At 34.4% G+C, this 144179-nt stretch overlaps 9 protein-coding genes and 1 long non-coding RNA gene across 20 annotated transcripts; 7 read left to right on the top strand and 3 right to left on the bottom strand.

Moving 5' to 3' along the window:
* Window positions 1–5360: 5360 nt before the first annotated feature.
* Window positions 5361–31581, top strand: LOC109158152. 3 transcript variants are annotated; one of them, XM_019305991.1, is made up of 27 exons: window positions 5361–5552; window positions 7918–8160; window positions 8477–8854; window positions 9297–9353; window positions 9835–10437; window positions 10657–11220; window positions 11492–11548; window positions 12769–12825; window positions 13300–13602; window positions 13825–13926; window positions 14590–14907; window positions 15185–15238; window positions 17508–18131; window positions 18780–19097; window positions 19371–19427; window positions 21165–21221; window positions 21696–22319; window positions 22968–23285; window positions 23560–23649; window positions 24151–25383; window positions 25620–25676; window positions 26215–27681; window positions 27814–28212; window positions 28385–28492; window positions 28579–29418; window positions 29521–29664; window positions 29749–31581. In XM_019305991.1, exons 1-27 carry the CDS (start codon window positions 5502–5504, stop codon window positions 31240–31242), a joined length of 10617 nt encoding a protein of 3538 aa, XP_019161536.1. In that variant the 5' UTR covers window positions 5361–5501; the 3' UTR covers window positions 31243–31581. The 3 variants fall into 3 exon arrangements, with proteins under 3 accessions (XP_019161536.1, XP_019161539.1, XP_019161538.1); XM_019305994.1 differs by lacking the exons at window positions 9297–9353; window positions 9835–10437; window positions 10657–11220; ... (3 more) ...; window positions 14590–14907; window positions 15185–15238 and having other exon boundaries at window positions 12772–12825; XM_019305993.1 differs by lacking the exons at window positions 9297–9353; window positions 9835–10437; window positions 10657–11220; ... (3 more) ...; window positions 14590–14907; window positions 15185–15238.
* Window positions 31582–38992: 7411 nt separating this feature from the next.
* Window positions 38993–40103, bottom strand: LOC109158099. The gene is made up of 2 exons (XM_019305919.1): window positions 39955–40103; window positions 38993–39819 (listed from the first exon to the last, which is right to left on the bottom strand). The coding sequence occupies exon 2, from the start codon at window positions 39747–39749 to the stop codon at window positions 39288–39290; it is 462 nt and encodes a 153-aa protein (XP_019161464.1). The 5' UTR covers window positions 39750–39819; window positions 39955–40103; the 3' UTR covers window positions 38993–39287.
* A 21219-nt stretch (window positions 40104–61322) lies between these two features.
* LOC109157963 (cyclic nucleotide-gated ion channel 18) lies at window positions 61323–64761 on the top strand. Its single transcript, XM_019305765.1, has 6 exons — window positions 61323–62078; window positions 62175–62393; window positions 62626–62939; window positions 63028–63139; window positions 63369–63605; window positions 63689–64761. The coding sequence occupies exons 1-6, from the start codon at window positions 61599–61601 to the stop codon at window positions 64448–64450; spliced, it is 2124 nt and encodes a 707-aa protein (XP_019161310.1). The 5' UTR covers window positions 61323–61598; the 3' UTR covers window positions 64451–64761.
* Window positions 64762–65199: 438 nt separating this feature from the next.
* Window positions 65200–67502, bottom strand: LOC109157964 (homeobox-leucine zipper protein HAT5-like). Of its 4 annotated transcripts, none has more exons than XM_019305768.1 (4): window positions 67024–67502; window positions 66760–66899; window positions 65908–66304; window positions 65200–65847 (listed from the first exon to the last, which is right to left on the bottom strand). In XM_019305768.1, exons 1-4 carry the CDS (start codon window positions 67118–67120, stop codon window positions 65636–65638), a joined length of 846 nt encoding a protein of 281 aa, XP_019161313.1. In that variant the 5' UTR covers window positions 67121–67502; the 3' UTR covers window positions 65200–65635. The 4 variants fall into 4 exon arrangements, with proteins under 4 accessions (XP_019161313.1, XP_019161314.1, XP_019161311.1 ...); XM_019305769.1 differs by having other exon boundaries at window positions 65200–65998; window positions 66065–66304; XM_019305766.1 differs by having other exon boundaries at window positions 65200–66304.
* A 15414-nt stretch (window positions 67503–82916) lies between these two features.
* LOC109157954 (serine/threonine-protein kinase STY8-like) lies at window positions 82917–85628 on the bottom strand. Its single transcript, XM_019305753.1, has 6 exons — window positions 85120–85628; window positions 84807–84928; window positions 84271–84467; window positions 83995–84169; window positions 83744–83878; window positions 82917–83577 (listed from the first exon to the last, which is right to left on the bottom strand). The coding sequence occupies exons 1-6, from the start codon at window positions 85430–85432 to the stop codon at window positions 83371–83373; spliced, it is 1149 nt and encodes a 382-aa protein (XP_019161298.1). The 5' UTR covers window positions 85433–85628; the 3' UTR covers window positions 82917–83370.
* A 5487-nt stretch (window positions 85629–91115) lies between these two features.
* Window positions 91116–107298, top strand: LOC109158171. The gene is made up of 3 exons (XR_002050321.1): window positions 91116–91185; window positions 104262–104270; window positions 107286–107298. It is a non-coding gene; the product is annotated as an uncharacterized LOC109158171 (long non-coding RNA).
* A 6852-nt stretch (window positions 107299–114150) lies between these two features.
* Window positions 114151–117455, top strand: LOC109158166 (protein KINESIN LIGHT CHAIN-RELATED 2-like). Of its 2 annotated transcripts, none has more exons than XM_019306018.1 (4): window positions 114151–114585; window positions 114958–116923; window positions 117013–117223; window positions 117299–117455. In XM_019306018.1, the coding sequence occupies exons 2-4, from the start codon at window positions 114963–114965 to the stop codon at window positions 117308–117310; spliced, it is 2184 nt and encodes a 727-aa protein (XP_019161563.1). In that variant the 5' UTR covers window positions 114151–114585; window positions 114958–114962; the 3' UTR covers window positions 117311–117455. The 2 variants fall into 2 exon arrangements, with proteins under 2 accessions (XP_019161563.1, XP_019161564.1); XM_019306019.1 differs by having other exon boundaries at window positions 117013–117227; window positions 117303–117455.
* Window positions 117456–120652: 3197 nt separating this feature from the next.
* Window positions 120653–121809, top strand: LOC109158169. Its single transcript, XM_019306025.1, has 2 exons — window positions 120653–121149; window positions 121319–121809. Exons 1-2 carry the CDS (start codon window positions 120882–120884, stop codon window positions 121354–121356), a joined length of 306 nt encoding a protein of 101 aa, XP_019161570.1. The 5' UTR covers window positions 120653–120881; the 3' UTR covers window positions 121357–121809.
* Window positions 121810–124147: 2338 nt separating this feature from the next.
* LOC109158167 (glucose-6-phosphate 1-dehydrogenase, cytoplasmic isoform) lies at window positions 124148–128860 on the top strand. 5 transcript variants are annotated; one of them, XR_002050320.1, is made up of 17 exons: window positions 124256–124346; window positions 124499–124725; window positions 124844–124929; window positions 125244–125298; window positions 125383–125569; window positions 125789–125946; window positions 126032–126100; window positions 126367–126425; window positions 126718–126754; window positions 126864–126935; window positions 127041–127188; window positions 127389–127484; window positions 127903–127973; window positions 128128–128243; window positions 128360–128405; window positions 128503–128743; window positions 128774–128842. XR_002050320.1 is itself a non-coding variant. In XM_019306021.1 (16 exons), the coding sequence occupies exons 2-16, from the start codon at window positions 124555–124557 to the stop codon at window positions 128668–128670; spliced, it is 1539 nt and encodes a 512-aa protein (XP_019161566.1). In that variant the 5' UTR covers window positions 124148–124262; window positions 124499–124554; the 3' UTR covers window positions 128671–128860. The 5 variants fall into 5 exon arrangements, 4 of the variants coding, with proteins under 4 accessions (XP_019161566.1, XP_019161568.1, XP_019161565.1 ...); XM_019306021.1 differs by having other exon boundaries at window positions 124148–124262; window positions 128503–128860; XM_019306023.1 differs by having other exon boundaries at window positions 124175–124262; window positions 124504–124725; window positions 128503–128860.
* A 9928-nt stretch (window positions 128861–138788) lies between these two features.
* On the top strand, window positions 138789–141647 carry LOC109158168 (F-box protein SKIP14-like). The gene is made up of 2 exons (XM_019306024.1): window positions 138789–140141; window positions 141051–141647. Exons 1-2 carry the CDS (start codon window positions 139272–139274, stop codon window positions 141573–141575), a joined length of 1395 nt encoding a protein of 464 aa, XP_019161569.1. The 5' UTR covers window positions 138789–139271; the 3' UTR covers window positions 141576–141647.
* Window positions 141648–144179: the final 2532 nt, after the last annotated feature.

Below are 144179 nucleotides of genomic sequence, written 5' to 3'. Positions count from 1 at the left end.
AATCATTTTACGTGTAACTAGCTAATTGTAAACAACTAATTTACTAAACACATCTCTATAAATTAAACCATTAATATATATATATATATATATATATATATATATATATATATATATATATATTATACATACATACTGTGAGCATATAGCCATAACTATCAGCTTAGGCTTTTAGTTGAGATGGAGCACATGCTTCAATTCATACTACGAGCGGATCAAAGAATCTAACACAATTGACTATCAACTATTAAATGTGCACAAATTGATATCTAAAGTGCAAAACATGATATTTAAAAGTAGAAGTCAAAAACACTTCAAATGTACTTCAAAAACTTATGTGCAGAACAGAAACTCTAAATGTATACAAACCTAAACATTATGCATACTTTTTTTTTTTTTTTTGGGTTTTGAAATACTCATGATTTGTTTTTGAAACTCTAAATGTATATTAACATGAACATTATGTGCATACTTAAAATTAAAACTACAAATTAAAAACTTTAAAAGTCCATAATAGAAACTCTAAAAATGCATCAACTTAAACATTATGTACACTTAGAACTAAGATTTCATAAACTTTGAATGTGCACAACAGAAATTTTAAAAGTGAATTAACCTAAGTATTATGCACCTAGAATTAATAATGTTAACTTCTCTTTTTGTTATCTATTAAAATTTTTACATAATTACAATTATTTCACTATATTTTCAAATCGATTTTAATTTACCGCTATTGATTTTGACTTTTGGATTTTTTGATTGGTTCACATGTTTGCATGGCAAGCCAAGTAGACATCTAATCTCACCACTATATATATGCATCACATCATGTGAGAACATGAGCTCAAGTGAGAAAACTGTTAGGAATTATTATTGAATAAATTTTGATTATGTTACTAATTGTATATTAGGAACTTAGACTCTCCATTCGCTTTGTATGTATAAACCGTAAGAGTTTTTCTCTTAATAAGCAAAGGTTTATGCCTTACTTGCTAGACTTCTCTCAATATAGGAACGTCAAACGGTAGACCTAAATTATTTGTTGTTAAGGTCTTCTGGTAGATGTGTTATCATTGACCATAGTCATGTAAGAAGTTCTAAGTCCGAGTTCGACATACCTTGTCAAGGTCAACTGGTAGAGATGTACGCAACATACGAGCAATGCCTTTTGTTCTTTCTCGCTGTTGGACACGCACTCCAAAGACATCTAACAACAAGATATATTCTGACAAGGAGTAAACATGCTTTTTGTCCTCTGTCAAAGCAGTTAATGACGTGTTCAAATAGGAAAAATGTTTTTACTGAAAGGTGAATAGTGTAGGTGTAGCGAAAAAGGATAAATTGATTCTCAAAGTAAACCCATTTGAAATTGAAAAATGGAAAAGTCAAATGTACCTTGCGGTGTGGTCAAACAAAATTTCAGCAAGCACAATTTATGAAGCGCTCTCTTGTTGTTCTAGTTTGCCAATAACATTATTTTTGAGTGCTAAAAAATATTGTTGTAATCCATATTCATTTTATCTTGGGAAAATGACGCTACAACGTCCTAGTATTGTATTCTCAGAAGGTAGCGAATCAAGGAAAATGTATGTTACACAAAACTTATATTTTCTTTGTTTTTGTATCATTGACATTTTAGAATTATTTTCTAAAATTCAAATCATATTATTATTAATATTTTATAGAAATTGATTTATCGACTTATTTTTTCCTACATTGAAATCGCCTGGAACGAGGGATGCAATGCAAAAGGGTTATTCTTGAAATCGACTCCGAGGAATGCTACAACCTCCTACAAGATGGGGAGATGACTGCAAGTCCATCATACAACCTTGCGATGAAGTGCAAGGAGCTTCTCAAACAGGATTGAGAAGTGCCTATGAAAAAGATCTTTCGGGCTCTCAAAGCTCGATGGAAGTCTTAATCGTGGTTGCATGATCTTCTAGTCTGCCTCGCATCCCCTTGACCGTTTATTTTTGACAGACATGACAAGTGCGATTAAGTACCGCACGGTCTTAGCTTAATGGTCTTCCCGTTGGGCCGGTATCCCCTCTACCGTACTAAAAAAAAAAAAAAAAAAAACTAATAATATAATTGGTGTAAACAAAGAATAGGGATCGGAAGAGGTTATCCACATAAGAGGGCGGCGAAGGAGACAATGAAATTTTGTTTTGGTCGGTCGGACTAACGTTCTTCTTTCTTTGTATTCAATTGCTTTTCCACCTCCCCCTACACATGCACTGCTTTCCTTCTGCTCTGTCACATTCCATCATCCCATTTGCGATTTCAATAATGATGTCTCATCTATCCCATATATATTCCATCTTTAATTTTATCTTCCAACGTTAAATTATTTGTATTAGGACAATTATTTAAACTCCTTTCCACGTCGGATTCCTGACGTGGAACGTTGACACTTCTAATAGTACACGTCATGCATCCGAATATTCCAATATCATAAGGAAATAGCTCGCAGGGACGGTTATAGATTATTTTATTTACTCCTAAATTGTTAATCTTATTATTATTTAAAATATTTAGAAATTTGGTGTGGATTGTCATAATTAAGGCTCGTTTGACTCGCGAAAAATATTTTAAGGGAAATGTAATTGAAATTTCATAGAAAAATAATTACTAGGAAGATGAATTTCATTGTTTGGTTGGAGAAACTAATTCTATTGTTTGGTTAGATTTGGAATTATAAGGAATAACGAGTATAAAGACTTATATGCCCCTACAAATTAATAAGAGTAATATAACTAAGAAAGAAAACAAGGGTAAAATAGGTAAATCATATTATTTTTTCTTCTCATCTTTCATGGAAAACAAAATCCTTGGTCCAAACAAGAATTTTGTTTTACTCAAATTTGAGAAATTCATTTTTCAATGGAAAATGAATTCCATGAACCAAACACCAAAAAATAACATTTTTCTCTACTTTAAGAAAAATATTTTCTTAAGTGTACGTGCATCATTTGACCATATAATTGGTGTGTATTAATTTGTTGTCTAGTTGGCCAACCTAGTGGTGAACAAAAAGATTTGTACTGTCAGCAAACAATTTTATTTTTGTAATATTTTTTTTTTTTTAAAATAAGAGTCAAATAGGTCACTCAATTACAGAACAAATTACAATTAGACCATCGAACTAAAAAAATGCAATTGAGTCCCAAAACAGCGCAAACTAATGCAATTCAATCCAAAATAACTTTTTACCCGAAAATATGCTAACATAACGGTTACTGAATTTAAAAATAATTTTTAAAATAATTTTAAATAAAATAATTATTTAAAATTTAAAAACATAAAATAAAATTAATAAAAAAAACTAAGAAGGCCCTTCGTCTCCTGCCGTCTCCCAGACCAGAGACGTAGCCGACCCCTTCGTCTCCATGGCCATGAGACGAAGGTGGCTTCGTCTCCATTGCCATGAGACGAAGGTGGCTTCATCCAGGCCGTCTCCATGGCCACGAAGACGGCCTGAGACAAATCACCCATTCGTCTCCGCTAGAGTTGAATGGCTTTTTTTTTTTTTTTTTTTTTTTTTTTTTAATATAAAAAGTAAATAATTATTTTATTTAATATTATTTAAAACATTATTTTTTAACCAACACGTCAACATGTTTTCAAGTAAACAAGTCATTTTGGATTGAATTGCATGAGTTTGCGTTATCCAAAGACCTAATTTGAATTTTTTGAGTTTGATAATCTAATTGCAATATGGTGTGCAGTAACTTTTTTTTTTTTTTTTAAACAATGTAATAATGTATTAAAATAATGTTTGTTTCATACAACTGGAAATTTTAAAGTTAATTCTCTTTAAAAAAAACTTTCCACATGTATTAAGATAAGTTTAGGTATTTATCAACTTATTTGAGTCAAGTTATGTAATAAGATTTTTTTTTTAAAAGGTTAAATAGTATGCGATGTGGTAAATTTCATCGGGTATAATTATTTGGATGTATTGTCTTATGATATTTGAGGATAGCGGCTTGGGATTGAAGTTTAAGGATCAGAGGTTCCCAAGCTTGCAAAGGCTCTTGAGAGAAAGAGCCAAAAATCTCCTCTACAAGCGTCTAAAGGAGGATTTATAGAGGATTTGAGGGGACACATGCGGGAGATCGGCATGTGCGCCACATGTCTCTCATGCACCCGGTAGCCTTGAGGGCCTATAGAAGAGCATATATGTGTAGTGAGATATCTGATTGACCAGGGAATATCGAGCTTGGCTTGTGCGCGTGGGCGGCGTTAGCTTTTAAAGGTAAAGTATAGGTGCTCGGGGTCCCAACAGATCATTCAGGTCGGGACCGATCACAAAAGAATAGAGACAGAGGCTTCTTAAGCCATTGGAACATTTAATCACCATGCCGGGCCGGTTCGAGGTAGTGTTTTAGGTCTGGTCAGATCGGGAAATGACCCTTGCCTTGAGATGACTCATATCCGACCAGGTCTTCAGCATAAAAGGTCACATAGTCCGGACTATATTCCCTATCAGTATCGTTCAATGTAATTAACAGACTTTATGAAAGATTTTGTATGATCACAAATTACAAAAGCTCCATTTAATACCTTTGTATTGATTAAGCAAATGCACTAAACGCGACGCAAAACAGGGATGTAAAAGTAAAGATAGATGATGAAGCTCTGGCTGTGGCTTCTGGGTAGTAAAATTCAAACAATCAATTGTTGAGCATATAATATAATATATAAATATAAATGTGTAATCTAACTATCAACTTAGACTTTTAATTGAGATGAAACACATGTTTTAATTTGGTATCTGAGCCGATCTAATGTCAAAGATCATGGGACACGTGGAGCTAGCCCGTCAAATCTACCAGTTTGAACTTTTAGTTGAGATGGAACCATGTTTCAATGAATAAAATAGTGAATGGAACCAATTTGCTTGCACGGGCTTAACTCACTATTTCAGTAGGCAGTATTTAGGAGAAGAAATCAAGATTCAGACGACAATGTGGGGATTATGTCCAAAGTGGGCAGATCTCTTGTGCGCACCGGCATTTAGCCCTATTTGTTGAGCCATTGAGTCACCCTGATTTACATCCTCTCAAATGCTTTGTCGGGTCGGGGTGTGAGAGCCCTTGGTATTGAGAATTCAACCTTTTGAAAGAAGAAATAGTGAATGGAATGGTAATTAAAATGGTATCACTCATTTAATTATATTTAAGGGAAAAAAGACATAATTAGGTGAATATATGAATCATCATCTTCCACCAATGACGAATTACACATCTGGCAGATTAGATTAGCAAAAAGTAATGTCATAAACAAGTGGCATTTTGTCAGCTTCTGCAAACGTTAACTTCATGGCCAGGCATCATCAGTTACAGATATGATGCCTAAAATTTCAATAATTCACATCTCCCAGCCCTACTTATATATAAACTCAGTTCCATGAATCCCAAGCTTTATGTAGAATATAAAGTTAAGGGATCTGATCGGATCGGATCGAGAAAATTCTCAACTTTTTTGCATGAGAAATGGCAACCGCCGTGGCTGCTGACACTTTTGCAGAAACAGCAGCTCAGACTGTAAGTCACTTCAATTTTCCTCTTAAATATAAATAGTTTTTTCGTTTCAATTCCAGTAGTACATGCCATCATATCCTAGCTAGCTAGCTTCTGATCTTTATTTTTAATTTTGATGATATATAAAGATTAAACTTGAAACTTTGTATTTAATTTAGTTTATACTCCGTAATTATATTGTTGAATTGGAGTACAAAAATGCTGACAAATCTTTAGTCTTGATGAGTTCCATATGGGAGTATAAGTTAAGCATATATTATATATAAATGTGTTAGTATGGTAATTAAAAATAATAAGTGAAATTGCCGATAGCCACCTAGGATATGAGTATGATGATTATGCACTGACAACTTGATATTGGTAGTTGATTAGTGATTAGTGAAATATGTTAGTTAGTAGTAGAAAGTTGTTGACTTTAATCAATCAAACAATTAACAGTATTGTAACAGTAGTACATATAAAAATCAATAATCAGATGGAAAAGAGACAATATCGAAAAGTTTAACTTTTAGTGTTGGTGTTTTCATAGTACGTACTTTTTTTTTTTTTTTTTCTCAAAAAAAAAAAAAAAAGAAGAAGTTAATTTTGATTATTTGGTCAAACAATCAATGAATAATTGGTCAATCAATTTTTTATAACAATTTATTGCTTCAAAACATTAAAATTTTAAAACTACTTAAAGTAATTTTTTCGACCAGCTTTTTTAAAAAATATATTATTTTCTCGAAAACACCCTCAATAATAATTTAAAAAAAATAAATGCGACTATGTAGACGGACTCAGCAATCCCGTTACTCTCATTGTCGATACTAGGCAAGTGGGGGGGGGGGGGGGGGGGGGGGGGGGGGGGGGGAAATTATAGTGTGGACCATGATCCACACAATGTTATGTAAACCATAACAAAAAATATATTTTTAATATACTAAATGTACATTATTTTTATACTGAATGTACATTATTTTACTGTATACAAAATATGGTCCATACAACTTGTGTGGACCATGGTCCACACAATAATGATTGGCAATGGGGTGCTTGAGCCCATTGACGAGACTCATAAGCCCATTACCTAGTACCATGAAGATAATTAACAACAGGACAAGTGATTACTGATTAGTGTTCACGGACTTCCACATATGTTAATTTTTTTTAATATAAATTCTATAATAATAATAATTATTATTTATTATTATTATTATTATTATTATTATTATTATTATTATTGTTATTATTATTATTATTATTATTATTATTATTACCCAAATGTCATTTTACATGTAACTAACAACTAATTTATCAAACATCTTTTTACAACTACTTAATGCTATCGGCTAGTCAAACTCACTAACCCAATTCGCTAACAGTTATTAGCTAAGTCAATCTGTTATCAGCTATTTGCCAAACACCCCTTTATGAATTTAAGAATCACAAATTGTTGAAAAACTTGGTTTGTCATATTTGGAGGTAAGAATTGCCATCTATGAGAGAACTAGAAACTACTAGAAACTAATATGAGTCGTCTATATGAAAAGATCTAATGGATCATAAATAATTTTAAAAGAATTGCATTGACATTTTTGTAAATCATTTAAACTTTAAAATGCAAGTAATATGTGCAAGTGTGCAAGTAACGAGTGTAAGCAACATTAGTATAAAGTACAATTTTTTTTTTTTGGGTACAAGTAATTAACTTTTACATTCATTACAATTAATTATATTGTTACTTGAGTGTACTAAAGTCAAAAACTGACTAACGATTTCCTGGGAAGCCATTATATTGTGCTTCTACATACTAAAATATGATACTTGCGGCGAGGGCAATTGAAGCATGTGCTCCATATCAACTAAAAGGTTAAACTGATAGTTGGCCGAGAGATTCAAAACCATAACCTTTGGTCTGGTTCTGATACCAAATTAAAGCATGTGGGATTGCACATTAATGGTTATATGCTCAGGAAGCTAGACTTCAAATAATTTTAGAAACTCAAATGAAATAATCGTATAGTATATATGTATAATTGTATATCATACCATACAGCATGAAACCTCTTGACAATTTAGATGGTCCATCAGCAAGTTTAATTTGTGAAAGAAAATAAATATTGTCTCCAGACAATAATGATATACTCCGTATAAATGATTATCACATTATATATTTTCTCAGGGTAAAAGAAGGAACCAAACATCTTACATGTTGAGTTTTGATTTTTGAAGCATAAAGCTAATATGCTATCTGTCTAACCTACAAAAGTTATACACGCAGAAAATAGTTTGAACAATACAGTATAGTATATTTAACACATGAATGCTGTTCTATTGATACAAGGCATGGATTTAAATGCAAATAATACCTATGACTTGTATGCAGAAAAGAGAGAATAATGATGAAAAGAGCATTCCAGAAGAAGTTGAGATAGTGTTGGAAAAACTACTCACAGAGGAAAACAAGAAAGTTGAAATAATAAACAATCCTCATGAAGAAGCTGATGAGGAACCATCAAAAGTGTTGGACAAAGATGATGATGATGGAGGCATACTCAAAGGAGAAAGTGAGGGGAAAACATCCACTCATTCAGAAGACACCAATGATGGGACAACTCTACAAGATAAGGTTAGAATTTCCATCATTTCTAGCCATTTAAAGCAGAGAATTAGATGGAAAGATCTTAAAAACTCAATGAAATAGTCTTAATTCTTAAATCATAATCCAAGAAAGCTCTTGATGATTTAGATGGAAAGTAGAAGAAAATAAATATTATCTCCAGATGATAATGACAGTGTATATGTATCAAAACATCCTTCTCAGTTTTGAAGCATAAAACTAAGACGCTACCTGACACAAAAAAGTTATAATATAAACAGAAAGTATATTTAACACTTGAATGGTGGATTATATTTAAGTGCAAATACCTTTGACTTGTATGCAGAAAAGCGATACTAATGAAAAGACTTTGTCAGAAGAAGTTGAGAGAGGGTTGGACAAACTACTGGCCACAGAGGAAAACAATCCTCAGGAAGGTTGTGATGGAACAGTTGAGGGTGAAAAGATGGCTGAATTATCGTCAACTCACAAGGCTATTACTGAAGAGAATTACAGTTCAGCAGAATACATTGGGAAACCATGCAGCAAAACGGAAAAAGAAATTCAAGAAAATTTGTTCTCAGAAGGAAAGGACAGCGACGGTAAAGACTTTGGGATTGTATTGAATAATAAGGGCATTCCACCATATGTGTCACAAGGAGAAAGTGAGGAGAAAACATCTCATTCAGAAGACACCAATGAGGGGACAACTCTAAAAGAAAGGGTGAGAATTTCATATTTTCTACACATTTAAATCTATTTAAAGCAGAATGAAACTATTCATATTTTTCATCAAGTGGAATTTTGTTGTTTTCTACCAGCTTTAGATGCATAGCCATCCACTGCCATTACAAATACTTACATATACCTAATCTTTCACATTAAGAAAGTAAGTAAGTCCCACCTAGTTATAGCTATGTGAACTTCAAGTGTACCATAATTTATAGTAAAAGACGTACACAAGATTAAAGAACATATGGGTTTATAAGGTCATTCGTTAGACTAGCTAATTGATTGGATTCAGTCTTGTAGTGTGGTTTGGCCCATGTGCATTATTATAATCCAATTGAGTGACCTTGACCCAATCTTAGATTATCACAATACATTGCTAATTATTTCTCTCTTCATGCACTCACAATACATTGCTAATTATTTCTCTCATTCAGCAGGTGCATGAAGAAACGGGAACCTTGACAGACATAGTAGGAGGCACAAGTGAAAATGTAAGCAACTTCTCTAATCTAAACTAATTTTAATTGTAAGTTCAATTCTTTTGATCCGTATAAGCATATTGATTGATCATTCTAGCTAGTAATACCTCATAGTTCATAGTGCATTCAAACAAGAAACAACCTGCATAATAACAAAAAGGATGATTGTTTGAAGTTCGTATGAGGATGCATGATGAGGATTAAAGAATAAACTGATAAATCAGCATAAATGATTTTTTATTCATTATCTATGTGGGGAAGCATTATATTCACTCTCTCTCTCTCTCCCTCAAGAAAAAAAAAAAAAAAACTTGAAAATCTTTTTATCAAATTTAAACATAAACAAATGCTTTTTTAGCATAGGAAAAGTAATGTAAACATATATTAGTATTAAAATAATATTTAGCACTTGAATGTTGTTAACACTATCAGGCATGCTCTTGGACCTTAATGTTGACATTACAGTTAACAAGATATTCCTTTCTTTTTGCAGAGAAGAGAGAATGATGAAATGCAGCCAGTTGAACCTGAGGCAGTGTTGGATAAACAAGCCCCACAAGAAACCAACACGGATGATACTGACAATCCTCGTGAATTCTTGAAAAACAATGAGGATGGTAATGATGGAACAGTTGAGGTTGAAAAGGCAGTTGAATTACTCTCAGTTGCAAAGGCTATTGAAGAACCTAACAGTTCACCAGAACCCATTGAAAATCCAATCAACACAGAAGATGAAATGCTGCCGATTGAACCTGGGGTAGTGTTGGATAAACAAGCCCCAGAAGAAACAAACACCGTTGAGATTGACAATCCTCATGAATCATTGAAAAACAATGAGGATGGTAATGATAGAACAATTGAGGTTGAAAAGGCGGTTGAATTACCCTCAGTTGCAAAGGCTATTGAAGAACCTAACAGTTCAGCAGAACCCATTGAAAAACCAATCAACACAGAAGATGAAATACTGTCGGTTCAACCTGAGGTAGTATTGGATAAACAAGCCCTAGAGGAAACCAACAAGGTTGAGATTGACAATCCTTGTGAATCCTTGAAAAACAATGAGGATGGTAATGGTGGAACAGTTGAGGTTGAAAAGGTGGTTGACTCAGTTGCAAAGGCTATTGAAGAACCTAACAGTTCAGTAGAACCCATTGAAAAAGCAATCAACACAGAAGATGAAATGCTGCCAGTGGAACCTGAGGTAGTGTTGGATAAACAAGCCCCAGAGGAAACCAACACGGTTGAGATTGACAATCCTCGAGAATCCTTGAAAAACAATGAAGATGGTAAAGATGGAGCAGTTGAGGTTGAAAAGGTGGTTGACTTAGAGGAAACCAACTTAGATGAGGCAGTACTAGTAATTCCAAAGCCGCTTGCAGATTCTGCTCAAGTCTCTGAAACAGTTTTAAAGGTGGACATAAACACAAATGACAATGATGACAACCACCCGTCCAAAATTTTAGAAAAGGATATGGTTGATGGTAGTCTTCCTCAAGAAAACCCCAAGGAGAAACTCAGTGACATGATCACAGAACATGAGAAGCCGGCTTCTATGGAAGCACCAAGAGGGCTACCTACAGATGACAATGTAACTGCCACAGTATGTGAAGGCACCAGTGAAGTGAAACAGCAGTGTACAGCTGAAATGTCCAAAGACGATGCAGACTCAAAAAATACCACTTGTGAAAATAATGCAGAAATTAGTCTGTATGTTGTTCATGAGGAGATTGAAAGGTCAGGTTTACAACAAAATACTGAACTAACCTTCAGGAAAGAGCTTATTTTAGACAAAATTGATGATGTGATACTCAAAGGAGAAAGTGGCGATGAATTCTCTCATTCAGAAAACATCAATGATGGAATAGCTCTATATGAGAAGGTGAGAATTTCATCTTTTCTACCAATTTAAATTTATTAACATAGACACCAACCACTTTTGTTCTTTATCAAGTAGCTTTTTGTCATTTTCGACAACCCCCTACATAGCCATCTACTCTCATTACTAATATTTGCATATACCTAATTTTCATATTCAGAAAGTAATTAATTCCTCCCTATTATAGCGATATGAAATTTAAGTGTGCTATGATCTAGAGCAAAAGACACTTAGAAGATCATCACAATACATGCCAATTTTTTCTCTGTTTCAGCAGCTGCATGAAGAAATGGATAACATAGCTGATATAGAAGAAGGCACGAGTGAAACTGTAAGCAATTTCTCCTCTAAACTTATTTTCATTGTAAGTTAGTTCTTCTTGGTGCAAAGCCATCTTGCATATAAGCATATAGATTATTTGAGTAATACCTCATAGTTCATGTGCATCCACACAAACAGAGCCTGCATGATCATAGAAAGGGGGCGAGTGCTTGAAGTTTATATGAGGATACTAATAAATGATAGCGACATGTTAGCTTATTACTTAGTTAATTCCATGAATGGTCCCTTGAGGATACTAAATGTACAGATCTTTAGTTAATTCCATGAATCGTTTGCCTTCTGTTCTCATACCTCATCTCATTCCTTAATTACTTCTGTTCTCAAACCTTAGATCTTTGACAACCTTGGCTCCTTCCTGAAATTGAGTTGTTGACAACCTTAGCTCCTTCTTTAAATTAAGCTTAGCTCCTTGACAACTTTAGCTGCTTTTTTGAGCTGTTGGGAACACGGCTACAACTTCTTCTGCTTCTTTGATTTTCTGTGCAACCTTAGCTGCATAATTAATTTAGCAATCTCTCCTGCCTTAATTAATTTGTGCAACCTCAGCTGCTCTTAATCCTGGCTGTTCCAATCTCACCTCTTTTTCCTTTTAATTTATTCCTTGGTTGCATCAACCTCGGGTGCTACAACTTCTACTGCTTCCTTATTTAATTTGTTACTACCTTAGCTGCGAGCTGCTTCTGTTGTTCAATTGCATCCTCGGCTGCTTCAATTAAACATTCAACCTTGGATGTTTGCAATTTAATCTTAGCTGCTTCTACAATATTATCTCCATCCTTAGCTACATCAATCTTGCCTGCTTGTAATTAAATCTCTTTGCAACCTTAGCTGCTCCAATTAATTTCACAACCTTATCTACTCACAACTTCAACTCATGTACACAAACCATACTCCAATTTATTTTTCATGATATTTTCTTCAAATTTTCTTCTCCAAAATTTGTTCTTGGCTTCTCGATTGTATAGATTTTTTTTGGATAAAAAAAGAACGAGACTAATGTACGAAGAAATAAGGGGTTTAATTTTTAGTCCAAAATACAATTTGGCTCATCAAAATCTAAGTACATATATTCCTAACACTTTCACATTAAGAAAGTAAATAATTCCTACCTAGTTATAACCATGTGAACTTCAAGTGCCATAATTTAGAGTAAAAGACGTACGTTCACAAGATTATAACAATACATTGCTAATTTTTTCTCTCTTTCAGCACCTGCATGAAGAAATGGGAACCTTGACAGACATAGTAGGAGGCATAAGTGAAAATGTAAGAAACTTCTCTAATCTAAACTAAATTTCATTGTACGTTCAATTCTTTTGGTGCGTATAAGCATATTGATTGATAATTCTAGCTAGTAATATCTCATAGTTCATAGTGCATTCACACAAGAAACAACCTGCATATAACAAAAAGGATGATTGTATGAAGTTTGTATGAGGATGCATGATGAGGATTAAAGAATAAACTGATAAAACAGCATAAATGGTTTTTTATTCATTATCTTTGTGGGAAGCATTATGTTCACTATCTCTCTCTGCACCCTCAAGAAAGAGAAAAGCTTGAAAATCGTTTTATCAAATTTAAACATAAACAAATGCTTTTTAGCATAGGAAAAGTAATGCAAACAGATATTAATATTAAAATAATATTTAGCACTTGAATGTTGTTAACACTATTAGGCATGCTCTTGGACCTTAATTTTGAGATTACAGTTAACAAGATATTCCTTTCTTTTTGCAGCAAAGAGAGAATGATGAAATGCAACCACTTGAACCTGAGGTAGTGTTGGATAAACAAGCCCAAGAGGAAACCAACATTGTTGAGATTGACAATCCTTGTGAATCATTGAAAACCAATGAGGATGGTAACGGTGGAACAGTTGAGGTTGAAAAGGCGGTTGAATTACCCTCAGTTGCAAAGGTTATTGAAGAACCTAACAGTTCAGCAGAACCAATTGAAAATCCAATCAACACAGAAGATGAAGTATTACCAGTTGAACATAAGGTAGTGTTGGATATACAAGACCCAAAGGAAAATGACAGGGTTGAGATTGACAATCCTCGTGAATCCTTGAAAAACGAGGATGGTAATGATGGAACAGCTGAGGTTGAAAAGGCGGTTGAATTACCCTCAGTTGCAAAGGCTATTGAAAAACCAAACAGTTCAGCAGAACCCATTGAAAAACCAATCAACACAGAAGATGAAATACTGCCAGGTCAACCCGAGGTAGTATTGGATAAACAAGCCCCAAAGGAAACCAACAAGGTTGAGATTGACAATCCTCGTGAATCCTTGAAAAACAATGAGGATGGAAATGATGGAACAGTTGAGGTTGAAAAGGCGGTTGAATTACCCTCAGTTGCAAATGCTATTGAAGACCCAAACAATACAGCAGAACCCATTGAAAACCCATTCAACACAGAAGATGAAATATTGTCAATTCAACCTGAGGTAGTGTTGGATAAACAAGCACCAGAGGAAACCAACATGGTTGAGATTGACAATTCTTTTGAATCCTTGAAAAACAATGAGGATGGTAATGATGGAACAGTTGAGGTTGAAACGGTAGTTGACTCAGTTGCAAAGGCAATTGAAGAACCTAACAGTTCAGTAGAACCCATTGAAAAACCAATCAACGCAGAAGATGAAATGCTGCCAGTTGAACCTGAGGTAGTGTTGGATAAACAAGCCTCAGAGGAAACCGACACGGTTGAGATTGTCAATCCTCATGAATCCTTGAAAAACAATGATGGTAATGATGGAACAGTTGGGGTTGAAATGGCAGTTGAATTACCGTCAGCTGCAAAGGCTATTGAAGAACCTAACAGTTCAGTAGAAACCATTGAAAAATCAATCAACACAGAAGATGAAATGCAGCCAGTTGAACCTGAGGTAGTGTTGGATAAACCAGCCCCAGAGGAAACCAACATGGTTGAGATTGACAATCCTCGTGAATCCTTGAAAAACAATGATGGTAATGATGGAACAGTTGAGGTTGAAAAGGCAGTTGAATTACCGTCAGCTGCAAAGGCTATTGAAGAACCTAACAGTTCACTAGAACCCATTGAAAAACCAATCAACACAGAAGATGAAATGCTGCCGGTTGAACCTGAGCTAGTATTGGATAAACAAGCCCCAGAAGAAACAAACACCGTTGAGATTGACAATCTTCATGAGTCCTTGAAAAACAACGAGGATGGTAATGATGGAATAGTTGAGGTTGAAAAGGCAGTTGAATCACACTTAGTTAAAAAGGTTATTGAAGAACCTAACAGTTCACCAGGAGAAAGTGAGGATAAATTCTGTCATTCAGAAAACATCAATGATGGGATAGCTCTACATGAAAAGGTGAGAATTTCATCTTTTCTACCAATTTAAATTTATTAACATAGATACCAACCACTTTTGTTCTTTATCAAGTAGCTTTTTGTCATTTTCGACCAACCTTAGCTACATATTCATCTACTCTCATTACTAATATTTGCATATACCTAATTTTCATATTCAGAAAGTAATTAATTCCTCCCTATTATAGCTATATGAAATTTAAGTGTTCTATGATTTTGAGTAAAAGGCACTTCCAAGATCATCACAATACATGCCAATCTTTTCTCTGTTTCAACAGCTGCATGAAGAAATGGCTACAATAACGGATCTAGAAGAAGGCACAAGTGAAACTGTAAGCAACTTCTCCTCTAAACTTATTTTCATTGTAAGTTAGTTCTTCTTGGTGCAAAGCCATCTTGCATATAAGAATATAGATTATTTGAGTAATACCTCATAGTTGTTCATCCACACACACAGAGCTTGCATGATCACAGATAGGGGGCGAGTGCTTGAAGTTTATATGGGATACTAATAAATGCTAGGGACATGATAGCTTATTTTAATGTATGGTCCTTGAGGATACAAAACCTACGAATCTTTAGTATGAAGGGGCTTAGTATTTTCAATTTCTCTTGCATCACTACATTTGATCAATATGTCATCAACATATACTATTAACAAAACAAACCCAAGATTCGTACATTTGAAAAACACGGTATGACCAAATTCAATAACGACACTACTAAACATCCAAAACCACACTCTCGGAGATTGTTTCAAACCATATAAAGACTTTTTCAATTTACACACCCTCCCGTACCCCCCCCCCCTCCCCCCCCCCCCCCCCCCCTTTCCTTCTAAGTAACAAACCCAGGAGGTTGCTCCATATAAGCTTCATCAGACAATTCACCATGCAAAAAGGCATTCTTAACATCTAACTGATACCATGTTCGTTGGTTAACTGTAGCTAAAGAAATAAACAACGGGGACAGAAATTAACTTAGCTACAAGAAAAAAGGTCTCCGTGTAGTCTACTCCATGTGTTTGAGCATATCCCTTGGCCACCAATCCTGCCTTCAATCTAGCCACTAAACCATCGGGGTTTGTTTTCACAACATAAAACTCAATTGCACCCAATAGCATAATTACCAGCTGGGAAATAAACCAAATCCCAAGTCTGATTGTTCTCAAGAGCAGCCATTTCCTCTTCCATAACAGTCCTCCTTCCATCATGAGATAAAGCCTAATGCAAAGTCTCAGGAACAGAAATAGAATCTAATCTAACTGGGTCATAAAAGCACGAGAAGACACCAACAAATGTTTATAGGAAACAAACAAAGAAATAGGATGACAACAACTATGTTTACCTTTCCTTAGGGCAATCAAAAAATCTAGATAATTTGACGAAGATTCTGGTAAGGGAGGTATATCCACCTATGTAAGTATGTAACTAACAGTGCAACCGTTTCCCTTGGATGCCTAGAATAGACTTGTCTAACTGGAGGTGTAACTCTAAGAATAGACCGAATAATGTCGTATGTTAGGAAATCATCTTCTAACACTGGAGTAGAGACATAGTCAGAAGAATTTATTGAGAACAAGGCATAAGAAAGTAACACCATATACCAATTACCGACCTAAATCCGGAGAATAACACCTATAGTCTTTTTAAGTGTGAGAATACCCTAAGAATTCACATTTAAGAGATTTAGGAATTAGGATAAAGTTTTCCCCATTGGTTATGGATATCCTATATGAAACAAGTACACCCAGAGACCTTCGGAGGAAGGGAAAACAAAGATTTTGACAGATATACAACCGAATAAGGAACCTAACCATTACGAACAGAAAAAGGCATTCTGGTAAAAAGGAATGCATTTTGTTCTTTTCTACCAGCTTTAGATACATAGCCATCTACTGCCATTACAAAAACTTATATATACCTAATCTTTCACATTAACAAAGTAAATAATTCCTACCTAGTTATAGCTATGTGAACTTCAAGTGTACCATAATTTATAGTAAAAGACGTTCACAAGATTATCACAATACGTAGCTAATTTTTTCTATTTCAGCAACTGCATGAAAAAATGAGAACCTTAACAGACATAGTAGGAGGCATAACGCATAAGTGAAAATGCAAGCAAATTCTCTAATATAAACTAATTTTCATTGTAAGTTCAATTCTTCTGATGCATACAAGCATATTGATTGATCATTCCAGCTAGTAATACCTAATAGTTCATAGTACATTCACACAAGGAACAACTTGCATGATATCTAAAAGGATGATTATATGAAGTTTGTATGAGGATGCATGATGAGGAATAAAGAATAAACTGATAAAACAGCATAAAATGATTTTTTTATTCATTATTTTTGTGGGAAGCATTATGTTCACTATCTATCTCTCTCCCTCAAAAAAAAGAAAAGATTGAAAATCTTTTTATCAAATTTAAACATAAAAAAAAAAAAATGCTTTTTAGCATAGGAAAAGTAATATAAACAGATATTAGTATTAAAATAATATTTAGCACTTGAATGCTGTTAACATTATCAGGCAAGCTCTTGGACCTTAATTTTGACATTATAATTAATAAGATATTCCTTTCTTTTTGCAGAAAAGAGAGAATGATGAAATGCAGCCAGTTGAACCTGAGGTATTGTTGGATAAACAAGCCCAAGAGGAAACCAACATTGTTGAGATTGACAATCCTTGTGAATCATTGAAAAACAATGAGGATGGTAATGACGGAACAGCTGAGGTTGAAATGGCAGTTGAATTACCCTCAGTTGCAAAGGCTATTGAAGAAATTAACAGTTCACCAAAACCCATTGAAAATCCAACCAACACAGAAGATGAAATACTGCCAGTTCAACCAGGGGTAGTATTGGATAAACAAGCCCCAGAGGAAACCAACAAGGTTGAGATTGACAATCCTTGTGAATCCTTGAAAAACAATGAGGATGGTAATGATGGAACAGTTGAGGTTGAAAAGGTTGTTGACTCAGTTGCAAAGGCAATTGAAGAACCTAACAGTTCAGAAGAACCCATTGAAAAAGCAATCAACACAGAAGATGAAAAGCAACCAGTAGAAACTGAGATAATGTTGGATAAACAAGCCCAAGAAGAAACAAACACCGTTGAGATTGACAATCCTCGTGAATCCTTGAAACACAATGAGGATTGTAATGATGGAGCAGTTGAGGTTGAAAAGGCAGTTGAATTACCCTCAGTTGCAAAGGCTATTGAAGAACATAATAGTTCAGTAGAACCTATTGAAAAACCAATCAACACAAAAGATGAAATGCAGCCAGTTGAACCTGAGGTAGTGTTGGATAAACAAGCCTCAGAGGAAACCAACACGGTTGAGATTGACATTCCTTGTGAATACTTGAAAAACAATGAGGATGGTAACAATGGAACAGTTGAGGTTGAAGAGGCAGTTGAATTACCCTCAGCTACAAAGGCTATTGAAGAACCTAAAAGTTCACCAGAACCCATTGAAAATCCAATCATCACAGAAGATGAAATGCTGCCGGTTGGACCTGAGGTAGTGTTGGATCAACAAACCCCAGAAGAAACAAATACCGTTGAGATTGACAATCCTTGTGAATCCTTGAAAAACAATGAGGATGGTAATGATGGAACTGTTGAGGTTGAAAAGGCGGTTGAATTACCCTCAGCTGCAAAAGCTATTGAAGAACCTAACAGTTCAGCGGAACCCATTGAAAATACAATCAACACAGATGATGAAATACTGCCAGTTCAACCTGAGGTAGGATTAGATAAACAAGCCCCAGAGGAAACCAACATGGTTGAGATTGATAATCCTTGTGAATCTTTGAAAAACAATGACAATGTTAACGATGGAACAGTTGAGGTTGAAAAGGCTATTGAAGAACCCAACAGTTCAGTAGAACCCATTGAAAAACCAATCAACACAGAAGATGAAATGCTGCCAATTGAACCAAAGGTAGTGTTGGATAAACAAGCCCTAGAGGAAAAGAACACGGTTGAGATAGACAATCCTCGTGAATTCTTGGAAAAAAATGAGGACAATAATGATGGAACAGTTAAGGTTGAAAAGGACGTTGATTCACCCTCAGCTGCAAAGGCTATTGAAGAACCTAACAATTCACCAGGAGAAAGTGAAGATAAATTCTCTCATTCAGAAAACATCAATGATGGGATAGCTCTACATGAAAATGTGAGAATTTCATCTTTTCTACCTATTTATTTGTTAACATAGATACCAACCACTTTTGTTCTTTATCAAGTAGCTTTTTGTCGTTTTCGACCAACTTTAGCTACGTAGCCATCTACGCTCATTACTAATATTTGCATATACCTAATTTTCATATTCAAAAAGTAATTAATTCCTCCCTATTATAGCTATATGAAATTTAAGTGTGCTATGAATTAGAGTAAAAGGCGCTTACAAGATCATCACAATACATGCCATTTTTTTTTTCTGTTTCAGCAGCTGCATGAAGAAATGGCTACCATAGCAAATATAGCAGAAGGCACAAGTGAAACTGTAAGCAACTTCTCCTCTAAACTTATTTTCATTGTAAGTTAGTTCTTCTTGGTGCAAAGCCATCTTGCATATAAGCATATAGATTATTTGAGTAATACCTCATAGTTCATGTGCATCCACACAAACAGAGCCTGCATGATCACCAAAAGGGGGTTAGTGCTTCGTGCTTGAAGTTTATATGAGGATACTAATAAATGCTAGGGACATGATAGCTTATTACTTAGTTAATTTCATGAATGGTCCTTGAGGATACTAAACTTACGAATATTTAGTATGAAGGGGCCTAGTATCCTCAATTTTTCTCCTGCATCACTTCATGTGATCAATATGTCATCAACATATACTATTAACAAAACAAACCAAAGATTCGTACATTTGAAAAACACGGTATGACCAAATTCAATAATGACACTACTAAACCTCCAAAACCACACTCTCGGAGATTGTTTCAAACCATATAAAGACTTTTTCAGTTTACATACCCTCCCACACCCCCCCCCCCCCCCCCCCTCCCCTCCGAGTAACAAACCCAGGTGGTTGCTCCATATAAGCTTCCACAGACAATTCACCATGCAAAAAGGCATTATTAACATCTAACTGATACCATGTTTGTTGGTTAACCGTAGCTAAAGAAATAAACATAGGGACAGAAATTAACTTAGCTACAAGAAAAAAGGTCTGCATGTAGTCTACTCCACATATGTTTAAGCATATCCCTTGGCTACCAATACCGCCTTCAATCTAGCCACTAAACCATCAGGGTTTGTTTTCACAACATAAAACCCATTTGCACCCAATAGCATACTTACGAGCTGGGAAATAAACCAAATCCCAAGTCTGATTGTTCTAGAGAGCAGCCATTTCCTCTTCCATAGCAGTCCTCCTTCCATCATGAGATAAAGCCAAGTGCAAAGTCTCAGGAACAGAAATAGAATCTAACTGGGTCATAAAAGCACGAGAAGACACCAGCAAATGTTTATAGGAAACGAACAAAGAAATAGGATGAAAACAACTAAGTTTACCTTTCCTTAGGGCAATCAAAAAATCCAGATCATTTGACGAAGATTCTGGTAAGGGATGAGTACCCACATATGTAACTAACGGTGCAACCGTTTCCCTTGGATGCCTAGAATAGACTTGTCTAACTGGAGGTGTAACTCTAAGAATAGACCCAATAGTAAACGTAGGAACAGTAATGTTGTACGTTAGGAAATCATCTTCTAACACTGGAGTAGAGACATAGTCAGAAGAATTTATTGAGAACAAGGCATAAGAAAGTAACACCATATACCAATTACCGACCTAAATCCGGAGAATAACACCTATAGTCTTTTTAAGTGTGAGAATACCCTAAGAATTCACATTTAAGAGATTTAGGAATTAGGATAAAGTTTTCCCCATTGGTTATGGATATCCTATATGAAACAAGTACACCCAGAGACCTTCGGAGGAAGGGAAAACAAAGATTTTGACAGATATACAACCGAATAAGGAACCTAACCATTACGAACAGAAAAAGGCATTCTGGTAAAAAGGAATGCATTTTGTTCTTTTCTACCAGCTTTAGACACATAGTCATCTGCCATTACAAAAACTTATATATACCTAATCTTTCACATTAACAAAGTAAATAATTCCTACCTAGTTATAGCTATGTGAACTTCAAGTGTACCATAACTTAGAGTAAAAGATGTTCACAAGATTATCGCAATACGTAGCTAATTTTTTCCATTTCAGCAGCTGCATGAAAAAATGGGAACCTTAACAGACATAGTAGGAGGTATAAGTGAAAATGTAAGCAACTTCTATAATATAAACTAATTTTCATTGTAAGTTCAATTCTTCTGATGCATATAAGCATATTGATTGATCATTCCAGCTAGTAATACCTAATAGTTCATAGTGCATTCACACAAGGAACAACCTGCATGATAACTAAAAGGATGATTGTATGAAGTTTGTATGAGGATGCATGATGAGGATTAAAGAATAAATTGATAAAACATAAATGATTTTTTTATTCATTATCTTTGTGGGAAGCATTATGTTCACTATCTCTCTCTCCCTCTAGAAAAAGAAAAGATTGAAAATCTTTTTATCAAATTTAAACATAAAAAAAAAAATGCTTTTTAGCATAGGAAAAGTAATATAAACAGATATTAGTATTAAAATAATATTTAGCACTTGAATGCTGTTAACATTATCAGGCAAGCTCTTGGACCTTAATTTTGACATTATAATTAATAAGATATTCCTTTCTTTTTGCAGAAAAGAGAGAATGATGAAATGCAGCCAGTTGAACCTGAGGTATTGTTGGATAAACAAGCCCAAGAGGAAACCAACATTGTTGAGATTGACAATCCTTGTGAATCATTGAAAAACAATGAGGATGGTAATGACGGAACAGCTGAGGTTGAAATGGCAGTTGAATTACCCTCAATTGCAAAGGCTATTGAAGAAATTAACAGTTCACCAAAACCCATTGAAAATCCAACCAACACAGAAGATGAAATACTGCCAGTTCAACCAGGGGTAGTATTGGATAAACAAGCCCCAGAGGAAACCAACAAGGTTGAGATTGACAATCCTTGTGAATCCTTGAAAAACAATGAGGATGGTAATGATGGAACAGTTGAGGTTGAAAAGGTTGTTGACTCAGTTGCAAAGGCAATTGAAGAACCTAACAGTTCAGAAGAACCCATTGAAAAAGCAATCAACACAGAAGATGAAAAGCAACCAGTAGAAACTGAGATAATGTTGGATAAACAAGCCCAAGAAGAAACAAACACCGTTGAGATTGACAATCCTCGTGAATCCTTGAAACACAATGAGGATTGTAATGATGGAGCAGTTGAGGTTGAAAAGGCAGTTGAATTACCCTCAGTTGCAAAGGCTATTGAAGAACATAATAGTTCAGTAGAACCTATTGAAAAACCAATCAACACAAAAGATGAAATGCAGCCAGTTGAACCTGAGGTAGTGTTGGATAAACAAGCCTCAGAGGAAACCAACACGGTTGAGATTGACATTCCTTGTGAATACTTGAAAAACAATGAGGATGGTAACAATGGAACAGTTGAGGTTGAAGAGGCAGTTGAATTACCCTCAGCTACAAAGGCTATTGAAGAACCTAAAAGTTCACCAGAACCCATTGAAAATCCAATCATCACAGAAGATGAAATGCTGCCGGTTGGACCTGAGGTAGTGTTGGATCAACAAACCCCAGAAGAAACAAATACCGTTGAGATTGACAATCCTTGTGAATCCTTGAAAAACAATGAGGATGGTAATGATGGAACTGTTGAGGTTGAAAAGGCGGTTGAATTACCCTCAGCTGCAAAAGCTATTGAAGAACCTAACAGTTCAGCGGAACCCATTGAAAATACAATCAACACAGATGATGAAATACTGCCAGTTCAACCTGAGGTAGGATTAGATAAACAAGCCCCAGAGGAAACCAACATGGTTGAGATTGATAATCCTTGTGAATCTTTGAAAAACAATGACAATGTTAACGATGGAACAGTTGAGGTTGAAAAGGCTATTGAAGAACCCAACAGTTCAGTAGAACCCATTGAAAAACCAATCAACACAGAAGATGAAATGCTGCCAATTGAACCAAAGGTAGTGTTGGATAAACAAGCCCTAGAGGAAAAGAACACGGTTGAGATAGACAATCCTCGTGAATTCTTGGAAAAAAATGAGGACAATAATGATGGAACAGTTAAGGTTGAAAAGGACGTTGATTCACCCTCAGCTGCAAAGGCTATTGAAGAACCTAACAATTCACCAGGAGAAAGTGAAGATAAATTCTCTCATTCAGAAAACATCAATGATGGGATAGCTCTACATGAAAATGTGAGAATTTCATCTTTTCTACCTATTTATTTGTTAACATAGATACCAACCACTTTTGTTCTTTATCAAGTAGCTTTTTGTCGTTTTCGACCAACTTTAGCTACGTAGCCATCTACGCTCATTACTAATATTTGCATATACCTAATTTTCATATTCAAAAAGTAATTAATTCCTCCCTATTATAGCTATATGAAATTTAAGTGTGCTATGAATTAGAGTAAAAGGCGCTTACAAGATCATCACAATACATGCCATTTTTTTTTTTCTGTTTCAGCAGCTGCATGAAGAAATGGCTACCATAGCAAATATAGCAGAAGGCACAAGTGAAACTGTAAGCAACTTCTCCTCTAAACTTATTTTCATTGTAAGTTAGTTCTTCTTGGTGCAAAGCCATCTTGCATATAAGCATATAGATTATTTGAGTAATACCTCATAGTTCATGTGCATCCACACAAACAGAGCCTGCATGATCACCGAAAGGGGGTTAGTGCTTGAAGTTTATATGAGGATACTAATAAATGCTAGGGACATGGTTATTATAATCAAGGAAATCTTATTTGTTAGATATTAAAAAACTACTAAATAGTTATATATATATATATATATATATATATATATATATATATATATATATATATATATATATATATATATATATGTGTGTGTGTGTGTGTGTTACTCTATGCCAGATTCCTGTGCAAACATAAATGCTCTCTAGCAAGGGAAAAGTAATAGAAATCAGTATGAAAGTAACATTTTACACTTCAATGCTCTTTCTTACCATTAAGCATGCTCTTTGAAGCTTACTTCAGTTTTTACATTACATATAAGTGTTTAACTGCAAATGCCTCTTTCTTTTGTGCAGAAAAGAGAGAGTGATGATAAAACTTTGCCAGTTGAAGCCGAGGTGGTGTTTAATAAACTTGTCCCAGAAGAAAAGACAGTTGAGTTTGACAACCCTCATGAATTCTTGAAACGCGATGAAGGCAGTAATGAAACAGTTGGGTGTGAAAATGTGATTGAATTACCCTCGATTTCCAAGGCTATTGTTGAAGAACATAACGGGTCTCAAGAACCCATTGGAAAACCAAGCAAGACAGGAGATGAAATGCCTGAAAAGTTGCTCTCCAAAGGAGAGAACAGTGATGGTCAAGACATGGGAATTATATTGAATAGGGGGATTCCACTAAATGAAACCCAACAAGAAGCCGAAGAAGTGTCAAATGAGTTAGATAAAGATGATGACAAAGGCAAGGCACCAGAGGAAATTTCAGTTCAGGCTGATTTGACAGAAAATTTGAAAGATAGTGAGGAATCAGGAGAAGCCTGTAAAGAGCAAGGCAAGCCTTTCATTCCAGAGGGTAAGAACATGGATTCTATGGTAGTGGAATCAAGTGACGATAAGGAGGATGAGAGGGTAGAGAAAGAGGAATGTTTCCCTCAAATAACATGCAGTGACATGGAAACAGAAAGTGCTCATGGGGTTGATGATTTGTTAAGCAGCCAATTGGTTGCTTCTGAAATCAAAAAGACCACCTTAGATGAAGCTTCACCACCAAGCGAAGTCTTTACAGCAGATCTACAAGGGGAGATAAACACGAGTGACAATGATTATAGTAACCAGTCTAAAATTTTAGAACAGGATACTACAGTTGATGGTAACCTGAGTACAGCTTGTAAAGCTCAAGAAAACCCTGAGAAAACACTCAGTGACTTGATCACAAAACATGAGGGAAATTTGCCAAAAGAAAGTGAGGGGCCTGTTTCTACAGAAGCATCAAGAGGGCTACATACAGATGAGAATGAAACCACTGCAGTATGTGAAGTCACAAGTCAAATGAAACAGCATGGCACAGCTGAAACGGTCAAAGATGATGCAGACTCAAAAAATTCCATTTGTCAAAATGGAGCAGAAAAGAATCTTAATGCAGCACAAGAGGAGATTGAAGGGTCATGTCTACAACAAAATACTGAACCAACAACCTTCAGCAAGGAGCTTATTTCAGAACAAAACAATGAAGGCATACTCGAAGGAGAAGGTGAGGATAAAGCATCTCATTCACAAATCACAGATGAAGGGATAACTCTACAGGAAAAGGTGAGAATATCTTCTTTTCTACCCATTTTAAATTTATTAATGTAAATAACAACCATAAATGCTCTTTAGCAACATAGCCATCTTTTGCCATTATAGATACCTAATCTTTCACATTCACAAAGCAAATAAGTCCTTAATTATAACTATGAAAACTTTATGTGCAATACTCTATGTAAATTAGAGTAAAAGATGTTCGCTAGATTATCATTATACATTGTCAACTTTCTCTCTTTCAGCAGCTGCATGAAGAAGTGGCAACCATAGCAGATATAGCAGAAGGCACAAGTGAAACTGTAAGCAACTTCTCCTCTAAACTAATTTTCAATTAAGTTCAATTCTTCTTGATGCTCACTGTATTGTATATAAGCATATTGATTAATTGAATAAGTATATTACCTATAGTTCATAGTGCATGCACACAAAGAAACAACCCACATGATCACAAAAAGGAGTTAAATGCAATAAGTTTATATGAGGATACATGGTGGGGAAAAAAAGTCAAAAACAGTGTACTTGGCTATAGCCAGGTGCAAAACTATTGAAACTGATAAGGGGAAAAATGTTGCATTTCATATGCACTTACAGGGCCTGACAACCTCTTGAGAATCATTATGTTCACTCTCTCTCTCTCTGGGGAAACGAAAAACTGAATATCTATTATCAGATTTGAGTATGAACTAAAATGTGCTAACTGCCATTGGAAAGGTGATAAAAATAGAAATTATTGTAATACTTCACACTTGAATGCGTTTCTAACATTTTCAAGCATGAGCTAGGGACCTTTAGTTTTTATATTACATTTAACATAAAATGCCTCTTTCTTCTATGCAGAAAAAAGAGAATGATGAAAAAACATTGCCAGATGAACATGAGGTTATGTTGGATAAGCTTGCCCCAGATGAAAGCAAAAAGGTTGAGATTGGCAATCCTCCTGAAATCTCGAAAAGCAGTGAGGAAGGTAGTGATGGAACAGTTGAGTGTGAAAAGATGATTGAATTACCCTCAGTTGCCAAGGATACTATTGAAGAAAATAACAGGTCTACAGAACCCACTGACAACCCAAGCAATACAGAAGATGAACTGTCGGGAAAATTATTCTCAGAAGGAGAGAACAGAGAATCTCAACCAGAAGCTGAAGAACCATCAAAAGCATTAGAAACAGATGATGATGAAGGCATGCCACCAGAAAAAACCTTTGTTCAGGCTGATGCAGTAATAAATTGTCCAGCTGATTTTACAGAGTATTTGAAAGAAGATAGTGAGAAATCAGGAGAAGTTTGTAATGAAAATGACAACACACAGTGTATCCTGGCTACTAAGACAAGTTTTCCCAATGATGATTCCAACGAAACAAACGCCCAGGGAATAGCAGATAAAGAACAAGACAAGGATTTCATTCCAGAGGGTGAGAATATGGATTCTTTGGTAGTGGAGTCACATGATGACAAGGAAGATGGTAAGGTGAAAAAGGAAGAAAGCTTGGCTGAAACTTGCAAAATTCCTCTTATGGAAATACAGAGTCAAAGTAGTGATAGCCAGGATGCTCACAATGTGATAGGCAGCCCCTTAAGCACTTCACCAATAGAAGAGACTAGCTCAGAAAAAGTTGGATCCAGTGAGGTGGAGCCTGAATCAACCAAAGCGAGTTCTGATACAATGGAAGATGAATTTGTTAAACATGATGAGGTGGAAACAGAAACCATTCAGGGAGTTAATGATTTGCTTGGAAGCCAATTGGTTTCTCCTGAAATCGAAGAGACTGGCTCCGGTGAGGGTACATCAGTAAGTGAAACGATTGCTGACCCTGCACCATTAATAGAAGTCCATGGAACAGTTTTAAAGGATGGTGTACACATGGATGAAAATAAAGAAGATCACCAATGCAAGATTATAGAAAAGGATAACATAGTTGATGACTCTGTTACAGTGCAAGAGGAAAATATAACAAGAGCAGGTGAGGAGCAGGCTTCTGAAGAAGAATTGAGAGGGTTACATAGAGATGAAAATGAAACTGTTGTTGTGCATGATGTCATCAGTGAAGTGGAACAGCAAGACACAATTGAACTGTCAAAAGATGATGTGGATTCAGAAGATTCCTTGTTCAAATATGAATCAGAAAAAGAGAACTTGCATGCACCTTGTGAGGAGACTGAAAAGGCAGCTTTACCTCAAAATGCTGATCAAACAGCTTCAAATGAGGAACTTATTTCAGTAAAAGATGATGAAGTACTCAGAGGAGAAAGTGAGGATAAAGCAGCCCATTCAGATAATAACGGAGAGACAAACCCACAGGAAACGGTGAGAATTGTATTAACATTGTGAATTTCATCTTTTTTTCCCCAACTTTCAATTACTTACATAGATAATATACATTTGTTTCTAATTCACTAAATCAAAAGTCCAATAAAGCCTTCAAATTATTTTTGGCAGAATATGTTAACCGTTGATTTGGATGAAGCAAAGAGTATTCAGGGCAATGAAAACAGTGAATGGGCCAACGATTCAACGGTTGATGAAAAACCCGAGCAACAAATCTATACAGCAACTGATATGCCTACACAAGAGCTAAAGTATGCATATGAGACAAACAAAATTCCTGAAATCGAAGTTTTAGGTGATACATCTGCGCAAGGGCAGTCAGACTTGGACCTGATATCAGCATGTCCAGCTGATATTCATGTAGCTGAAGACACAGGTGAGAACAGTAATGAGATGTGCCTTGAAGAAGTAGCTGACATGAAAAATCAAGAGGATCAGATCAAACAGGATGGTTCTCAGAGAGCAGCATCTGAAGTAAGAGGAAACTTGAGCAAAGGAATAGAAAATGAGGCAAGTCATACTCTAGATTAAAATACATGCCAAGATATTTGATAGGCAACATGCTCTAATTTACTGTAAAAAATTTCTATAGTTTCTTTAGGAAAAATATAATAACACAAAGCTCCATATTATGATTTGTCATATGTGCATATTCACTAACAAGGGCTGGTATGTAATGCAGATTAGCAAAGACTGTGTTTGCTCTAACACCATAATAGACAAAGAGGAAAGTTTAAACAGCAGAATCCCAAGAGGCAATGAAGAAGAAGCTAAGGAATCAAAAGAAGAGGTAAGCATCTATACAAATGTTTATTATTTAGATACCTCTCAGGTTCCATCACCTACTTTGTACGGTAACACACATTGATTTGACAGATTAAGGAACCAGTCAAAGAGGCCAACTACCACAACTTTCAGACTACACATGCTGACACAGAAGAGCAAGTAATATGTGTTTTGACCAATGCTCAAAATACTATGCAGTCAGAAGAGAAAATGCTTCCAAAAGAAAAGGATTGTCATGTTCAAAACTTCTCATTGCTCAAGACATCTGAGGAAAATGAAGATCAAATCTCAGAAACAGCAGAACCACTTATGGCAGCAACTCGGGAAATGGAAACAGAACTTGTTGAAGTGCAAGGAAAAATAGCTCCAGTCAGTAGTGGTCTGACTTCTGAGAAAGATGTAGTTACTGGAAATGAAATTGAGGTGGACACAGATGAAACAGATACAGTACCTAATCAGGAAAATGACTCCAGCTTGAATAGGAAAGTGAATATAGAAACTGTGGCTGCAGGGGAAGATACGGATACCAGAGAAATGAGCTTGCATGAAGAGCAGATTGAAGCATGTTTGTCTATAACTGATGATAAAGTTGCAAGCTCACTGGAGGAAGAAAACCCCATAACAAAAATAGTTAATGAGACTACCATTGCTGAAACTTCTTCACCACTTGGGACAAGGGAAGGTATGGTGACCAAGGACATTTTACTTGAAGAAGAACAGCATTCTGTGATAAATTCTGAAGGATGGTCAGAGAAGTCTGACCATATTATTGAATCTGCATCAGAAGTTCACAAGCTGGAAATGCCACTAGAAGCAGAAAAGATTGGCTTTGTGGAAGAAAACCTGGCAGAAACAGAGACTGGGGAAATCGTGATCAAGGAAACAAATGAAGAAAATGATATCATAAAAGCAGATATTTCAAGTGAGCAGGTGAGTGTACACCACGAATAAAATTTTCTAGTATAACCAATATAATTCATTTGTTCCTTTTCTTCTACAGCATGTTAAAATTTGTTTACTATGACTGTTCAGACCCAGATTGCTGATCAATCAGTGATTGTAAAGTCTTCTCTGGATTACCCTGAAGAAGTCCTAAGCCTAGATGCCTACCGAGAAGTTGAACTGAAGCCAGAAGAAAATGAGTTGGAGAGATTAGGGGAAAATGAAAGCATAAAGGTTAGGGGACAGAAGTGATTTTTTTTTACCTTTTCTATATAGTCACTACAATCTGAAACCTTCTGATATATGTTTCCTGAACAGGAGGAAGCCAGCAGTGACAACAAAGCAGAAGCTGAAGAAAATGCTATCAAGAGCCTTACACAGGAGCATGGAGAAACGGCCATGGAAATGGGTAAAGATGGAGAAACCGAAGTTCAACAAAAGAACCTTGATTTCTCATTCAACATCAAAGATTCAGCAGTGGAGAACTCATCAACAGAGACAGAACAAAAAGATGTCAAAGATAACATTGACATCATTGAGAGTGCACAAGAGCATGTGCCAGGTCATCCATATGAACTACAAAATGATGAAGCAGATCCAGCAAAGATCCAGAATGACAACAGTACTGACTCTGAAGAGAAAGGATCCAAGAATGAAGCAACGGAAGCTGCTTCCAATGAAGCAGCAGGTTTAGAATGTGGAGTAGATGCGAAAACAGAAGTGGAAGTCAATAAAGAAACAGACAGATCCCAGACAATGGAATCATCAACCCTTTCAGATTCCAATCTCGTGCTAGGATCAATAGATGAGTCCTCACAAGTGACAGAACATGAAGATACTAAAAGCCAAACTGAGAAGCTTTGTGATTTTACCCACAAGGATTCAGAAATGACACAACCAAGGGATTTTCCTTCTGATTTTACAGAGATAAAAAATTACATTGATGACAAACTAGCACAACATGAAAGTAAGGTTGCTGTATTGGATACAGAGTTTCCAGCAGAAGCATATCCACATGAAAACACAGAGGTCAGGACTTCAAGTGAGGGCAATGATTCACAAGAAATGCAACAGAACTCAAAAGCAGCAACTACCCATAATGATTTAGAGGAGATGAAGCCTGAGAATGCTGGAGAGACAAAGGACAATTTTGAAGGGCTAGTTTTCCAAGAAGAGAAAAGAACGGTTGACCATTCCAGAGAAAAATTGGGTGATACTTCTCTTACACAATCAACCATCCTGCAGGAATCCATAGAACAGATACTGAAACCAAAACAATCTGAAGATAATGAAGCTGAAAATGAGGAGCAGATCAAAAGCATGCAAGAAGAAGATGAGACTAAAAATATGGAAACTGCTTATCCTAATGATATTGTTCAAAGCATGCAAGAGAAAGAAACAAATAACAACATAAATGCATCACAGCTGCCTAAGGAAGAAACAAAAGAAAGGCGCACGGCCACAGAGGCAGGTGATGAAGCTTCTTCCATGGCGGGCCTTCCAGGTGCTTCTTTGAATGAAAGGGAGGTCATTTTGTACAAGGAGGAAGATGAGGCAAGTAAAGTGGAAACAGAAGAACATGAGGAAGAGGAAGAGGAAGGAGGAGAACACAAGGGAGAAGATTCGGGACCTGAAGCTCCGGTGATTGTAGAGAACGCCGCCGCCGCCGGAGATGCTGACGTAAAAGCCGGTAAGAAGAAACATCATAACATTCTGTCCGGAGTTGGATCGAAAGTGAAGCATTCAATTGCAAAAGTGAAGAAAGTCATCACTGGTAAGTCTTCTCCAACAAAGCAACAATCGCCTAAATAGAACTACTTGAAGAAGAAGAAGAAGAAGAAGAAATTGGGTTGGATAAAACTGAGTTTGTGTGAAGTAGAAGTATTATAGTTTAATTGTTTATAAAGAATTTGTTACTACAGTTTGTTAATTTGTGTATTATACGGTTTTTGTTTCACAGCCCTTGAAACCATTCCAAGGATTTCAAAATGGATTAAAGGGCTGATGGTTTTTTCAGAAACAAAAATTAGGGTGATTTTTTTGGACTGATGGGAGTGAGTTGGGAGATGAAGTTTTTTTGTTGATTGTTTATCTTGTAAATTAATTTTTTTGGGGACTCATTCAATGATAATAAAAATATAAAAGGTTGTGTATTTTTATAAAAGGTTGTGTAGCTGTGCACGTGTCGCGCCCAATTAGTGTGCACACATTAGCTAGGCGCGTAAATATTTCTTTATTTTCTTTTGTCGATTTTTTTTTTCTTTTCTCTTCCCCTCTTTCTTACTTGTCAGTTGTCATTGCAAAAATTACAAAAAAAAAATAAAAAAATTTATTGTTGAGGTTGCTTCAAGCATCCAGTGTACAAACTAGACATTCACATCTTGTTTTCTTTTGTTTTTTTTGGTATACTTAGATATTCATCGGACACAATAACTAATTCTTTGTTAAATTGTAAGTACATTTTTTCTGTGGGACGGTGACCTGAAGATTTAAAGTTGTTACATCCCAAAGCGAAGAATCAAACACTTAACCTTTCGTTAAGAATGGTCCAGACATACACATCTTAATAGGGGTGAAAGAGGCTGAGAGTATGAGACCCCGCAAGTAGGTCCTCACCTAGTTAATAATTATATCGCGGATCAAGGTGTATGTAGTAATATGCACACATACACATTCATACTTTTTTTTTCTTATGCATTGTTAATAACTTACATTATTTTTATCTTTCCTTTTTTAAAATAAATCATTTATAAGCTCTAATTGATATCTTTTAAGGGTCCGATTGGAAATTCGAAAAATGATTTCTGTAAATCATTTTTCGGGTTTTCAGTGTTTGGAAGAGTCTGAAAAATTGAAATCAACGGAAATCATTTTTTGGGTCAAAGGAAAACAATGCTATTTAGGGAGAAAATAACTTCCGCCAAAATTTGGCAGAAGTCATTTTCCGGACTGCAACCTCCGCGAAAACTGTCTGTTTCACCAGTTCCAGAAAATAATTTAAACACTAAATATTAAGGTTTAAGTGTATGGACATATAGAATAAATATTATAAACATAGTACATGATGAATATTATTGAATATGATATGTCTGTAATATAATGATTATGGACATTAAACTTTATGTTGGCATTGTGTCATCTAGTCCTGCTTAATTTGGTGATAACACCAGAAGGATGGAAAAGCAAATCGAAGACTGCATTGAACAATTTCATAAAAGTATGGGACTAAATTATGTCACAACAGTTGAATAAGACGAAATTGAGATAAACCAATGTCTGATCAATAAAAGGTCGAAAGTGCATCTCCAGCTGACACAATGTAACAATAATGTCATCCATTTTGCAATTCATCTAGTTTGTCTGGATCAATCACTTTTCCACATATAGCATTGAAAAAGAAACAAAACCTTATAATACTATATCTCAACTTTTTGGCAATATACATCTAACAACCACTGACAATAGTTGCTGCATCAAGGCATGACAATCATGAGATTTCAACCCCACCAATTTTAAATCCTTCATATTCACAAGTGTTCTGATATTTGATGAGTATCATTGTGGTACCTTGACTCCACGTAAACACTCACAAAAACTTATTTTATCCTTTCTTGATAAAGTATGAGCTATTGGAGGCAAATGTGTCTTCTTATCCCCTTGGCATGGAGCTAATATAGCTCGTATGTTCATTTCAATCAAGTCTAATCTAGCATTGAGTCCATCTTTAGTCTTATCTTTTATATCTAAAAGAGTTCCAACAAGACTATCACACACATTTTTCTCCACATGCATCACATCAATATTATGTCTCACATCTAATGTCTTCCAATATGGAAGATCAAAAAATATATACCAATAAACCTTAAATACAAATATATCAACATTATTTTACTAAAATTCGAAATAAATTAATAGTAATTCAAAATAAATTAATAAATAATTTCAAATATAATTATTGTAATTCTAATATTTAGAAATTAAAATAATAAATAAATAAAAAACTTACCTTGCGGAAGGTTGTGCGGTGGAAGGCGGAAGGCAGTGCGGCACTTCGTCGGCGGCTCGTCTGTGTGTGGCGAAGCGGCGGCGGAGGAGGCTGTCGTTGCTGCGGTGGGAAGCTATGCGATTGTGGCTATGGCTGGACAGCGGAGAAAATGTAAAGAAGGGGCAGTGTGACGGTGGTTATGCGGTGTGGCGGTGGGCGACGACGATAGCCGGTGGCTGTGCAGTGGGCGATGGCTGGAGAGAAGGGTCGTCGGGACTGCTCTGCGCGGTGCGAATGAAAATGACCTAAAAATGGTCCCAGATTTGTTTTTAAAACACTATAACGTCGGTTATTAATTAATAGCCGACGTTTTAGGTTTTATAAATTAAAAAAAAAAATTAAAAAGGGTTTAACGTCGGCTATGTATATAGCCGACGTTAAAAATCCGATGTTATATCGGAATTCTGTAATAGCGTTAATTTACCACCCACTTTTTTCACATCGGTGATAAAAGTAGTGGAGCCTTGAGGAGCTGTCAAGCCCATCTTATTTTCTCACGTCGGATGGGCAAAGCATAAGGAGTCTAAGGGTTTTCAATGAAAGCAGTGATTGAAAAAAAATATTGAGAGACGTTTTAGAGAAATAATTTTCTTTTTCAAAAGCGTCAATTCCAAACGTTACAAAATGCAACGTTTGGGGTTTTATTAGCGGTTTGGAGCAAAATGCTGCTCCAAACCGATATAACCAAACAAAGATTTAGGTGTTTTGACTTAGTCAAAATATCAAAATGACGAATGTCAATCTTTGTTCCCCATTGCTCAGAGGATTTGAACCGAATACATTAGCTATTAAATTACCTCATCTATGGTTCCTCCTTCCGCAAAATCACTACTAATGAAAAGGAAGTGTATTATGTCAATACTCATAGTTGTGAAGGAAGGGTGGTTTCTAAAGGTGGAATCGGAAGATCAGAGTTCTATTACATGTACTTTTAATAATCTGTTTTTTTTTTTTTTTTACTTACTGACAAACAATAATAAGTCATATTCAAACTTGCTCCCCTTTCTTTATGTCAATCTTTACTACTTATTGTTTAACCAAATGCATTAGTTATTAAATTTCCTCCTTTATGGTTTCTCCGTCCACAAAATCTTACTCTATATAATAGCAAAATGTTTTTTGCCAATCAATTTCCCGCCTAAATGAAATTGCATCATTTTAAGGTATTAAATAACAATTAAATAAAATTGCATCATTTTAAGGTATATAATGCAGCATACTTATCTATTTTCAATACATGTTAATCTACAATTATTGTTTTTTAATGATGAAGTAGGTAATACATTCCAGTATTTTTAAGTTAACATTTTATTATATAAATTAATTTATTGTTTACTGAAAAAAAAAATTAGAGTATCCGATTTTTAAAAAATAAGATTAACCTGTTTTTTATTCTTACAATTTTGTTGATCGACAACAATTTAATTGTTCATTCTAATATAGTTTTGAGAGGGAAATTTTTTTTTTTTTTTTTTAAAAAAGTTACTAAATCAGTTACTAAATTGAAAAAAAGTTTTTAAAAATTTAAATCAGTTGCATGAACAATAATATTGAAGAGACGAATAAGTTTAAACAAATAATTATTGAACTGATATTAAGTAATTAGAAAATATGATGTATTTCTTAATTTCGTTTTAAACAATAAGTTTTACCTGAAGATGATACTGTATTTATTAGTTTGTTTTAGATCTACTCCGGTCACCCGATTTTTCAGATCGGCATTTGGGGAAGAAAGCAATTCCACAACGGTCAAAAGTTACGGTCAGATTATCTGAAAAGTTTTTTAGCAGTGGATTACTTGGACGTGCGATGATTTAAAATCAAGTGTGTCAAGACGCCGGAAACAGAGAAGGTTCACGTAAGTTAGTGAACATTTTAGAGAGAATGACGAACGCAACGGAGTAGACGGAAGCGCAATCGTCAAAAAATATGGATTACGGTTTGGTAATCAGGTTTTATAATTGGGTTAATGGGCTCGGGTATTGGGCTGAAATGCAACGTAACTGGGTTATATGGATGGATAATTAAATGTTTATTGGGCTTAGCATTGCAAGCTTTATTTTTTCTTTCATGTCATGAAATATTTCATATTTAGTTTAGATTTATATATGTTGTACGTATATAATTATTATTATTAAGCAATGTTTAAGAAAAGATTTTCGTAGTTAGTTTCAATGTATGATGATGATACTGTATTTTTTATTTATATATTTATATATTGTCAAGTATATGTACTATAGGCTTTAATTGCAAATCATATTAATAAATGTTTTTATATATAAGAAAATTTAATTTCATAATTTTTTATTGTATATTGTTTGATTTCCTAATTAAAATTTTTTTTTTTATAAAAATGTGTGTGTGTGTGTGTGTAATTATTTTAATGTACACTTTTTAAATCTCATGTGGTATGTTATAACACAATTCTTTATCGAGTTAATACCCAAAATCGTCCTCGACTATAGTGATTTTTCTCAATTTCATCATAAACGACTTTGGTGACCTAATATCGTCCCAAACCTTTGTGTTTCGCTCAATTTAGTCCCAGACTTTTGTGTTTTTGCTCAATTTAGTCCCTCATTTGTTATTCTGTCCATTTGGTGTTAAATAAATAGACAATTCAGTAATTTTAATATTGACATCTCTTTACTCATAGACATGTGAACTGCGAAATCCCCTTTTTTTTACGAATTACCCCCAGAATTACTCCTAAAACTGCGAATATAAAATTTGATTTGCAGGTTCGGGAGTAATTCTGGGTGTAATTCGTACAAGAAAGAGGAATTTCGCACTTCACAAGATGAAAGTAAAGAGAGATCAATATTGACATTATTGAATTGTCCCTTTATTTAACACCAATTTGACGGAATAACAAATGGAGGACTAAATTGAGCGAAACACAAAAGTCTGGGACGATATTAGGTCACCAAAGTCGCTTAGGACGAAATTGAGAAAACCCACTATAGTCGAGGACGATTTTGGGTATTAACTCATTCTTTATCATATACGCTAACAGTATGTGATGTTCAATATAACAACCAATTTAGTATTGTTAAAGAAAAATACATTTTAGAATAAGTTTTAATTTCATGATTAATATTTTATTTTATTGTTTTTAAAATATTATCAATAATAAAGTTACTTAAATTTTATGCCGTGCATCGCACGGGGCAAAAACTAGTCACTACTAATGGCCCGTTTGGTTCACGGAATAGGCTGGGAATGGCATAGCATTCCCAGTAATATGACTATTCCTTTGTTTGGTAACCATTTCTATTACCAGGAATAATATTCCTGGTAATAGCCTATTACCTCAAATAAGGTAATAGCTATTACTAGGGGCCCCCCTGGTATTAGCATATTACTGAACACTCAGGAATAGATTTTAGAATTTATTTTCTTTTTTACCCCTTTCTTTAACCTAATTTTTATTATCCTATATATAAATTTATCCTATTTAACCACCGTCGTCGCCACCACCACCACCGCCGCCCCCACACTGCCACCGCCACCAGCACCACCACCGCCACCACCATCGCCGCCGCCGCCGCCACCACCACCGCCACCCAACAGCACCGCCACCACCACCACCACCACCGTCGCCGCCCCCACCACCAGTGCCACAATCGTCACCGTCAACTGTCACCGTCACCACCACCACCGTCGCCGCCACCACCACCATCGCTACCACCGCCACCACCACCATCGTCATCATCACATATTTTTATAAGGGTATTTATGTCTTTTAAAACATATTTCATTTCTATTCCTTAAATCAACCAAACACTGTAATATAATTCCTAAAGTCTATTCCTTCCGCGAACCAAACAATAGAATACAATTCCTATTCTATTCCTTGCCTATTCCATTCCTATGGAATAGCATTCCTATTACCTCAAAATTCATTCCGTGAACCAAACGTGCTGTAAAGGAAATGGTGGATACTATGTCAATACTCATAACTGTGAAGGAATTGTGGTTTCCGAATGTGCAATCAGAAGAGTCTTATTACATGTACCTCTAATTTCTCTTCTTTCTTTTACTTATATGGCAAACAACAATAAGGTATCTTCATCAAGAATTACAGAGTGTTTGGTTGGAGGGATTTTAAATTCCCTTCCCACTTAATTCCCACCTAATTCCAAAGGCCATTAAATTCCGTAGTTTGGTTGGAGGGAATTGCAATTCCCCCATTTTCATGGAATTAAAATCTCATGTCCCGTATTTTAATTCCTAGGAAAAAAAAGATAGTGATGAGTCAAAATTACCCATTTCTTTTTTAACCTAAAATTAATGTCTAACAACAATAATGGACATTTTTGACTTTATACTACTAATTCCCTTTCAATTCCCATGTATACCAAACATTGGAATTGAAATTCCTAGTAATTCTATTCCTGTCAACCAAACATTGGAATTTAAATTCCCACTTTATTCCCAATAATTCAACTCCCATGAAATTACAATTCCTTTCCCACATAATTTCCCCCTCCAACCAAACGCCTTGTTAGAGTTGAATAAAAATTGATAATATAAATTAAGAGTTCAAATGATTTATTTCGGACTTGAGATATTCCCTCCTTTTAGCATACGTTGGGAAAAATGAAAACTAACAAGGGAAAATGGGCTATAAATTATTTGAAGAACCCAACCGAATCGTTATGTATGCGGTTTTATGTTTATAATTATTGAACTATATGTTCATAATTATAAAGTTATATATTCATAATTTTTGAATTTCATATTCATAATTATTGAACGCTATATTCACAATTACAGAACTCTATGTTCATAATTACTGAACTATATGTTTATAATTACTGAATTATATGTTCATAATTATAAAGTTATATATATTCATAATTTTTGAACTTCATATTCACAATTATTGAATTTCTATATTCATAATTACATTACATAATTATATGTTCATAATTATGTTCACAACTCTATGTTCATAATTATAAAACTATATGTTCATAATTTTTAAACTATATATTTATAATTATGAACAATTTTGAAACCGTGTCCACTTTAAAAGGTGGACTATGTTTCATGGCATAATTTGCCAGATAAAGTGTTGAAATCAATTTAAATGGGCTATAAACTAACTGTATAAAGTATTGAGACTTGGATTAAAAAGTTCAATGTTATCACCCAACCGAATTCTAAGAAATAATGAAATCAATTTGAGGAATAATTGTTATTTAAACCATTGCAGTGAACTTAGAGTTGTTATAGCATGGACCAGGGTCCAATTGCAACTTTGCAAGGAGCACCATCTTAAACAACGTATAAATTGTGTATTTTTAATATTCAAATTGTGAATTTTTAGAATATAAAATGTGTTTTTAAATCAAAACATATGACATCTGTACAAAACAAGGTAATCAATTACATATATATTAATATTATGTATTCGTAGTATACAAATTGTGAATTGTGAAATTTAAAAGGTAAATTATAAACATTTAATATGTAAATTGTGAATATTCGACCTAGATGTAAACTTTAATGTCTATAAAAACAAATTTTCGTATCACGCCTCCAATTTTCATCAATGAGAAAAACTAAAATAACGAATGAATAAAGAAAAAAGACCCCCCCAATAAAAATAAATAAAAAATAATTAAAAAAAAAAAAAAAGACCTCTGTCAACTACTTGTAAGTTGTACCACCCCATCACTATGAAATTTATTGTATACAAAAATAACTATACGACCAGAATCTACTGACTGCTCAGTGTCAGATTATACCGGCCCACCGAATTCTCCGCCGCGTTTCTCGTCCAATTGAACCCCACGTTGGTGGTTCACGTGAATGTCGCAGTAGCGTTCTTGCCCAAGTCCATCGACGACGCATATCTCGACGAGAAATCAGGGTACGCAACACTATCCTCCCAATCGCCGTTATGATCCGGCCCGTTATCGAAGTTCAAGGCGTAACTCAACGGGTCGTACTGGAACTTCCCGGTTTTCGACCGGTTCTTGTTGAACCGCCGGATGAAAGTCTTCCATTTCGGCCCGGCGACCACCTCCGACCACTCTCGGACCTTCTTAACCGCTTCAACGCTCTTGGACAACCAACTGCTCGTCGTCTCGTCCTTTGGATTTTCCGACGTCGAGATAAGCTCCCAAGTCCGAACCGACGACCCGCCGGCGAACCCGAAACAAGGAATCCAAAAACAGCACCCCCGTTTCCCGTACTCCTGCGATTCTTCATTTACGTCGACATCTTTCGCCGGCAATTCTGGGACGCCATTCTTGTCCTCCATACCCGACCGATTTTATAAAATCAGCGAATTTACGATCTCTGCTGCAAACTGTGAGCCCTAATTTAGGGTTCTATCGTTTGCAGAGAGAAAGAGTTGCAGAACCCGACCCGAAAAAGTTAATAGGATAATTGAGAATGAATAGAGATTTTCAGTCCATATAAGGAAGGGGGAGAGTAACGGAAAAATGAGTAGGAGAGACGTTTACCGGCGAATACCGGTGGAGAGAGGGTTGACAACAGAGCTTCATCACAGGCCTACAGCTGGATCCAACCGGGTGCGCTCCTTGTTGTACGAAAAGGCAACATGCAAAGGTGGGCCACCCTTAATGGCTTGTTTGGTAGAAAGGAATTTCTTTCTCACTTAATTTTAGGGTGTGTTTGGAAACCTGGAAAATGAGTTCTGGAAATCATTTTTCAAGTTTCCATTGTTTGGATGTGTCTGGAAAATCAAGTCAACGGATGATTTCCGTTGACTTTGGAAAATAGGCTTGTTTTGGAGGAAAATGACTTCCCTTTTTTTGGGGAAGTCATTTTCCACCTTTTACACCAACATCACTACCACCACCAACATCATCAACACCATACCACCACCACCTCACTATCACCATCACCACCACTACTGCCGCCGCCACCACCACTATACCACCGCCACCACCACTATACCACCGTCACTACCACCACCACCACCGCCACCACCATACCGCCGCAACCATCGTCGTCGCCACCGTTGCCACCACACCACCACCATCACACCGCCGCCGCCGCCACTACCACCACCGCCGCCGCCACCACCACCACCACCACCACCACCATACCACCGCAACCATCGTCGCCGCCGCCGCCACCACCACCATACCACCGCAACCACCGTCGTCGCCACCACCACCACCACCACCACCATCACACCACCGCCGCCACCACCACCACGACCATACCACCGCAACTACCGCCACCACCACCACCACCATACCACCGCAACCACCATCGCTGCTACCACCACCACCATAATATTTTTGATATATTATTAGTTATTTTTTTTATTATATTTAAAATTATTATTATATTATTATTATATTATTATTATATATTATTATACATGTTGTAATATTCTAAATAAAATAATTAAAATGTTTAATTGTACAATTCTACTCATTTTCCAGAAAATGAACCAAACACACATAAACAGTTTTCCAGAATGCAACCAAACACCGGAAACGAAAATATTTTCCGAAAAATGACTCATTTTCCAGAAAACATTTTCCAGAAGTTATTTCCCTGCTTTCCAAACGGACCCTTAAAGAAGTGAAAAAGAAATTATTATAATTATTATTATTTTTTGAATGCTTATTATAATTTCATACAATTCTTTAAATGTGAATAATTGCGAGGCCCACTTCTCGTAAGAATTACAATTTTATAATACATCATAAGAAAATTTATAATCTAAAGATGAAATTGTCATTTCTAATAATTTTACATATTTTTTTAGAAATTATAAATTACACGGACATTTTAATAATTAAATTATTTATTATCTTTTAATTCTTTTATATATATCAAACACTATAATTAAAATTTTTAGTTTATGTTTACTTTATTCACACACTATTCTATTCACACAAAATTATACTTTATTTCTCTCTTAATTCTCTCATTGCAATCAAATGGCCTATAATTGAAAGGGAATATAATTTGGTACGGGATACAAGTTGGCATTTAGGCATAGCAATTAACGGTTGGATTAGATAACATCGCCGTTAAAATAAATGAAGCTTTTTTAAGTTTTAACGGTCGAAATCGAAGTTTATTGTTGCAAGCTGCCTTAGTCAAAACTAACACTAATTATTATGCGGAAAATATTAACAAAGCTCAAGATCTATTGGTATAACTAGTTACCAGGACTATGTGGTCTAATGGTACCCGGGTTAGACTTCCATTTGAAAGGTTGTGAGTTCAAGCCTTGGGCGTTATTTGTTCTTTGTGTTTCAGTAGGTTGAGAAAGTATACGAACAAAGCCAGTAGCATTCAAAAAATTGGTATAACTAGTTAGTAGTTATCACATGCGCATTGCACAAATATATAATTTGATGCTTAATGTGTATTTTTAAATTAGTGTTTCATAATGTGTATTTTTAAATTAGTGTTTCATAATTTATCAAAATATCATTCGATATACTGATGTATATTAATGCAAAATATCAAATTTTTATAAAAGTAAATATTTCAAGAATTCGTAACTATGACATATGTCAGAAATGTTGGATTAACTGGTACAATAGTAATTTTAGAGAAAATAACTCTCACTGGATAATACCATGAGTATAGTTTTTGCAATACAAAACCCTATTAATTGGCGTGATCCATGATTTCTCTTGTTGCCATTTCCGCTAGAAATGAATTCTTGATTTGATCTAGTCCTCTAGTCTGCTTCACTGCAATTTTAGTGTCTTGGCGCAGTGCACTTAAAAAACATAACCAAATCCTCATAACCCAAAAAGACAATGATAATATGTATAGTTTCTCAGCTTATTTGTGTTGAATATATACTGTAAATTAGGTGTACCGTTTCATCAATGCTCAATGCATGATTATAATTAATTGACCAACGTTCATGTTAAATTTTATATTATATTTTTTAAACACACTTTAACATATTCATAGTATATGTTTAACAATTATGTCAATTTTGATTGGGATGAGGTTCAAACCTAAGATCTTCCTTATGAAAATCAATGAGTAAGTTAAAAATAATAAATAGTTAACGGAATATTCCGTTACTAAAGTTTACACTAATAGAATACAGGGATATTAAGAAAAAGTAAATGATATAAGGGAAAATGACACTTTTTCCCCCTTTGTTATATACTTATAGCACTTTTCCCCCCTAAATTATTTAAGTGGCAGTTTTTCCCCCTAATATATTAAATGGACATATTTACCCTTAAAATAAATATTTCATTTATTTTTCTTCTCCAACAAATTATAACCACGATTTGAAAAAATAAAATACATTAAGTGTTAAATTTAGAATATTTTAAAAATAAAAAAATAAAATTTTAAATGAAAGTTTGAACCAACAATTCAAATTGGATCCAAAATCGTGAACCGACGGTTCAAAATAAAACTCAAATCGCGATTATATATACTTATATGTGAGAGTCAATATAAATGCGGAAAAAAATACACTATTTGCAAATATTATAATTCTAATTTAAGCTATTGCTAGTAGTTGTTCCGATTTGAACCTCCGATTCACGGTTCAGGATCCATTTTTTCCAGTTCACGATTTTAATAAACGGAAACCCAAATATTGGGTTATGTTATGAATCATAACCGAAATTTTTTAATTTGATTGCTATAGTGTTTTGTTCAGTTCGAACCGAACCGTGGTCATCCCTACGTATAAGCAATAATTTGGTGAAGAAGAGAAATAAATAAAATATTTGTTTTAAGGGTAGAAATGTCCATTTAATATTATCAGGGGGAAAAACCGCCACTTCTTTAATAATTGAGGGGGCAAATGTGAATGCATGAATAACTCAGGGGGAAAAAGTGCTATAAGCATATAACACAGGGGGAAAAAATGCCATTTTCCCATGATATAATAGAGGGTAAAAATATAAAATAGAAAAAATAATAAAAAAAATACTAAAATCAAAATAATATGAAGTTATGAACCTTTCATTTCAACAAACAATTACACTATCATTTTTTAGTTCTTATTATTAGGTTTGTAGATGTAGATTAAAATTAGAAAAACAATATCATTTTAACACATGAATTATTTAAAAAAATTTAATTACATTATCGAACCAAAAAAAAAATAAAAATTGCATCGAACCCTTGAACCCCATGAAAGGGAGCACCATTTTAGCCCATGAATTATTTAAAAAAATTTTTTTTCCATCAGATAGGAGGGGGTTACCCGAAAACAGATCAAAACACACCCTAAAGCTCAGGCTACACGAGAGGTTCTTCGAAACGAGACCTCTCCCAATCTATCCATCGAACACACAAAAAAAAAAATAAAAAATAAAATAAAAAATTGCATCGCACCCTTGAACTCCATAAAAAGGTAGCACTTAATATTCTTTTTGAGTTCACGTTAACTACTTTCTCAATTTACTAAAAGAATTAATTTCACTTTTGGTCCCACGACTTTTGATGTTCTATCACTTTTGGTGCACAACTTTAAAAATTTTTAATTTTGGTGCCTAACTTTGTTATTTTTATCAGTTTTGGTCCTTTCGGCCAAATTGACAGCGAAATGTTACTGGATTTTATATTGTTAGGGGTAAATTGTCATCCCAAGGAAACATTTTCAATATCTAAACAAAATCACTGTAAAATTATATCTATAGGTGTTTGACGATGAAAATAATGGGGAAGACGGGCAGAAACCAGACAGATCTATGGGATTTATAGTTTCGACCATTGACAAACTCTTCTTTTCCTCTTAATATGATTTTTCTTTTGTTTAAATATTGAAGATCTTTCCATGGGATGACGATTTTGCCCCTAAAATATAAAATCCAGAAATATTTTACCGTCAATTTGGCTGGAAGGACCAAAACTGATAAAAATAACAAAGTTAGGCACCAAAATTGAAAAAATTTAAAGTTGTGCACCAAAAGTGATATGAACTCAAAAGTCGTGGGACCAAAAGTGAAATTAATTCTTTACTAAAACGCACATAATAAATATCTCCTCCACTGACTGACTCTGTTATATTGTAGTATCTATTCAAACTACTTTTTCAATCTAAATGACTATGTTATATTGTAGTATCTATTCAAACTACTTTCTCATTCTAGAGGCTCGAACCAACAACCTCTCACATAAGAGAACAACTTGGTGCCAGTGAACCACAAGGTCCTTGGCACTTGTATATTTTGTTAATATCTAATGTTCATAAATATTATAGAAGTTCAATTCACATAATATTATAGAGTGTAATATTCTTTTATACACTCATAAAAAAGTATATTATATTCAAAAAGATACTCCTTTCATTCCAAAAATAATATCCAATTTTATAATTTAAATACTATTAACTTTTTACTATACTCAATGTACATTTTATACTATTAACATTTTATAATGATTAAGATTAAGATAAGATATGTATCATCATTTGATTTAGACTTGCAAAAATAAAAATTAAAGGACAAATGATAAGAGTTTAATTGATGGATAATTATGTCTTGGGAAAAAAAACAAAGAAAAAAAAAAGAAAGTACACAAAAGAATATTTTTTTTGAATGCTACTGGCTCTATTCCTTCACTAAGACTTAAACCAATCGTTATACCCTACACCACGACGCACATAGCACTGTGCGCCGCGCGCCTCCCAAAACGACGTCGTTTTGGGGTCGTTTTGGGAGGCGCGGTAGGAAGTTGCTGGGATTATGTGTATTTGTTCACACAGTTATATGTATTTGTTCATACAGTTATGTGTATTGGTTCATACAGTTATGTACATTTTTATACAATTATGTTCATTCTTTTTATACAATTATGTACATCCGAATAAGAAAATTTGTGTGTATTATGTTAATAGTTGATGTGTATTATGTTAAAAGTTTATGTTTATTATGTATTATGTTAGATTATGTGTATTATCTTTTAAAAAGAGTATGTATATTTTGTTATATAATTATGTACATTCATGTATACAATTATGTGTATTCTAGTATAACATTATGTACATTCTTGAACAGCGGGTTTTTTTTTTAAAGAAAAAACTACTGCCATTCACTGGGGCGGGAAATTTCAAAAAAAATAAAATAAAATAAAAAATAAAACGACGTCGTTTTGCATCTGGGCGCATAGTGCAACGCGGGCCGTGGTGTAGGATATAAATTGCCGACTTAAACTCAACCTTCCAAATGTAAATCCAAACTAATTACCATTAGACCATATAGTCTTAGTGTTTACAAAAGAATATGATTACCTTATCGTAATTAAAGGGAATCGCAAGGAATAGATTATGCGATAGTGATTAGTAAAATCAAGAGAAGATATATAATTTAGGGTTGGGGTTCAGCCTTTTGGAAGAAGAGAAGATATATAATACTGCATGAATTACTTTCGAAGGAATGTTATTGGCCTAATCTATACTATTAATCTATATCTATATACTATTAAAAAAGTAAAATCTTCTTCTTCGACTTTCCCGCTCAAACTTTTTTTTAAATATTAATATTAATTAATTAATTTATTGGTAAAACAATTAATAAACTTTAATTGGTAACAAAATTTTATATGAAAATTAACTAATATCTATTAATTGGTAATATTTTTTGAAAAATTCTGTGTAATAACGTAAATTTATAAGGAAAAAATAATGATTTATTAATTATATTTACACCAATAATAATAATTCGAATACTGATTTTACACTAATCTATACTATTAATAAAGTAAAATCATCTTTTTAAAATACACATGATTGGTGTGGTGGTTCAGCACCTCGTCCCTTAAGCATGGGTTGGAGGTTCAATCTTTACCCAAATAAATGGAGCAAACTGTTTGGCCAGTCTTTTAGCTACTATTGGCTGGAGGGGGGATGGGGGGGGGGATACCCATCCTCCTCTTCAACTTTCCAGAGTCTTTTAGCTACTATTGGCTGGAGGGGGGATACCCATCCTCCTCTTCAACTTTCCAGAGTCTTTCAGCTACTATTGGCTGCAGGGACGGAGCCAGAGGGGGGGGGGGGGGGAGGGGGGAGGCGGGGGGCGGGGGCAAAGGGGGCAGCTGCTCCCCCTCACCCCATCCCCACCCGATATATAATATTTGTATGTATATATAGTATAGGTTTTAGTATTAGTATAAAAAAACTAGTAAATATTAACAAGTAAGGAGTTAGATTAGTTAGTAGAGTATGTGTTTGGTAATAGAAAAAGTTTTGGGTTCAAATCCTTGCATTAACATAGCTTTACATATTTTGAGTCCTTCCCCTAAGGCCTCAATACAGTTACTTTTTTAATATTTAATACACACACACGCGCGCGCATATATATCTAAAAACATAATAAGTGTGTATGAAAGTTATACCCTTCATTTATGTCCGTTTTTTCCATTAAGTTTTATGATACATTATGCTATAAATGTTGTACTATACCATATTTTGGACAAACATACCCCTACCGTTATAACTTCCGTTATCTTTTCCACTATTGCTACCATGTACATGCATCCACCATATATTTTCTTATTTCCAATAATAATAATAATAATAATAATAATAATAATAATAATAATAATAATAATAATAATAATATACACATTATATATTGTGGTTATATGTTAGTTATTTCTTAAAATATAAATATTAAATTTATAGAAATGTTTTACATTATTATTATTATTATTATTATTATTATTATTATTATTATTATTATTATTTACAATAATTTAAATATCTAAAATCTAAATAAATTTAAAATTTTAATATAAAATATTAATTTGAATATATAAAATATTAATATTGGGCACCTATTTTTTGCGCATCGCGCATAAGAAATACTAGTATATATATATATATATATATATATATATATATATATATATATATATATATATATATATATATATATATATATATATATATATATATATATATATATATATATATATATATATATATATATATATATATATATATATATATATATATATATATATATATATAACATTCTTTTATATTAATACTGAGATGTGTAATTTATAATGTGTTTTCTATTCGAATTATTTTATCAAATTAATTATGTTTCATATTTTGTTATGAATATTTTTATAAAGTTTCGATACGTTTTATTTTTTCGCACATATCTAACAATATTTACAATTATATTTCTTAGGTAATGGTTATAAATAAAAAAAAAACTTAAGTAATTTTTTTTAAAATTATATATTTTGTTTTAATGTTTCGCTTTTACTGAAAAAAATTTCTGAATCCGTCCTACTTCTTCGCCCCTCCCCGCCCCCCTCCCCCCCCCCCCTTCCCTCAATCGAATTTCTGACTCCGTCTCTGTCTCCCTGATTGGCTGGAGGGATACCCATCCTCATCTTCAACTTTCCAGAGTCTTCTAACTACTATTGGCTGGATGGCTCAAATTTTTCTAGGGAAAAAAAAAAATCATTATCCATAACCAGTTTTCAAAAACTTTCTAGGTTCTCATTTTCCATTGAAAAATTAGAATTGTGGTCAAACTTAACTATTTTCCAAGTAATAAAATATGAAAATGTCTAATATCCAATTTTCTTCATATTAAGATTATTTTGAAAGAAAGAATATGCTAAATAATGCAGAAAAAAAAGTTTATTTACAACATTCTTTACTCCAAAAATAACAATAATAAAAATAATTGAACATTTTTTTTTGTGTTGCATAAACTAATCTCAAATGCTCTTTGCGATGTAAATCCATTATCATGTAATATAATGAAAAAGTCTTCAAATTTAGGATCTCATATTCCCAATTACTCCAAAAACTCTGAAATTCAAGTTAAGAAACTAGAAAAATGTTGAGATTTTTAAGCAATATTCAAGGAAATTACAAGTAAACAACAACATATAAAGCGCAGAATATAACCTGATGCAGATTAATTACAAAATTATAGATTATTAGTGATTGATTACACTATAATAGAATAAATCACTTTTTAACTGTAATAATTTTAGTACTAAAATGAAAGAAAAATTCAATACCTTAGTTTGAGAAACGATTCTAGGGTTTCAGAAATTGAAATGCATAACTAGATACAATAATCTGCCAAGTCAGTGCATTTATTATAAAATTGAGAAAAGCAAACAGTAAAATTAAAGGATTAACACAGTCGGCCACCGCCGACTGTGTGACTGACTTGAGGGTAACGGCTACCTTAAACCTTAGCGACCAGGCTACGGCCGACGGACGACTAGAAGACGGTTCTGAACTGCAAGTTGAATGAAGACTGGTTTCTTCATTTATAGATGTGTGGTGGGCGGTGTGCGGTCGACGGTCGACGATGCGCAGTATAATCAGGCCAATGATTGTCTGAATGTCAAACGTTCATGCCTTAATATATATATATATATATATATATATATATATATATATATATATATATATATATATAATCAGGATCAGGTGAGGACCTAATCTTAGGTGAGGACGCGAGGACTAATCTTGTGCGTTTGTTTTTTTATTTGGATGATCCAGATTTGAGTTCTTGAGATGACTTTGGATTGATCTTTTTTGTTAAAGTGGGATAATAGTGTCTTTTTCTATTTTTTTTAAGTGTGAACGCATGTATAATCCTTGGCCAAATAAATTTCCTATTTTCTTGGATCATCACCGTTGCAATTTGGAGCCGCGATTTCTTCATCATTGATTGAGTGTTCGCCCATGCAAACTAATCAGTATTTTTTATTTTTTTTCTCTTGTTCTTTTGAGTATAATATTGTCTATATTTGGATTGTTGTGTATATGTATAAATGCCTGGGTAGTACGATTGTGCATTCGTGTGTGCTGATTGTGCAACCTAGTGTTGTAAGTTGTGCACTATAGGTTAGGGAGTTGTGCATTATAGCACATAGTTCAATGCATCGTAGAACATTGGATGTTCACTATGATTTTTTGGCGGGGTTTGAATGCACAACAATGAAGTTATTGATGCACAACACTCAGTATAGGAATGCACAATATTTTGTATAGGAATGCACATTTTTTAATAAGACTGATTTACCCTAAATTTATATATTTTAATATTTTAAAGGGATTTGTTTTCTTAATCCGTGTGATTTGTTTCTTTTAATCTCAATCATACATCATTCTGATTTAATGGTCTAGATTAGTCCTCACGTCCTCACCTAAGATTAGGTCCTCACCTGATCCGGACCCTATATGTATATATATATATATATATATAGCATGAAAATGACGTAATTTTGAAACTGTCTGTCTATACAATATCTACATGTTGATTATTAATTGAGCAATTATTTAATCAAATTCAATTAATGATAACATCAGAAAACATAATCGATCAAACTCAATTATTCAATTACACTATATAATATTCGATGTTATAATTTACACAATTGTATATCCATCTAAATATTCTTAATATATTACACTAAATTCATTCCATGCAACGCACGGGTGAAAATACTAGTAATTAATAAAACCTATACATAAGGGAACGCTATATGATCCTGCATTTTATTATATTTATTTACTTAAAAAAAATTGTTATACATTTTAGAATTTATAATGGAAAAAAATATTGTTCCATCTCATTAAATATGATTAAATTTGAATATGAGAGAATTAGTGGGAAGTTTGGAGGAAAAGGCAGTAGCTGGCCTGGGATACACTGCACGCTAAGCTACCAAAAAGAATAAAAATAAAGAATGAATGCAGTGATTGATCATATATATATATATATATATATATATAATTCTATTAAGAGCGAATAATGTTAGACCTTTAATATACATCTACAATTCTAACAAAAGCCAATAATGTTAAGCCTTTAACTGAAATAAAAAAATGTTAGTGGTAATGATTTATTAAAATGAATGGTTTATATTATTTTGATATTGATATTTTTTTAATGATTTTTCTTATTTACCCTTTATTATATATAATTTTGCATTGATATACCTTGAATTACTTATTTAAAAATAATCATCGTACATTATCTCATTCGCGTGAAAAATCTAGTATATAATGTTTGTCCTAATGCTGAATATATAACAAAACAACAAATTGAAAATTGCTAGCATGCCTCACGCCAACTACCTGTGATTTATGGTAATTATAGATAGAAAAAAGAGTTCGTTGCTAAAAGTCTAAACTAATAGCTTGACCACACATTTTAAATTCAGATGTATCTGTGAGACGAGACCGCTCGAGTTGGTTTATTATGAAAATGTGATACTAATAAGAAATAAATTAAAGTGTTTGTAATTGTAAGGATCTTGTATTAGTCCAATGGCACCAAGTTTCCTCTTTATATAGGAGGTTGTGGGATTAAGTCTTAGTGGAGACGATATTAACATACTACAGTAAGTGTTTGTAACTTATAAGAAAAAATGTAATACTTTCAAAATATTAATGTATTTTAATTTTTTTTTTCAAAAGTATTAGACGTTTCCATAAGTAATAAACATTTTATTCTTAATTATTACAGAGTATTACATTTTCACATTGATCCGACCCGCCTCACAAATCATATAAATTATTGCTTTCGAACTCGCGATTTTGTGTATGTGATTGACTCTAATACCAAATTAAAGTATTTGTTACATTTCAACTTAAAAGTTTAAATTGATAATTAGACTGTACATTTATGTTTAATTGTTTATATATATATATATATATATATATATATATATATATATATATATATATATATATATATATATATATATATATATATATAGAAAATTTCAATTTTGGTCATATGATTATATGAGTTTTGTTAATTTCAGCACCTGACTTTCAAAAGTGTCAATTTAGTACTTTGGCTATGTAATTTTTATCAATTTTAGTCCCTCCGGTCAATTTAGTCATTTCACATCTCTTCCTTCTTCTCCGGCGAATTCATTTTTTCCGGCGAATCCGTCGAAGCAGCACACCTTCCAAAGCATACTTAAACTCATTCGTCCAAGCCATCGTCGGCGATTTATTAGTGTTCAGATGGCCAAAATACCGATTGAAAACATCTGGCTGTTTGTATAAGGGGAGCTTGCGATATCGGCGGACCTAGAAATCTCCGAACTGCACTTCTCTTTGTGCTCGTCTAGCGCACCTCCTGCCAAAATTCCGGTTGAAAGCTTTTCCAGCAAAAAAAAAGCTTGCTCGAAGAAGAACGCGAAATGCTAAAATTGATGTTGATGCCTATTTATTCTAAAACTTCTTTATATCAACATTATGCTAAAATTGATGTTGAATAAATTCTTCTCTTTTTGGATAATGTTGAATAAATACTTCTCTTTTTGGATAATGTTGAAAGCATCGTAGCACACCTCATCCTCGGATTCGCGGGAAAAGATGAATTCGCCGGAGAAGAAGGAAAGAAATGTGTAATGACTAAAATACCCTCATTATTTTAATTGTTAAAATTTTCCGGCCAAATTTGGCCGGTAATTTGATCGGAGTCACCAAAATTAATAAAAATTGCATAGTCAATGTACTAAATTGACACTTTTGAAAATTAGGTGCTGAAATTAATAAAAATAACAAAACACATATAGTCATATGACCAAAATTGAAATTTTCTCTCTCTCTCTATATATATATATATATATATATATATATATATATATATATATATGCTCAACAAAAAGAAGTGATAAATAAAATAAAGTGATCAATAAAATAAAGAATTTTATATATAATTAATTATCGGATACCTAAAAGGGAGTAGCTAGCTGCATGTCCCACTCCACAGGTAAAATTAATTTAATTATGAAAAATATTTGGTGCACTTTTATTTTCTTCTCTCAATTTCTACTTCTTTTTACAAATTATTCATGTTGATATTTTGTCTGAGATTCACATGATAAAAAAATCTATCTTTAATTGTCACATCATGAATAAAAGTGAGGGAGTAAAATTTGAGAATATATATAGTATAACTCTTTAACTATTCTATTATAAGAAAATTTTTAACAAAATAAGTTATAGTTGGATTAACCAATAGTAGTACTTATAAAATGAAAAAGATGGAGTATATAATGGTAATTACTAATTAGTGAGAATCGTCAAAAATTTAATTATATGGAGCCAAGTCTAACACCCAGTATCTTGAACAATGTGATGACGGTGTATAAGTAAGAAAATAAAGTTGGACATTTGCTAATAGCTATAGCTTTTGACGTAAATGGTAAGCGTTTGATCATAACAAGTGGCATAAGAGCCAAATTACGGGTTTGAGTCTCAGTAATAACATTTAAAATTGGTTGATGCTAGGAGGGAGGAATTGTTGGGCAAAGGCAGCACCCATTTAGGCTCGTTAGGCGGAGGCCGGTAAAGGGGACCAAGTCCAGCACCCAGCGTCTCGAACAATGTGATGATGATCTATAAGTCTTAGTGTGAGGGAGTTGATGAATGTCCTAAATGATGCTTTTTTCTTGCATATTTTGACACTTTTTCTTGTTATTCATTATATTATGGTGTCATTTTGGTCACTTATGGAATTATTGCGTCTGTTAGGTTATTTGATAAAGAAATGATATTTTAAGGCATTTGGTGAAGTATTTGATCAAGAGTTTGGAGCCACCTTAACACGATAATACAATTGGATGACCAAAGTAATGATTTTTGGAGTTTTGGGATGGACTATGGCGTAACTCGCGGCCGAGGAGAGCACCGAAGCATTACCAAAGACCTTAGAGGCCTCCCCTGCTAGCCATAGACGTGGGCATACCTGTGGCTAGAAGACAGTGTGCACTGTCTTGTGGGCACGAGTCTGGGAACGCCCTTGCTTGCACCCGTGCCTGTAGACACGGAAAATTTGAAGCCGACAAGTGGACCAATTAAATCATTATTGAGCCCAATTTCGGAGTTGATTATTAATCCAATTTAATTAATTGAGCTATGATAATTAAATTAATTTAATTAGTCCAAGTAAATTTGATTTGGGCTATTGAATTAATTAATTGGTCCAAACCCATTTCATAATTGAATTATAATTATAATTATAATTTAAATATAATATGATTTTATTATATTTGAATTAGATAATTATAATTTAATTTGAATTTGAATTAGATGATAGAATAATGAACCTAGACTTGATTTTGGCAAGGTTCATTTTAGTAGATAATTAATTAATTTAATTAAATAAATATTAGTGGAATTTGTTGAGGGATTTTAGTTACAAACTTCACTATAAATAGAGCTTCAATTTCATTCTCTAAATCACACCTTAAATACATTGACAACAACTTGAAGGCTTGAGAGCTTGAAGGCATTGAAGAACGCTTGAAGACTTGAAGGCTTGAAGATTTGAGAGCTCTTTTGAAGGCATTTGAAGATCTTGAAGAATTAAGGCATTTTTTTGCAGGTTTTAAAGATCTTGAAGCAACTTGAAGCCTTTTTGTAGGTACTTTGAAGATCTTGGAGCCTTTTGAAGGCAACTTGAAGCTATTGCAGGCGCTTTAATTTGATGTTTTGCAGAGTTGATTGCTTCGAAGCTTGACGTTTGCTGTTGAAGATCACGCCACTTGAACCCCGGAAGCTACGCCATTTGAATCCCGGAGGCACGCGCCAATTGAATCCCGGAGGCTACGTTACTTGAATCCCGGAGGCACTTCAGTAGATTTGGAGCTTGGCAGAATTGATTGTCTCGAAGGTATTGAAGTCTTTTGAAGGCATTTGAGGATCTTAAGGCAACTTGAATCCATTGCATGTGTTTTGAAACTTTGCAGGGTTGATTGTTTCTAATTTTTTGACGCTTGCTGTTGAAGATCACGTCATTTGAATCCCGGAGGCTACGTTACTTGAATCCCGGAGGCACTTCAGTAGATAACGTTAGTGAAGAATCATAGTACTAGACAGAGATTGTGTACCTGCATATTGAATTATACATACACTGTACAAGGAATTTTGTGGAATATATACAAAGTTTATTTTTTGTGTTTACAGTGCCCATGAGTCAGTGGGCATGGTTATGTGGGCACAAGTGTGGCCACACCCGTGCCCGTGCTTGTGTCCAGCCTCTGCAACTTTTAAAAAGCACTTTGTCTTGTCTTTAAGAGAACTCTTTTCACCCCAAAAACTCATCTTTCATTTTCCTCTCATTCCCTAGTTAGGTTTAGCTCTAGAATAGCTTAGATTAGTGTAGATCTCTTGTTCCTTTCCATTTCCAAGCTCAAGAACACTTTGCAATCTTTGATTTCAAGGCTTCAATAGAGAAGTTTTCTTATTCATCTATTCCCTTTACTTTTCATTTATGCTTTCAATTACTCTTTTAATATTGTGTATCTATTGTTATATTATGTGTAACTAAGTGTTTTGGGACTATGATTTTGTTTGATTTCTTGCTATTGATGCCTATATGAGTTGTATTGCATAAATGATATTATTTTTGGGTGTTCTAGGGTTTGTTGTGTGAATTGAGTTTGTTTTGAAATTGTGTGTAATTGTTGGATCCCAATTATATGCTTTATTTGGAGTGTGTTTGTTGCTACGAGAGTAGAGCTTGTACACTAGCCACACATTCACACACTTAATGCCCAATACGAGAGTATTTTTGTTGTTAAGGAGAATATATGCCTTGTGTTCTTGTTTGGGCATCCTGGGGTTGAACCACGAGAGTGGAGTTCAAGGTGAGGTTGCAAGTCCAAATAACTACGAGAGTGGTATTTGGACACTTTTGTGCATCTCACTTACCATATGCCTTGTTCTAATTCTCTAATCCTTAGTACAATATTTGACATCTTAGTTTGAATCAACAAGTACCGGTCCTTTGTTTTACTTGTCTTATTTGTTATTGGTTTAATCATATCAAACCAACTCATTAATGATAGGCCTAGCTTCTATAAGGATAGTTCTAACTTGTGCTTAACTTCACTTTGCATCAATTCCTAACATTACAAGAGCCATCTCCCGTGCAACGATAACTTAACTCTATACTGTGATTTGATACTTGATGGATGTGTGAAATCGTCCTTATCAATTACTGCCACGAACACCACCACCACAACCACCAATACCACTACCACTACCACACAACAACGACCTCCACCACCACCACCACTACCACTACCACCACCGCCACCATCACCAACACCACCACATATTATTATTATTATTATTATCATCATCATCATCATCATCATCATCATCATCATTATTATTATTATTATATGTTCATTAACCAAACAGAAAAATATAATTTATTAACTTTCAGCTAAATAGAAAAAATATAGTTTTCTGACATTTAACCAAACACCAGAAAATTAAAATATTTTTAGAAAATGAGTCATTTGTTTGGAAATCAATTTTCAGAGAACATTTTTCGAATTTTCAAACCCCAATATTTCATTAGAGCAACACCATCAATAATTTTTGAGATTTTTTTTCTTCTCCTAAAAGGTTGAATTCCCTTAGTCATCAATGTTATAATTCATTAGAGCAACACCATCAATAATTTTTGAGATTTTTTTTCTTCTCCTAAAAGGTTGAATTCCCAACCCCAAGAGCCCCCCACACCTTGGCCGGACAGAGCAGTTGGGAAGGCGTAAATCGCGGTGACTCAATGGCTCAATAGACAGGGTCAAACGACGGTGCGCACAATGGGATCTACTCACTTTGGCCATAATCCCCACACCGCCGATGTCGTGTTCTGAACCTTGGTCTCTTCTCTTAAATACTGTCTATTAAACTAGTGAACTAAATCAATTTTTTTTTTTTTTTTTGTTTTGTTTTGTTTTGTTTTATTTTGTTTTTTTAGGAGGGAGAGGACCAGAGGGAGGAGGAGAGAGAAGAAAATAAATTTGCAATAATTAGAGTTTTTTTGTGAGACCAACACAAAGAGTGAAAAAAGAAAAAGAAGCTAGCTTGAGGCGCTTTGAAAGCACCAAGCGCGCCCAATTGAGTAATTGACGCGTGCGTAAATCTTAATTTTTTTTCCACACAATTGTTATCTTTTTTTTTTCCTCGTCTTTTTTCCTCATTTATCTTTCCTAGGGCTGTGCATTGGTCAGATACGGACGGATCGGATTTCCTATCCGTCAATCCGATCGGATTTCGAATTTCTTTTACCCTCCCGAATCCGTAAAATTTGAAGGACAAACCCTATCGGATTTCATATATTCAGATTTCAGTTATCCGTTTCGTATTTCGGATTGTAATCGGATATTAATAAATTAATATAAAATAATTCTAAATAAATAAGTCATGCAACTATAGCAAAAAACATACAAAATAGTTTAAGCACTTAAGCTGTTAAGCCCTTAAGCAAGTCACTCCATAACAAATTAGCAATAAATTAAAGGCATACCATAGCAAAACATACAACTATGAACTATACAAGTTTCAAACTAAGTTAATAATTAGTTAATTACAGATTTTCAATGATTATACAAAAAAAAAAAAAAAAAAAAAAAAAGCTTAACTGCTTAAGACTAAATTGTTTAACAAAATAGTTTAAGCACTTAAGCTGTTAAGCAGTCACTGAGTCACTCCAAAGTCCAGTCAGCAGTCAACACCTACAGGGCTCAGGCTCTTCACTCTTCAGCAGTTAGCAAAATCAGACTATCAACAGTCAGCACAATCAACACTAATCTAGTCATCTATTCTTCTTCCTGTTAGTATTTAAACTTAAAACAATATTAGTCTTTAGAGTTTAGATTACAAAGCAAGTAAGCAACAGACTATTAGACTAACAAAACTAGGCATTAGGCTCACTGACTCGGAATGCATTTTTCCATATCAAGTAAGAATGTGGGCAAATTGCTCAGAATGTGTTATATTAGCACATTAACAACACACCAACTCCATTCCATTTATTCAGACAAAAGTGAAAGCTTCATCACAGCCAGCAAATAAAATAGAATGCATTCAAACTGAACAGAGAGCAAGGAACAAGGAAGAATTATACCAGAATTTCAGAGAAATTGCCAAATTAGGCTCAACACATCAAATGGCAGCAACATTTCAACAATAGAAAGTTGCCAAGACAAGAACACCACTTGCATTACAAAATGAAACAGCATAACAGAATATCATATAGTTATTGTAAACAAATATTAAACACATTACATTTATTGTTCTCAACATTACACTAATATTGTATTATTGTTAGACTAACAATATTAGTCTTTAGAGTTTAGACATAAGACATGTAAATAGAAAACAACAAAACAACATACTAACAATACTAGGCATTAGGCTCAGAATGTATTTTTCCATATCAAGTAAGAATGTGGGCAAATTACTCAGAATGTATTTTTCCATATCAAGTAAGAATGTGGACAAATTGCTCAGAATGTGTTATATTAGCACATCGACAGCACACCAACTCCATTCCATTTATTCAGACAAAAGCGGAAGCTTCATCACAGCCAGCAAATAAAATAGAATGCATTCAAACTGAACAGAGAGCAAGGAATAGTTTTACACTTTTACCAGAATTCCAGAATTGCTGAAATGGCCAAATTGGGCTCAACTCATCTAATGGCAGCAACATTTCAATAACAGAAAGTTGCCAATCCACTTAGAAACTAAACACCACTTGCATTACAAAAGGGCAAAGGCAACAACATAACAGAATATCAGATAGATTAAAGAAATGAACACATTGTAAACAAATATTAAATACATTACAGTGATTGTTGGCAACATTGATGGTATAGTAGATGAAGCTCTAGTGGACAATTCTGCAAAAGTGAAAAACAGAATAAGTAAGCTTAAGTAAACTAGGAAATAAAGAAATAAAGAATAAAGAAAGTAACTGAAAGTAATTAAAGTCTGACCTTTCTCTAATCTTTCAACATCCTCCAGGTTCTCCTCAACTTGGATTGGCTGATTAGGTGCCATCAACCAATCTTGTGTACACAGTAGTGCTTCCATTATTTTAGGAATCAAGGATCTCCTAAATGGATCAAGTACTCTTCCAGATGTACTAAATGCACTCTCAGATGCAACTGTGGAAATAGGAACTGCAAGCACATCTCTAGCCATTTTGGAGATAATATGAAATCTCTCACTATGGCTCTTCCACCACTTTAACACATCAAAATCAACAGATTCATCATCCTCCACAAGACTTTCACTCAAGTACACTTGCAACTCAGTTTGCTTACTGCTTCCACCACTTTCCAATCTTTTTTTTTTTTTTTTTAAGTTGGCTCTTCAAAGATGCATGAGGTCTACCAACTGTACAAGTAGTAGCCTGACTAGCCTCAGACTGGACTGCTTGAGTAGAGGATGCAGTGTGGGTAGAACTGACAGAGTATGTAGCTGCATAGTCATCATACAAAGCAGCCATTGCAGATTGAACCTTGGTAAAACAAGCTTTGCCTTTAACTTCTCCATACAGCTGGGCAAACTGATGAGGCATGTATTCCTCCTTATCTCTAGGGTCCAGAATATTGGCAAAAAAAAAATGACTGATGAGGCATGTACCCCTCCTTATCTCTAGGGTCCAGAATATTGGCAAAAAAAAATGACAGAGTTCATTTTTTCTGGATCACCCCAATATTTGTCAAACTTGTTCCTCATTTGTGTCCCCATTGCCTAAAACAGAAAAAAAAAAAAGTTACAAGTTACAAATTTACAAATTACAGAAATAAAGCAAGCAAACAAACTAAACAAATTTAAAGATAATACCTTTTCAGTCTCAGCTGGAGAGTTCACCATAGCTTCAAGCATGCAACTGAGATCAGAGATCTCAGAGAAGAATGTGTTTGATGTGACATAAAGTGAACCAGAGATTCTCACTGTCATATCATAAAATACTTTCAACAACTTCACTAAACTTTCCACAGAACACCAATCCAAGAAGGAAGGAGCACTCCCCAACTAACATAACCAATTAACCATACAACCATACTTAGTAAGTCAGTACTCAGTACTGACATACATCTCTATATCTCTATATATAATATAGCAGAATCAAGGTGAAATTTTTTTCCCTCCATTTGGTACATTTGAGAGTTATGGAATATCAAGGGTTTAGGAACTTCATAATCATCATAAATAAATAAATAAATAAATAAATAAATAAATAAATAAATATATATATATATATATATATATATATATATATATATATATAGATTTATAAAATATTACAATGTATAACTATACTTACATTTTTAATAAAATTAATTCTGCTTTGTATCATAACATTACAACAATACTTATAAATTTTTGTCCGTGCATCGCACGAGGCAAATACTAGTAATTACATATAACACATTAACAAATTCATTCCATAATCAGGACTCATGAATCATGATTCATGAACTCATCATTTTATGAAAATGTCCACAAATTAGGGCTTAACACTTCTACAGTCAACCATCAAGGCATCAATTCAACATCCAACAACTAACCAGTCTAACATAACCAATTAACCATACAGCCATACTCAGTACTTCCATAATGGCACAATAAGGGCTTAACAACTAACATAATCATGATTCAACAGGGACATCAGACATACTGACATACATATAAGTGATATAACACATTCTTTCCAATTTCTAACAGTCAACCATCAACATTCATTCATTCAACATGGACATCATAATATAAATTACAATTCAATAGGCTTCCACCACCACCATACATTTTGAAATTACAAATTTAAGGGTCCTTTAACCATAAACTTACAGACACATATTAGAATTAGCACAAATTCATCACGCATGTGAAAAGCCCCAAAAATTAGGGTTCACTTACAAAATAGGGTTCATGTAACATCATAGAACTAGAACATAACAGACAAACATGCAACGGGGAAATAAGAAAAAAAAATGATAGAGTTACATTTACTTGTTTTCTCAAAGGTTCCCTCTGAGATCTAGGGCTTCAAGGCGTCAAACTTCCACCGGTGTACGGCTTCTAGCGTCTTGCCATCTTTGCTTGTTTGCACAAAGACTTCCACAAGATTCCCGTCGAAGACTCAAAGGGGAGTTCGGGATGGACAGGTTTTGCACAGAGACGTCACTGTCTCAGACTCTCAGACTTTAGAGAATCAGAGATTCAGAGGAAAACGGAAGGAGATAAGATGAGATTATGAGAAGGAGACTGGAGAGATGCAAAGAATGAGAGATCAGAGAAGTTCTCCGGTTTCAGACTCTCAGAGAACGGAAGGAGAAATCGAGATCGAGAAGAAGCTCTGAGGAGTGAGGAGTAGAGAGAATTCGAGAAATCAGAGATTCAGAGAATGGAAGTGGCAACTGGCAAACCCTAAGTCTACGACGACTTTTATACTAAACCTATAGTTCGGATATCGGACGGGTTCGGGTGAGATAAATCCTAATCACACCCATCCGTCTTTTATACACCATCGTTCACATGCGGGTTTGGATAATATCTGAAGTTCTCGGATATCCTCACCGTTCGGTGATTCGGTGTTCGGGTCGGGCGGATATTTCGGGTTGTGCACAGTCCTAATCTTTCCAAAAAACCAAGAAAAAATGATTTGTATTGAAAATGCTCTTAGATAATAATGGAATTATAATAATGTAAAGGTAATTATGTCCAACGAAATTATAATAAGGGCTAATAACAAGGGCTAATAACAATGGATATTTTTATGAGTATTACTACGTGTACTCCCTAATCTTACTTCCTAAATTTTATTCTTTCACGGATTTTGATAAGCTATTTTTGTCATGTGAGTCTCAATACAAGTGTCTACATCAAAATTTTGTGTGTGGGAGTACAAATTAGGAGTATAAAATAGGAGTAAATATATCATTTTTCTATTTTTATTGACAGCTATAATGCTATATGTTTTTAGAAAAGAAGAATACCCAAGTGTATTATTTTATTAATTTATTTGTATCCAAAATAAAGGAATTGATTTCCCTCCATCGTGTTGCCAAGAAAATTTGAACGGTCCTAAGCAAATCCTTCATCTCCACACCAGAAGCAGCCTTCCTAATCATCATGTCTTCTTTCTCACAATAATCTCCATTGCAGACCTTAGTCCTACTTTCTACGTTGCCAAAATCCATCCCTTTTTTTCCGTAACCCGTTGTTTCTGATACATAGAAGACCCAGGAGGAAAAGGTTGTTTTTATACATAACATATATACGCTCTGCTTTCTTTCTCACATTAATATCTGCAGAGAATTGCGGAATCCGATTGTAATCGGTCGGGCTCCGCCATGGAAGATGGATAGTTTATTCTTCACGCCGGCATCACGCCTCCGTCAATTCAAGCAATCATTGAAATTCCTCGCTGCTCCGACGGCGGTTGCCTCCCCGGACGAGCCCCAACTGCTCGACGCCCTATGGCGAGACAAGATATTGGATCCAAGCAGCGACGTTGTGAACCTTTGGAATCATGTGTTCCTCATCGTCTGCCTCATCTCCCTCTCTCTAGACCCTCTGTATTTCTACATCCCCTACGTGGGCGGCAAGGCTTGCATGTCCACCGACACCAAAGCCTCCATCGCAATCACCTACTTCCGCACCGTCGCCGATTTCTTCTACATCTTCAACATGCTGTTGAAATTCCGCACCGCCTTCGTCGCCCCTAGCTCTAGGGTTTTCGGGCGGGGCGAGCTGGTGATGGACGCGGGAGAAATCGCGATGCGATATCTCAAATACGATTTCATTATTGATTTCGCCGCTACTCTCCCCTTACCTCAGGCATGAATCAATGAATTCAATTCAATGATTTGTTCAAGTTTTTGTTCTTCTTCTCAAGCTCAACATATTTGATTGTTTCCCTTGCATTTCACGCAGATTGTGATTTGGTTTGTGATTCCGGCTATGAAAGCTAGGGGCTCTGGCTCTGGCCACGACAACAACACTCTCGCTCTTATCGTCCTCATTCAATATGTTCCCAGGTTGCTCGTTAGCATTCCATTAAATCAGAGGATTATAAAGACGACAGGCTTTATTGCTAAAACAGCTTGGGCCGGAGCTGCATATAATTTAATCCTCTTCATGCTAGCCAGTCATGTAAGCACTTAATTACCACTTACATACAACATTCTGTCATGTTATTCTCCCAAAAGTCGAATCCCCAATCCTTACTAGTAATTCAGTGGCTTTGTCTAAACGCTTCGGAGTTTCAAACCTTGGTTTCTTCTCCCAAATACAGTCCGTGCGGACACATTTTGTCCTGTTCTGTTCTTGGGGTTCAACTTGTTTGTTTGTTTGTTTTATGTAATTGGGAACCCTAACCACGCAGGTACTAGGGGCTTCATGGTACCTGTCTTCCATTGGGCGCCAGCATTCTTGCTGGACTATGCAGTGTGAAACTGAGAAGTATTCGGTTCCTCCATGCATGGGTGGTTTTCTGGACTGTGAGAGTCCGGAATCCAGTTCACTTGACCGGGAATATTGGCTCAACACCACCGCATTGCTTTCCCGTTGTGATCCTAAAAACGAGGAATCTGATTTCAAATTCGGAATGTTTGCTGATGCTTTCACCAGTGAAGTCGCTTCATCTCGATTTGTCGAGAAGTATCTCTATTGCTTTTGGTGGGGTTTAAGGAATTTGAGGTAAGCAAGCACTAAGGCTGCTGCAATACATGTTTCATATTGACTGCTTTTTTAATGTTAATATTTGTTTGAATAATGTTGTCTGCAGTTCATATGGACAGAATTTGAGGACTAGCACATACATTGGAGAAACACTGTTTTGCATTTTCGTGTGTATCAATGGTTTAATTCTATTTTCACATTTAATTGGCAACATGCAGGTAAGAATTCATTATTCACTCTATCTTAATGCCTTGATATGAAATAGTTTTCTGTTATGTTAGGTTACTTGAAGTAATTATTCTCATCTATCTTCCTAGAGCATATAAAGAAATGCTGGGGGTGTTGAAGATGTTCAAATCCTTAAGCTGCTTTAAAAATCATGCATCTTTCTGTTACATGCACTATTTCCCTTCCAGTTATTGATGATAAATTTCTCGTCCTTTCAAGACTTACCTGCAATCTCTGACGGTGAGACTTGAGGAGTGGAGGATTAAGAGAAGAGATACAGAAGAGTGGATGAGGCATCGCCAGTTGCCTCCAGACCTTCAAGAACGTGTACGTCGATTTGATCAGTACAAATGGCTTGCAACGAGAGGAGTCAATGAAGAGTCTATCTTGCTATCGTTACCCCTGGATCTTCGTCGTCAGATTCAGAGACATCTTTGCCTTAACCTTGTTCGGAGAGTATGTGTTTATGGCCTGTTGTGATAACCCGTGATATGGTTATACTTACTACTGGTGGCTTTTAAACTTGTCTGCTATTCCAGGTTCCTTTCTTTGCACAGATGGATGACCAACTGCTTGATGCCATCTGTGAACGCCTAGTCTCCTCGTTGAGCACAAAGGCCACTTATATTGTCCGCGAGGGTGATCCAGTGAACGAGATGCTCTTTATCATCAGGGGCCAACTGGAGAGCTCCACAACAAATGGGGGAAGGTCAGGATTCTTCAATTCTATCACCCTTAGACCCGGAGACTTCTGTGGAGAGGAATTACTCACATGGGCTCTAGTTCCAAACTCTTTAAACCTGCCTTCTTCAACTCGCACTGTTCGAACGCTATCTGAAGTGGAGGCATTTGCACTTCGTGCTGAGGACCTGAAATTCTTCGCGGTTCAGTTTAAGCATCTTCACAGCAAGAAGTTGCAGCATGCATTCAGATACTATTCTCATCAATGGAGGACGTGGGGTGCGTGCTATATACAGGTCGGGTGGAGAAGGTACAAAAAGAAAAAGCTGGCAAAGGAGTTGTCTCTGCAGGAGAGCTACTATTACATGTCAACAGAAGATGGCGGAACCTACATTTATGACGAGAATTATGTGGGTTCTGGTGATGGAGTCCACATCCGGTCATCCGAAGATGGTGCCAACAATGCACATCCACAGCATCTTGGAGCCACAATCCTGGCCTCCAAATTTGCTGCAAATACAAGAAGAGGAATGATGCAAAAAGTTCAGGTATCAGATTCTGCTTCTTCTAGCCTCAAGATGCCTCAGTTGTTTAAGCCACAGGAACCGGATTTCTCTTAGAATGAGGAGGAAGGTATTCCCTAAAATCATTCTTTAGATGAGATTCTTGACTGAATTTTTGTTTTTGTAAATTTGTCTAGTGTCTAGGTTTTGGTTAACACACACATGACATCCTTGAGAAAATGATAGTACTAATCCCATCCCATCCAACTAGATTTCGGAATTGGGATTAAGCCTCTCATCTGTACTGAAGGATTTGATTAGCAAACTTAGAAGAAAGATCATCATGTATAAATGTATATAATATCTCACTTCACTCATGGAACTGTAATATCAGTACATAACCTACTTCTACTGTTATTTTATTTCAATGTTATTGTAATATAATACAGTATTTAGTATAGAGTAACACAAGTTTAATTTGCTGTTTTGCACTTTTGCCCTACTGATTTCGAGAATTATTGCTCCAAACTCTATTATTAGATCTTGTGTGTGCTGTTTATTTATTTTGCTTATTTATATTGTTCCACACCTCACAATGATTCTGCATGTGATATTATCCTGAGCCTTTTTCCTATTCATGTTTATGTTAGTTTTGAAATTAGACAAAACTTGTGTGAGTGATCCGTGAGATGGATCGTGATCCGTGAGATGCTCAATATACACTTTATAAGTATATCACAATTTCAGTTATAAGTATTACAATATATATTTATCGTATTTCAACATCTATTATAAATAATAGTTTATTTATTTCAAATTTGTATTAAATTTTCGATAATAAATATTATGGTTTCTATTTATTATTATTTTTTTTTGAAACCCAAACAACTTCATTCATAAAAACAAATCAGAAATACAACTGGGTGGGATAATATCCCACACACCAAGGACAGAGGAAGAAACAGCTGCCCTCGCTAGTACGTGAGTAACCTGGTTCGCTGACCTTCGGACATGACGGACAACAACGTCCCCAATATCCCTAGCAATAAAACGACATTGCTTCAGAATTAAACCAACATATGACAAATCTAGAGACAGAGAATTATTGTTGGTGCAGAAACTTAAACACTCTGACTCGGTAGTTACATGGTTTCTATTTAATTAACCAACAACTGTAACAATCCTAGATTTAATATCGTGATATGTTCTTACACAAGTGACTAGTGAGATTATTGCATATATATATATATATATATATATATATATATATATATGGAGCTGAGGGAGTAGATAGGTAGGTAGCTAGGACCAGAACCATCCTAGTGGCTCATCATCATCAGTAGTAGTTTGGGCATGTGGAGTGGAGTTGCAAACATGATGATCCATATCCTCCTCCTCCTCCTCATAATCAATATTGTGCAAATTATTATATGTGTTCCCACTCCCACAAACACAATAATAATAATAATTATCCATAAGTAGCTCTTGCTTTGGATTTCCGTATTCCTCTTCTGGTATTTTATCCCTGTGACCAATTGAACTGTGTATGCGAGTAAAATCACACTTCTTTTCTGCCTTCATACGTGACGGCGGCGCATTTTTCCCCTCATCATCGTCATCAACCTCCTTACAATTACCTTCCAACTTCTTACTCAGTAAATTCACCTTCAACACATTAATTGCATATTTAGTAATTGATATGGTTGTAGCTAGTACTGTACTGTTAGTTACCTCTGCTTTGAGCTTTTGATTCTGTTTGAGAATGAAGTTATAGTGAGACAAAAGGTAATCGTGGGATGATTTGAGTTCATCGTAGTCCCTTTCAAGCTGCTTGGCCTTCCACCTTGCGCGTCGGTTTTGGAACCAAACCGCCACCTGCCGGGGGTGCAACCCTAGGTTACTTGCCAGCTCCTTCCTGCGCTCCGCCTCCACCTTCTTTTCCCCTGAAAAGCTCCTCTCCAGCACGTCTACCTAAATAATATGTATAATCAACAACGCTTATACCTAATTTACAATAAATCAAAACTTAATTTCATTCACATTCTCTATTTTATTTTTCCTTTACATAATCCTAGTATTATTGTGGCATGGCGATTTTATCATCTGTTAACAAGTTTATTTAAATGATTTTAATTAATATATAGACATTTCAATCTATTCAGTTTTAATTAAAATCATGTTTGGTAAAATAGTTAGCTTGTAGCTATTTAACTTGGTTAAACAACTAATATGAGTGTTTCATTAATTGACTTTTTGTAATAATTTATTGTTTAAAAAACATCTTTTTATTATCAGTTAATGTTATCAACTAATCAAATTCATTAATCCAATAAGCTAACAGTTATTTACCAAACACCCTGCAAGTGTTAATTTCTTTTATGTATAGTAGTAATGAAGCATATATATATATGCAGCACTGCAGCTACCTGTTGCGAAGTGAGACGGCGCTTTTTATCTGACGATGACTGCTCCTCGTAATATTCCTCGTCAGATTGTGGGCCGCTGAACATGCAGCTGGCTCGCCTCTTTAAGCTCTCCTCCATCTTCGTCGCCGACCAGCTTCCTCCTATATATATACCGCCCGACCATCACAACAAATAATATAATAATCCTTGTTTGATCAATTGCTAATTAACGTAGTATTTTTAAAATTAAAAACAATATAATATAATTCAGAATTGAATTTATACCTGGAAAAAGGGGATCAGCTTTCCCAAGGAACAACACGTCGGCGTGGGAGGATGGGTTAAAGAAGAAACGCCCGGATTCCTCCATTCTTCTCTCCATCTCGATCGATCTTTATATGATGATATGGAGTAATTAATATATAATAGTATAGTAGCAGCTTGAATATATATAATATAGTAATATAGGTATATGTGTTTTGGGATTGAAGAAGCTAAGCTAGGATATATAGGTAGTGTTAGAAGAGCATGAGTTTGTGGCGGAAGAAACTTGAACTCCACAGTAATCTCGCCGGAGTAACCAATGGGCAGATGCAGAATCCCATCGAATCACGCCCCTCAGGCCTCACCTCTATCGGTATTCTGCCGCCGCCGACCAACTTCCGATTATGTTAATAATTAATGACATACATAACATAACGTAGTAGGAAGAAAGTATGTAAGAGGTGTCCAGGCGGCCATGTTTTTTTTTTTTTTTTTTTTTTTTTTTTTTTTTTTTATGTTTAGTGTTTTTGCAGGAAAAGTTTGTAGTGGCCGGACTGGTGAATAGCCGTCGTCGTTATATAGTAGTCTTTCACGCTTGAAAGTACGGAATTATCCTTAGCTTGGCTGGTTTAAGTTTAACCATGCATATATATTCCCATTATTTGATATAGAGCATCAGGTCTTGTTATTTTCAATTTCCATGTAAGAATAGAATAATATGTAGATAATACTAATGCACCATACCCAAAACAAAATGTTCCTAATAAATTTGCTTTATGTGAATTAATTAATTTTATTAATTTTTAATGAGATTTATCACTTCACAAGTACGTGATATTAAATAATCCTATATATAATAAAGCTATATGGTCTTGTGAAAATTAAATAGTGATAATCAACATTTAATTTTCACAAGACCATAATAATATTGTTGTTAATTATAATAACAATAATAATAATAATAATAATAATAATTGCAATAATAATAATGATAATAATGATAATAATTGCAATAATATATATATATATATATATATATATATATATATATATATATTTATTTATTTATTTATTTATTTATTTATTTATATTTCAATTTCTACTGGCAAATTATTGCGTGAACGATTGTCCACATAATTGTATGGATCATGAATATCAAATACATTATATTGTTAATATATTAAAAATACATTATTTTTATATTGAAAGTACCTTACATACATATATAATGTACCCTTAGTATATTTAAAATATACTTTTTATTGCATGCAACCTCAAAGTTCATAAGTTTGAAATTACTATATGGCATAACTAGGCGGCCTAATATTTAAGATTGTTGATGTGCATATTAAGGACTACAGAGACAAAGATGCGTTATTCGTGGATTCATGCATCGGATACTATCCAACAACACTCTCCAACTTAATTGACGTGAAGTAGGCTTAGTAACATTAAGATTATATTCTCGAATTTTTAGTTCTCATCTTTTATTGATTACACACTTAATTCGATAGTATTTTGAAGAAAAAATCAATGTTTGAACTAAGATTGTGATTTTGGTCTTTAAAGGTCAATTGTATGTTGCTATATCTAGAGTTAGAAATCTCAAAGGTCTAAAAATTGTGATCCGTGGTGACTCTAAATTGTAATTCAATTACTATTGTAGTTTACTAAGTTCTTAAAAATTTGTAATATTAAATATTATCTACTAAATTTTTAATATAGTTTAAGATTTGTAGTAATCACCCACCTTAAATATTATTTTAATTGTAAATATATTTATGTTCATAATTTTATCATAGGAATTCACACATAATAATTATTAAATAACAAAAATTTTATATATAAATAAACCTCATATAGAGTATATTTTTATAACATATTTTTCGTGCATCGCACGGGACAAATACTAGTATTCAAAATGGGGACAAACCCTTGGTTGATTAGATTTGGTAATTATAAAGTTAGACACTCAATAGGAACAATTTGTTAACTTTATTGATTTGAACTAGTTATGAGGAACGCTTCTTAGCATGCATGTTGCCAAAGTAATCCAAATACCTCTTTCTTAGTTCAAGAATGTGAAACAAACAACATTGCTTGTTAACTCTCAAAAACCCTTGGTTAGACTCCCCCCCCCCCCCCCCCCCTCTCTCTCTCTGCTCCCAAGAGGATAATCTTTGTCTGCGTTTTGGTGCTATCGGCCGACGCTTTGATAGAGCATTGAGCCGACGATGCTATTAGTCGTCTTTCATTCTCCGGCTAATTTAGGGTATCGTGTCAGATCTCAGATTAATTCCTCCGATCATTTTTCAGAGAAGGATTGAGAGTCCCTCCAGATCTGACAAGTTTTCTACCATATTTTTCCTTTTATTCTGCTTTTCCTTTATGGCTCGTTTGGTTCGCGGAAAATATTTTAAGGGAAGTGGAATTGGAATTCCATGGAAAAAGATGAATTTCATTGTTTGGTTGGTGGAAAAAGAATTACTGGGAATACTAATTCTATTGTTTGGTTGGATTTGGAATTGTAAGGAATAATGAGTATAAAGACATATATGCCCCTACAAATTAATAAAAGTAATATAATTAAAAAAAGAAAGCAAGGGTAAAATAGGCAATCTATTCACTTTTTTCTTCTCATCTTCCATGGAAAACAAAATCCTTGGTCCAACCAAGGATTTTGTTTTCCTCAAATTTGAGGAATTCATTTTCCAATGGAAAATGAATTCCATGAACCAAACACTAGAAAACAACATTTTCTTTCACTTTAAGGAAAACATTTTCCATGAACCAAACATCCCCTTAGGCTTTCTCTACGTTATTCCTTTGTTTCTTTGACAAGTTTGTTTCCTCTCGTCTCTGTAACGAGTTTGTTCCTTCTCGTTTCTTTAGCGAGTTCTTCTCATAAGCGTGGAATGATAAAAATGATCATACCAGAGTCAATATTGGCTATGTTTGACCAGATCATTACTAATATGAGTTAATTCCAGCAAAGGTCCTCTGACTATAGTGATTTTTCAAATTTAGTCATCTTCTTTTAATTTGGACAAATTAAACCATTGAAGGACCATTGGTGGAATGATTTTGATAGTCAAATGGTTTAATTTGTCCAAATTAAAAAAAGAGGACTAAATTTAGAAAATCAATATTGTCAGAGGACATTTGCTGAAATTAACTCTTACTGATATTAAAGAAGTTTCTTCCAACGACTTCAGCTTCAAATTTGTGAAACAGTTAGCGAATCAAGTTTTCTGTATTATTGCTAGGAAATTTGTTTCTATGTCTGGCTGTTAGAAATGTTTTACCATTGCATTGATCTGTATTGTAAACGTTTCAGCTTAAGATTGAATGAATTAGCTTAGCCCCTTTATTTTCAAAAAAAAAAAAAAAAAAAAAAAAAAAAAAAAAAAAAAAAAAAAACCATTGCTTATTCATCACTTCTATAAATTGCAATGTTAGCTACCATTTAATTATGTTAAAGTGACAGTTTCAATCAATTACTTATAAATTTTGTTAATATTAATAATTTATTTTGAATTTCTAAAAAAATTCAAATTTTCTCGATGCATCTTCATATATACACTATTCTTACGGCAAAATTCATGATAAGTACTTTTTTTATTTTTTTTTATTTTTTATTGGGATGAAGCTGAGAAGCAAAAATAACAAGGAAGAGATTGAAAATTCCACTTACAAAATAACTGGCATTTAATAATTTGGAAATTCAAACTAAATTGTTAATATTAACAAAATCTATAAGTAATGGATTAAAACTGTCACTTTTAACATAACTAAATGAAAAATTCGTATATGGTAATATTTCATGGATTGAGTCTACAATTTAGGTATAACTAATGAAAAAAAAAACACCATTTGAAAATTTCTCTAGTTAACTTGTTAACATATTTTAACATATAAATATAAAACCATACTACTAAAAAGAGGAAATTCTCAAAATAGTGCTACGACTATGGCCCTTTCTCAAATTGGTCCTATGACTTTTAATTGAACCCAAACTAGTTCTCCAATTATTAGATTTTAAGCCAAATCAATCCTCTGTTAGTTAGGCGTGAACTTGACCATCAAATTAGAGGGCAAAATTGGAAATTTACATTGTATAATGTTTAGACTACCAGCACCTTTCATTTGGAGGCAACCAGTCGTCTTTCGGCGGGGAAGGCGACGGCCGAACCGTCGCCCGTCGCCGGTCGCCATCTACCAGAGAAGGCGATCAGTTGGTCGCCTTCTCCGGCAGAAGGCGACCAACTGGCCGCCTTCCCCAGTGGAAGGCGACCAATTGGTCACCTTCTCTGGTAGATGGCGACCGGCGACGGTTCGACTGTCGCCGATCGCCGGAATGTTATCGGAAGTGATGCCTGAACTGGAATGACTTGTAATAGCAGGTCATTTATCGGTTCTTAGGCTTCATTGCCTCAATTTAACATGTTAAAGGATGTAATTGTACTTTTTAAAAGTTTAGGGACCTAATTGACTTTCCAAGTAAAAGTCTAGGGGCTTGTAAAATTTTAGGGGCTTATTTGATCCTTTTTCCTAAAAAAATTTCGTGTTTAAAAATTTGCATTTTTTAAGATTTTAATGTTTTGTGTGTGTGTGTGCGCGCCTGCGGACTAGACCGTGTAACCTGCGAATTCTAGGCCCTAACCTGTCTCACCGCGGAGCGATTTAGGGTTGGCCCGCAGGCTTTGACCTACCTTGACACCTCTACTTTCAGTACTCAAATAATGTACTTTATGTATACAAATAATGTATTTTTTAATTTATGGTCCACATAATAATATAATGACTCGTCATTATTTCAACCCGTTAATTAGTAGATGCTAAAAGCACAACCACAGTTTACTAACGCTAGGATCAATTGTTATGCTGTGAGCACGTGTCCACCTTGCATGGTGCATACAAATCTATATCCATAATTTCTATACTGTAGATTCATAATTTTTATACTGTATATCCATAATTTCTATATTGTATATCCATAATTTCTTGACTCTCGATGAGCTAAAATTTATACTTTAGATTCATAATTTCTAACCACGAATCTATATCCATAATTTCTATATTGTAGATCCATAATTTCTATACTGTATATCCATAATTTCGAGACTCTCGATGAGCTAAAATTTATACTTTAGATTCATAATTTTAGGTCACCGAAAGTCTAAAAATTTATGAATCTACAGTATAAAAATTATAAATATACAATATAGAAATTATAAATATAGATTCGTGTACATCATGTGGATGGCGAGCACATGATGGTGAGCACGTGCTCAGAGCATAATTTGCCCGCTAGGATTGATTCTTTTCTCTAGTGCCGTCGGTTAACAAACCATATGTCAAGCTCTCCAATATACTTCATCCAAAACCGGATTGATTCTGCCCTGAATAAAGAAACCAACTAAGAAGAAAGTCAAGAAACCCTAACGTGTAGAGAATTTCTCTGATTTACTCAATATTATTATTATTATTATTATTATTATTATTATTATTATTATTATTATTATTATTATTTGAAATAAGGGTCAAATAGACCATCAAACTGCACACAATAATATAATTAAGCCGTTGAACTTTAAAAAATAACAATTGAGTCCTTAAATTAACCAATTTCATCCAATTAGTTCAATTTACAGGTTTTGAAGGTTAATAACATTTCACCCCAAATTAAAAATTTTTTAAAAAAATAATTATTTAAAAATAATTATTTAATTTTTTTTTTAAAAAAAAACACGGCTCAGCCGGAGACGAAGAGACTCTTCGTCTCTAGCCAGAGACGAAGAAAGTTTCCATGGCCGGAGACGTGTTTTTAAAAAAAAAAAAAAAATTAAAATAATTATTTTTTAAAAAATATGTTAAACTTGGAGTGAGTTGTTACTAAACTGCAAAACTTATAAATTGGACTAATTACATAAAATTAGTTAATTTAGAGACATATTTTTAAAATTCAATGGCCGAACTATATTATTGTATATAGTTCAATTTCCCATTTAACCCTTATTCCTTATTATTTTGTAATAATTGATAATTGACCAGTTAGACGAAATTCTTACGTACTCAACGGTCCAGAAAACATGCATACAGGATATGCGAGTAAATAGCGTGTAGGGTGCGCGTAGCCGCGTGCAGGAGGGACAAGTGGATGAAGGTAGGGGATGGAGAAAAGGATGCCTTTCTTTTTCTTTTTCTTTTTGCTTTTTTGTTTTTTTAATGATAATTCCAAATGAAAAATGCTTTCTTTCTAAGAGTAAGAAAGGCATTATACTGCATGGCATCTTTTGACTGAAAATACATATTTATGTACTACCACTACATATCTGGAATTCTGGATTATATATTATATTACTTCCTCCCTCCTATTTTATGTGTCAGGTTTAATTAACGGGACTTGACTTAAGTTATTTACAATTTAATTTTTATAATATTAGATTTAGAATTAATATGTAAAATTATATTAGAAACTACATTAAAAATACTATTAAACACAAAAAAAAAAAAATTAAAAATTACGGAGTATAAGAAAATACTACTGTAATAAAAATAAGCAAAGAAAAAAGAGTTAGTTTGACTAATAAATAATAAGTAGGACAGATAAAATAAGACAGATGGAGTATATTATATTATATTATATGCACATTTCAGCTTCATTGATTGTCAATTTCCTCATACTCTTTCTTATGATCTTTTAAAAGTAGTTTTGGGTGTGTTTAGAAACTCGAAAAATGATTTCTGAAAATCATTTTTTGGGTTTCTAGCGTTTGGCAAGGAGGAAAACTTAAAGTCAATGAAAAATGAAGCTCTGATCAATGAAAAATATACATGTATTTCCGAAAAATGACTCCCCCTTTTGTTTGGGGAAGTCATTTTCCGTCTTCACTCTGACTCCCCGCTTCCAACGAACAACCGCTCCGGCGGCCATCCATCGTAACTTCCTAGCCCCTTATTCCTTGGTTATTTGTTTTTCCTAATTCCATAGGTTGTTGAAGCATCTGTCAGTAGATAATGTTTCCTAGCTAGCTTGAGCCCTATTTCTTTATTTTATATTTATATCTTGTTAATGTGTTTATGTTATCTTGTTTAATTATCATTACCTTAAACTTGTTATTTGTTTAGCTTCTTGTTGATTTCTTAGTGTTTTTTTTTTTTCTTAGTGTTAGTGCCTAGTTTTTTGCTATTGCATATTACATGTCATAATCCCCAATCCTTAGAGAATGACAAAACTACCCGTGCTCCTTATGCTACATCAACAACTAGTAGACCAAACATTATTATGTACAATGTAGATTTCTGTGCTAGATATCAATCCGGTCTTAAAGAGACACATTTAAATGCTGTGAAGCGAATTCTAAAATATTTAAAAGGGACTACTAGCTTTAGGATTTGGTTTAGCCATTACACCTCATACAGTTTGGTGGGATACTGTGATACTGATTGGATTGGTAATGTGGATGATAGGAAGAGTATATCATGTGGTTGTTTCATGATTGGAAATAATTTGCCCTTAGGGTTGGGGTTCAGCCTTTTGAAAGAATGATTGGAAATAATTTAGTTTTATGGAAAAGCAAGAATCAAAATTCAGTTTCATTAAGCATTGCTGAAGTATAGGGTTAGAAGGTTGTTAAGAATAACTTCTTAGCTACGCCTCATTTTGAGATTCAAATGAGTAGTTGGGAGTCATTCTGTTAGAATGTATATATAGGCTTTTTGTACAGGTTGTTCTTTATAAGTTCTATACACACACTGAATATACAACATCATCGTATTCCACATGGTATCAGAGCGAGACTGAGGTGAGTGGGGCAGTGGGTTTTGGTTGGAGTGAGGAGGTGACGCCATCGGAAGAAGCAATGCAACAACCAGAGTATGCACATGTCGCCACAGTCTAGGGGTTCCAGCGCCACGTGCTGGTGCGTGTGCACTATTCCGATGCCTTTTTCGGTTGAGGCTGGTACCGGCGGGCTCGTCTTAGTAAGCCTAGTAGATATAGAGTGTTGGTGTAATTAGGTACTCGAGCATTTTCCTTTGCTTTACTGGAATACTATAGCTAAAAGTAGAACCATTATTGTGGTGTCAACCCCATCTAAATTGATTGATGTGGTATTGGCACCGGATGGATATAATTTTGGAGAATTGAAATTTTTAGTTGAAATTAACTTGGGAGGCATGGGTAAAAATGAGCATTTAATTGAAACATGTCCAGTAGAACCTATTGAAGCCTAAGAATGGAAGAAAGACGATAAAGCCCTATTATCATGTATAATAAATTACATTGATAGAAAAATAATTTTATCCATGCAACATTGTAAAACTGTGAAAGAGGTATGAGAATTAGTAAATAAAATGGTTTAGTAGGGTAAATAGTTTGAGAAAGTTGTATCAGTTGTCTCCAAATGTTTATCGTCAATCTCAAAAAGGGCGAGACATCATAGACTATTATTATGACTTCAAAAATGTGAGTAAGTCATTGTGTACTGTTATGCCGATTACGAATGACGTGGATAAAATGAAAAAGCAACGTGATTAGTTGCATGTCTTTAGTTGGATTTCTAGGTTGGATAAGGAGTATAATGTTCTAATTAAAATCCTAGTTGCTCGGGAATAAGGAGTTGGAGTCAATAGACCAAGTCTTCGCCATGGTTCAAAATGCATCAAGTAATCCAAATATTGATGGTATGTAGGAGAAACATGGCTTTTTGTCATAGAGAGATAATGGTGATGAGAGTGTCAGTGGTTGAGGAAGCTGGTTTAGGGGACGTGGTGGCTTTAGTAAAGGGCTCGGAGGAAGTCAAGGAGGATAGATGGTTTGTTACAATTATGGAGAACCCAATCATCTACGCAACCCATGCCCAAAGCCACTCCGACCACAAAGGTTTTCCAACTCTGCCTCTAAACCAGAAGGAAATATGGTCATGATTAATGATGAAGAGTCGGCGCTGTTTAATCGATTGAAAGTATTTTCCTTGCAATCTCCAGTTAATCCAAGGACTTTGCCATCTCCCTTAGCCACCTTTGTCCAAACATGTATTATTTCAGGATCTTTTGACGAAGAAGATTATTGGTAAAAGGGAAGGAAACTGGTGACCCACATTTGCCTACCTTAAAGAAGTTATGTCCAGGGTTAAAATCTCTTTCTATCTTGCAATGTGAATCATGTGAACTTGTTAAACATTGTCGGGTACCTTACCCTCCTAAAGTCAATAGCACGGTAGAGTCTTTATTTCAGTTGATTCATTCAGATGTATGGGGCCTGTGTCGAGTAGCATCGAAGTATGGGTTTAAGTACTTTGTAACCTTGTAGATGATTTCTCTATACACACTTGGCTATACCTCATGAAATCTAGTGACAAATTATTTGAGATCTTTTGTAATTGCTATGGTCAAAACTCAGGGTGTGTTTGGTTCGCACATGGGAATCAGAATCGGAATGGGTATCAAAAACTTGGTAATGGTAATGGGTTTTGGTGAAAGTATTTTGCATGTTTGGTAGTAGGGTGGAATGGGAATGATTAGGCTAAGGATGAATAATGGGATGAAACCCTTATAAAATAAGGGAATGAGTTTTTCCATTAATGAGGTATTCCAAATCCACAGTAGTGTTTTAAAAACCAGTCAATCAAACAATAACAATCACTTTCATACCCATACCTGAGTGTTAAACCTGCCAACCAAACACACCCTCAATTCAATAAAGCGGTCCAAATTTTGCAAAGTGATAATGGGTCAGAATATTTCTCTTGCCCTTTTTCGAGTTATATAAGTCAAAATGGAATGGTACATCAATCATCTTTTGTCAGCACTCCTCAACAGAATAGTGTGGCAGACCGTAAGAATTGCCATCTTTGGAGGTTGCTCGAGCCTTGTTGTTTCAGATGAAAGTTCCCAAAGTGTTCTGGTCATATGTGGTTAATACAGCTTGTTTCTTAATCAACAACTTACCTTTGAGAGTCCTCTAGGGCCAAAACCCTTATCACTTTGTCTATCCATCCAGCCCGTCGTTCTCCATTCCTCCTAAGATATTTGGATGCACTTGTTTTGTCTAGGACGTTCGCCCTCAAAGGTGAAAACTTGATCCTAAGTCACTAAAATGTATTTTCTTGGGGTATTCTAGTACCCAGAATGACTATCGTTGTTATTCTCCATATTTGGGGCTAGGGATGGAAATAGGGCAAATTATTGTGTGGACCATGGTCCACACAATGTTATGTGGACCATAACAAAAAGTACATTTTTAATATACTAAATGTACATTATTTATGTCGTGTATGTGCAATTGAACATTATACAATAGAGTTAATTCCATTTTTGGTCCTAGACTTATTAGGGTATTGACATTTTTCATCCTCCATAATAAAAATTGCCAGTTAATAGCCACTCTTATTATGATAATGCCACTTTTGGTCCTCCGTCTAATTTTCCGTCAGTTGACCGTCTAAATGAGGAGTATTTCTGTCATTCCATATTATATTCTTGTCAGCCTTTAATTAGAGCTCTCCCTCCTCTCAACTGCTTGAAAGAAATGATGGCAAACCCAACCCGGTCACCAGGCCTTTGCTTCGATGTTTCAATTACAGATTTTCCAAAAAAAAAAATGATTCAATTACAGAGTAAGTGAAGTAGCTCTCATTCTCGTTGTCGACGATGTTGAAATTGAAAGCGAGACTTTGTTTCGACGTGCGTAAAATTCCAGATCCGAATTTGGGCCCGTCATTCCAGTATTCCTCTGTGCTGTTCCACAATTGGAACGACGTGTTGCTGTCGTTGTCGATAGAATAGAGCATGGTGATGGATCGTCAGGAGTTTTTGAGGACGTGAGGAGTTGTTTGGGTTTGGTGCACTTGTTGTATCCGAACTTAGAACCGGACAGAAATGTGTCTGTTGGGTGTTCGACGGTTTGCCAAAATGGGGTTTTCGAACAGATGCGAGAAATCATCTCAAAATTGAACAAGTGAATTGGTAGATTAGGCAATTGAATTCATACCAAAGCTAATGGCGAGTCCCTGTTGGTTCAACACTATCATCCTCATCAATTATCAAGGCAAAATTGAATATAGGCAAAGTCATCCAAGCTACAACCAGCAGCAACACAATTCAACACAATTCGAAGCACAAAGCCATACCTGTCTGAATCAGTTTGTTCAACACTATCATCCTCATCAACAGAATTGCCATTAATTGTTGTCGCATGTCGAATTCTGTTCAAATCATCAGGAGCAAGTCCCACAAGTGCCCGATCTTGTCCACCAAACTGCCCATGCACCCTGTTCTGCCTGCCTTGGTCACCATTTCCATTCTCTTGCCCACTATTATCCTCAGGTCTAGGCAATAAGAACTAAAGTAAGCCAAGAGACCAACCCACAGTAGTAAACCAATATCGGAGAAGAGACATGATAACCTCTCCTCTGTCTCCACCAAATTCGCCCATTCTGATGCTGAAATTCGCACAATAGGCCGATAATCCTTTGAGATTTCATTCGGATTACCAGTTCTGGCTAACCAATCTGCTCGAACTTGCTTCGGACTCCCCGATCTGGCATACGCACGAGAATCTGCTTCCTCTCACCTCTGAAATAGACTTCTGGAAATCGCATGCAATCTGTTGGTAGATCTCCCAATAGATCATCAGTCTGAGCTTCTGGATGCTCCCTTGCGATTATTTCTGCCAAATTTCGGTTTTTCAGCGACGTAATCGACCGGCGCCGCGGCCGTGGCGAATGTTTCTCTGGGCGTTAAGGAAATGAACGAATTTTCCTTGCTTTAGCTTGAATGTTTGATTGGTGAAAAGATAGAAACATTGATTGTGCAGAGGAATGGGGGGAGTCTACGCAACCTATGAACATAGCTGAAGGTTGCCATGAGAGGAGCTCGGGGGTTCAAAATCACACTCAAGTCAATGAAATCTTTTGAGCACCAGATAAAAAGACAGCTTTGCCCTTCAATTAGACGGTGAAGAGATGGATTCAGTGACGGAGGACCAAAAGTGTCCAACGACTAATAACAGTGGCTACTAATTGGCAATTTTTATTATGGAGGATGAAAAGTGGCAATGCCCCCATAAGTCTAGGACCAAAAATGGCATTAACTCTTATACAATATATATAATGTACACTCAGTACAAAAATAATGTACATTCCCTGAATACAATATACATTATTTTTGTATTGAATGTACATTATTTTACAGTACAAAATATGGTCCATGCAACTTGTGTGGACCATGATCCACACAATAATGATCGACAAGCTGAGCCGAGTCGAGCTTTAAAAATAAAACATAGGCCTGTTATGAAAATCTAAGGCCTGGGCCTGGGCCTGCGGCTGAGCCTGTATGTAGGCTTTTTATTAGGCTCAAGCCTGAGACTACAATTGGGCAGCAGGGCTTGGCTTGAAATCTTTTTAAAAACTTGTTTAATATGTAGGTCATTAAAACGGCTACAAAGTAAGTCCTACTTCGAGCTTATTTAAAGCCTACAGGTTAAGTCTTTTTAAAAATTTTAATAAATATTTCTAAATAATTTAAGAAATATCAGTTAGGGTCTGCTTAGAACACCTTATGGTCTGACCAAAAATAACAAAATTAATACATAACTACATAAGTATATCACCACAATACATTAAAACATAAAATAAAACAAGTCACGACTTCAGCACGCTCTTAACTTGTTTAGAAATAAATTCAATTGTATTATTGTTTGCCATACTATATAATCTCGGTCTATTGAACTTGTTGATATTTCCCGTGCGTTCATATTACCTTGATTGTGCATTCCTACAAAATGTAGTGTATTCTACTACCAAATGTCATGCATAGATAACTTCTGATTTGATTATTCATTTGGCCCTGCCATGGGTTCATATTACTTTGATAGTGCATGCCTATACAGAATGCAATGCATTTTTATGCAAAATGTTATGCATTCCAATGTCCTTTAATGCACCATAAATCTACATGCACGCATTAGAAAATTTAGCATTTAAAACACACACACTGCATATAAGATATATATATATATATATATATATATATATATGGAAGGGTTCAGGTGCGGGTAAAACTTCCCGTGCGGTTGATGCACCTTAAACATTAAAATGACCCACCTTAAATATACAAACCACGCACGAGTAAATACCACCTATGGTCCCTCGAGTTTGGTGGCATCGCCATCAATGGTCCCTAACTTCCGTAATTACAATCCGTCATCCTCCGAGTTCTCAAAAGTTACCTTCTAGCGTCCTTCCGTTACTTCCTCCCGTCTCAGCCGTCAAAATGGAGGGTAATATTGTCATTTGACTTATACGAAAAGAGTTAATACCAGCCAAGGTCCCTCGAGTTTGGTGGTTTGGCCATCTTTAGTCCCAAGTTTCCATATTCCATTATTTTCCTTCTTTCTTATTCTCTTCTTCAAATGTATTATTATTACTATTATTTATAGTTATTATTAAATTATTATTATTATTATTATTATTATTATTATTTAAAGTTATTATTGTTATTATTAAATTATTATTATTATTAAATTATTATTATTATTGTTGTTATTGTTATTATTATATTATTAGCATTAAATTATTATTATTATTATTATTATTATTATTATTATTATTATTATTGTTTTTATTATTATTATTGTTATTATATTCATATTCATATTATTATTATTATTATTATTATTATTATTATTATTATTATTATTATTATTATTATTATTATTATTGTTATTGTTATTATTAAATTATTATTATTATTATTGGTGGTTCACTGGTTTGGCCATCTTTAGTCCCAAACTTGGCCAAACAATATTAAAGAAAGTTGGTGATTTCTCAACTTCCAACTCGAACTCCATCTTCTCCTATACAATATTAAAGAAAATTTACAAATGTATATGGGTCGTTTACTTCATTTATCTGTTTTTCCATTTCTAGTTTTTCATTTCTCCATTTCTCCAGTTTTCTTTCTCCATTTTTCCAATTTTCCTTCTCCATTTTTTCAGTTTTCCATTTTTCCATTCCTCCAGATTTTTATTTCTCTAATTTTCTGATTTTATTAAATACACTCATCCTATATAGCATTTGCACATTTCTACAACAACAACAACAACAACAATAATAATAATTTAATAATTTAATAATAATAATGATAACAATAAATAATAGTAATAATAATAAGAATTTAATAATAATAATAACAATAACAATAACAATAACAATAATAATATGAATATAATAATAATAATAATAATAATAATAATAATAATAATAATAATAATAATAATAATAGTAATAGCATTTGTACATTTCTACAACAACAACAACAACAACAACAATAACAATAATAATAATAATAATAGTAATTGATGAGGTGTGGACCCCGGCCCAAGAAGAACAAAGGCCCAAGAGATAAGATCCATGGATAGTGGGGGAAGCCCAAAGCACTAATAATTTAAAAATAACAATAATAACTTTAAATAATAGTAATAATAATAAGAATTTAATAATAACTATAAATAATAGTAATAATAATACATTTGAAGAAGAGAATATGAAAGAAGGAAAATAATGGAATATGGAAACTTGGGACTAAAGATGGCCAAACCACCAAACTTGAGGGACCTTGGCTGGTATTAACTCTTTTCGTATAAGTCAAATGACAATATTACCCTCCATTTTGACGGCTGAGACGGAAGGAAGTAACGGAAGGACGCTAGAAGGTAACTTTTGAGAACTCGGAGGATGACGGATGGTAATTACGGAAGTTAGGGACTATTGATGGCAATGCCACCAAACTCGAGGGACCATGGGTGGTATTTACTCAACCACGCACCTTAAACACACAAATAAAACACTTTAAGAACACAAACCATACACCTTAAGTACACAAGTCACGCACCTTAAGCACGCAAATTAAACCACGCACCTAAAGTTTTAAAATAACTCACCTTAAGTTTCACACAACTGACTCACCTTAAGCATACAAATCACGCACCTTAAAAGAAAAATAACACACCTTAAGAAGAAAAACCACGCACCTTAAGTTTCAACAACTACTCACATTAAGCACAAAACCCACCCACGCACCTTAAGCACAAAACACACGTACCTTAAGTACACAATCCACACACCTTAAGCACAAGCCCCACACCTTAAGCACAAAAAATCACGCACCTTAAGTTTCAACAACTACTCACATTAAACACACAATCCACGCACCTTAAATTTGATCTAGATGCAAAAATTACCAAATTGTTACCGTTTTTTTTTTTTTTTTTAATTTTGATCATCCTGTACGTTGATTTAAGCAAGATCAATGGCTCAGATTTAACCGCACGAGAGACACTCAACCGCACGGGAACTGAATTATATATATATATATATATATATATATATACACACACACACACACACACACACTGCAAATGATTGCTTTTTATTCTTCTGGGCTAATGAATTGGAGAGCTATGTGTTAAAAGATGTTCTGGATGAGTATGCCATGGCATCTGGGCAGGTTATAAATTATAACAAATCAACCATCAGTTTCAGCAACAATGTTAGAGAGGAGATTCAAGTTTTGATAAGGAATATACTAGGGGTTAGGGGTGGGGAGAGAGGTAGCAGATACCTTGGTTTGCCTTCAAAACTGGAAGAAAAAAGAAGGAAATCCTTTGCTTTATTTGTAGTAAGATCGCTGCTACAATTCAAAACTGGAATAGCAGATTCCTCTCAAAAGCAGGGAAAGAAGTTCTTTTAAAAACTGTCATCTTGTCATTCCCACATATGCTATGAGCGGATTCTTTCTACCAAAGGGCTTGTGTAGTGAGATAAAGAATCTTATGAATGCATACTGATTCATTATAACAACACTAAAGTATCATTTTGATATCAAAACGATAGGTACTCAAAGCAGAAAAAGGTAATCAGTTGCAAAGGATTTTATCATCAAATATTAAAGACTGAATGTGTTGCAACATACTAACATGTTATGGAGCAAAAGGCATCAAATCCTCACCCCAAATGTTCAATCATTTCACCTAAACTAAACGGTAGCCTTTTCAAAAACCAAAGCTACTCTCGTCGTCTCGTTAGTGATTGGAGGAGGTCCTGCCCACGATGCTCAGCAATCGTGCCTTGATGAAGATCGATTACAGAACGAAATGGAACCAGGGTTGTGCAACATGATGATATATAGAGGTGCATATACTGCAGACCTTCTACTTGACCTACAGCTAGAGTTTTACGACACTACTTAACTTGGTAAATCTTTTTTTTTTTTTCTTTTCTTTTCTTTTCAGATTAACTACCACCCAGGCTTAGAAACACCAATTAACAACTAAAGCATAGTCAGGCCAAGCTAGTTTTCTCAAGGACCACGGTACCTCCGAAAGCAGAAGCAACCCTGAGGCTGATCAAGAGGGATCATACCACCACCCTTCGAGGTGTCAATTGCTTCCAACATGGACACCACTTCATCCATCTCAGGCCGCTTGTCAGGATTGGCATCCCAACATCGTTTCATTACATTTCCAAACGAGCTTGGGCAGCAACGGGGTATATCTGGCCTCAGATTCTGCAGGCCATATCAGAGTTATCCAACTCTTCCATTTAATTTAAGAAAAAGAATCAATAACATATATATGTGCAACAGTTGCCTCAACTTCATTGACAATTGGAATAATAATTGCATCATTTCCAGTTGCACAAGAATAAGTAAACCTAGGAATCGGTTTCTGTACCTGGCGAACAACAGCTGATGTCACTTCAGAAAAGCTGAGGTCTGGATATGGCATGTCACAGCAATATATCTCCCACAGGCAAATGCCAAAGCTATACACATCGCATTTCCGGTTATATGGATTCCCATTAAGAACCTATTTGTACAAAGTTAATAAGTTGTTAAAAGCCAGGGAATATGAATATGTTTGAAGACAACCGACATGTTTTATATATATAATAGATGTCTCTGAAAAGATCAATTAGCTTATACCTCGGGTGCCATGTATCCAAGAGTTCCTGTCTCTCCAGTCATGTCATTTGGATTTGAAGCTTCAACGCGAGCAACACCAAAATCAGCTATTTTTACAGTACGATGCCTATCAAGAAGCATGTTTTCTGTTTTCACATCTCTGTGGACAATCTTTTTGGAATGAAGATAGCTTAACCTGAATAAGAAAAAGGTTTAGAAAGAAAGTAAACAAACAAATTATAAGAAAAGACAACATGAATAATTATCAAATAAAAAGAAAAGAAATAAATATTTCACCCTCGCGCAAGATCCAGCGCCAGCTGGACAACAACTTTAAAAGGCAATTTCCTTCTCCGGTTCTTTATAAGGAAAGATTTGAGAGTACCCCCAGGAAGATATTCAACAACAACACAGCAAACATTACGCGGCATGCCAATCTGACCATTGTCAGTCTGTATGTTGAGCTCTGTTGTGCCCATTGTTGCTCCTATGAACTGCAAATAAGGTTTGAGATTTAAAACATATGATGAATCTGCAACAAAAATGCATTTCAAACCACAACTTTTTCTATACTTTTAGGCATTTCCCTAGCCAACTCAACAATTGGGATTAAGGCTGATACATATTGAGACATTTCACACCAAAAGAAGAATAAGGAAAGCAATACAAAAAGAATCATAGGGAAGAATCCCTTAAAACTCATATTCTTCAAGTACAAACATTTTCTAGTTTCTACCCATGCAACATAACCATTCTGAGTAGTTCTTGGACATATTATCCCAAATAAACCACTGAAGATTAAATATTTAGTGGATTTGGGAGAAAGAGCTTACCTTAGTCACATTAGGATGGTCGAGCTTGTGCCACACAGAAACTTCTTGAGCAAATGCCATTCTAAGAGAAGCTATTTCAGCCTCCAACCTTTGGCCCTCTTCCCCCCAATCAAGAAGTTTCACTAATGGTAACACAAGTACAAAACTTTCTATCAGCAAATTAAAGCATGAAATAAAGACTCTGCATTATATATATTGTTTATAATAGTAACTAGAGAATACAAGTAGCGCTTTTTTGGCGCTCTATACTAGTTAACTTTGCCCTAAGATTAAAGTAAAATTCAGCTAACGCAGTGGTTTCTTTGTATCTAACCTGCCACATCTAGGCCATCGTAGATGCCACGATGAACGGTGCCGAAGGTGCCACGAGAAATGACGCTCTTGATGAGGAGCTTGGAAGGATCAATTTCCCAGTCGTGGCGAATGGGGATCTCCCTATCCCCATTGTGATGAAGCCGGGGATGATGATCTTCTTCTTCTTCTTCTCCGCTCTTCTTCTTCTTCTCAATAGTCAATGCTCGGTTTAGATGCCTCTGAAGCTGCTCGTCCAGACTCTTCAGATCTACTCTATCCGCCCTCACAAACCCTCCATCCCCACCTCCCTCGTCGTCCCCCGCCTCCTTCATCTGCCTCCCCTTTTCACTGTTCTGATTTCACAACTCGATCATTGATTCCCCTTCCCTCCCTTTTCTTCTTCTTCTTCTTCTCTCTCTCTCCAGGTGACGGAATGAGAGACGCAAACAACTGCCACTGCTTGAGTTTGTATCGGCGATGTGATTGTATGCACTTATTTACCGGCGCCGCTATGTTCTTCAGCGCATTAATCTGACTCCCTTTATCCTATTTGATCCGTTCTACTTATTATTTATTAGTCAAATTAACTCTTTATTCTTTATTAATTTCTATTAACATTTTTTTATAATTTTTAAATTTAATTTTTTTTTTTGTATTTAATAATATTTTAAGGAATAAAGGTCAAATAAGTAATCAAACTATACACTAAAAGGAAAAGGGTCAAATACACCTTCTAACTTTAGGTAAGAAGTCAATTAGGCCCTCAAACATTTTTAAAGTGCAATTAAACACATTAACATATGAATTTAATGCATTAAGACCCAGAACCCTAATACTGACCTGCAATAACAAGTCAATAATGCACCGGCGGAGCTCCGACGACTTTCCGACGAAAGCATGACCAACAAGTCGCCGAAACGCCACCCTCAACCATCGCCCCTCCTCCCTTTGCAAGATCCAGAAGTTCAGAATTCAGAAATGAATAGAAACAAGCCATAGCTCTGCAAGATCCAGAAGTTTAGAGTTCCGGCGAAATGGCTACATACGAATCTGGCGCTGCCTGTCAACGATCCTCAAGCCCTTCTGTTTCAGACCTAGAGGAATTTTCCTGCCCAAATCGAAGGACATAAGCCGACGCGGCTGTGGTAGAGAAGCCGGTCGGAGTGATCCATCGTCTCTGCTAGCAAGTCGGAGCCAGAGATCGCGTTGTAGCCGCGGCCGCTGACGGAACCGCCGTGGATGTAGGGGGCGGGGCTAGATGACGGAAAGAAGGTGAAGATGACGGTACAGCAATGCCGGCGATGAGAAAAACGAGACGCTACTCGCGGAGCATATACCGAACTGGGCGAATCACATTCAGCCATGGCTTCGGAGGCTTCAGCGTATAACCGTCCATCACCGGCTGCGCCTCTTGTCCTCTGTAGATCAACTCCGAACTCATAACTTAACAACTAGCAATGTTTGCAAATTCTGGATCTTGCAGAGGGAGGAGGGGCGGTGGTTGAGGGTGGCGTTTCGGCGACCTACTGGTCATACGTTCGCCGGAAAGTCACCGGAGCTCCGCCAGTGTATTATTGACCTGCTATTACAGGTCACTATTAGGTGTTTGGGCCTTGATGCACTGAATTCATATGTTAATGTGTCTAATTGCACATTCCAAAAGTTTAAGGGCCTAATTGACTTCTTATCTAAACTTGGAGGGTGTATTTGACCCTTTTCCCTACACTAAAATACAATTAGGCAATTGAATTGAAAAAACATGTAATTGAGTCCCTAAACTAACCAATTTCATGTCATTAGTCCAATTTGCAGGTTTTTTAGGCTTCTAATAGATCAAACAAAACTTAAAATATTTTTTTAAAATAATTATTTAACTTTAAAAAAAAAAAAAAGGTTGCCGCCGGAGATGAAGTTTGCCGGTGACCGGCCATGAATTTTGTTGGAGAGCAGTTGCCGGTGACCTATCTTCATGGCGAGCAAGCAGATCACCGGCAACGTGGGTCTTCTCCGGCGAGCTGTGGCTGAGCAGTGACGACCTTCAGCCTTTCCTATCTTTTTCCCGGCAACTCTGACCATCAGATCGATGACAGCAGTCTCCGGCGATCCTTGTTCTACCCGGCGAACAGAGCAGGTCTAACGAGAGGTTACAGCTCCGTCGACTCCTCTCCCCTTCCATCTGATGGTCTGCATTGTCGGGAAAAAGAGAGGAGAGGCTGAAGGTCGTCGCTGCTTGGCCGCCGAATACACAGCTCGCCGGAGAAGACCCTCGTTGCCGCCAATCTGCTTGCTCGTCATGAAGATAGGTCGCGGGCAGCTGCTCTCCAACAAAATTCATGGTCGGATACGAAGAAACTTCTTCGTCTTCGGCATCGACGTTTCTTTTTTTAAAAAAAAATTAAATAATTATTTTTAAAAAAATATTTTAAATTTTGAGTGACTTGTTGGAAACTTCAAAAACCTGCAAATTGAATTAATTGCATGAAATTGGTTACTTTGGGGACTCAATTGCATGTTTTTTGAGTTCAATGACCTAATTGAAGGGAAATTCTATTTGCACCACCCATTTTGCTATTTACACCCCCTATTTAATAGGTGTAATAACTTTATAGGTGGTGCAAATAAAAAAATGTTACTTGCACCACCTCATTAAATGTAGTCAAACATTAATCTTTATTTTTTTATTTTTATTTAATAATCAATCTCTTTATTATTATTATTATTATTATTATTATTATTATTATTGTTGTTGTTGTTGTTGTTGTTGTTGTTGTTGTTATTATTATTATTATTATTATTATTATTATTATGTTTTAATGTCTAATTATTTTGTGTAATATTTTTTAAAGTTTTTATTTTCAATACATATTTTTTTTTAAGTTTCTTTTTTCAATACATCTTTTTTTGTTCAATACATGTTTTTTTAAGTTTATATTTTCAATACTTATTTTTGTTTATGTTTTAATTGTAAATAAAGAGAAATAATAATTAATTTTGTTATTCTAATATTTTTTATAACTCAAATTTGTTGTATACATTATTTTAAATTGATTTAACTATAAATTGAAATATAAAATGATTACTAGTGATATTTGAAATGAATAAATATAAATTGATTTTCTACTTATCTTTTTATACTGTAAATACCGTAACAATTTTATAAAGATATATGTGGGTTATAGTTCTAACAATTTTGATGTAGTTAAAATTCTATAAAGATATGTGGGTTAGAGTTCTATTGAGACTTTGAAATATAAATTGATTTTCTAATTATCTTTTTATACTGTAAATACTGTAACAATTTATAAAGATATGTGGATTAGAGTTCTAACAATTTTGAGGTAGTTAAAATTCTAATCATAAAATAAGTGGAGGTCAAGGCTTCTAATCATAAAATAAGTCTACTGCATCCGTTCCTACCCTCTTTCTATTTTGATCGAATTTTGTATTTATGGTTGTCCTTCCGTCTCTGTAGAATAGTTTCCTAAAATTGTGTATTCTGTGTAGTATATATTGCTCTATATATTGAAATGGATCAAAGAGATTGTTATTTAGTCAATTGAGAAATTATATCTAATTTAAATGAATCCTAATTACCTAGCAAGCAAGAACAAAGTGGCTTAAAATACAAATAGTAACACCCACAGAAATAAATAACAATTCAATTCTGTCTATTTGTTTATACTCTAAATACAATAAATTGCTTAATTTACAACTATATTCACAACAAATTAAATTAATTTACAACTATATTCACTAAATTGATTAATACTATAATTTTCTCTCTTCACATGGAACAAAGAGATTGTTATTTAGTCAATTGAGAAATTATATCTAATTTAGGGTCTGTTTGGAAACCCGGAAAATGCCTTCTGAAAAATGAGTCATTTTCCTTTTATGTGTTTGGTTGCACAATGGAAAACTGTCTTTTGGTGTTTGGTTCATTTTCCAGAAAATGATGAAAAACTGTCTTTTGGTGTTTGGTTCATTTTCCAGAAAATGAACAGAATGGCATACTTAAACATTTCTATCCATCTATACAATCAAAATAATATGACAAAAAATAACAACAATTAAAACTAACACAAATTAAGCAAAGCATTTTATTATATAATCAGTAAAAAAAAAAATATCAGCAACAAGTTCACTGGTTTGGCATAAAAATTCAAAAAAAAAAAAATTGCGATGCGAAACCAGTTCACTGGTTTCCAATCGGAAACCAGTGCAGTCACTAGTTTCCAATGCCAGTGACTGCACTGGTTTCCGATTGGAAACCAGTGACTGGTTTTCCGCATCGGAAACCAGATCTGGTTTCCGATGCGGAAAACCAGACTCACTGGTTTCCCCAGCCGGAAACCAGTTTGGTTTCCAGCCAGGGAAACCAGTGAAGAAGCCATAATATTTGGAAAAAAAAAATCAAAAAGGAAAAATGATATACCTTGTAGCTTTTCTATTGTTGGTGAAGCTTTTGTGGTTGTGGATTGTTGGAGGAGATGTGTTGGTAATTCTCTGTTGAATGTTGAAGGAGGAGGTGAAGTGGGAGAAGAAGCAGTGAAGGGAGAAGAATGCTTGAGTGTGTTTGCGTGTGTTGATTGAAAGATGGAAAATGACTTCCGCCAAAAAAAAGGGGAAGTCATTTTCCGGATTTTAGTCCTCAATTTCCATTGACTAGCTAGCATTTTTCTTTGACCATTTCATTTTCAGCCTTCCCAAATACCAAAAACCCGGAAAATGATTTCCAAAAGTCATTTTCCGGGTTTCCAAACAGACCCTTAAATGAATCCTAATTACCTAGCAAGCAAGAACAAACTGGCTTAAAATACAAATAGCAACACTCATATAAATAAATAACAATTCATTAACAATTCAAATTCAAATAACAACTTAAAATACCTCATAATGTCCTTGACTTTGATTTTGGTCATTGTAACTAAGTAACTGGCTTTGATTCTGATTATTGTAACTAAAACAATCTTCTATCCAATCATTCATGGCTTATAGATTGTGTGATACATATACATAACACACACCCCACATATATAGAGAGTCATATGAGTCCAATTTGTATTCTCTGCCGCCCAAATTATCAGTAATTTCATCTCACAAACATCAATATTGACTAATTGTTTAAAAAAATATGTATTGAAATTATAAACTTAAAAATATGTATTGAAATTAGAAACTTAAAAAAAATGTATTAAAATTAGTAACTTAAAAAAAATATGTATTGAACAAAAAATATATATATTGAACAAAAAAAATGTATTGAAAATAGAAACTTAAAAAAAATATTTATTGAAACTTTAAAAAATATTGCATAAATAATTAGGCATTAAAACAAAAAAAAAAAAACAAAAAACAAAAAACAAAAAACAAAAAACAAAAGCAAAAAAGTGACTGGGTTCATCTTTTTTTAAAAAAAAAAAAAAATAAAATTAATATTTTAATTAATTAGGTTTTGAATTAAAATATTATTAATTATACCTCATAAATGAGGTTTGGTCAAGATGGTGTAAATAGCAAAGGGAAATTCTATTTACACCACCTATTTTGCTATTTGCACCACCTATATAGTAAGTCAAATAGCTTTATAGGTGGTATAAATGCAAATTTACTATTTACACCACCAGCATTAAATATGGTCAAAGATTATTATTTGTTTTTCATTTTTTTTAAATTATTAAAAAAAAAAACACCAACCTCCCGGAGAAGGCAACCCGGTGGGTTGTTTAAAAAAAAAAAAAAATAAAATAAAATAAAAACGAAGGAGACCCATGTAGCCTTCTCCGGTGAGAAGGCACCGGAGAAGGCGGATTTTTTTTTTTTTTTTTTTTAGGCCGTCCAGGCTGTCGTTTTCGTGGCCGGCACCAAGGATGTCTGGTTGGTTGGACATTCCTTAGGATCCGCAATCGCATTGCTGGTCGGGAGAAACATGGTATTGAAAATGGGTTACAATTTGGAAACCTATCTGTTCAATCCCCCGTTTGCATCGCTGCTGAGACATTTCATCAAGAGCGAGAAGCTCCGAGGAGGGCTTCATTTTGCCCACACCGTCGTCAAAGCCGGAGTGGCCGTCGGGATGAGTGCTGTCGTGAAGAACATGAAAATTGCAGAAGACGAAGAAGAGTTCAGTGTACAGTCCCCATGGATTCCATACTTGTTCATCAACCCGTTGGATACGATTTGCGCTGGATATCTGGAACATTTCCTGCAAAGTGAAAAGAAAGCGACGGGCGGGGCCGGAGGAATTGCGCGGTTTGCGGAGCGGAATTCAGTAAGGATTTTGAATTAATTAATTATTATTTAAACCTAATAAATGTAATTTAATTAAGGTGGTGCAAATAGCATTTTGACCACTCATTAGGATATTTGCACCACCTATGTATTTATTATAAGTTTTTAACTTTTTATATTTTCAATGTACTTTTTACCCCATTTTGGTCAAAGGGGGGTGCAAATAGCAACACCCATAGCAAAATAAATTTTTATTTGGCTATTTACACCACCTATGCAATTATTAAAAGTTTTCAACTTTTTACAATTTCAAGATATTTTATATCCACTTTTGGTCAAAGGGTGGTGCAAATAGCAACAATTTTGATACGTAGTTTGATGACCTATTTGACTTTTATTCATATTTTTAATGTAGTTTCTAAATATATAAATTTTACATACTAATTCTAAACTTAATATTATGACAAATTAAATAATAAATAAGTTCATCAAACATCGTTATTCGAATATGACACATAAAATGAGACGAAAAGAATATTATATAGTAGATAAGTTTCAATGTAGGATTAAGAGCTGACCGGGTTCTAGATCAAACCAAGAATCCATCCCAAAAAAAAAAAAAAAAAAAAAAAAACACATGAACTTCATTTGATTTAAACTAAACTTAGCTCGGACCAAAATCGACTTGTAAAAGACCGATTCCGGTCCCGGTCCTATAATGAAAAGGCCTGGTCCCAGGCCAAGGTCTAAGCTCGGGCAAAAGCAACATAATGTAGCCATGGCGGCAAAGCATGTCAAAGCTACCATGGCAAGTTAAATGCCATTTTGGACATGTTTTGCCAGTCTGCCAGTCTGCCACATTAGGCCTGCAACGTGTAACAAGTTGCATGTTTTGTTTCAATAGTTGCATTAGAGTACCTTTTTAGTGACGATAAAAGAGTATTAGATTATAAGAGATCAAGTTTGACTCTGAATTTTTTTAAAATTTATGTCATGAAAAAGGATTTGAACAATGTCAAAGAACGCACTCAAAATCAACATGCACTAAATGAAGAGGATGATCGATGTAGATGAATGGTTGGCCATGAATCGATACATCATCTAAAGTCACCCCTATTATCAGTTCTCATGCAATTTCCGCAAGTACTTCCGATCAAGAACGAGAATGAACTAATCTAATGACGTACGTATCAAGAACTACGTGGGCTTTGATTCTTCTAAATTATTGAGAATACATAGACATCTTAATTTTTACAATATTAAGAGTAAGCCCAATTATTTTTCTAAATTATTATAAAAATAAAGAACTACCTGGTTTTGGTTCCTCTAAATTATTGAGGATACATAGACATCTTAATGTTTTCAATATATATATATATATATATATATATATATATATATATATATATATATTGAAATATTAAAGAGTGTAAGTATTAGAAATTTAAATGATGTTATTGGACCATGGTGAATAATGTAATTAGACTCCTAAGCTCTTTTTTTTTTTTTTTTTTAAACAAAGTTCTAATTTAACCATGGATGTTTTTAATACAAACATACATACATACAATGGTTCAAATGAGAACTAGGTCCTCGTGTAAAAAGTGAGAACTGTTCACAATCATTCATCAAAAGTTATCAATAGTTGATGATTTTAGTAAAAAAAAAAAGTCTAGTCAATTTTATAATTTTTGTTGATCTACCCAAATGGTGGATCATATTAATCCTTACTTTTTATCTGGAGCATGTTCTCCCATAAACCTTCTTAGCTTCTTGTAAAAAGTGTGGATTTATGTAGGTCTTCCATTTATGTTGATTTTGTGGATCATGTTTTTTGGATTAATATTTAAATCTTATGGACTGTGGATTAATTTAATCTCTTTTAAAATTAAAAAAATAAATAAATTAACAACCAATAGATTAATTCTAAATTTAATGATTTACAGTTTTGGTCCAAGTTAATTATGATAAGATCACAATCATTCTTCCAAAATGCTGAACCCCAACCCTAAAGGCCATAAGATCACAATCATTGATTTGTCAATATGAAGAGTTAGGATATCCCGGCCCCCACTTTTTACTGGGTGATGTGTTCTTGCCTTAAAATCCTTCCCTCATATATGGATCCATTTAAGAGATTTGGCATTGAGTTATTATTATTATTTTTTTTTTTGAAAGGAAAAGATGAATTTCATTAAACATCAAATAGGAATGAGATACAGGCTGGTGGCACCGTAAACCACGAACATAAAGCAGACAAAGAATCAGAAGCCCGTGCTAAGATGTGAGCTATATGATTCGCTGACCTATTGACATGGCGAACACGAAAGTTTCTAATATCTGAAGCAAGCACACGACATTGAGTTATTATTATTATTATTATTATTATTATTATTATTATTATTATTATTATTATTATTATTATTGTTATTATTGTTATGATGATGATGATGACGATGACGATGACGATGACGATGACGATGACGATGATGATGACGATGATGATGATGATGATGATGATGATGATGATGATGATGATGATGATGATGATGATGCCATGTCAACTCTTAAAATACATAATTTAGCGTCAGGAGCCATATCACATGTTAAGTAGATATGGTAATCCTTTAAAAGTGTTAATTGCATTTTTTTTTTTCAAAATACGCATGATTCTTTACAAGCTAAGTACTATCTGTTTTATACTTTCTCAAATATTTTCAACACAAAAAATCTAAGCCTCCACCACCGAAGTTCAAACCTATGACCATCCATTTGGATGGGTAACCAGGATGCCATCACACTACATTATAGTTGTCGTTAATTGCATTTTTTAAGTTCAAAGATTTAATAAGAGTTCTTTTATTTTTTTTTATTTTTTATTTTTTAATTTTTAGTTTTAGGTTTCTAATTACATTCTTGTTATTAGTTAGAAGGCTTATTTGAAATTTTTTTCCTATTTTATTAATTTTTTCTTAAGATTGGCAATAATGCAATGATTGCCAATGAGAATACGGATATGGTTAAGGACCTAAGGTTTGCTTCAAAGGCAGGCACTTGGGATTTTGATTTGTCCAAGCAATTAAATATTCAAAACCCTTCATCTTAATCATACTTAGCTTGTCAAGTTTTGTCATTTGTGCCAACAATTTAAGACCTTACCTAACTTGAGTAACTTCTTTGTATTCTAAAGTTTCATTCTACCAAAATATCATAAAATTTCATTATTTTAATTAGGACTGTTAAAGTGGATCGAAACCCGTGGGTTAGCCCTCACTCACCCCGCGATGGGATAGGTTAGGACCACAAAAAAGATGGCCTAAGAAATAGCAAACTTAGCTCGTTAAAACCCGTAGCCCGCACGTGCTGCGAAAATAATTAAATATACATATATATGTTACACAGCAAGGCAGGACGCGGCAAATTATTGTATGGACCATGGTCCACATAATTGTGTGGACCATGAATATTATGTACATTTTTAATATATTAAAAGTACATGATTTTTGTATTGAAGGTACATTATATAAAATAATATACTCTTAGTATATTAAAATGTACTTTCATAAAATGTACCTTACGTACATAAATAATGTATCATTAGTAGATTAAAAATGTACTTTTTATTTGTGGTCCACACAATTGTATGTACCATGATCCATGCAATAATGATTGGCAGGACGCTGCCTTGCCAATTGGAGGGACGCTGCCTTGCCGTGTAACATTATATATATATATATATATATATATATAAAGTTAAATAAAATCCAATTATCTAAACGTAGACACGTTATACATATATAAGTATACATGAAACTTGTTCAAAATTATATTACATATATATATATATATATATATATATATATATATATATATATTACATTACTTATATGTTATAGTCAACTACTACGTAGACACGTTACCATTCTAAATGAGTGGGGGTGGTGCGGGCATTGATTATTTAAACTGAAAAAAAAATTAATATACAAAAAATTCAACAAATACCTTTAACATGGTTGGTTCTATTACATATAGATTAATTGAGAGGTTAGAAAATATTTAAATAAATATGGGGTGGGGTGGTGGGTTATAGGAGTTGGCCCGCGAGTTACACGGGCCAACCTGTATAATGCAGGTACCCCTACGGATTAAATGAGTTGGACCAGTGAAAGTTCCAGTCTAACCTAATTAAAAATTGAGCTAAATTGGTTTAACTCAACGAATTGGGCCCATTTTGATGACTCTATATGTATGTAGTAGTTTTGTGAGTCGTTATGCTGTGCATCCGTGTGCACCATGCATGGTGCACACGGATGCAAAAGCGATGTTTTGACGTCGACTTAAAAAAACAAAAAATTCAGAATTTCATAACTATACATTCATAATTTCATAACTATACATCCAGAATTGCATAATTATACATCCAGAATTGCATAACTATACATCTAGAATTGCATAACTATACATCTAGAATTGCATAACTCATAACTATAAATCCAGAATTGCATAACTTCATAACTATACATTCAGAATTGCATAACTACACATCCATAATTTCATAACTATAAATCCAGAATTGCATAACTATACATCCATAATTTTATAACTATACATTCATAAATTATGCACAACATAATGTTGTTGACGGGAATCGAAACAGATTTTTTTTTTCATATTAGACACACATTTTTAGTCAAAACGACATCTTTTTTGCATCCGTGTGCACACGGATACACAGCATAATTTGCCTAGTTTTGTAGGTTAATTGGGTGTTAATTAGGTGTCTCCAATCTCTTTGGTTCCAAATAAAACAACTTATTTTGGGCTTAATTTGTATGGCCCGGTCAATATTATGCACAATTATGGCCCAAGTTTTGAATCAAATAATCCAAAATATTTCAACGCCTAAGCTTTCGAGGAATGTTCTCTACAAACTGAGCATAACGCTGTGTATACGGATGCAAAAACGACGTCGTTTTATTAAAAACGCGCGTCTCCACTTAAAAAAAATTTAGGTTCGATTCTCAGCAACAACATTATGTTGTTCATTCATTCTGGAATTTTAGTTCATAGATTATCGAATTTTTGTTTATTGATTCTGGAATTATAATTCATCGATTATGGAATTGTAGTTCATCGATTCTGGAATTTTAGTTCATTCATTCTGAAATTTTTAGTTCATAGATTAGATTCTGGAATTTTAGTTCATAGATTTTGGGGATTATAGTTCATCAATTCTGAAATTATAGTTCATCGATTCTGGAATTTTAGTTCATATGTTGTTGCTAGGAATCGAACCTGAATTTTTTTTTTTTAAGGGGAGACGCGCGTTTTTAATAAAACGACGTCATGGTGCATACGGATGCACAACATAATTTGCCCTACAAACTAGGGTTATAGGTCATATAAGGAATTCAGTAATACTTTACACCCATATGCATATTCAAAGGAAAATTATGTTGTGCATCCGTATGCAAAAATGACGTCGTTTTATTAAAAACGCGCGTCTCCCCTTAAAAAAAAAATTTCAGGTTCGATTCCCAGCAACAACATATGAACTAAAATTTCAGAATCGATGAACTATAATTTCATAATCGATGAACTATAATTCCAGAATCTATGAACTAAAATTCTAGAATTTAATATATGAACTAAAAATTCCAGAATGAATGAACTAAAATTCCAGAATCTATGAATTAAAATTTCAGAATCGATGAACTACAATTCCAGAATTGATGAACTATAATTTCAGAATCAATGAACTAAAATTTCATAATCTATGAACTAAAATTCTAGAATAAATGAACAATATAATGCTGTTATTGGAAATCGAACTTGAATTTTCCTTTTTAAGGAGAGACGCGCGTTTTTAATAAAACGACGTCGTTTTTGCATCTGTATGCACCATGGTACATACGGATGCACAAGATAACTAGTCCATGTTCACCACTCATCTAATACATAACGTGTCATGACTAGAAGGCCCAAATAGTACGGACTCAGACGTTATGCCATGGAACCGTGTTCACCATTCATGGTGAACACGGTTCCAACGGTGTTAGTGCACCGTTATCTTTTTTTTTTTTTTTTTTTTTTTCTTTTAATTAATTACGTGACTGCCTACACATTCACTTTGGAACCATGCCTACACATTCACTTTGGAACCATGAGATTATGAATTTTCTGTTATGAGATTATGAATTTTCAGTTATGAGATTATGAATTTTCTGTTATGCGATTATGAATTTTCTGTTATGAGATTATGAATTTTCATTACATTCATAATTTCGGAGTTTCGGACATTCATAAATTATGAATTCATGCATGCACATTCACTTTGGAACCATGCCTACATATTCCCGTCCGAAATCACGGACATTCATAAATTATGAATCCATGCCTGCACATTCACTTTGGAACCATGCCTACACATTCACTTTGGAACCATGAGATTATGAATTTTCTGTTATAAGATTATGAATTTTCTGTTATGAGATTATAAATTTTCAGTTGTGAGATTATGAATTTTCTGTTATGCGATTATGAATTTTCTGTTATGCGATTATGAATTTTCTATTATGCGATTATGAATTTTCATAAAATTCATAATCTCATAACAGAAAATTCATAATTTGATCAGTAACGCGCCGTTAACTCCACATCCGCGATTTTTTTTTTTTTTTTTTTTTTTTTGTCTAAAAACGACGCCGTTTTGACTTGTGTTCACCATTCTCGGTGAACACGATTCCACGGCATAATTTGCGGTACGGACTATGGAAACATTATATTGTGTTGCCTAAAATTTTCTGTTGAAAGGCATTAATGTCTTCATGCTTGATGGAGTATATTTTTGAATATTTTTCAAGTTAATTTTTTCTTTAAATACTCATGATTCTTTACAAGATAGTGTTTTGTTTGGTAAAATAATTAGCCTATTCGTCAATTTTGACTTATTTGATCACTATTAGCTGTTTGACTTGGTTAAATAATCAATATAAGTGTTTAATTAATTAGTTTTTATAACAACTTATTGTTCTAAAATGCTAAAATTCAAAAAGCTACTCAAAATAGCTTTTTCGATCAATTTTTAAAAAAAGTCAATTTGTATGTAATCAACTAACTAACGTATCTACCACTGAGGTCTGATTCTATAACCACCCATTTAGAATATTTCAAATTAATTAAGAAAAAGTTTCATGTATTTAACAACTCATTTTTCATTCTTTAATTCATGCTCACTCACAATCTTTGGCCTCTTAACAAGCCCCACCCACATTATATTCCAAAATTAACAAAATATAGTTTCATCTAACCCAATAATGATATACATATTTCCGTATTAATTACTTAAAACATTTTTGTTGAGTCAATTAGAAATTGCTTATAATTATATTGACCAGATTGTCCTGGCCAACCGACCATTAGGAGTGAACACATGCGCCGGCAGCACCTAATAGAATATACAAATGATTCCCAATAATGAACTATCCTTGTCTAGAATAATATCTATCTTCGTACTAGCCAATTTTTATTTTTTTTTATTTAAATTTTATAATTTTAAATGTTATGTTAAGGGTTAAAATAAGTCGAATCAAATTTAAGGTTAATTTGAAAACATGAAAAATGGTTTACGAAAAATAATTTGCAGAAAATAACTTATTTTTCAGACTCTTCTCAAATCTTTTCTAGATTATTCTCAGAGACCACTCTAAGATCACTTTTTTTTTAAAGATTCTATATCATCTCATCTCCAAGAATATATATATATATATATATATATATCAACCTATAACACTACTGGAAATTCTGAAATTTCCGACCACCTGAAAGTGATCTTAAATCAAGTTGAAAGTCTTGTTCCGACCACTTTTGGTATCCGGAAAAACCTTTGTTGCTATTTCCGACCACTTTTTAGACTTTTTGGTATCAACTTAATTTAAGATCATTTTCAGGTGGTCGGAAATTTCAGAATTTCCAGTAGTGTAAGTTTAAGAGGATTAAATTTATATTGAATTACCTATCGATTCAATTGGTATGAGAAGAAAAAGAAAAAAGAAAATCTATATATCACACTATAATGATTAAAATGAACCATACGAAACTTACACTAACATTGTTAACTTGGTTAGACTTGCATTAAATCTTAGGGAAAATGGCACTTTTTCCCCCTATGTTATATACTTATAGCACTTTTTCCCCCTCAATTATTTAAGTGGCTCTTTTTCCCCCTGAAATGTTAAATGGACATATTTACCCTTAAAATAAATATTTCATTTATTTTTATTCTCCAATAAATTTTACTATAATTTGGTTCAAACCAGATACTATAGTAACCAAACCAAAATATTCCAATTACAATTTATAATCAAAACGCGATATTTAGAGTTTATTAAAATCACGAACTGGAATGGGCGGTTTATGTTCCAAACTGAAAAAATAAAATACATTTATTGTTGAATTTAAACTATTTTAAAATAAAAAATAAAATTTTAAAATAAAGACGGTTCAAAATCGCGAACGGGATCCGGAACCGTCGGTTCATGATCCAGTTTTTTTTTTTTTTTTTTTTTTTTTTTTTTTTTTTTTTTTTTTTTTAATTCTTAAATTTAATAAATTGAAATCCAAATATTGGGTTCTAGATCTGAATCATAACTGAAAACTTTTAATTCGATTGCTATAGTGTCTGGTTTAGTTCGAACCGAACCGTGGTAATCGCTACATATACGCAATAATTTGTTGGAGAAGTAAAATAAATAAAATGTTTACTTTAAGGGTAGAAATGTCAATTTAATATATTAGGGGAGAAAACCACCACTTTTAAAATAATTGAGGGGGCTAATATGCTTACATAAATAATTGAGGGGAAAAAAGTGCTATAAGTATATAACATAGAGGGAAAAAGTGCCATTTTCCCTAAATCTTATCTATATTGTAGCTATGGGAAAGAGTATATCTTACACGGAAAAAGATTCGTTTACGGCCATATACAAAGCATAAGAATCCAAGATAGAGCTGCCAAGTGTCTTCTTCTAAAGATTTAAAAGCAAAAAATGGTTGTACACGAGTACCTGACCACCGAGCAGCACCTTTACAAAATGCCAAACGTACTAATCATTGGGGAAGAAAGAAAAGTAGGTAAATAAAGAAAAAAAAAAAAAAATCCTTTTTTCACTCAATCATTTGATTGGTTTGGCATGAGCATGATGGAGTGTTACTTATATCACATTTTATATAGACTAATGTTAGATACCTTTTATTTTTTTCCATCTAACCTATCACTTATGATGGATATCGTTTAATTGGTTACTAAAATTCATTTTTAATTAATGATAGGTTAGTCAAATCATGAACACCCAATGAATGAAAGCCACATCCTAACCCCTCCCCCCGCCCTCCCTCAAGCTTAAGGTTCAGAGAACATTGAATTTGTCCCTTAGCTTAAGACATTGAACCTGATTGTGGTGAGTGACTTAATAAGATGTCTGCCAGTTGATCTTTTGAAGAGATGTAGTTCACTGTTCATTTCTAGTTCCTTTGATGCTACTTTATCTCAAACAAAATGGTAGTCGATTTCTACATGTTTCGTTCGGGCATGAAAAACAAGATTTGTACACAAATTAGTACCAAGATTATCAAACAGAGTTGGGTGGTTTTAGAACAATGAGACCAATTAAGTTCTCGAAGAAGAGCAACTAACCATGCATGCATGTTACATCAGTTGAAAAATCAGCTATTGCTTTGTATTTTACTTATGTTGAGAATCTAACCACTTTCTTTTGCTTACAACATGCCTAAGATATTAAAATTTTACCAATAAACACAACAAAACCACTAGTGAACTTATCGTCATCAGGACACCTCACCCAATTAGAATATGAAAATGCATGAATATCATTAGAGTCTGATTTTTTAAAATGTATACTGTAGTTTAGAGTAACTGGCATACCTTAGAACAAGCTTTAGAATAACCCAATGATCAATGGTTAGAGAGTGCATGAACTTGTAGAGTTTGTTTATTGCAAAGGAGAGATCTGGACGAGTGATGGTTAGATACTAAAGTGCTCCAATTAGATTGCGGTATTATGTCAGATTTTCATACAGTTGAGATGAGGTTGTTGCACTTAGCTTGCTGTTGACTGGAATTAGAGTTGAGATTGGTTTGCAGTGTTTCTGATAGAGACTATATGACCAGGACTAACTGATCCCCCAGGCCCCGATCATATCCAAACCAAACCAATCGCATCTTAACCTTTTCCCAACCATGTAGCCCGGTTAGGTTAAGTTCCCGACTAGCTGCCCAGCTGGGCTGAAGGCACACAACCCTGTTCCCAATCAAATCCAACCAGGAGGGGCTGTTAGCCCGATCAGCGATCCAATTGCGCATTTCACAACCTTACTAACACACCTTCATAACCGAGGGAGTAGTCTAATCGCGTCTCTTCAACATTCTAGACTCTTTGTGATGGCACAACCTCACTGACTGGTGAACTTTCTCCTTACACATGTAAGACATGCCGGAACACTGGCATGCGCCCCATAGCTTGCCTATATAAGGAGCATTTATTGCCTAAGGAGAGAGAGAGAGAGAGAGAGAGAGAGAGAGAGAGAGAGAGAGAGAGAGAGAGAGAGAGATACCTGAACACTGCTTCATTTCTTCCTCAATCTTAAATTTGGTTAATGTCCAGAAATCGCTCATGTTAGACTGGTCCGTACGTTAGAAAGTAGAACTGGAGTATTTGTTGCATCGACATTTTGAGTATTAATCATGTACCTTCTTTGTGATAGGATCTATCACCCCCTCTGTCTCTATTCCCCAAAAAAAAACATGGAGGTCCCAAATCTCTTATTTGAATATATCACCTAGTCTACTTGCTATAGAAGTTAAGGGGATTTTGTTGCTGCCCATTATTAGTATATCATCAACATAGACTAATAAATAAATATGGGTGTTAGCAACATAATATATAAATAAAGAAACATCTATTTTCAAAGCCTTGAGTCCTATTGAAAGTAGACAGTCATGAAGACGCTTAAACCACACACGAGGTGCTTGCTTCAAACCATAGAGAGATTTTTGCAATTTGCAAACATGATTAAGAAGATTTTGGTCAATGTATCATGCTGGTTGCTTCATAAAAACATTCTCATTTAGACAACCATTTAGGAATGCGTTGTGAACATCAAACTGTTAGACAGACCAATTTTTTGTTATGGTAAGATATAAGAGGAGTCTAATTGTTGTTAGCTTGATCACTAAACTGAGAGTGTCAAAAAATCTTCTTTTTCAACCTGGTCGAACTTTTTTGCAACAAGTCTGGCTTTGTATCATTCAATTGACTTATCAACTTTTCTCTTGATTTGGAACACCGACTTGCATCCAATTACGTTCATATCTCGTTCAAGCAGCTTTATTACTTGTAGAGTCACAAGTCATGTGGCAAAGGATATAAGATGTGTTCGTTGAGCTGGGGCATTTGTCAATGTCGTTCGAGCCTGGAAAAAAACAATTAGAGGATGTTCAGGAGCCAAATCCGTCAAGGGGGGAGGGCGGTCACGACCGTGTCCCTTTTTGGATTAATGACATGGCGGGGGGGGGGGGGGGGGGGGGGGGGGGCTACATGTCGTGTCCCTTTCTGGATGGGTAACACGAGTGTGACATGGCCTTGTCGATCTTTGTGCAGCCTAGTCTACTTCGTGTGTTAACGACAACACATGGCATTGCACCCCAAGCACGAGTAAGAATCCGTGAAGGTGTTTTAGATGCAAAAGGAAAAACATTCTGATCAAATCGAACATGGTGAATAGTAAGAATTTTTTGAGTATTGAGATTCAAACAACAATATCCTTTTAATGACTCTAGGTAACCAAGGAAGACAGGCGTGGCAGAATGGAATTCTAGGAGGTACATAGGCTTGAGAGTGTAAGATGAGTTCAGTTTCGACAATGTGTATGTGGCGTCTTTCAACACGCCCATTTTTTTTCATGTACATAAGCACAAGATCGACGATGAACTATTCCAAAACTGATGAAGAGTTTGTCTATCTTTTTTTTTTTTTTTTTTTTTTTTTTTTTTTTTTTTTTTTTTCTTTATTCCCCTCCCAGGTCATATTGAATGACCTTTATTTTGCAAGAGATGGTTCACTCAACCAGTGCTTTAAATATATGGAAAATGGCATAGATATTTGTTTTTAGTTTCATGGGAAAGAACTAGGTATAACGAGAGTAATTATCAACAAATATAACAAAATAATGATGACCTTCATTAGATAAGATCGGGGATGGTCTTCAAATATTTGTGTAAACAAAATCTAATACAACAGAACTAGACTTTTTGACTTGTTCTAGCAAAAATCGTGAGGATTTCCCTAGTTGACAAGAATAACAAATTGTACTAATATTACTTGAGGACTTTGACATTGGACAATGGCATAGAATATTATTGTGTAAGGCTCTTGAGTGGGGCTGACCAAGACAGTTGTACCACACTTTAGACGATGTTTTTTTGATGTGATGAATGCTACAATTTTTTTGTCGTTCAGTAGTGAACTCCAGTTGTAAGGTAGTGGATGGTCCACGTTGGGCAACAAGTGTTGCTGGTGGCTCTGGGGGAGCGGTCAAAGATATGTCATTAGCGTAGATGAACTGGTGCTCGATGAGATCACCGTTGAGTTGATAAATTGTCACAGGTTCCTTAGTGTTCAATGAGGAGACCATTGCATGGTACTCAAGGAGGAGGCCTTTGAACATATAGAGATTCTGTTCATTGAAACCAATTGGTCAGCATGCTTCTGCAAGCAGTCCATTTAAAACCCTGACTTTGCCAAGATACTCACTTGGTGTGGAATCTCATTGGAGTAAAGACAATAGCTAAATAAAGATACTCAGAAAACATGTTTGAGAGGATAACCCAAATGCGACTTCAATAGCCATAAGGCCCAGGACGTGTCATGTCCCGCTGCAATATACATAACTTCATCGGACAGAGACGAGATGAGCATGAACAAGATAGAAAAAATGCTTTTAAAAGTTCCTTATTTGTAATCCAACTTTAAATGCTATGCATATAGCCTAACTAATTAATTGACCAAAGTTTATGTTAAATTTTATATTGTTGACTCTTAAGTTTTGTAATTTCTAGTAGTATCATTATGGCGAAAAAAATAAAATGATAAGGACAAATGAGGGAAGATTTTATAATTGCATAAAAAGTAAGCAAAATGTAAAACTCATTATTGCAAACAATTACACCAATACATTTTTATTCCCGTTATACCCTTACCTCCATTGCCTTTTATTATATTTTATTTTATTACTAGTTTTTTTACGCGCTTTACGCGAATGGGATAATGCCCAATGATTATTTTTAAATAAGTATTTCAAAGTATAGTAATGTAATATTATATAGGAGATGTTCATGCATAGATAAATAAATATTGAATTTGTTTATTTAAATCGGTAATTTAAAGTATATAAATGCAAAATAATATATGAGAGATTGATTATAATTGTCACTAAATTAAATGTTTGTAATTTTGTAATAACGGTAGTATAAATACTTAGTCTAAAACGATAGTCTAAATAAATACTATTTTTGGTTTAAATTTCGCTAATTCTTCTTAATTCTCTTTTGGGTAGCATTGTCATTGCCTCCATCTTCCGTACATGTCCTTTTTTTTTTAATTGGTAGTGTGTCGTGTGCAATTGAGTTACTTGTGGTAGATTAGAAGGATTCATCGTGCAATGAGATTATGATGTAGGAAGTTTTAGATTTGCCTTGTTGTGTATATGATGGAATCTTAGTTGTACTATGAATTCTTTATCTTACAAGCACCTATTGATATTTGGTAGTGGTAGTTTTTCCCTACATGTTTCATGCATTGTGAGATGTGTGTCGTAGGTTATCATGTGCAAGTATTGAACAAAATATTAATATTTATTATATTTGATAAATAAATAAATATATATGACATATTTTGTATTATAACTTTGATATTTAATTACAAGATAATGTAAAAAGAAGACAATGGACAATGTAGTGAATATAATAAATTAATAAATTTGATAGTGAATCTTTGAATTGTAGAAAATAAAGATAATATAACTAATGATTTCTATACTGTAGATTCATAAAATTTATACTTTAGATTCCAATTGTTGAACTCTGTTTTCACAAATCAGAGAACTATATGTTCATAATTGATAACTATACAGTTTAGAAATTATGAATTTACAGTATAGAAATTATGAATCTACAGTACATATATTATGAATCTACAGTATAGAAATTATGAATCTACTGTATAGAAATTATAAATCTACTGTATTTAAATTATGAATCTACGGTTTAGAAATTATGAATTTAAAGTATAAATTTTATGAATCTACAGTATATAAATTATGGATCTACAGTATAGAAATCATGGATATGGAACCGTGCCCACCTTGCAAGGTGGGCACGTGCTCACAGCATAACGATCCCTATGTATTTAGTCGGATTAATTATTTGAATAAAGTTTATGTTAAATTTTATATTATATAATATTTTTTTAATATATTTTAACATATTCGTAGTATATGTTTAACAATTATGCCAAACTTTAATTGGGATGTGGTTCGAACTTAAGACCTTTCTTATAGAAATTAATGATTAAGTTAAAAATAATAAATAGTTAACAGAATATTCCGTTACTAAAGTTTATACTAACGGAATTTAAGTTATTTAAGGGAAGAAAATAATATAATAGAGGGTAAATAAGGAAAATCATTAAAAAAATACTAAAATCAAAATAATATGAACCATTGATTTTAAGAAACAATCGTACCGACATTTTTTTGTTCCAGTTAAGGGCCTAACATTATTGGCTCTTATTATAATTGTATATAATTGTATATGTATGTACAGTTGTTATATTATAGACCGCGGTGCATAATCGATTATGCACCGCGGCCCATATACGACGCCGTTTCTTTAAGTAAAGAAATGGCCCGCCGTTAGAGTTAACGGAGTCCGTTTGTTTGGTGTATTAAACACCAACTGACACTACAGTATATCCAAACCGACACTGCAGTTATATCAAAATGATACTGTAGTTATAGTGAAATGAAACTGCAGTGTATATAAACTGAAACTGAATAACATTTCACATATTTGAGTGTATATTATACAATGAAGATGTAATTATATCAAAATGATAATGTAATTGTGTTTTAATAAAACTATAGTGTATATAAAATAAAATTAAATAACATTTTCACATATTTGAGTCTATAAATATCGAATGAAACTATAGTTATATCGAAATGAAACTGTAGTTGTGTTCAACTGAAACTGCAGTGTATACAAAATGACACTGAATAACAGAGTTACTTTTTGTAAAAGGGTGCGAAACGGCGGAAATAAACACTGTTAATTTTCATTTTAAAAAAAAGATGCACGGTGCATAATCGATTATGTACCGCGGTGCATAATATAATTTGCCATGTATGTATGTATTGTATTTAGATTGTAGATTAGTACTAGTTAAATAAAGCACGATACGCAACTAAATAAATGTCCAATGTTAAGAATTTGTATAATTACATTATCAAAATAAATAAATAAAAACTACTATAGTCCTAAATTTGATAATTAAATTCTTCATTTATTTCTATTTAATTTATTTTATTCCAACAAAATACTCGTATAATATATTAAGTAATTGATATCCTCATCAATCATAATCAATATTCTAACAAGTTATAAATCTAAAAAACAAAGTCTATAACAATTTTAGTCTAAAAAACTACTATAGTCCCTCAATTATTCATTGCTAGTTGTTTTAGTCCCTTACTTTTACAGTACCTTTGCAATATACTAATCTAACACTTCAAAAAGGTGACAATTTTAACTCATGAAGGAACAAAATTATTAAAATCTATTAAAATTTTACTTAGTACATGGATATTTTATAATTTTAGAAAAAAATTGTACCCTTTTGTTCTTAAGTTATAAGGTAATTCTAGAATTCGTCCATGAGTGTTAATCATGCTCACTTTTCATCCTTAATTTATCATTAGCATAGCATTTTTTGTCCTTTTGTGAACACTTTTTGTCCCTGAATTATAATACAATTGCAAATTTTGTTCATAATGTTTTATTAGTAAAGTGATGAAAAATGCAACGTCAATAATAATAACTTAAAAACAAAAAGTGAGTATAACCAACACTTAGACGTCTAAATCTATTATATTTAATGCGTGTACAATATATTTTAACGTTACTCATATCTAATTACCTATAGGGAAAATAAATTAGGGTATATAACATTACCCATAACTAATTACCTAACGTCTAAATCTATTGTATTTAATGCGTGTACAATATATTTTAATCTAAATTAATAAATCAAAACTAACTTCTAAAACTATAACTTCTCAAAAGTCAAAACTTGGAAACTTGTACTGCCATAATATATATTAAAAATTAAAAATTTCACTATAATACTTTGATTTTACAGGAAAGTCCACGGTTATTCAAAAATGCCTTCTAAATAAAATTTATTTTGTAATTTTAGTCAGAAAAAATCACAATAAGGTATACCAGATTACCCGCCTGATTACTCATAACTTACAGGGTCAAATTAAGAAGGCCAACAGATAATTTTCACATAGAGTCGAACTTATATATATATATATATATATATATATATATATATATAATATTGATAGCATATAAAACAATACGCGATTTCAAAAAAAAATGTACTAAGTCAAAAGTTATGTCTTGCCAAACTTTTTACAAAAAATTTCAAAAAAAAAAATGCTGATTCAACCGGCTAGGCGGTCTAGGAGGCCTTCCTCGCCGTGACCGGGCGGCGCCTAGCTAGGTGCGATTTTTACAACATTGAATATTATATTTGATTTATTCTTTATTTTTTTTTTTGAAAAATTATATTTGATTTATTACTAATAGTACGTTTTAATTTTATTTTTTTTAACATTTCAAATCTATTGCACATTATATTCTTGAGTACAAAATCTCATGTTCAACTTGGTAACGAAATCTATCATTACTTCTAAATGCAAAACTCATCTCTTCAGTATTAACATTTAAAATAACAATAAAAAATAAAAAGGAAAACAAACATCTACTTTGGATTCAATTCTCATTCCAGGCGTAAAAACCTTGATTGAACCAAGCACCCTTGCTTTCGTGGATTGAGTTTAAAATGTAAGTTTCCTTATTGACCCAATCTGTTTCACGGATATGGATCTATGAAATGACTTCACATATATAAGAGTCACTCTATATAATTAACTATCAACTACAATTAGTAAATTTTTAATTTTTTTTTAATCAATATTGTATTTATATAGAGGTTTTAGTGAGGTTCAATTGTATGACTAATGAAATAAATAGATTATATATATATATATATATATATATATATATATATATATATATATATATATATATATATATATATAATTTGTAGAATATACGTGTTAATTAAGCTAGTTGTCAGGTCATTTTAAGGTAGTTTATTGTTCCTTTTCAAGTAAATATAGGTGGTAGACTGGTAGTTAGGAAGAAGTTTTCCTGTTAATGAAGGGAATATGTGATAATAAATTTGAACATTAAGTTAATTGTGATGGAAGAAAGAGCAGTGAGAGGATAAGGGAGGTTCTCTTGGCCATTCCAAGCTACATAGAGTAATCTAACAGGAAAACAACCAGTTTCAAGATGGACTTAAAAGTCAATCATAAGCTAAGTGGCCTTGACAACTCCAGTACTATATCTTGATTACCCACAAAAAAATAAAATTTATCGTCTTAAGGGTCTTACCGAATTATGAATGAGTAAATTACGGAGATTCAGTAATCCATTAGGTATGAAGATCGTGTTTAATGCTCACAAGTATTCATCCTGTGAGAGAACCAATGTCTGATACTCACAAAATATTACTCCTACAAAGAGAATGAAATTCTCACACGGGTTGTCTGGACTTGTTCATGCATCTTTACCTACAATCTGTCGCCCAAGAATCAAGGGAGCTTCCAAATAAGCTTTGTGAAGTTTTTTTGGTGTAAATATTTATGGTTTGATACAACTTGTTATTTAAGAATTTGTAATAATTTGGTAATGTAGTGATATGTATTTAATTTGCTTAATTATATAATTAAGCAGTTAGTAAACAATTATATTGTAACAATGTTTTGGGAAAAACAAAACAAAACAAAAAAATAAGAAACAATTATGTTGTTTTTTTTTTTGTTTGTTTTTTGTTTTTTGTTTTCTTTCTCTAATCTACAATTTCTGATTGATTAGTTGTTGTCTTGTTGATAATGTGTACGGGCGATGGTTTCTGAATTTAATGCTTTGTCTGATGGTATTGTTTTGATGAGGTTGAGATGTTCATATCATTCATCAAACTTTGTGTTTACTTCCCGGATCTGTTGGCCTCCTACGGAGTATAATTTTCCACATCATTTCTGGACTTTTTGAGACCTAAAAGTATAAGTACACGCATCAAATTTCGTTAAAATAAAAAGAGTTATTATGTTTATATCACAAAAGTCAATGAACTCGTGATCTAGTGACACTAAGCTGCTCTCTCATATGGGAGGTTGTGGATTCGAGTCTTAGTAGATGTGGTATTGACTTTTTGTGCTTCAATAGGTTGAGAAAGTAGTTATGAAGATACATAAACACGAACAACCTGTATGCACCTTAAGTTTCAGCAATTGACGCATTTTAAGCATACAAATCACGCACCTTAAGAAAGAAAATCACGCACCTAAAGCTTTAGGCCGACGCACCTTAAGTATACAAACCACGCACCTTAAGCACACAAACCACGCACCTATAGTTTTAAAATGGCGCACCTTAAGTTTCAACAAGTGATGATGCACCTTAAGCATACAAATCACACATCTTAAGAAGGAAACAATGCATCTTAAGAAAAAAAACCACGCGCCTAAAGCTTTAGGTCGACGCACCTTAAGTTTCAACACCGACGCACCTTAAACACACAAACCACGCACCTTAAGAAGGAAAATCACGCACCTTAAGAATGAAAACCACGCACCTTAAATTTGACCTAGATGCAAAAATTACCAAATTACCACTGTGTTTTTTTTTAAAAAAAAAAATTGTTAATCCTGGACATTGATTTAGGCAAGATTAATGGCTTAGATTTAACTGCACAACCGCACGGGGCACACCCAACCACACGGGAACTGAATTTATATATATATATGCACCGTGATGTAGCATAAAGTGTGTTATAGTGGTGTTTCTCGTGCAAATGTATAGCATAGAAATCATGGGTGTATATGCCTACAATCAAGGAAATTAACGTGAAAGCAGTTACCATGCTAAAGGAAACTGTCAAAAATTACCTTAATGCCCATAATGCATTAGTTAATAAAAACCAGCATTTAATTATTCAAAAAATTGTAGCTTGTAGATCAATCCAAATAGACATTCTAGATTAGTCCACACGTCCTCACCTAAGGATGAGTCCTCATGGGACCCAAGACATATATATATATATATATATATATATATATATATATATATATATATATATATATATATATATATATATATATAGTGAAAGTTTCTAGTGCGGTTGAATGCTTCCCATGCGGTGGTGCGATTGATTAATGTGCATGAGTTTTGTATTCAATGTGCGTGTGTCTTGTACTTAATGTGCATGAGATTTGTACTTAATGTGTGTGAGTGTGTAATGTTAATGTGCGTGAGTTTTGTACTTAAGGTGTGTGAGTCTTGTGCATAAGGTGTGTGAGTTGTGTGCTTAATGTGCGTGAGTGTGTAATATTTAATGTGCTCCTGTTGCTCCTGTACATATACGTCTTCGTCTTTGTCTTCCCTTCCTACCCTTAATACTCTCTTCCTCTCTCTGTTATTCACCATATACGTCTTCGTCTTCTCTTCATATTCCCTTAATCCTCTCTTCCCCTCTCTTTGTTCTTCATCATATACGTATTCGTCTTATCTTCCTAATAAAACAGTTTTCCTCTTTTCCCTTAATCATCTATTCCCCTGTCTCTGTTCTTCATCGCTTCCGTTAGCGTGAGGTGTGAGTTTGTGGTCTGAATGTATTTTGTTTATAGCTTCCTGTGCGATTGTGTTAAAACTCACGCACATTAAGCACAAACCTTACGCACATTAAGCATAATACTCAAGCACATTAAGTACAAAACTCACGCACATTAAGTACAAATCTCAGGTACATTAAGCACAAGACTCACGCACATTAAGTATAAAACCCACGCACATTAATCAACCGCACGAGAAGCCACAAATGCACCTGATACCTTCCCTATATATATATATATATATATATATATATATATATATATATATATATATATATATATACACACTAATTACTAAATCCCTAATTTTCTATATTTTCCTATTAGACACTTATATTGCTATTTTGTTATTTAGATTAAGTTTTATATGATGTTTGGACTTTGGATTTTGAAATATGCATTGTTGACTTATTTTTTATTAAAAATTTTGAAACATGCATTATTGACTTGTTGTTTAGTTTTTGAAATTTAAATTTTTAGTGATAATAAATACTTCATAAATAATTATGTGTGCTAGATAACTATGAAATGTCAAGCTTCTCAAACTAAACCAAAATCTGACCCGAAATCGAACCAAACTAGAATGTTAAATTGAATTTGTTGGTTTTATGGCCTAGGGCATCCGTTTGACGGGCTAACACTACCGTAAAATACTGGGTTAGAAGGAGTAAAGTGATTGAGAGAAAAATGAGCAAAGTAACGTTAATAATTTGAATTCCGGATCCGTTACAATATGACCCCTTGAGGGTATTTATACAAGGAGTTAGATCCTCTATAAGGCGAGAAGAAGGAAAATAACTAAAATTATGCTTTGGAAATTACCAAGACCGGCGCATTAATTGTCTAAAATGAGAAAAAGGAAACTACTTGCCGTCCAAGGAAAACTCCGACTGCCCAGCCTGGTCTCCCATCCGTGCCAACTAGTAGCTCGATTAGGGACACGTCAACTGCGGAGCCTGGTCGCCAGGGTGCCCATGCCTTTCGTTGCTTGTGAAGGAGGCCTCTTCCCTTGAACTACTAAGTGTCCCAAGTAATAAAGACTGACTACCCCACCTACCCCAAGCTTGGTGCTCAATTGGAAGTATCTATCACAATCGTTTCATTTTTTCAAAATCGAAACAGACTTGAAAAAATCTAACCGAAAACTTAAATGACCACCCCTAAGACCAATGTGCTAGGGCTATTATTCCTCCCAAATGCTCTGTCGGGCCGGGGTGTGGGGGGCCCTTAGGGTTGGGGTTCAGCCTTTTGCAATAATAATGTGCTAGGGCTATTATTCTTATTAATTATTATTAAAACGACACTTTTGGTCCTGAATTATTTCACATTTGAAAATTTAGCTCCTATGAGTTGATTTAAACAGATTTAGCCCATTAATTGTACATAATTTTATACATTTAGTCACTAGTATTATATATTGTCATACTTCATTAACATATAAGGTTATTTTTACCATTTAAAATTAATATTCACTGTTAAAATTTAAAAATAATGTTGACATGGAGAAATTTTTTTTAACAATGGACATCGATTCTAAGTGACAAAAATAACCTCATAAAAAGTACTCTGTAGTTTGCTAATGAAATTTAACAATTATATAACACTAAGGACTAGAAATGCAACATTATGACTCTGTTTGTCAAAACTTATTTAGGAGCTTATAGATTATTTTAAATTACTATTAGGTTATAAGCTCTGTTTGGTAATGTTCCCAAATAAGCTTGTAGCTTAAAATAAGAGCTTATTTTAGAACACTACCTAAAGTAGTGTTTCAAAATAAGCTAGTAGCTCCCTAACTTTTTTTTTTTCCATTTTTATCCTTATTATTTTTAAAAAATAACATCATTTACTCTTTCCAATTAAAAACCATTTACTTCTCCTTTATCTGCAACTTTCACGACAAATCCTTTATTATTATTATTATTATTATTATTATTATTATTATTATTATTACATTTTTAAAGAAATGACAAATTCTCTATCCGCACATTTATCCTTTATTATTATTTTTTTGAGATTATTATTATTATTATTATTATTATTATTATTATTATTGTTATTATTATTATTATTATTATTATTATTATTATTATTATTATTATTATTAAGATTGATGATCTAATATATATGATGAATAAGATGAAGATGTTATGGGATGCTAGATCGTGATTATGCTAATAGTTTTATTTCAAAATGTTAAATTTTAATATGTAAACAAACTAATTTAAATTTTATAAAGATGTCTTTTTTAGTCTTTTTACATTTATAAGCTTATCAAAACAGTTAATTTTACCAAACACTTTCAAGCATAATAGTTAGTTTAACAGCTTTTTATTTTCAGCTCCTAGCTTATATCTTTTCAGCTTTCAGCTACCTTTTCAACTAGGTTTGTCAAAACAATTAAGGAGCTAAATTTGTATAAATTAACTTACAGAGGTTAAATTTTTCAAAAGTAAAATAATTCAAGGGTCAAAATGTTGTTTTCCCTTCTTGGTGTTGTTGTTGTTAGTGTTTATTATTTTAACAATTATTTATGTTTTTAATAATAATAATAATTCAACATTAAAATTGTAAATTTGAACAAAAGATTACATTTTTTTTTTGGGTTTGATCAGCCGTTGATGACTTGATGGCACAGCCGCAGGACATATTCACGGCGAAAAACAAATGACAAAATTGAAAGACAAAAAGAAAAACAAAAAAAATGGGGGCAAGAATTGGGGTATTGAAGGGAGATAACAGGTCCCCTTCATGCTTCAATATTCCAACCTTTGAAGGGAGAGATGGGAGATAACAGGTCCCCTTCATGCTTCAACATTTTAACCTCTTTACAAGCCCCACAGCTCATCTTCATTATTTTCATGGCTTTCCCAAATTCCATTCATGTGAATGTGATTCCCAAATTTTAATTTTCTTTCTTACTCTTATTTCTAGTCATCCCACTCCCTCTGTTTAACCACCCTCCCCTCCCCTCTATCTATCTATATCCTCAATCCTACATTTCCTTGCCCCCTCTGCCTATCCTATTCCTATATATATAAAGACACATGTTAGCTACAAACCTGCACCTTTTGTCTCTCTCGCATCTCTATATTTGCCAGATAATCAAGAGAGAGATTGGGCTTGGGCTCCTCCTCCCTTTTTGAATATCAAGGTTAGAGCTTTCTTCCCTAATGATTATTGGAATTTTTTTTTTTAATGATATTGTAATTTCCTTGGTTGTTCTTTGATTCCCAGTAGGATTGTCTTGAATCTTATGTACCCAATTCCTTTGTTTGTTCCAATGGGGTTTGTCAATGTCTCAATGATCATTATTTCCTTTCTTTGGTTAATTGTTGTTTCATGTTTTTTGGTCCTGAATACTTTAATTTCACCATGGGGGAGATTATTGTTGCAGAAATGAATGATGGGTTGGTTAGTTGTGGTCAAAGAATATATTTTTTTTATTCTGTTTTATATGGTGTTTATGAGTTTGGGTTTTATTAATGGTTGAAGCAAGCTGAAATGGAAGGAATATTATGTGCAGAAAGAATGGATCCAATTGTGATGGAAGGCTGGATTGGAGGTAATGTTAATAGAGAAGAAAGTGATGGTCAGTTTGTGGGAGCAGCATATAAGGAAATGTTTTCTGAGAGTTCACCTAGGAGTCCCTTGTATACACATAGCCCTGCTGAGACTGATTCCTTTGATTTGGCCATGGATGGGGCTATGGACACCTCCATTGAGCAGTTATATAACAATGTTTACGAGATGCAGAGCTCTGATCACTCGCCATCTCGTCGAAGCTTCCTATCATATGGAGAGGAATCAAGAATTGACTCCGAGTTGAGGTATCTTGCTGGTGTGGATTATGGAGAGGTGGAGGAGATTAAAAAGGAGGTGGTGGTGGAGGACACGGGAGTTGGTATTGTTTCGGACCGAGAAAAAGGAAAATGTGAAGATGAAAAGTTTGGTAAGATGAACAATAATAATAATAAGCTTAATTCTCCAGTAAAAGTTACCCGGAAACCAAATCCGAGGACCAGCAAGTGTTCTCATGGTAGAACGCCTTTTACGAGGAAGATGAGCTCGAGCTCAACGAACTTGAGGAAGCTAAATACTCCTCAGTCCTTGAGGAAAGGAGGTGAGGATGGTGGGAAGGGGGGTAAGCCTACGTATCTCGGGTCATATCTACTCAAACAGGCAAGGGCCTTGGTTTCCTCGGGGGAAAACGATCAAAAGGCTCTTGATTTGACTCTCCGTGCCATAAAGTCTTTTGAGGTTTCTTCGAAGCCCAACTCCTCCAATTTGGAGTTTGTCATGTGTTTACACGTTGCAGCGGCGTTATACTGCAGATTAGGCCGGTACCGAGAGGCAATCCCGGTTCTTGAGAGGTCTATTGAAATCCCGGCAATGGATAAGGGCCAAAATCACGCACTGGCTAAGTTTGCAGGGTGTATGCAATTAGGAGATACATATGCAATGCAGGGTCAGATTGAGAACTCCATCCTGTTCTACACAGCCGGGCTCGAGATTCAGAGGCAAGTGCTCGGGGAAAAAGACTCCCGGCTTGGTGAGACGTGTAGGTATGTGGCTGAAGCCCATATTCAAGCAATGCAATTTGACGAGGCCGAGAGGCTTTGTCAGATGGCTCTTGAAATCCATAGAGAGAATGCCCGCCCTGCTTCTTTCGAAGAAGCCGCGGATAGGAGACTCTTGGGGCTGGTTTATGACTCCAAGGGAGATTACGAAGCTGCTCTCGAGCATTACGTTTTGGCCAGCATGGCCCTGGCAGCCCAGGGCCAGGAAGCCGAGGTTGCAGCTATCGACTGCAACATTGGCGATGCGTATCTCGCTCTGGCACGATACGACGAGGCTATTTGTTCTTACCAAAAAGCTCTCACCACGTTTAAGACCATAAAAGGAGAGAGCCACCCATCAGTTGCATCAGTCTTCGTCCGCTTGGCTGATTTGTATTACAGGATAGGAAAATTCAAGGACTCGAAATCATACTGCGAAAACGCTCTCCGTGTTTATGCTAAGCCAGCCCCAGCCCCAGCAACGCTCCCCAAAACCCAACCCGAAGAGATTGCCAGCGGCCTCGTTGATGTCTCTGCAATATACGAATCAATGGACGAGCCCGAACAAGCACTCAACTTACTCCACAAGGCCATCAAAGCCTATGGAGACGCACCGGGCCAACAGAGCACCATTGCAGGAATCGAAGCCCAAATCGGGGTTCTTTACTACATCTTAGGGGACTACTCAGACTCTTACACCTCCCTTAAAACCGCCATTGACAAGTTCCGGGCAATCGGGGAGAAGAAATCCGCTCTTCTTGGCATTGCCCTTAACCAAATGGGGCTCACCTGTGTTCAACTCTACGCTATAAACGAAGCTGCAGACTTGTTCGAAGAAGCAAGAAGCATCTTGGAAACCGAATATGGTCCATACCACGCTGACACACTGGGAGTCTATAGCAACCTTGCTGGCACTTATGATGCCATGGGAAGGTATAGTACTTTATGATCAACCTTTTAAAGCTCTTATCTTTTAAATCAACTTTACGGGTCATTTTGTTTCTTGAATTGATCTCGGTTAGGACTGCTGATGCGATCGAAATCTTGGAATTCGTGGTTGGAATGAGGGAGGATAAACTGGGAACCGCAAACCCAGACGTAGATGACGAGAAGAGAAGGCTGGAAGAGCTGTTGAAAGAAGCAGGAAGAGTTAGGAACAAGAAAGCTAAATCCTTGGAAGCACTTCTGGGCAAAAAAACACACCCACTGAGAAACTGGGAACTTAATGTATTACAAAGTGTATAATTCTTAGTCTGAGAATGGAACGGGCTTAAAAGTGCCTCCTACAGTTAGGGTCTGCTCAGCACCCAATGTGTATAATTCTTTGTTTTTACCATCACTTGATTGTATAGTATATATATATTACATATACAAAAAGGAATGACTAGGTATTGAGTCGTTATATTCTTGAAATCTGCTTGTATATTAATCAAGAGCAATAATGACCATTTTTTTTTTTTTTTTTTGTTGTTGTTGTTTCGTGGGATTTCAATCTCGTGTAGTTATACCAAATTGTATTTGATGCAACACAAGAAGGGATACAAGCCCTCTGTCTTTTTTTTTTTTTTCATTTCATCTATTAATTAAGATCGCCTTCGTGCTATTTATGTTGTTGATTGTAAGAAATATTGTCTGGGATTATAACATACTCCATAGGTGTGTGCAAACTTCGGTAAAAGTTCAATTAACCGATCGAATCAAAGAATTTTGGTTAACTGTTTTTTAACTGAAATACTTGGGTTCAGTTAATGGTTAGAGATTTTGTAAAATTTTGGTAAATGATTAATTTGGTTCGAAACTATTGGTTAACCGAACGATTAACCGAAATTTTCAATATATAAATAAATAAATACATATATAATGTAAAATTCTTAAAATTAAAATGAAATCCCTATAGACTATGGATGTTTGGACTTTGGATTTTGGATTGAAGTTATGGATTTATTATTATAGGTATTGAAGTAGTTGGATTTATTATTATAGATATTATTTTAAGGATTTAAAAATTTAGTTAAAAAATGTCAGTTAATTGGGAAAAGAAAAAAGAAAAAACTTTGGTTCAGTTAATTCAGTAATACAAAGTTTCGTTTAGTTAACGGTTAAACCTTTAAAAAATTCGTTTAAAATGGTTCGGTTAACTGAATGCACACCCCTAATAGTCCACTAGATTTCGCTCAACATGCCCGCACGGGCTTAGCTCAATGGTTCAGTGGGCAGTATTTGGGAGAAGAGACTAAGGTTCAAATCTCGGCAGCAACAGTGTGGGAATTATGTCTAAAGTAGACACATTCCTCATGCTCATCGGACGCTGTGATTTACAACTATAATGTATGTACAATAATTAATCCTAAAATTAATCATCTTTTAAATGTTAACAAAATATATTTTAAAGAAAAGTAATCAAGTTTTATTAAACCTCATAAATCAAATTGAAAATACAACTAGGCAGATTGCCAGTCCATGAAGAAATTAAAAGGTAGGTTGGGAACCCAAAGCTCTTGAAATGGCAAATTATATTGTGGGCCAGGAGGAATAAATGTTCATTATTATTGTATTGAAGATTTATTTTTAATATAATTAAAGTTTACTTTCAAGGGTCCGTTTGGAAAGTAGGAAAATGAGTTTTGAAAAATATTTGTTGGAAAATGAGTCATTTTCAAATAAATATTTTCTTTTTCGGTGTTTGGTTGCATTCTGAAAAACTGTCTTGGTGTGTTTGGTTACTTTTATGAAAAATGAGTATAATTGTATAATTAAACATTTTAATTATTTTATTTAGAATATAACATGTATAATAATATAATAACAATTTTAAATATAATAAAAAATAACTAATAAGATATCAAAATAACTAATCAAAGTCTTGTAATTCAAAATAACAACAACAACAAAGATTCACTGTATTAAAATGAACCTTCAAAAAATAAAGATTCATTGTATTAAAAATAAACATTCAGTATACTAAAAATGAATCTTATGGTACAATTCTCTCTCTCTCTACCCTAGGGTTTCCATCTTCAGGCGCAACCGCTCGTTCCTCCTCACGGCCGCCGCCTTCGCTAAACGAACGGAGGCGGCGTCCCTTGTCACCACCTCCCAACCTTGCTTTCCCTTGCTGCCATCTCCTTGCTTCTTTGTTCGATTTCTACCGTCTCCTCCATTCGATTTCCACCATCTCCTCCGCCTTAGCCACCGGTTTTAACTTCCCCCCTTCCCTCATACGTCTACCTCCATCTCCACAGCCACTATTCGCCATTATCCCTCTCCCTCAATCTCCACTCCTTTTCGCACTGCTTTTATATGTTTTTTTTCACTGGTTTTAGTTTTTTTTTTTTGCAGATCTGTGTTTTTTCATCTGTTATTTTGACGAGTTTTTTCCTCTCGTTTATTTGGCGAGCTCTCTTTTCATTAAGGTGAAACGACTTAATTGGTTATGGCGTATGTTTATCTCATCTTGAGCAACGAAGAAGATCTGAATTATGATATGCAGTTCAGATTAATGGAGATATTGTTTATAGACAAAAGAGCTGCAATAGATACTCATGTGGTATAGAAGACTTCTCAAACAGAGTTAGTCTTGGGTAGCCAGATCATTAACAACATCAAAGAAGCTTCAAGTTCCTCCAATGAATTCAGCTTCAATCTTGTAAAACAGTCCGCAATTCAAGTTTCTTGTAGCATTGCTAGGAAAGTTGTTTCTATGTCTGACTGTAATGAATGTTTTATCTTTCTAATTTCTATCGATCTTTATTGTAAACGTTTCAGCTTATGATTAATGAATTAGCTTCTTTATTCTAAAAAAATAAAAAATGAATTTTGCGTTAATAGTTCACCTTACAAGGTGAACCATGATCCATGGCATATTATTGTCTTAAAAGCACATGAGCTAATCAATTTACTGACCTCCTAACATATCATACTCTTAACATTAAGCAAATACTAAACAAGACCAACACAATTTTGATTAACACGGTATTTTTTTTTTAAATGAGTAAATATATTTTTGTTTTAAAAAGTGAATTGCATAATATTGAATGGAGGAAAGGATATCTTTGGAAATCAGGAAAATGACTTCTCAAAATGGCTCATTTTCTAGAAAATATTTACATTTTCAGTGTTTGGTTATATTCTAAAAAATTGTCTTGGTGTGTTTGGTATTTGGAAAATGAGCAGAATTGTATAATTAAACATTTTAATTATTTTTGTTTAGGATATAACAACATTTATAATAATAATAATAATAATAATAATAATAATAATAATAATAATATAAATGGTGGTGGTGGTGTCACGGTATGGTGGCTAGGGATGGCAACGGAGCGGGGAGTATACTTCCTGTTCCCGTCCCCATCGCCATCTCCATCTCCGCGGGGAATTAGGATTCCCCGTCCCCAATCAATACTTAGTCAAAATCTTACATTAGTGTAATTTTTAATTTTAAAAACTAAAAATCCAAGTTTTAATTTAAAAAGTTTATATATATATATATATATATATATATATATATATATATATATATATATATATATATATATAGTCGATTTAGTCCCTCCAGCTGTAGTCCGTCAATAACCCGGCGAGAGCTTCGATTTTCCATGGGCAATTTAGTCTTTTCACGCCATCTCACCTAAAAAATATGGCAGCCGAGTGTTATCATGGGCCTTGGAGCCTTCGGCCGGCCTCCCCCAAGTCATCGCCATCAACATCGCAGCGATCGAACGGCTTTGGAGCACTTTCGTGATCGCAGTCCAGATTCATCTATGGCGACGCCGACGGTGGCCCCTCTCGACCCCCTGGAGTTGTCTTAGAGCCTCAGCGGAGTGATCGCCATGGTCGAATTGAAGACCGGTTGCTGGTTGCGAAGTCGGGTGGTCCGAGTCACGCTTCGTCTATGGAGGATTCTCCGGTAGTGGAGGTGTTGCATGGGCAATCGAAGGAGGGGGATAATTTGTGGGATATGTTACGATCACAATTCACCAACCAATTTGATGATCGCCGGCTTCCAGAATTGTCGGAGGTAGTTGCGTTATCAGGGAGCTCCTGGGCATATATGGAGCCGGTGGTGGGATCGCCGGCTTCCGATGCTCTGCCTATTGGAAACGATCGTCTCGGTGCCATGGTTTGGGGCGGTGTTGCATCTGAGACTCTCAATCTCAACGGTAATCATATTTTGCCGAAAGTTTATTTGCGCTTCGTTTGTCGTCTTTTTCTATTGTGTAGTAAGCTCTATGCCTTTTATGATCAGTGAGGAACAAAATCGTAGCAGCAAGTTTTAAGAAGGGGAAGATCACATGTAATCTAATTAGGTTTTGTCTGCTTTGTACATAGGACACTTTGTGGACTGGAATTCCTGGGGATTATACTGATCTAGATGCTCCAAAAGCACTGGCTGACGTTAGAAAACTTGTTGATGATGGCCAATATGCACAGGCTACTGAACCCAGCAGATCCGACGAGCTCAAAAACACTATTTTTTCGGCGATGAGCTCATTCTAACGAGCAGACGAGATGGAGATCCCTCAGGCGAGCTCGAGTAGATCCGACAGGCTCAGCGACAGATTTCGTAATAGATGGACTCGGCTCCATTTTCCTGACGACGAGCGTTTTTCGGCGAAGCTTGGTCAGAGAGGATGAAGAAGATGGCGTGAAAAGACCAAATTGCACATGGCAAATCGGAGCTCTCGCCGGGTTATTGACGGACTACGACCGGAGGGACTAAATCAACTAAAAACAGTTATTTTTAGGGACCAAATCGATGAATAAGCGATTAAGGGACTACATTGAAATTTTGCTAATAATTGAGGGACCAAATCATTGATTTTCGCTATATATATTTATAATAATTATTCGGGGATGGGGCGGGGTGGGGAGGGGTATCGCCGTCCTCGTCCCCGTTCCCGTTCCCCGAAAATTTTTCCTATCCCCGTCCCCGTCGAGGCGGAGATCGGGGATCCCTGTCGGGGACGGAGAAAATTTTCATCCCTAATGGTGGCGATGGAGGTGATGGTAGTGAGGTGATTGTGTGGTGATGTGGTGGTGGTGGTGGTGGTGTGGCGGTGGTGGTAGTGTGTGGAAATTAGAAAATGACTTTCCCAAAAAAAGAGCAAAAGTCATTTTTCAAGAAAATGATGGTATTTTCTCTTGACCAAACACTCATTTTCGTTTGACTCACATTTTATACTCTTTATTAAAAACGGGAAAGAAATCATTTTTCGAGTTTTCAAACACATCCTTAGTCATGCTCTTTTAAGGTCCGTTTGAAAACTCAGAAAATGACTTCCATCCAAATTTTCCAGTGTTTGGGTACTCAATGAAAATGTAGTCAAAGAAAAATATTCATTTTGGTCAAAGGAAGAAAGTCCAATTTGGTGGAAAATTCTTTCTAATTTTTTAGTTAGAAGACATTTTTGGAATTCTTTATTTTTTATCTCTCTTCACTCTCTTCTTTTAAAATGTTAGTTTTCGAATTATTATTATTACCACCACCACATCATAACACAACCACAACATCACCACCATCATAACACCACTACCACTACCACTACCACACCCCTACCACAACCATTACCGCCACCAACACCACCACCACTACCACCAACACCATCATCACCACCACCATCATCATCATCCACCACCACAACAACTACCATCTCCACCCACCACAACAACACTACCACCACCACCACACCACTACCATCACCACTATCACTACTGCTACATCACAACCACTACCACCACACCACCACCACACCACTACCATCACCACTATCACTACTATCACATTACCACCACTACCACCACACCACCACCATTACCACATTATTATTATTATTTGAAAGCTACTGACTCTATTACATTATTATTATTATTATTATTATTATTATTATTATTATTATTATTATTATTATATACCCATTTTTCAGGGAAATAAACTAAATATAAAAAATGTAATTTCTTAACTTTCAGCCAAACATAAAAGTATAATTTTCTGACATTCAGCTAATCACTAGAAAATTAAAATATTTTTCAAAACATAACTTATTTTCCGAAAAATATTTTCAAGGTTTCCAAACAGATTCTTAATTTTGCCACATTCATTTTCATTTGCTTGTCACAATTATTCATCTTTTTTTTTTTTTTTTGAAAGTAAATAAGCTAATTCATTAATCATAGGCTGAAACATTTACAATAAAGATTGATGGAATGGTCAAACATTCCTTACAGTCAGATATAGAAACAACTTCTCTAGCAATGCAACAGAAAACTTGATTCGTAGACTGTTTCACAAATTTGAAGCTGAACTCTTTGGAGGAACTTAAAACTTCTTTAATGATTTGGTCAAACATACCCAAGACTGACTCTGGTTGAATGGTCTTGCACACTACCGGAGTATCTACTTCCATTCTTCTATCCATTGACAATATCTCCATCGGATTGAACTGCATATCATAGTCCAGAGGAGTCTCTTTTTCATTGTCATGTTTGTCACCTAGGACGAGATTCACATATGCCATGACCAGTTTTATCGTTAGAATTCGTCAAAACAAAGCAAACGGAAACAACAATGCAAAAATAAGGGAGTAACGACCGGTAGCGGTGGAGATGGAGGGATGGGGCCAGACGTAACCGGTGGCAAAGGCAGAGAATGGAAGAGAAGACGGTGAAAGCAGAGAAGATAATGAAGGCGATCGTTGTCTGTGGCAGAAATAACAGCAGGGGAAGACGATCAGATGCCGCCTCTACCTGCTTCACAGAAACAGCGACTGTGTGGAAATTAAAGCGAAAACCAGAGAAGCGACAATTATTTCTCCTTTAAAAATATATTATTATTTCATAATTTAATAAATATGACTAAATATAATTCTATCATTCAATTACTCTTATTAGGTCGTTGGTCGGTTTTGTTTGTTGGTAATGGTATGTGAAATATTGGGAACGAAATACTTGAATTCGAAGCACCTACCAGAACCCCAATGACTGTGGGATCATAATTTCACATCCCGGCAACCACTGTATTCATGCGAAGTCGAATACGGCGGCTAATGTCAAAATCATAGTCAAAATTGAGGTCCTCTCTGGGGTTGGTGAGAGGGCCATGACTCATGACTCATGATTTTCAAATATTTAAATCCCAAAAAATGCCCCACGAGTCGTACTGAATTTCGTTCGTCCCTCGGGATCGCATCATTATAAAGATTTTTACTTTTCAACTTCCCCTCCCGTCCCGTATGAATGCATGTTTGTAGTCCCTCTCAAGTTGTCTCCTGAAACTGTAAGCCTTGTCTCTTTCACTACCTAAATCTTTGTTAGTAGTTGGCCGGTTCTTGTATTTCTGCTTAACGTCTTCTTGCATTAGGTGGGCTGTTCTTTATCTTCCCAAAATTTTCCTAAAATTCTTGCTTCCAATTTTCCGGTCATATATCTTAATCTTGTTTAATTTTGTCTGAAACTGCTTTTCTGGATCTGATAGCTAGTAGTTGGGACTAACTGTGTTTCTGTTGTGTGTAGATCAGAAGATAATAAGCGATCATACAGTGGAGGAGTGATTAATAGAAGCTTTGGAGATGGAATCTGGTCAATGGTGCGTAGAGAAAAGGGGTTCGTTTAGGAATGAATCTTTTAGGGACAATGACAATGTCCCAGAAACTGGGTGTCTCTCCATCATTGTTCTTGGTGCTTCTGGTGATCTTGCTAAGAAGAAGACTTTCCCAGCACTTTTCAACCTCTATCGCCAGGTGAAGTTTATAGATCTTTATTAGTAATTTTCTTTTCACTTATATCTTGAGATTGTGTACTTTGGTCCCATTCACAATCCCTGATTGCTAACTTCAGAATTCAATGGGGCAATTGCAGGGGTTCTTGCAATCTAATGAAGTTCACATTTTTGGGTATGCAAGGTCCAAAATTTCAAATAATGACTTGAAAGAAAGGATCCATGGGTGAGATTTCTGTTTGCTGTCCTTCTTTCCACTCTCTGGTTCTGGTTATTTCTCCTATCATATACTATCTATTTCCATGTATTTCACTTCATGACTTTTCTCTTTATAGATTTGTGTGACTTTTTCTATTGTTGCATTATTATGCTGATTCTTATTTGTATTTTCTTGTGTCATTCTCCCAATTCCTTAAATTTCTTCACTGCCATGCCCCAATCATGTTATTAAAATTTATTTTCATGTCCCATTCGTATTTGCTTTTACCCTCGAGATACATGAATCTATTGCTCCGATGACCTTTCGCCAAATTATCACAGGTATCTTTCTCAAGGGAAAGAGAATGCTGAAGAAGTTTCGGATTTTCTGCAATTGGTTAGTACAATAGAAATGAACGGTTTAAATTCTCAATTATGTTGTATTTTCTAACCTATGATGTCCATGTTACTATTCCTGCAGATTGAATATATAAGTGGTGGTTATGACTCTGAGGAGGGTTTCCAGACATTAGATAAGGCAATTTATGAGCACGAAATATCAAGAAACAGCACAGAGGGATCTGCTAGAAGACTCTTCTACCTTGCACTTCCTCCTTCAGTATACCCACCTGTTTGCAGAATGATAAAATCTTATTGCATGAATAAATGTATGCTTATCTTTTCATACTTTATATATATATATATATATATATATATATATATATATATATATATATATATATATATATATAATTACTGCGTGTTATATTACTGGTTTCAAGTGCAATAATGTAACACGAAACCTATTTTAAGTACAAGGTGGTTTTCTTTAGTCAGCAGACTCTTCTACAACATAACTTTACAGATTCCTAGTGTTCTGTTTACAGCTGATTTGGGTGGATGGACACGCATTGTTGTTGAGAAGCCCTTTGGCAAGGATTTGGCTTCATCTGAGGAACTTAGTGCCCAAATAGGAGAATTATTTGATGAACCACAAATTTATCGTATTGACCATTACTTGGGGAAGGAGTTGGTTCAGAACTTGGTATGTATCCAGATGTTTGTATCTTTTCCAACTTTAGTTAATCAAATGTTTTTCTTGTTTATACTCTCACTTTTTGCAAAAACAGTTGGTGCTTCGCTTTGCGAATCGTTTCTTTTTGCCACTTTGGAATCGTGACAACATTGCTAATGTACAGGTTGGTCCCCTCATTCTTTCTACCTCTATTTTTATTATACTTATCAAATATATCATAATTGCACTCCTTTGGGAAAATAACCGTGTGTGTGTGTGTACACACGCAAACACATATAATCAGTTACCCTGCAAAAAAATAAATAAAATAAATATAAAAACCAACAAAAACTAAAACAGACAAACAAACAAAGAACCAAGCTGGGGAGATCATCATACCCCTTGCATTGTCATTTAGTCCTTTTCTTATTTTTAATTTCTTCCTTGCAGATTGTATTCAGAGAGGATTTTGGAACTGATGGCCGTGGTGGATATTTTGATGAATATGGGTATGCTTATGGACAACATTCTCTCACCCCCATTTTTATTATATAATTCTTAAACTCTGATGTTCTCCCAAGTCCCAAATTGTAGTTCTTAATAATCTCATGCTTCTAAATAGTATGGCTCTAAAACTACTTGCCATAAAACCAGAAATTTGGAGGAACATATGGAGTTCTAAAGTTGTCCTACAATTTAATCTAAACGTTACTGTTGAAAAGCATATTTTTTTTAATCTTTGCAAAACTTTATGCAGTAATGGTTACTTGAAACTGCTTTTTAATTTTTGATTTTTGGCAGGATTATACGTGACATTATTCAGAACCATCTCTTGCAGGTAATGCATTGCAGTCTCTCTTGACCTTTTGAATCAATTACTAATATTATGAAATTGCATTGATTTCTATAGCTATGCTCTTCTAAAAGTCTGTCATTTGACAATGCAGGTCTTTTGCCTTGTTGCTATGGAGAAGCCTATTTCTCTTAAACCTGAGCACATACGAGATGAGAAAGTGAAGGTTCGTATCTAAGCATTTTCTAGATGTATTGTTATATTTTCTTCTGTGCTGATAATTGCTTATAACAAGAGCTATTATTTATCTTTGATTTGATTTGAACTTAAGGTTCTTCAATCGGTGGTTCCCATTAAAGATGAAGAGGTTATTCTTGGACAATATGAAGGCTATAGGGATGATCCCACTGTTCCCGACAACTCAAACACTCCAACTTTTGCGACCATGGTTCTGCGCATACACAATGAACGATGGGAAGGTAAGACACCTTTTTGAGTTTTTTTCCATCTCGGTATCATTATTTTTATTATATTTTCCCGTTTGGAGTTTCATATTTTTAATATGTGGATGAAATTTAGAATTTGATGAGACATTTCGATTGTTGGTTCTATCGAAGTGTTGAGAAAATAGCTGTGCCAATTTTTTGTTATTAATATTTCTACAAATGACTTGTTGCAGGTGTGCCCTTTATACTTAAGGCAGGAAAAGCACTTAGTTCAAGAAAAGCAGAAATTCGGGTCCAATTTAAGGATGTCCCCGGTGATATATTCAAATGTATGTATATCAGAATTCCTGCAAATTAATATCAATTTCCTGCCTTTATTTGTTTCGTTTTATAGGTTTTGTCTCTAGGCCCCTTTGTCTTTCCATCTTTTAGTATAAATCCACCTTGAATAGGGTGGTTAGCATGACCACCAGCTTTATTGAAACGCAAAAGAGAGATTGATAAGAGCATATTTATGTTTGACTAATACATGCCAAGGCCTCTATAGTTTAAACCTATAAAAATTGTTAAGAGTCCCACATTGAAAATATAAGAAAGAACATATGAGTTTATAAGGTCACGAGTTAGGTTAACTAATTGATTGGATTCAATCTTTTAGTGTGGTTTGGCCAATTGGCCCATGTGCATTATAGCTTCGATTATAACATGGTATCAGAGCCGTAATTCAGTTGTGAAACATTTCATCAGGTCAAAAGCGTGGGAGGAATGAATTTGTCATACGCCTCCAACCATCAGAAGCGATGTATATGAAACTCATGGTAAGCTACCATTATTATTTTAAGTTTTTTTTTTTGCGGATGTTGATCAACTAGTTGTCTTGTGCACTATCAAATGAAGCTGAGGCCCAAGTTATAAGACTGGGATTGTTGATTTATTTTACTCAGTTTTTGACGCGATTAATCTTTTGTGCAGGTCAAGCAACCTGGGCTAGAAATGTCGACTGCCCAGAGCGAACTAGACTTGTCATATAGGCAACGATATCAAGGGGTTACCATTCCAGAGGCATATGAGCGTCTAATTCTTGACACGTACGATTCTATACTATGCCCTTTTGCATTCTCATCTCTTATCAGCTTTGCCTTAACATGTTTTTGCCATATACACAAACAAACGAGACTTACAAATTTGAGATTTTATGTTGCAGAATACGAGGGGATCAGCAGCACTTTGTTCGCAGGGATGAGTTGAAGGTATAATATTCATAGCGGACCATATTTGAATAAATAAATATAACGAGCACATGACAATATGGCGTGATTGATGATTGGTTATGGTGTGATTGTTTAGGTGGCTTGGGAAATCTTCACCCCGCTCCTGCACAGGATAGACGATGGAGAGTTGAAGCCGATCCCTTACAAGCCAGGCAGCCGAGGGCCTGTAGAAGCAGATGAGTTGTTGCGAAAGGCGGGCTATGTTCAGACCCATGGCTACATTTGGATCCCTCCAACCTTATAGAATTCCAGTTCTAGTATTAATTAAACACAACACACTTTATAATAGTTTCTGCTACAAGCCAACAATCTTCTATATGTAATATGTGGCTGCCTACCCCTACCAAGTAAACAGAACAACTCTTTTTGTATCCAATGAGTAATAATAAATAAATAAGCATCCTGACTTTTTGTTAGGTTTTTGCTTGATTTCTACCCGTTCAGACTTAGCTCAATAGTTCAGTAAGCAGTATTTGGGAGAAGAGACTAAGGTTCGAATTTCGGGATTATGCCTAAAGTGAGTAGATCCTTTGTGCGCACATTTAGCCTGTTAGTTTGAGTAAGGTTTTTGCTTGCTTTCTATCTCTTTCCTTTTTCTCCATCTTTTTTATAGAAAATATCAAATTTTCTACTTTCCATTTCCAGTATGACTTGGATACCAAAACCTTGTGTTGGTGCAAGGGTTATAGAATTTGAATAAATTGATTTGAAAGGGAAATAATTAGTGGAGTGAAGCAATGAGGCTTTGTGGAGACTGAAGAGGGTTGGGAGTATTACAATTTACAATTTTTTGATATAAAGTTCGAGGCTCATCATATGCTAAGTGATTAAACTATTAACGTTTGTTTTAAGCGGTTTAAATTATTACGGGGTACTAAATTTGTGAGGGATAATAATAATAATTAAGAGTTTCACCCAGCCATGAAATGACCCTTCAAGCTCTTTTTGAACTAATAATATGATGGATCTCAGTGTTGCACTATGCTTACTTTTCGGCGTTATCATATCCTACTTAAAAGCAATTGGAGCACTATACTTACTTCAGCGTCTCAAACATTTGTAATATTTTTTTTTGAGTAATAACGTTTGTAATAATATAATTTAACGGTCTTCTTATAAAATTAATTGAAAAATAGATCTTCAATTAAGATTTTTAAGAAAAAAAAAATTGATAGACAGTAAACCATAATTCATCAATCTAATATTTAAAATTTTCATTTGCCAACTACTATGTAGTGTGATAGCACCTCTGTTACTATTTCAAATGGGTGGTCACATGTCACACAGGATTAAACTCCGTTTTTTGGGCTGAAAAAAGATTGAGAAAGTATAAAACAAATATAGTATTTTAAAGAATCATGAGTGTTTTAAAATAAAATAAAGTTCTCATTTATTATAAATACAACATATACGTTTAATGGTCACATATTTTACTTTGGGCAGAAAGCATAAAGGCAGTCGATTTTTTAGGAGGGGGAGAGTGAAAAGAATAGTGGGGAATAATAGGTTGAAAAAGAATTCATTGGCTAGCAAATGGTTGAACATTGATAGGAATTAGGAAATAGGATGACTGAAAACCCTCTTACAAACTAAAATTTTTCTCAAACAATTAAAATATATGAATATACAAAATCGTGTTTTATTATAAATACAATTGATCGATGAGACACAAAACCTATATTATAATAATTATTATTATTATTATTATTATTATTATTATTATTATTATTATTATTATTATTATTATTATTATTATTATTATTATTATTATTATTATTATTACTATTATTATTATTATTATTATTATTATTATTATTTGAAGAGTTGCTTTTGGTTGGAAGAACATCAGTCATTGGAATCAAGAATCCCTAGAATTAAAGAAACATAGGCAAGCAAGATAAGAACAGCTTGGACGCCACGTTTACAACTAAAGAAAGACTATAACTTGTCAAGTTTCAATGGTTAACTTTATATTGTGAATTTTGATCCAAAAATTATGTATTACCATTAATATATTATGTGTTTAAATTGATAAATTATATACTTGTAAATAAATTAAAAATACATAATTTGTTAACTACAAACACATAATATGTAAATTACATATTATCATTATTATGTACTTGTAATTAACATATTATATGTCTTTCAATTTATTTACAGTATATTGATTATGATTCTGATTTCAATATTTAGACCAAACACTCTAAATTTTTAGTACAATATGTTGTATGATTATTTATTTATTATTTTGCATACCATGTAAGGAAAGAACAAAACACCAACATACTACATACATAAGTGTTAGCAAAGGGCCTCTAGTTTTCGCTCCCCAATCATGGTCCATACAATTGCGTGGAACATTCTATTAAATAATGCATATTCAGTACACAAATAATATACTTTTAGTATATTAAAAATGTTGTACATTGTATTTAGGGAAAGTACATTATTTTGCATGTGGTTGGTGCGACCAGGTGCGATTGTGCGGTTAAATATGAGCCAATAATATTGCATAAATCAACGCCCAAGATTAACAATGATTAAAAAAATATGCGGTGGCAATTTGGTCTTTTTGCATCTAGGTCAAATTTAAGGTGCGTGGTTTTTGTACTGTGTGGCTTAAGGTGCATCAGGTGTTGAAAACTTAAGTGTCTCGATCTAAAACTTTAGGTGTGCGGCTTTCCTTCTTAAGGTGCGTGGTTTGTGTGCTTAAGGTGCGTAAGTTGATGATTTATCTTTGGGTGCATATTGTTCCTTCTTCGAGTGCATGATTTATCTTTTCTAGTGAATATTTACTTTTTCCTTTGGGTGCATTAATTTCTTTCTTTGGGTGCATATTATTGTTCCCCTTCATTGAGTGCATGGTTTATTTTCTAGTGAATATTTACTTTTTTCTTTGGGTGCATTATTTTCCTTCTTTGGATGCATATTGTTCCTTCTTCGAGTGCATGGTTTATCTTCTAGTGAATGTTTACTTTTTTTTTTCTTTGGGTATATTATTTTCCTTCGTTGGGTGCATATTGTTCCTTCTTTGGATGCATATTGTTCTTTCTTTTGGTGCATATTGTTCATTCTCCGAGTGCATGATTTAACTTCTAGTGAATTTTTTTTTCTTTGACTGTATTATTTTCCTTCGTTTGGGTGCATATTGTTCATTCTTTGAGTGCATATTGTTCCTTATTTGGGTGCATACTGTAAGTGGGTGCATACTGTAAGTGCATAAGTTGTAAGGTGCATAAGTTTACACTGTAAGGTGCATAGAGTTTAGCCTACAAGTGCATATATGTTAATCATTAGGTGCATAACTTTGTTGCCTTATGTGCATACCTTTGGATGCACATGATTTGTTCTCACGTTCTCACCTAAGCAAGTGTTCTCATATGGTCATATATATATATATATATATATATATATATATATATATATATATATATATATATATATATATATATATATATTTCCTGTTCCTTATTGTATTCTGGAATATTATACAAGAATCGTGTTCTCATATGGTATCAGTCATTTAGGTTCAGGTTCCCTAATTGCGACCGCAAGTGACAGTTCTGCCAGCTCTAAGCGGACTATTTCTGAAGCTATTTTTGCTTTACTATTGCATATTGCGCCCGTTTCGTTGTCGTCGGCGCATCACTTTGTTTTTATAAACTTGACAACCCGTAATTATCTTTTCTGGCGTACCCAATTGGTCCCGTTTCTTTGTGGTCAAAACTTGCTCGGGTATGTTAACAGTACCTTCTCGTGTCTGCCGATTATGGTGCCTCCGGCTTCTGGTGATGTTTATGCTCCTCCAATTTTAAATCCAGTCTATCCCACCTGGGTCTAGCAAAATCAATCAATCATGTCTATACTGATTTCCTCCCTGTCCAAAGAGGTTATGCACTTAGCAGTTGGTCGTACGACGTCAAAAGGCAAATTTGGGAATCAATTCAGTAGTCCTTAAGATCTTCAACGCGGGCTCGAGCACTGCACTTGCTTGGTCAGTTGCAGTTTCTTCGTCAAGGTAATTTGATTGTAACAAAGTTTCTCGGTCTAGCGCAGGTGTTGGTAGAAGAGCTCTCGCTTTCCAGGCGTCTAGTCTCTCTTGACGAACAAAACCTTTACGTCTTTCGCGGACTTCGGTAAGAGTTTCAAACCATGACATCTTCTCTAGCTACTCACGGCTAGCTAGTGACTCTGACGGAGTTATCGGATTTCCTCGCTGCCCAAGAGTTCATTCACGCTGATGATTTTTTGGAGTCTGGATTGTCGCGTGATCAGTAGCAGCAACCGGCCGCCAGCAAGCGCAGCGTTCTGGATCATCTTTGGAGTAGCAGTCGCGAGGTCGAGGTGGTGGTCGCTGGCACATTGTTGCGACCGGATTGACTCTTATGACACATGTTTCGATTCCTGCTCGTTTTTGGGAGTATGCTTTTGAGACAGCTGTTTATTTGATTAATAAAATGCCTACTTCTACTTTGTCTAACTCTAGCCCTCATCAACTATTGCATCGTTTTTCTCCGTCTTTCTCGTTTCTTCGTGTCTTTGGGTGTCTATATTTTCCGTTTTTGCGTCCTTACAATAGTCACAAAATGGATTTCCAGTCTGCTCCCTGTGTCTTCTTGGGCTATATAGCGTCATTTCGGGGGTATATGTGCATGGACTTCATCACTAGCCGGGTTTTTGTTTGTAGGCATGTGCGTTTTGACGAGTCTGTTTTTTCTTTTACTAGACAAGTTTATGTGCCTATGTCGTTGCCTCAACAGTCGGCCCCAAGCCCTTTTGTCGTTGCTACTATGTGCCCACCGCCTTTGACTACTTCAGCATCCTACCCATCTATAGTTGTTCATGCTCCTGTGGCTCCTCGGTGGTCTACTCGTCGGACTGTGGTGCAACGTCAGCCTGCTGCTCGCACACACCCGATGGTTTTGAGACATATGACACGATCGGGTGTGTCTCCTTCTGTGCCAGCTGCTCTTGTTGTCACATCGCAATCTTCTGATCCGACGTACTATTCTCAGGTTGTTCGATTTCTTGATCGAGTGGCAAGAGGCGATGAACTTGGAGTTCAATGCGTTGCTACAGAATTAGACGTGGCGTTTAGTTCCTTCTCACCCTGGTATGAATATCATGGGGTGCAAATGGATTTTTCACATCAAACGAAAAGCAGATGGAACCATTGAGCGTCATACGTTCGAACCCGGATATCATTCCAAATGAGTGGTCATAAGTTTGAGCTTCAGTGTTGGGAACTTAAATTTTTTGGGTTGAAAATGTTTGAAAAAGTATAGAAAGAATAATAATAACATTGTATTATGTTACTTTAAGCGGAGTTTCCATGATAGCATTATATTATTGATCACCATTCTTTTTATCAATATGTGTGCTGTGCTTATAGTCAGGGTATGTTATTTTCGTTTTCCTTGTTTGACAAGAATACAATTTTTTATGTCAGGCAAGTTGATAATGACCCATATCGTCATAATTAAAAATATATAATATATACAATGGCCTTTACCAATTATCAACTACAAAACCTTTGAGGAATTAAATAATAATCATAAGTCATCCAACCATAATTTATTAATGGTATTGAGATATCATTATTTGTACTGAGAATCAAATTTAAAATTTTGTGTTTACTAAATTAATAGTCTGATTAATTTGACTAGGATTATCTTCAATTTGTTATTTATCATTTAATATAAAAATAAGGGAAAATTGCGAGTTTGGTCCCTGAGTTATAATGATAGTGACGACTCAGTCCCTGAGTTATGACCGTATCAATTTTTAGTCCCTGAGTCATGAGCGAAGTGGCGCATTTGGACCCTGACCGTTAAAACTGACGGAAAAATTTAAAAATATTTAAAATTTTAGGGGTAAAGTAGGAAATTCACATTTTATTCACTTTTTTATATTGAAACCACTTTTGCATCATTATTTTCAACTTCCTAGCATTCTATTTCAAGGTTATTCAATTCCAACAGCAATTCAATAATCTTTGTATGACTTGTTACTTATTAGTAACCTGAGTCTCGTATAAGGAACCTGTGACTTAGTACAAACAAGAGAATACTTTGATCATTGTCTTCAAGCATGTAAAACACACCATCCTAAAAGTTTTCGATTTCCCTTACTAAACATAATGGTAATCAAACCATAACTTCTGAAATACAATAAGATATCAAATTTCTCAGTTATTTTTATGACAAATTCACCAAGGGAGTAACTTGAGATTTTTAGTACGTAAAATTCCTTCGTAAGCTCTGCAATAACTTAATCAAGAATCGTATATCCTGACAATATATGAAAATTATATTATATATATATACCCAATACCCATCACCTACTCTGTCTTCTTAAAAACTAGAGTAACGAATGAGGAACCCAAGACTCAGTTATGAAAATTCTAAAAAAATTTGTAACTTCTAAAAACGATTATTATATTGACGGTTGCATATGAAAAATTTGTACATACTAAAAATCTCAAGTTATTCCGTTGGTGAATTTCTCATAAAAGCAACCTGAGAAATTTGACATCATTTTGTATTTCAAAAGTTTTGGTTTGATTACCTTTGTTGCTTAGTAAAGAAAATTGAAAATTGATAGGATAGTGTGTTTCACACGTCTGAAGACAATGATAAAGTGTTTCTTTATTTGTGCTAAGTCGTAAGTTTGTTATACGAGAGTCAGGTTCCTAACAAGTCATACTAAAGTTATTGAAATGCTTATAGAATTGAACAATCTTGAAATAAGAGGCTAAGAAGTGAAAAATAATGTTGTGAAAGTGGTTTTGATGTAAGAAGGATAATAAAATGTGAATTTCCTACTTTACCCCTCAAATTTTAAATATTATTAAATTTTTTTGTTAGTTTTAACGGTCAGGGACCAAATGTGCCACTTTGTTCATAACTGAGGGACTAAAAATGGATACGGTCATAACTCAGGGACTGAGTCAGAACTTTGATATAACTCAGGGACCAAAAATGCATTTTTTCCTAAAAATAACTAACATGTAATTTTATTATTCAAGCATTTTGTCGCAACATCTAATTTCTCAAACTAATTACATGTTAGTCATCTTTATTAACTGCGAAAATTAAATAGATGACTAATTGTGACAAGTAAATGAAAGTTAATGATACATATATAATATGACAAAATTAAAGGAATATGACTGCCAATAACCTTGTGGTCTAATAGAACTAAAAGAAATTGCAATTAGTTAAACAATACAAATGGAATTTTAGTTAAGTTGTAATTATATAAATAAATTGTATTTCTATTATTTGGATAAAAGAAATAATTATAACTAAACGGTAGGAAAATTATGTACTAGTGATTCGTGAAAGAACAATTCTATTCTGTTCACTCCAAGAGTTTTTAATTAACACGTAACAAAGATTTAAATTTCAAATAAATATTCGCATATGATGATATTTAAGGCTATTTATGAACCATGAGATGTCAATAACTAAAAACGTGTACAAATATTGAATTTCTTTAAATGTCAGTATATCCTATTGTTTTTAATTTATTTTAAATTTTTTTTAAAGACTCCATATATTATAGGCTAAAGGGTAAAATAGGTCCATGCACTAACATTGATTGTTCATTTAGCCCCATGAATTAAAATATGGTTCATCTAAGCTATTATACTCTCAATTATTTTTCATCTAGCATTTTTAGCAAGTTTCTAACAAGTAACCCATTTAATTTCTTACAAGGCAAAATAAAATAAAAACAAAATGATGACATGCTATTTTTCATCTAACTTGTTGTTTTTGTCACTTTTTTTTTTCTGCAGAAAAATTCAATTTTTTTTTACGTATTGAAGAAGAGGTTGTAGAGCGCAGCCCGAGGATGGGTAGAGGAGCTCCCATATGTTCTTTGGACTTATCGAACCACTCCGCGACAAGCCGAAAGGAATAAAGTACAAGGAAAATATTTTCACTTCTCGAACCTCGACGACTCTCGCGGATTCAAGAAGTGGGGAACTCGTGATGGGTAAATACACATAAAGGACTAATTCGTATAGTCGGTTCGTCAAAGAGTTACCCGGCCGGTTCGTCACAGCCATCAACTCGAGAGAACTAATTAAATCACTTGTGATCAACCGTACCGCTCATATCGATAGGCCTCGTGACAGATGAAGATGTTCTCGAATCACCCTTGAAATCACCCCGACGGAGCTCCACCCGGCCGATCTACCGTAGGTTGACTAGTGGACCTACGGTGCAATGCACTCACGAGCAAGATAACTTAGCTTACACTACAAGTAAAGGAAGTTCACTTGCACTTGCAGGAATAACGACTCCGTCACATGGAACAGTCAACCTACACGTAGCTGCGGGGCGACCGTTTATCCAAGCCAACGAGAACGCGTCACGTCAAGCCACTTACAGCAGAACATTAAATGCTTAGAGCGACCTATTTAGTATAAATAGGAGGGTCTCCCCCTCACTTATCATATCCATCTCCTTGTAATAGCAATTGGCAACACACTACTTGTAACATCACACCACTCGTGATTTACTCTACATTGCAATCTATTTCACTTGTTACCATTCACTACTTGCAGTGACGGAGCCAGAAAGTCGGGGTTGGGGGGGCCAAATTTATAGAGAAAATTTATCATCTTAGTCGATACTCGATATTAGTACCAACCACACAATATTATTATTATTATTATATATATATATATATATATATATATATATATATATATATATATATATATATATATATATATATATATATATATATATATATATATATATATATATATATATATATATGATTGTGCCAATTATTATTGATAATTATACTATGTGTAATAATATATGAAATATATAATTATATGAGTACGATCGTTAAGATTGTCAAACATTACTTTTGAGTGTTTTACATAACACAAAAATCATACAATAGTAAAAAATAAGAAAAATTACACTTTTAATCACTAAGTTATAGGGTAATTGAAGAATTCATAATTATTAGTCGTGCTTACTTTTCATCCCTAAAATATACTCCATAATTGATATTGCAAATTTCGTCCCTTTACTAACAAAACATTAGGAACGAAGTATAGCTTAGAAAGGAAGAGTGATCACTACATGTTATTAAAAGGATGAAATTTGCAACGTCAATTATAGCTTAGGGATGAAAAGTGAACACGACCAACAATTATGGACGAATTCTACAATTATCCCATAACTTAGGGACGAAAAGTGTAACATTCGAGTTCATTTAATATATACATAATAGATTATTTATAAAAAAAAATAAATTAAGAGGGGGTCAAAATTGTAATTTATCCATATTATAATAATATATACCTATATTTACTAAAAATGGGAGTGGGGGTGGGGGTGGGGTGGGCCCCTATACCAAGGGGTGGCTCCGCCCCTGACTACATTACAATGTAGTCTCGGACTACTTAATCCTCACTTGATAGACTGACCGGCTGACTAACCTACGACCGAATAATCATTAAATTTGGTATTATCTAATACCGCTACTCAAATGAGTTTTTATATGTTAATTAACTAACAGACATATAGCTTTCAAAAAAAAAAAAGAGAAAGAAAACTAACAGACATATATGAATAATAAGATAAGATCATAAAATTTGAAATGGAAAAGGTGATACATGCAATAGTATATATGCTAACTATTTCAAAAAGTGGTTATAGACTAACTAAGATGACAGGATAGACGTTAATCTATAATGTATGGACCCAAAAAATTCTCATTTAATGCATAATAGAGTGATTACTTAAATTTTAATGGATATTTATATAGTTTTTTATACTTTAGGTGATTCCAACCGCCCTTAAAGTCATTGTCAAGATAAATCATAAGTCGTGCCGAGACTTTAGTTGTGTATTCAATTTCCTATTTATGTTTTCAGTTAAATTCGAACTCAATATTGTCACATTCAGTTGTAACATTGACTCCAACAAATTATTATGCTAAGCCAGGTAGGGCTAAAAAAAACTTATTGAAACAATGTATAGTATTACTAATGTTAAAGTAAGAAATTTATTATCCTCTATTTGATTTGCGGGTATTATTATTATTATGATTATGATTATAATTATAATTATAATTATAATGGGAGAGGGGTTTAATGTTTGTTAAATAATTAAAAAAAAAAAGGAATTAATTATTGAAAATATAAATAATAAGTTTCCTAATTATGGGGTAAAATTGAAAGAAGGCTCCGCAACAAGACAGCTCTACGTCTCTCTCATCCACCAGAATTAGCGATCCCGTTTTCTCCAACTACGGTATACATACATCGATACTTGCACGCTGTGTATATGTGTCGTATACATACACACATTTTTATATACGTAGTAATTGTGTAATTGGTCAAACGTTCCGTTGTTTCTCGGACTAGATTCTTAATCGTCATAGTCTCCCTTTTCTATTAGAATCCGAAATCTTCTTTGATTATCCCCTATCTGCTTCATTTCTCTCTGCTAATCCCACGGTTCCCTTCTTGTTTCTGTTTCTGTTATCTTTAATTGCTGCTACATATCATTTTTCTTTACCACGATTGTTGATTTAGATTAGAGGGGGGTAGTTCTTGCGTATTCCTAACATCTTGTTGTTGTTGGTGATTGATTTGCAAGAATCTCCGTGAAATTCTTGGTGCGTGTTTTTAGTTTGCATTCAAGAATCGAGGGTTTTCTTGTGGAATGCTGTTGAGATTCGGTTCCCACGGATAAAACTAGGGGTGTTTCGTTGTTTTGGTGTGTGGGTTATTGGATTTTGCGGTGGTGTACGTGTTGTTGATTTGATTTGGTTAGATTGTGAGGGGAAAGCGGAGACACGAAGGCGATGATGAATCAAAGAGAGAGCTTGATCACTGGGATCAAGTTTGAGAATAGGCGTATTGTGGAGGAGTGCCCAGATAAGAAACTGGATGGCTTTGGTAGGTTCTGGGGTTTCAATTGTGAGAATGGGGATTCTCAAGGTTACAGATGGGAGCTAAACGAGAGGGTTTCTGATGATGATGTAGCTGATTTGTTGCCTCCGGATCCTTTTGATATGGATATTGGGACCACAATAACAGGTTTAATAGAAGGTATTGAGAAAGATGGAGGGTTAAAGACCCTTGGATTTGAGGCTGATGAGATTGAGGTTGGAGAAGTGGACAATCAATTATTTGCAGGATTCAATTTTCTATGGAACACCCCCATTGCGAATAATAATAATCAAAAGATGGGTGGTGAGAAGGTGAATGAGAATTCTGCTGCTTGTGCAATGGATTTCGGGAATGGACTATTCAATAGCCATCTTCTTTTTGATGGTAAAAGGGAGGAGTTCATGGGTTTCCATTATGAAAAGTATTGTTTTTATAACGATGCAACAAACAGCGCGCATCAAGGGATCACAGAAGGTGATTTCGGGGGAGCTGTTGCTCCACCAGATGCTCTGTTTTTGGCTCTTTGTAAACTAGGAGTCAAGGACCTGCTTTCTGTTCAAAGGGTTTGCAAATCTTTGTGTGACGCCGTGCAGAATGACCCACTTCTATGGAGAAGTATCCACATAGATCACTCATTGAGTGATAAGATAACTGATGATGCTCTTTTGCAGTTGACAAACAGGGCTCAAGGCAATCTCAAGTCCTTGAGTCTTGTGGAGTGCTCGAAGATCTCTGAGAATAGTTTAAAGCTTGTACTTGAAAGGAATCAAAGGCTAGCAGAGGTTAGTTATATTGTTAATCTGCTTTGTTTGATTAATGTTTTAGCTCCTTGTAATCTTTGTGGATTATATGTTCAATTATGCATCATTATGGCATCCTCAATTAGAGTTCCAAGTCTTATCACTATTGTTAAAGGTTTTAATAACCATGAATTACTTGTGATGCAATTATAACCTGAAGTTTGCTAGTGTCATGTGAGAATTAATTATAACTGGTTCTCTTTGGAATTCTTGTGATGTTGAAAGAAAATCAATTAGGGTATTGTGTTTTGCTCGGTACTTTAATGCTTTCTACATCTGTGTTTGGGCATCATATATTTGGTATATTCAATTCATAAGTTTGTTAACAGATGGTTGGGCTTGGTGCAGTGTCCCGATGCTCACCCACGATCCATCAGCAATTATGTCATGGGCTTAAGCTCTGAATTGACAATGTGCTACTAGATAGTGATATGAATATGGGTATATGTGAATAGTGACGACAGAGAGCAGCAAGCAACCTTGTGTCGGGAAATAAAAATTATATGTGGCTTAACATCCATTCTTGCTGTAGATGTGGAATAATTTCTAATGTTGTAATTTTTTTTTTTTTTTTTTTTGAGTACTATTGACTCTGTTACAATGTAGTATCTGTCTGTACATACTTTTTCAACCTATTGAAGCACAAAGAGTCAATGCCCCCACTGGGGTTCGAACAATCGAACCTGTAACCTCCCATTTGGGAGAGCCACAGTTATGGTCAGAAATCCTTTTCGTTCTCTTTTCACTCATTGCATTTTTTTTTGGTATCTTAAATTGCTATGCTTCCCCCTCTTTGACACAAGTTACATAATTACATTTTATGTATTTGTTTCATAATATAGTTCTATTTAAGAAAGCAATATCATAACTTTACTGTCCATTTTCCTGCAGCTTAGTGTTGCTGGATGTACAAAGCTCAGGTTTGACAGTCTTCTGTCTATCTTAAAGGTCATTAAATGTGTGGGTAATCTAGGAATCAAGTGTCTCAGAATTGGTGGAGTGTTTGGTATAACAAATGAAGGATTTGAAGAGTTGAAGATACTTTTAGGTGTTACTAACAGCCAGCTACCAACTGTTGTCTGTAAACTGCATTTTTACCGAGGTGACCAGTTGTATCTCCCGCTCGATGATGGTCGGGCCATTGACATTGAAACATGCCCGAGGTGCCAGGAGCTGAGACTAGTCTATGATTGCCCTTCCGAAAGTTGCCAGAAAATGCAACATGGGAACCAGTCGTGCAGGGCTTGTATTTTGTGCGTTCCTCGCTGTATAAGCTGTGGATGCTGCTTAAGTAATTGTGAGTATGAAGAGACATTCTGTTTGGAGAATCTTTGTTTCAGTTGTATCAAGGAATTCCTGCCAAAACATGCATTTTTCCACCAGCAGGCTAGTTACCATTTTTTCGTATGTGGCTAGAAAACTTTGCATTATTGAGGATTATTGCCTTTTTTGGTCGTGGAACGTAAAGTGGGGATGCATATCTGGTTATTAAAGTTTTCCAGGGACTTGAAGGGGGAGAACTGGAGTCATGGTATTGGTGATACAGTGATACAAGTTATACACATTTGGAGGGAGCAGTAACGGGTAAATGATATAATGTTTATTTGTAATGCTATTATCCTTTCTCAAGGATGATCACAGTTTGGTATTGGCACTTGGTACTCAAACTAAAGCTGGAGCATGACTGAACAAATGGTGGGCATATCTGTAAAGATAAGTTACTTGCCTCTACAATGCTAAGGAAGGAATTATTACCATTATAGCTGGGCTTTGATTGTTGCTTTATATGAACAAAACTGCATGAAGAAGCAGGTTTCATGTGGTGGTTGGAGTATCCACGTGTAGTTTGGGCTTAGTATTTATTCATGTTTGTTCTTCAAACTGCTCACATTTGGCAAGGCCGTTAAGGCCAGAGGTACTCTGCTGCCCGTGGCAAAGTCAAAATTTCTGGTTTGCATGCAAGTAATAGCGTGATTCGGATTGTCTTGGGAGAGAATAAGTGAGAGGTAACTTACCCTCTCAACTCATCGACTCTTTGATTACAGGTATCGTGTTGGCGCATGGCTTGCGTTGCACTTTATGCATGCACTGGTGGAAGCCGAGGATGTTCTTGTACATTTTCCTCGTGATAAAACAATGTTTGCCTTTGAACCCCAAACCTAAGAGACCTTCACGCCAATGCCCTTGGATTCTGTGAGAGGAGGTAAATTGCGGGATGTGCCTCATTGATGCAAGGTCTGAGCACTTTTTTTTTTTTTTTTTTTTTTTTTTTTTTTTTTTTTTTGGTTTTGTTTTCCACGGTTTATTCCTCAATGCAACTATGCAAGCATATTCCCAAGGGTCCTTTTTATGATGTGTATATATATATATATATATATATATATATATATATATATATATATATATATATATATATATATATATATATATATACTCAATGCAAGCATGATTTTTTGGGCTTTATGTTGTTAGTAGGGGATTTACTTCATCCTTTGTGGATGCACATTGTACAATGCTCAAGTGCTAAAAATAAAAATGATGTTTTCAGTTGATGTTAGTTTCCAATGAATTGGGGCTTGAGTGTCTACATGACTTTGTTGTTTGAATGAATGCTTTCATTCCCAACTTCATGATATATATATATATATTATTATATTGTTTTGAGTGTAGTTTTCAAAGCTTTTTTGCATTCCTTGCTTTCTAAACATGCTAAGTAATGGCAGCAAGGAACCTTAGTTAAATTACACACTCAAAAGATAACAATCGCCTTGTGGGCGTGGAATCAATCACGAGTGAGCTATCTTGTCGCGTAGGGTGATTAGATTTTTAGAAAAATGTTCATTGATCATTGAACTACACACGAAAATGTAATTAGGCCATTTAATTTAAAAAAAAAAAAAAAAACAATTGAATTCCTGAACAAGTTAAAATCATGCAATTGAGTCAAAAATGATTTGTTCTCTAAGTTAACCGTTGACGGGGTGGTTAACCTTTAATAAATTATTTTATTTATTTCAAAAATATTACAGAATTTAAAAAAAAAAAAAAATAATAATAATAATAATAATAATAATAAGAATTAAAAACCCCCAACCCCATACTAAGTGGCTTGTGGTCCATTGGTATTGGATTGCTCCCTTATGTGGGAGGTCTAGGTTTTGAGTCTCAATAGGTTCAGGTGCGGGTATAACTTCCCGTGCGGATATATAAATTGACTATATTAATATATTTTAAATATTTAAGATTATAATTGTAATTAAATCATCTAAAATTTAATTAAAATACTCCGTAATAATTATAGAATTTTAATAAAAGCATATTATTAAAATTATATATTACAAATCAAAAAATTATGTTACATATTTATATCATTTTTTATACAAAGTGAGTTGACCACGCTATATTTTATGTTTTTTTTTTTTTTTTTGAAAAATCTATAATTGAAAACCGTAATGCCTTTGTATTTAATGGCATTAAAAATGTTTTGTTGATATTAGGATCAAATGTAGATGTTCTGAAAAAAAAAAGACTAAAAATGCATTGCTATCTATAAATCTATGACAAAAAATGAAATTAACTCTAGACTTAAGGTATTGATTTTATTGATATATAGTTAACAGATTATGTACTTATATTATCAACAATGTTTATGATTGTGCTAAAAAATAGCACCACTAAAAACATTGTTTATTTAAGTTACGAATGACATTATTTTGGCTCAAGGTCCATCTTGCAAAGTGGACCATGGTCTACGATATAATGATTGACTTTTCTCCAATCATTATGCCATGAACAATGGTCTATCTTGTAAGATGAATCACTAACATCAGGTTCATTTTTAGTATACTAAATGTTCATTCTTAGTACATTAAATGTTCATTTTTTAAATGTTCATTTTTAATGCATATACTGAAGGCTCATTATTTGATATACTTTTAAAAAATGAACATTTTGTACATTAATAGTGAATCTTTAGTATATTCAAAAGACTAAATATCATTTTTAGTCCCTCGACTATAA

The sequence above is a fragment of the Ipomoea nil genome, unplaced genomic scaffold (genome assembly GCF_001879475.1).
Source record: "Ipomoea nil cultivar Tokyo-kokei standard unplaced genomic scaffold, Asagao_1.1 scaffold2805, whole genome shotgun sequence".
Lineage (NCBI taxonomy): Eukaryota > Viridiplantae > Streptophyta > Magnoliopsida > Solanales > Convolvulaceae > Ipomoea > Ipomoea nil.
This window is presented reverse-complemented; position numbering and strand designations above follow the sequence as displayed.

Bases quoted from the DNA above. Each gene is read 5' to 3' on its own strand.
- LOC109158152 (XM_019305991.1), top strand. From the start codon at position 5,502: ATGGCAACCGCCGTGGCTGCTGACACTTTTGCAGAAACAGCAGCTCAG. The intron at 18,132-18,779 runs GCTATTGAAGAA...GAGGTTGAAAAG, and splicing joins AATTACCCTCAGTTGCAAAG to GCTATTGAAGAACCCAACAG. The intron at 25,677-26,214 runs GTAAGCAACTTC...TCTTCTATGCAG, and splicing joins CAGAAGGCACAAGTGAAACT to AAAAAAGAGAATGATGAAAA.
- LOC109158099 (XM_019305919.1), bottom strand. From the start codon at position 39,749: ATGGAGGACAAGAATGGCGTCCCAGAATTGCCGGCGAAAGATGTCGAC.
- LOC109157963 (XM_019305765.1), top strand. From the start codon at position 61,599: ATGGATAGTTTATTCTTCACGCCGGCATCACGCCTCCGTCAATTCAAG. The intron at 62,079-62,174 runs GCATGAATCAAT...CATTTCACGCAG, and splicing joins CTACTCTCCCCTTACCTCAG to ATTGTGATTTGGTTTGTGAT. The intron at 62,940-63,027 runs GTAAGCAAGCAC...TGTTGTCTGCAG, and splicing joins TGGGGTTTAAGGAATTTGAG to TTCATATGGACAGAATTTGA.
- LOC109157964 (XM_019305766.1), bottom strand. From the start codon at position 67,120: ATGGAGAGAAGAATGGAGGAATCCGGGCGTTTCTTCTTTAACCCATCC. The intron at 66,900-67,023 runs GTATAAATTCAA...GTATATATATAG, and splicing joins AGCTGATCCCCTTTTTCCAG to GAGGAAGCTGGTCGGCGACG. The intron at 66,305-66,759 runs GTAGCTGCAGTG...CATATTATTTAG, and splicing joins GCCGTCTCACTTCGCAACAG to GTAGACGTGCTGGAGAGGAG.
- LOC109157954 (XM_019305753.1), bottom strand. From the start codon at position 85,432: ATGAAGGAGGCGGGGGACGACGAGGGAGGTGGGGATGGAGGGTTTGTG. The intron at 84,170-84,270 runs GTGAAATATTTA...TTTCTTATTCAG, and splicing joins GCGCTGGATCTTGCGCGAGG to GTTAAGCTATCTTCATTCCA. The intron at 83,879-83,994 runs GTATAAGCTAAT...TTGTACAAATAG, and splicing joins TTGGATACATGGCACCCGAG to GTTCTTAATGGGAATCCATA.
- LOC109158166 (XM_019306018.1), top strand. From the start codon at position 114,963: ATGGATCCAATTGTGATGGAAGGCTGGATTGGAGGTAATGTTAATAGA. The intron at 116,924-117,012 runs GTATAGTACTTT...GATCTCGGTTAG, and splicing joins ACTTATGATGCCATGGGAAG to GACTGCTGATGCGATCGAAA.
- LOC109158169 (XM_019306025.1), top strand. From the start codon at position 120,882: ATGGAGGATTCTCCGGTAGTGGAGGTGTTGCATGGGCAATCGAAGGAG. The intron at 121,150-121,318 runs GTAATCATATTT...CTTTGTACATAG, and splicing joins TGAGACTCTCAATCTCAACG to GACACTTTGTGGACTGGAAT.
- LOC109158167 (XM_019306021.1), top strand. From the start codon at position 124,555: ATGGAATCTGGTCAATGGTGCGTAGAGAAAAGGGGTTCGTTTAGGAAT. The intron at 126,101-126,366 runs GTTGGTCCCCTC...TCTTCCTTGCAG, and splicing joins ACAACATTGCTAATGTACAG to ATTGTATTCAGAGAGGATTT. The intron at 128,244-128,359 runs GTACGATTCTAT...TTTATGTTGCAG, and splicing joins GAGCGTCTAATTCTTGACAC to AATACGAGGGGATCAGCAGC.
- LOC109158168 (XM_019306024.1), top strand. From the start codon at position 139,272: ATGATGAATCAAAGAGAGAGCTTGATCACTGGGATCAAGTTTGAGAAT. The intron at 140,142-141,050 runs GTTAGTTATATT...ATTTTCCTGCAG, and splicing joins GGAATCAAAGGCTAGCAGAG to CTTAGTGTTGCTGGATGTAC.